Source organism: Chlorocebus sabaeus, chromosome 16, assembly GCF_047675955.1.
Source record: "Chlorocebus sabaeus isolate Y175 chromosome 16, mChlSab1.0.hap1, whole genome shotgun sequence".
Classification (NCBI taxonomy): domain Eukaryota; kingdom Metazoa; phylum Chordata; class Mammalia; order Primates; family Cercopithecidae; genus Chlorocebus; species Chlorocebus sabaeus.
Genome location: NC_132919.1, coordinates 79,936,603 through 80,058,498, shown reverse-complemented (window position 1 = coordinate 80,058,498; position 121,896 = coordinate 79,936,603). Strand labels below are relative to the sequence as shown.

The following is a 121,896-nucleotide window of genomic DNA, read 5'->3' as shown; positions in this document are numbered from 1 at the left end:
CCATCTCTACTAAAAATACAAAAACTACCTGGGCACGGCGGTGTGCGACTGTAGTCCCAGCTACTCGGAAGGCTGGGGCAGGAGAAATCACTTGAACCCGGGAAGCAGAGGTTGCAGTGAGCTGAGATCGCACCATTGCATTCCGGCCTGGGTGACAGAGTGAGACTCCGCCTCAAAAAAAAAAAAAAAAAAAAATAGTTCCAATCCCACACCTATTATGAAGATAGCACCACATGAAACTGCCTGAGGGGCCTCCAATAAACGGGATAGCAGGGAACTCTGAGAAACCAAAGTAACCCATTGAGCAGTTTTCTTAAGTGTCTTTAATACTGCACTCAGGGCAGCCCCTCCCTCTACTGAGAGTGGCTCTGGCCCCAAGAGCAGCTGGAAGGCCCTGGCCTGACTTCACCACTTGATGTCCAGGCTGTGTGCGCCGCGCTCCTGGCTCTGGTATGTGGTGTGCAGCACCTCTCGGGCTTTGGGGGAGTTGATCCCCTCCAGCCACTCCTGGTACAGCTCTTGCACGTGTGCACTGGACTCCGGACGCCGCACAGGGATGTCAGCGTAAATGCCTTCCATCTGCCGCAGCAGGGCCTTATCCGCATGTCCATCTGGAGTCTGGGCTTGGCCTCTGCCATTTAAGCATCCTGAAAGATAAACACAGGTAAGTTTATCCTGGGCTCAGGTGATCTTTCCGCGTTAGCCTCCTGAGCAGCTAGGACTACAGACACACACCACCTTGCCTGGATAATTTTTAAATTTTTTGTAGAGACTGGGGGATGCGGGGTGGGTCTCGCTATGTTGCCCAGGCTGATCTTGAACTCCTGGAGTCAAGCGGCAATCCTTCTGCTTCAAGCTGGGACTACTGGCATGAGCCACCGCACCCAGCCAGGACAGTCTTAAGGAAGCTTTTGCCTCATAGGGAAGACAATTTGCAAGCATGAGAGGAATGAAGGGGACGTGGAACGTTGCGTGGTGTAAGGCTAGGGCTCGCTGCACAGGCCAGGGTCTTCCCCAAGGCCCTCAGGGACGCTAATCCCAGACTCATAGCCCTGTGTGCCTCTCATTTTTTTTTTTTTTTTTTGAGACAGAGTCTCTCTCTGTCGGCCAGGCTGGAGTGCAGTGGCTTAATCTTGGCTTACTGCAACCTCCATCTCCTGGGCTCAAGTGATTCTCCCGCCTCAGCCTCCCAAGTACCTGGGATTACAGGTGTGTGCCACCATGCCTGGCTAATTTTGTATTTTTAGTAGAGGCAGGGTTTCAACATGTTGGCCAGGCTTGTCTTGAACTCCTGACTTCAGGTAATCCGCCTGCCTTGGCCTCCCAAAATGCTGGAATTACAGGCGTGAGCCACCGCACCTGGACCCATGTACCTCTCATTCTTACCCATTTATATCACCCATAAAATGGTTTTACCTAAAACCTAAGTTGCCTTTTAGAACTGGGTGGCTTTGTATGCAAATCCCGATTTCCAACTCCTCTTGGAATTTGGCAAAACCAAGATAGCACAGGGATTGTGAACAAGCAGTAAAACCACTCCTGCCTGCACCACACGTGTTAGTGTGCTGGGCCCTGCCTGGAGGCTGCACCAGAGGCAGCTGAGCTGTGAGCCCAGCCATGAGCCCACACACCCAACACTGGCCTGAGTAAAAATGTGTCTCCTATCTACTGATGCTACTTACTCTCCAGCATGTTAGACGATGTCACTCTTAGTAGTGTAAGAGTTCATTTAAAACAATCTGGAACCAATTTCCCCGGTTAAACTTCACTCCCCATGGGTTGTAGGGTGGCACCCCAGTTGGTCTCCAACCTCCACTTTCCCAGGGGGCTGGCTTACACCTTCTCCTTCCTCAGGCCCCAGCTCCACCCGCCTGCATGCAGAGGCCCTCCCAGAGGCCCTGCTTCATGGCTCACCTCCTGGCTGCTCCTCAGCCCAGCTGTGGGACTGACCGTTCCATGCCCCCGGAATGCTCAGTGAGGCCTCCAAGGCCACATGCTCGCCTCTCTGCCCTCACCCTCCTGTCAGTGCTGGCTGGGGCCTCCCCTCCTCTGTGTTGAAGGACACTAAGGCAGGGCCTCCAACTGCACCCTTGTCTGTGCCCTGCCCAGGGCCCCTCCCGTCCTGTGGCTTCACACCTTGTCCCACTCATCTAACATCAGTGGAGCCACTCCTCCCACTGACCTGCACCCAGCATTTCCACTCCAGTCCCTTGTGGTGCCCCCCCGACTCACAATGGCACAAAGGTCCTCATTTCCCCACCAGGGGTACAGATGGACCACCAAGGTCCCCTTCGTCCCTGACACTCACCCTCAGCACATCCTTCCCGGAGACCCCCACCCTGTCCTGGCTTCCTCTTGTCCTCTCACTCCTCCTGCTCCAGGTGGGGACCCTTCCTCACGTGCCTGGATGATCGCAGCCCACAGTGGCCCACCCTCCCTCCAAGCAGCAAAGGAGCCCCTCAGGCCCAGGCTGGGTCACACCCCTTCCTGCTTCCACCTCTCACTGCTCTCTCCCATCACTCAGGACAGAGCTGGCTCATCCTTGGTGCCTGGTAGGAGGCAGGGGTGTTTCTCCGAGGCAGGGTGGCCTCGACTCTTGTGATTTGTTCTCTAAGCCAGCTGCCACGGGCTGACTCTCACCTGGTGCCATGTGGGGCCTCCTGAGGGCACGTCCCCAAGAGAATGCCCACACGCTATGTGGGGTGAGGGAAAGAGCAAAACCAATGGAGCCTAGAATGTCCCAGCACAAGCCCCATGGGAACATCCACACCCTACAAAGCTCTCAGGGCTGAGAGAGGCTCTGGGTGGCCGAGAACACCGTCTCTGGCGGCTGCAGGACCAGTGTGGCCTGAGCACCCGTAGGGGACAGAGCCAGGTGCTGCTCGGGAGCCTCACCTCCAGCACAGGCGAGGACTTCCACAAAGTGGTACGGGAACTTGCCCTTCTTAAGCTTCAGGATCATGTTCTGGATGTTTCGAAAGCCATAGGCTGCAGCAAAGCGTAGCACCACCTCCCCATTCTTCTCAAGGGTGACCTCTTGGAAGTCTTTGTTTCTACAAAATGAACACAGAGAATTTTGATCCATCAAGTCCTTTATCTGTGACTTAAGGACACTTGTTTTTTTTTTGAGACAGGAGTCTTGCTCTGTCGCCCGTGCTGAAGTGCAGTGGCACAATCTCGGCTCACTGCAACCTCCACCTCCCGGGTTCCACCATTCTCCTGCCTCAGCCTCCCGAGTAGCTGAGACTACAGGCGCTCGCCACCACATCCGGCTAATTTTTTGGATTTTTAGTAGAGATGGGGTTTCACCGTGTTAGCCAGGATGGTCTCAATCTCCTGACCTGGTGATCCACCCGCCTCGGCCTCCCAAAGTGCTGGGATTACAGGCGTGAGCCACCGCGCCCGGCCAAGAACACTTTCTAATGTGAGTTTGGAATGTCAGCAAAATAAAAGTTCTAAATAAACACAAAAAAGCCCTTTCGATTTTGACTGGTGTAAACTCCATACACAGAACCACCACATGCACAGATCCACACGTGCACACGTGCTGACCACAGGCACAGACAGGCTGTGGACGCTGCGCCACACCTCAGGGCTCGGTAAGTGACCTCCTCTACATCCTCGTTGAACAGCTCCTTGGCCGCATGTCTGAAGATGTGTGCCAGGTGCCCGTCCGAGCTGGCTCCATCATGGCGCGTCACCTTGTCCTCCTTCAAGTCTCCAAACCTCACCAGGCAGAGAAAAAACAAGTCCTTCATGAATGCCGATGTACAGTGACAGCAAGAATCAAACCAGACTTCCAGAGGGCATCACAATCCAAGGTCACCACCAAAGAAGCAAAATCCTCTACAAATGTTTAAACTTTGGAGAAAGTCCCATTTCTAGCATCTTAGGGGTCTCGGGAGGGCCTGCCTGATGCTCGGGCCAGGCGGAGGACTCTCAGTCACGCCGAGCCCATGCACAGGCTCTTGCAGGTGCTCCAGATGCTTATGGTCTTTTTCTTTTCTTTGAGACAGGGTCTTTTTCTGTCTCCCAGGCTGGAGTGCAGTGGCACAATCATAGCTCACTACAACCCCAGCCTCTTGGACTCAAGCCATCCTCCTACCTCAGTCTCCCAAAGTACTGGGATTATAGGTGTGAGCCACCAGGCATGGCCCCACAGATGCTTAACTTCTATCTCACCTTCCCCCAAAAGGGCATGAATGCAGCACCTGGGATGCGGAGTGTTGGCGAGGACACACGCCGCTGCCTTTGTGGTGCTCTCTGCCCAGTGCCTGGGGTGCAGCAGGAGCCCCAGGCCTTGCTGGGTTTCAAGGTCACCGCCCCCAGCAGAACCCAGCCTGCCACTCTTGGTGCAAAGGGGCCTGAGGGAGCTGCCCCACTGCCCCACAGTGGAACATGGAACGTGAGGCACAGACAGCAGGAAGAAGGGGGCTGGTGCACACATGAACGGCCCTGCCCCAGTGAGCACAAAGCTGTTTGTGCTTCTCGTCCTTCCTCGAGGGCTTGGGGTGGCAATCGCACCATGGAAGCCTGCCAAGCCTCCCGAGTCCCTGGCAGCCCTGGTGAATGGTATCCCACTCAACAGCTAGAAGGGTGGCTGAGGGTTGTGGCGGGGGCCTGGGGGACTGCATCTCAGTGCTTCACATGGCCTCGTCGTAAAGCAGGGCAGCCCTGGGCCTGTCAGGTGGCTGGCAGGGCTGGTGGGAGGTCCTGCCCTCCACTCGAGGACTCTCCCCAGATAAGCCACTTACAGAGTGTCGACGGCAGCATCCTTCACTGAGATGTCACCTTGCTCCATTATTTGAGCAATTTCACCTACAGACAAATGAAGTAAGAGACACTGAAAAGACACAGAAACGAAGAGACACTGAAAAGACACAGGTGGCCACAGGAACTTTTCTTCCCCTGCAGGAAATCTGACATTAGTAACCCTGGATGACCTCCCTCCTATGAAATCTCCATCACAGACAGCAGGAGTGGAGTCCATCTAAAGGGCAAAGTGAGGCCAATAAAATCAAACACTAATAAAATGTAAGCAGAATTCAATTCGAATTCCTCTTTCCATTCCTCTTCCTGCCCTCGAACTGCGGCATTTATGTAAACAATCTCTCCATGATTTTCCCATGCGGAAAATCTGTAAACTTTTTTGGTCCACTTTGCATGAAACAGAAAACTTTTGTTATAATAAGCTCACAGAGATCGGATGATGAAATATATACTGGTTGCATTTTTTTTTTTTTTTTTTTTTTGAGATGGAGTCTCACCTCCGCCGCCCAGGCTGGAGTACAGTGGTGCGATCTTGGCTCACTGTAACCTCTGCCTGGCGGGTTCAAGTGATTCTCTTGCCTCACTCTCCCAAGTAGCTGGGATTACAGGTGTGCACCACCACGCCTGGCCAGACAGGTCTCGACCTCCTGACCTCAGGTGACCAGCCTGCCTCAGCCTCCTGAAGTGCTGGGATTACAAGTATGAGCCACTGTGCCCAGCCCATTTTTTTTTTTTTTTTTTTAGAAACAAGGTCTCCAGTCTGACCAACATGGCGAAACTCCTCTCTACTAAAAATACAAAAGTTAGCCTGGCGTGGTGGTGCGCACCTGTAATCCCAGCTACTTGGGAGACTGAGGGAGGAGAATCGCTTGATCCTGGGAGGCAGAGGTTGTAGTGAACTGCGATGGAGCAAAAAAAAAAAAAAAGAGACAACGTCTCACTGTGTTGCCCAGCGAGGTCTCAAACTCCTGGGCTCAAGTGATCCTCCGGCCATAGCCTCCTGAGTGGCTAGAACTAGAGGCCTGGGCCACTGCACCCAGCTACATTTACATGACATATGGTTATTCTGCAATGAGATCAACTGAAAGTGAGAACCTCTTTCTGTATTTCCTTTTACATGAAGATGCCTGAAAAAACCCTTAATAGAAAAACTGAGCCTCTAAAACCTGGCTGTGGCATCACATCAGATGCTGTGAGATGGCTGGAAACACAGGTAAGAAAATAGCATAATTTCCTATAAATCTGCACTCAGAAAAAAGATGGCTGGACATGGTTCTTCTGATAGCCTGCTGCGCATGTTTTTATTTTGTCAACACAAGCAGATGGCCCCTGGGCCCTTCCTCTGAGAGTGAAGGATGGCAGTGCTGAGGGCCCTTCTGTCCCTCATCCTTCAACACCCCTGCCACGTCACCCCACAGGGAGCCTGTGCCTGTGGGGTGGGACCTTTCCAGAGGCATCTGCGTGCTAGAATTTCAAGTCAGGGGACTGTGAGGGACACTGGCATCCTTAAAGACTGTCCCTGAGAGCTGACCTCTCTGCCTCACCTACCGCTAATCTAAATACCTGCCGGGACCTGTTTTCCGAGACCAATTAAAACAGTTCCACCCGAATTGTACAGTCTTAAGCTTCCCCCACCAACTGATGTCAACATTCTTCTGAATGGGTTCTACATAATTCCAGGGGATCCACAATACACACAGAACTCACTGTAGGCTCTTAACATCTGAAAGGAGTGGCCAATACAGTGGTAAAGGCACTGTCACTGAAGCAAACGTGCCTTTTTCATTTTACTCTGAATGAAAAAAACTTCACTTGTGTTTTAAGTGCAGACTTGGTTTGTGAGAAGGAGACCCACTATGGCTATAGACTACTTTCCTACCAAGAGGTAAGTACCCTGCACGGACTGTAATGTAAAGTCAGGGCCACCATATTGCCCGAGTGGTTCTCCCAGAGACCTGATTTATCTTTTTTTTTTTTTTTTGAGACGAAGTTTTACTCTCGTTGCCCAGGCTGGAGTGTAACGGCGTGATCTCAACTTACCGCAACCTCCACCTCCCAGGTTCAAGCAATTCTCCTGCCTCAGCCTCCTGAGCAGCTGGGATTACAGGCATGTGCCACCACGCCCGGCTAATTTTTTGTATTTTTAGTAGAGACAGGGTTTCTCCATGTTGGTCAGGCTGGTCTCGAACTCCTGACCTCAGGTGATCCACCTGTCTTGGCCTCCCAGCTGTCAGTAACTTCAGACAAGTGACCACAGTGGCAGGCACTGAGATGGCTCTGGGACACAGATCTGCCTGACTCTGGTGTGTACTGGCCAGTTGGTGAATCCCCCAGCGCCCAGGTGCGCCCCCGCCCACCTCTCACCTGATGTTAACACGCAGTCAGCGCCCCGGGAGCCATGCAAAGCGGGGGGAAAGCCTTCCTGAAGAGCCTCTAGCTTCTTGTCATAACAAGGGGCCACGATGACATGGAAAATCTTCTCTGGAGACAGGTTCTGTGGGAGAGGGACACCCATGTTTAGGGCTGGTGGAGAGGTGACGATGGCAGCTTACACTTGGTAAGGACAGGAGGGATGGGAGACCGACTGCCACCTGCTGTTGTCCTCCAGACACTGCATGCAGCACTTTCTCTTTTTTTTTTTTTTGAGACGGAGTCTTGCTCTGTCGCCCAGGCTGAAGTGCAGTGGCGTGATCTCAGCTCACTGCAACCTCCGCCTCCTGGGTGCACGTGATTCTCCTGCCTCAGCCTCCTGAGTAGCTGGGACTACAGGCGCATGCTGCCATGCCTGGCTAATTTTTTGTACTTTAGTAGAGATAGGGTTTCACTGTGTTGCCCAGGCTGGTCTCAAATTCCTGGTCTCAGGCAATCTGCCCGCCTCGGCCTCCAAAGTGCTAGGATTACAGGTGTGAGCCATGGAGCCTGTCTGCATGCGGCACTTTCTTGGGGCTGGGACTGTTGTGGGTCTGAGGCTGGGCCCCACAGATGAAGCTGCTGTAGTCACATCCGGCTCCCATCCCCTCTTCAACTCTACTGAGCACCAGCACCCCATCCGTGTCTGTCTGCTGCCTCCCTCGGGACTGAGCGTGGTACTCCCAAACCATCTGCAAAGCGCCCCAGTCAGCGGAGCCTCTTGGAAGAACCAGGAAGGCTGAGCCCATTTCCTCCTGAACCTGTGCACATGGGACAAAACAGGCAAGAGGTCCAGCTGGTGTGAAGCTGCTGCTGCTCCGGCATGGAGCCAATGTGGGAGGCCCGAGAGTGAGTGTGTGTGTGTGTGTGTGTGTGTGTGTGTGTGTGTGTGTGTGCGCGCGCGCTGGCTACTTCACCCATAGGCTTTCCTGAATCTTCCCAAGTGATGCCCACCCAAGCTACCCCTCTCCTGGGGCCCTGCCACACAGAGCAGGTGCCTGTGGCTGGGCCTGAACTGGTGGCAAAGCCAGGAGCCAGCAGTTGCCAAGTGATCCTGTGGTGAGGTCTGGGTGGAAAGGCCCCATTCAGGGCAGGGGCGGAGCAAAAGAGGAAACCCGGTCCTGGTCGCAGCTGTGCCAGGCGGTCAGGTGAGCGGCTGCTGGAGGCCGTGTCTCTGCAGCTGCCCCTCACGGCACCTACAGGAGGACACATAGCTCTGGGCTCCAGCCAGGGGAGAGGGCAGCACGTGGAAGACCTAGAAACACATGGCTCTCTTCAGGTGGGGGCAGGGCAAGGGACAGACATAAAGTCCGATAGCTCATTTTTTGGTCCTGCCTAAACTGAACGCGTATACTCTGACACCACGTTTACCATTTGCCAAATTATGACTTTATGGATAGAAACAAACTAGGTAGAAAGAAAGCACTGCCTATTGCTAAAATAACAAGGCTGCCAAATATGCGTGCCTTTTTAGGCTGACTTCAAATGTCTGAAAGATCCTGATGTTGTCCTTTACTCCGGTTACCACAGTGCCTGGACATGGCTGCTCCCCTGGAGGGAGGTGTAAAGTCTGATTGAGAAGAGCAGTGTGGGGTATGCCAGTGGCTGGAGAATAAACCATAGGATTAGGGTCCCTTTGAGGGTGGCCTTGGAGACATCAGGGAGTTCTGGGAGGACCTGGGGGCACAGAGGGCTGTGGGAAGGGAGAACGTGATGGTCTGAGGCAGGGGGCACGCAGGAGCCTCAGGCTAGGACTCACTCCATCACGTGGAAGACAGCATCATGGGCCTGCAGAATCACAGAAGGGGCTTAGGAAGTCATGTGATGCCCATGGTCTGAGGGAAAAGGCCAGGGCAGAGGCCTGGCTCCCGAAATGATAGTGGCCCTCAGCCTCTGGGCACAGGCCATTCTAGGCCTCCTTGGGTGAGGCATCCCAACGGCAGGCAGGCAGCATCTCTGGGCAAGGTCTTGGGTCTCATTCTCAGCAGGGTGGGCAGCATGTCTACCCCGAATGGGCCCATGAGAACGACCAGATGCCACAGAAAAGGTTAAGAAGAAAGAAAGCGGTTGTAAGAGGAAGGAAGGGAGGAACAGAGAGAGATGGGCGTTGGTGAGAAACAGCACTGCTCATGTTTCCTGAAGCCGCAGCTTCCTTTCTGCTCACCTGGGGGCCATGACCACACCGGACAGACGGGGAATCTCCCCTTCCTGGGCCCCTGTGCCATGGTCCTCCCTCACTTGCCCTCCCTGCCCTCCAGAGAGAGGTCAGCTCACCTGCTGTCTGGCGAAATAATCCTTCACCAAAGAGCCCATCACCTGCTGGGCGGACTTGGCGGTGCAGAGGTGGGCAGTGATGGGACGACCCAGCACCCGCTCGGCGTATCGGACCCAGCCTGGGGAGAGAAGGGGTCCAAGGTCAGCTCCTTACTGCTTCCTCTGGACCTTCCTGCCACGCACCAGGGAATGCTGAGCTCGAGTCCCTGCCGTCCCAGGGTGAAGCCAGGACACCTTTTCCCCAGGCCTCACCAGGAGCTTGTGCTGGACCCAAAACCCATCCTCTGTGGCCCGGCTGTGGGTCATGGGAACCTGCAGGCCTGGAGGCTACTGGGAAATGGGAGTGTCCCTGCAAGCCGACAGACAAGTAAGAGTCGGGGTAACAGGTCCCCCAAAAAGGTGAAGGGGAACAAGCACTGAAGGGCAGCAGGAACAGTGGCCCAGGCTGCACCGTGCGAAATCCCCTGGCCAGCTACAGAGTCTTTGCAGCCAGGACACGCAGTTACCGCTCAGGGGAGAGCAGCCACATGCTTGCCCAACTTCTCTTACCGACTAGAAATTAACAGCCCAACAACTGCACATTTTTTAAAATATAAGAAATCTAGCCAGGCATGATGGCTCATGCCTGTAATCCCAGAACTTTGAGAGGCCGAGATGGGTAGATCACGAGGTCAGCAGATTGAGACCAGCCTGGCTAACACGGTGAAACCCCGTCGCTACTAAAAACACAAAAAATTAAAAATTAGCCGGGAGTGGTGGCAGGCGCCTGTAGTCCCAGCCACTCGGGAGGCTGAGGCAGGAGAATGGCATGAACCCGGGAGGCAGAGGTTGGAGTGAGCTGAGATCGCGCCACTGCACTCCAGCCTGGGCGACAGAGCGAGACTCTACCTCAAAAAAAAAAAAAAAAAAAAAAAAAAGTGTCTTGGCCAGGCTCAGTGGCTCATGCCTGTAATCCCAGCGCTTTGGGAGGCTGAGATGGGCAGATCACCTGAGGTCAGGAGTTTGAGACCAGCCTGACCAAAATGGTAAAACCCTGTCTCTACTACAGATACAAAAATTAGCTGGGCGTGGTGGCATGCACCTGCAATCCCAGCTTCTTAGAAGCCTGAGGTGGGAGAATCACTTGAACCCGGGGGGTGGAGGGTGCAGTGAGCCAAAATCACACCACTGCACTCCAGCCTGGGTGACAGAGCGAGACTCTGTCCCAATAAATAAATAAAATAAAAAATAAAAAAAGTGTTTGACCAGGATGGAGCTTATGTTGAGAAATAAAGTTTATACTTTTTATCTTTTTTTGAGATGGAGTCTCGCTCTGTCGCCCGGGCTGGAGTGCAGTGGCGCGATCTCCACTCACTGCAAGCTCTGTCGTCTCCTGGGTTCACGCCATTCTCCTGCCTCAGCCTCCTGAGTAGCTGGGACCACAGGCGCCCGCCACCTCGCCCGGCTAGTTTTTTGTATTTTTAGTAGAGATGGGGTTTCACCGTGTTAGCCAGGATGGTCTCAATCTCCTGACCTCGTGATCCACTCGCCTCAGCCTCCCAAAGGTGTGAGCCACCGCGCCCGGCCAAAAAATAGAGTTTATACTTTTTATCTTTTAATTCTGTTCTTTCACAAACTTTTGCAGTCTCCTCGCATTTGTTGACTTCCTTATGAGAGATCCTACTGGGACAGAACCTAGAATGGAACTCTCGAGTCACTGAAGGAACTAACTCTGCTGATGGGAATCCTGAGTAGATTGCTGATTTGTATAGAAATGGTGATCCCTCCACCTGTGGCAGTGAACACAATGCTAGGTAGGGAACCTGAGACGTCTCTTCTCAGTGACAGCATTTCTGAGAAATGTGTCACCAAATCCTTTCTCTTCTCCAGCCACCAGCTGCAGACTAGCCCCTTGCTTCCTATTTTAGCTTGAGATTTGCTGTATGTATGTAGCATATATGTATAATTGACAGGGTTGCTCTGTTACCCAGGCTGGAGTGCAGTGGTGCAATCACGGCTCACCACAGCCTTGACCTCCCAGGTTCCAGTGATCCTCCCACCTCATCCTCCCGAGTAGCTGGGACTACAGGTGCCCGCCACCATGCCTGGCTAATTTTTTGTATTTTTAGTAGAGACAGCGTTTCACCATGTTGGCCAGGATGGTCTCGATCTCCTGACCTTGTGATCGACCCACCTCAGCCTCCCAAAGTGCTGGGATTACAGGTATGAGCCACCGCGCCCGGCCTAAATTTTTTTAAATTTAGAAACCCACGGCTCCAGGGGCATTGGCGTTAGTTCTTTGTCATTTTACATGGCCTCTTCCTTGGTTGGGGGTGGAACTAAGCAAGTGTGACTGGTGTTGTGAAGCCATGTTGTGTGTGGCATCATGTAATGGGCCCCAAAAGGAAAGTACTCCAGCAAGGGGACCACAGAGGCAGGCTCAGCACACAAACACCAGGTACTCCCAGGTCACTGGAGCCCAGGCAGCTCCCAAAACTATCAGGTGTGGAAATTATTCCTTTACGCCTGGAAAAACACCCAAAATGCCACAAGAGCTTAATGTAATACCCACAATCTAGTAAAAGGCTGTATCTGGTATCAAACAGTTTATACTTAGACCTCTGATACAAAAATCTGTGAATCACTTACACTAAGGCAAACCACACAGCTGAAAGGAGTCACTAACATCGCCGTCCCCATCTGGAGCTGAGAACACAGCAGACCATGGGTTGCTGGTGAAAGACACAGCTCAAATAACGAGCCAACCAGTGCAGCCCACAGAACAGCTGGTAAATTTCCTCTTTATATTTTACAAATGGCTAGAGAGTAAGTCCATATTCTAAGCAACCACAATGTCAACGTTCTATCTTATTAACTCATAATCCTAATGACCAAAGGTTGACATGTAAAATGCTAGAAAAATTTGAAACCATTGTGGGGGTAGCATAAATTGAGAACTGAAACATGAACCAAACCCTAAAAATTATACAGCCTACGACTAGCTTAGATAGAGCTCTCCTATGCTCCCACAGGCCTCATGTAGTTAGAATAATTTTTAACTAATGTTTGCCAGGATAGCCATTCTTTCCTTATTCCCTTATGCATCGTCAAAAATTTCTTAACCCAACACTCTACTTTTCTAGAATTGAAAAGCATGTGATAAATCTCTTCTATAACTCAGGCATCCAAAAACCAATTAAACAGCGGTTTAAATAGTGCTCTCTGAGAGTATCTGACTATCACTGTAAAGAAATTTTCTTATTCTTTTTTTTTTTAAGATGGAGTCTCGCTCTGTCTCCCAGGCTGGAGTGCAGTGGCACGATCTCCACTCACTGCAAGCTCCGTTGTCTCCCGGGTTCACACCATTCTCCTGCCTCAGTCTCCCAAGAAGCTGGGACTACAGGCGCCCGCCACCATGCCCGGCTAATTTTTTTGTATTTTTAGTTGAGACGGGGTTTCACGGTGTTCGCCAGGATGATCTCCATCTCCTGACCTCGTGATCCGCCCGCCTCGGCCTCCCAAAGTGCTGGGATTACAGGCGTGAGCCAGCGCGCCTAGTCGAAATTTTCTTATTCTGTATTTTTTTAAGCTGGCAAAGGATAGATGCACGTTTGCCGTATTATTTCATAATTATTTGTACATCTGAGATATGTCGTACTTTCAAGAGAAAATAGATTTTCTTAAGAGACAGGACCTCAGTCTTTCGCCCAGGCCTGAGTACAATGGAGGAGTCATAGCTCACTGCAGCCTCTAACTCCTTGGCTCAAACGATCTACTCACCTCAGGCTAGGATTTGTAGTAGCTAGGATTACAGGTACATGCCACCATCCCGGCTTTCTTTTGTTTTTTTGCAGAGACAAGGTCTCACTCTGTTGACAAGGCTGGTTCCACATTCCTGGGCTCAAGCAATTATCCCACATCAGCCTCCTAAATTGTTGGGATTATGGCTGTAATGCCTGGCCTATTTTTCTTTTCCTTTTAAAAAATATTTATTTAAAAAATTAGAGGATGGGTGTGGTGGCTCATGTCTATAATCCCAGCACTTTGGGAGGCCAAGGCGGGCAGATCACTTGTCAAGACCAGGTTTCGGCAACATGGCGAAACCCCATCTCTACTAAAAATACAAAAATTAGCCAGGTGTGGTGGCGCTAGCCTGTAATCCCAGCTACTCGGGAGGCTGAGGCATAAAAGAGAACCTGGCCAGGCGCAGTGGCTCAAGCCTGTAATCCCAGCACTTTGGGAGGCCGAGGTGGACGGATCACGAGGTCAGGAGATCAAGACCATCCTGGCTAACATGGTGAAACCCCGTCTCTACTAAAAATACAAAAAGAAATTAGCCAGGTGTGGTGGCAGGTGCCTGTAGTCCCACCTACTTGGGAGGCTGAGGCAGGAGGATGGTGTGAACCTGGGAGGCGGAGCTTGCAGTGAGCAGAGATCACGCCACTGCACTCTAGCCTGGGCAACAGACTGAGATTCTGTCTCCAAAAAAAAAAAAAAAAATAGAGACAAGTTGCCCAGGCTGACCTCAAACTCCTGGGCTCAAGAGATCTGCCTAGGCTGGGCACAATGGCTCATGCCTGTAATCCCAGCACTTTGGGAGGCCAAGGCAGGCAGATCACTTGAGCTCAGGAGTTCAAGACCAGCCTGGCCGACATGGCAAAACCCCATCTCTGCTAATAATACAAAAATCAGCTGGGTGCAGTGGCGTGCACCTGTAGTCCCAGCTACTTGGCAGGCTCAGGCAGGAGAATCGCTTGAACCTGGAAGGCGGAGCTTGCAGTGAGCCGAGATCGTGCCACTGCACTCCAGCCTGGGCGACAGAGCGAGACTCTGTCTCAAACTATAAACTAAACTAAACTAAATTAAACTAAACTAAACTAAACTAAAATAAACTAACATACTGGCCTTTCCAGTGTGGCACCTCTGATGAAAAACTAAACTGGCTGTCCCTAAACATCAAACGCTCTCTGTGAATCCGGCCAAGCTCTTCCCTTCCGGTCTACAAGGGTGGGTGGGATGGGTCTGTCTGCCTCCAACCTCAGCCCTAGCGCCTGCAGAACCTTGTGAAACCTCTGTTGGCACCTCCAGGGGCTCACCAGGACAGGCAGAGGTCAGCATGGGCAGCGTGCGTTCCTCCTCACTGTGCTGGCGATAGCGACGCACGAATTCTTTTTGGCTCTCCAGGATACTAAAATCCGCAGCTATCCTCGTATCAAACACATAGTGCACCCCTGCAGGAGAGAGGGGCATGTTCAGCTTAAAGCACCTACGAAAAGATCTACTTTTAGGCTTCCTCTTTTTTTTTTTTTTTTTTGAGACGGAGTCTCGTTCTGTCACCCAGGCTACAGTGCAGTAGCACAATCTTGGCTCACGGCAACCTCCGCCTCCCGGGTTCAAGTGATCCTCCCACCTCAGTCTCTCCAGTAACCAGGATTACAGGCACCCGCCATTATGCCTGGCCAATTTTTGTATTTTTTAGTAGAGATGAAGTTTCACCATGTTGGCCAGGCTGGTCTTGAATTCCTGGGCTCAGGTGATCTACCCACCTTGGCCTCCCAGAGTGCTGGAATTACAGGCATGAGCCGCTGCGTCCAGCCAATACTTCCTCATTCTTACTCATTTTTGCTTTCTCATGTTTAAGAAACAAACTTAAAGCATAGATTCTATAGGCATCTCTCCTATGATAATAAAATCAGCCTTGGTTCTTTTCTATTCCTAATGGCGTAAGTTCAAGATTATGTGCTTTACCTTTTATTTTGTAAACAATGAGCGTGTATAGTTTTTCACAATGAAATATGTATGTTCTCTCTCGTGCTTCTTCTCTCTCTACATCTACATTTTAAAACACCTTACTCCGGCCGGGCGTGGTGGCTCAAGCCTATAATCCCAGCACTTTGGGAGGCCGAGACGGGCGGATCACGAGGTCAGGAGATCGAGACCATCCTGGCGAACACAGTGAAACCCCGTCTCTACTAAAAAAATACAAAAAACTAGCCGGGCGAGGTGGCAGGCGCCTGTAGTCCCAGCTACTCGGGAGGCTGAGGCAGGAGAATGGCGTAAACCCGGGAGGCGGAGCTTGCAGTGAGCTGAAATCCGGCCACTGCACTCCAGCCTGGGTGACAGAGTGAGACTCCGTCTCCAAAAAAAAAAAAAAAAAAAAAAAAAAGAGACAGCGTTTCACCGTGTTAGCAGGATGATCTCGATCTCTGACCTCGTGATTCGCCTGCCTTGGCCTCCCAAAGTGCTGGGATTACAGGCGTGGGCCACCGTGCCCCGCCTGATTTTTTTAATTTTAAATTTTTGTTTCTCCCCCTTCCCAGGTAACAAAGCTGAGAGAAAATGCAACTAGTTATAAGAAATATTAGGCCGGGCGCAGTTGCTCATGCTTGTAATCCCAGCACTTTGGGAGGCCAAGGTGGATGGATCACGAGGTCAGGAGATCGAGACCATCCTAGCTAATATGGTGAAACCCCATCTCTACTAAAAATACAAAAAATTAGCCAGGCGTGGTGGGGGGCACCTGTAGTCCCAGCTACTTGGGAGGCTGAGGCAGAAGAATGGCGTGAACCTGGGAGGCGGAGCTTGCAGTGAGCTGAGATCGCGCCACTGCATTCCAGCCTGGGTGATGGAGTGAGACTCTGTCTCAAAAAAAAAAAAAAAGAAAAAAAAAGAAACATTATAAATTTTGGGCTGGGCGCGGTGGCTCATGCCTATATTCCCAGCACTTTGGGAGGCTGAGATGGGTGGATCACGAGGTCAGGAGATCAAGACCATCCTGGCTAACATGGTGAAACCCCGTCTGTACCAAAAACAAAAACAAAAAAAATTAGCTGGGCGTGGTGGTGGGGCAGGAGAATGGCGTGAACCTGGGAGGTGGAGCTTGCAGTGAGCCGAGATGGCACCACTGCACTCCCGCCTGGGCGACAGAGCGAGACTCCGTCTCAAAAAAAAAAAAAAAAGAAATATTATAAATTTTAAAATATTACATTAAGAAATCAATTTTACTGTGGATACATTTTATTGACATATAATATTCCATTATATAATTTTAACAATCTATCCCCAAATAAGATATTTCATCATGAGAAAACACAGCATTTGGCAACTTTGATCTTCAGTAAAACTAACCTAACCCGAGGCTTTACGATGACAAGCATGAAGGAGCGACCTAATGTGTGTGCACCTGTTGCTGTAGCTGGGTTTTGGCGGCAGCACATTATGTGTTAGATGACCAGGCCCTGTTAGAGCCCAGGCACCTAGGGAACAGGGAGCATCAGGACCTCCAGGCTGCTGCTCAGACTTCAAGCCTGTCCTGATGATCCTTATTCCAAATATCATTTTATTTCACCAGTAATTCCCAATATATCTACATCTATGTTCTTATTTAGCAGAGATGGGATCTTGCTATGTCCAGGTTGGTCTCGAGCTCCTGGCCTCAAGTAATCTTCTGGTCTTGGCCTTCCAAAGTGCTGGGATTACAGGCATGAGCCACCAAACCTGACCAATATTTACAATTTTTAAAAGCCACTGTAGAATAATAAAAACTTTTGGCTAGGCGCGGCGGCTCATGCCTATAATCCCAGCACTTTGGGAAGTCAAGGTGGGTGGATCACGAGGTCAAGAGATTAAGATCATCCTGGCCAACATGGTGAAACATCATCTCTACTAAAAATACAAAGATTAGCTGGGTGTGGTGGCATGCACCTGTAATCCCAGCTACTCAGGAGGCTGAGGCAGGAGAATCTCTTGAACCCGGGAGGCGGAGGTTGCAGTGAGCGGAGATTGCACCATTGCACTCCAGCCTGGGGCACAAGAGTGAGACTCCATCTCAAAAAACAAACAAACGAACAACAACAACAAACTCTTATTTAGCAACTCGCTCAGTCTTCCTTTTCTGAACTTGCACATCGACCATCACGCTATGAGGATGCTCAAGGCTGTAAAAGCCCCTCTATAAGCAAATGGAGGGAGGCAGTTCCAGTTTGACCAAAGCAGAAGACGCAGAAGCATCATCCATCAACATTTTAGGCAGTGTTATTCCAGTGCTGATGTCGATTTATTTGATTATATTCTTAAATTTCTACCTTTCTTTTTTTTTTTTGAGACAGAGTCTTGCTCTGTCACCCGGGCTGGAGTGCAGTGGCCGGATCTCAGCTCACTGCAAGCTCTGCCTCCCAGGTTTACACCATTCTCCTGCCTCAGCCTCCCGTGTAGCTGGGACTACAGGCGCCCGCCACCTCACCCAGCTAGTTTTTTGTATTTTTTTTAGTAGAGACGGGGTTTCACCCGTGTTAGCCAGGATGGTCTTGATCTCCTGACCTCGTGATCCGCCCATCTTGGCCTCCCAAAGTGCTGGGATTACAGGCTTGAGCCACTGCGCCCAGCCTAAATTTCTACCTTTCATTCATTCCTCAGGTAAAGGACACAAGCCCATTCCCTTTCTGGTCTGCTCTTCAGACAGCTTCTTGGGAAACCAGACACTAATCATTTCAGAAGTGACTGTTTATCAAATACACACCCTCTGGGGGTAAGGGGTGACTTGGAGGTTGCTGGGCCAGTGTGGGAGTCTCCCAGTGTCCCTGTTCGTGTTGTCAGAGGCGGTCACTGTTTGGTCCCAGAGGGGTCAGCTCCCATTGTGTAACAAAACACCCGTCTGTGCACAGCAAAGGAGAAAAGTAACACTCATCTACCATCGATCAGAGGCTGGGTTTTCATGACACACAGGACAAGGTCTTTTTACATTCCAAGAGACTCTTTTGGAAGTCGCTTATATACCCTGCGTCCTTGAAAAACGAACTTTAGAGATTAAAAAGGGCACTTATAAACTCAAGTTATACATTTCCAATTTATCAAAAGATGACTCACCAAGACTTTTGAGGAAACCACAGAGTCTTCTGGAAGCATCAGTTACACTGAGGTTGAATTTAGCAGCAAAATAAGGCAAAGATTGAGGACACACAGACACTACCAGCACTTTGTGCTTTGAGGTATCACATTTCTGGAAGAAGAAATAGAGAATGTCAGGAATCTGCTGATTACACAAGGAGTAAAAGTTATACATCTTAATGAGAAATTCAGAACAACGTAATGGATGGTCTATGCAAAGACTAATAAAATAGACAAACACTGGCAAACATAATTAAGGAAAAAGAAGAAAAAAAATCAGGATTATGGTGAGGTCTGGGCTTCTGGTAAATATTTTTTTAAAAGTCAGGATTTAAAAAATGAAACATGAGCTGGCTTCAGTGGTGTATGCCTATGGTTCCAGCTATACAGGAGGCTAACGCAGGAGGATCGCTTGAGGCTAGGAGTTCGAGACTGCAGAGCCTATACTCACACTTAGCAACAGCCACAGCCACTGCGCTCTAGCCTGGGTGACAGAGTAATACTCTGTTTCTTTTTCGTTGTTGTTTGTTTTTTGAGACAGAGTTTCACTCTTATTGCCCAGGCTAGAGTGCAGTGGTACCATCAATCTCAGCTCACTGCAACCTCCGCCTCCCAGGTTCAAGTGGTTCTCCTGCCTCAGCCTCCCAAGTAGCCAGGATTACAGGGACCCGCCACCATGCCCAGCTAACTTTTTGTATTTTTAGTAGAGATGGGGTTTTGCCATATTGGGCAGCCTGGTCTCGAACTCCTGACCTTGTGATCCGCCTGCCTCGGCCTCCCAAACTGCTGGGATTACAGGCATGAGCCACCTGGCCTGGCCGATACTCTGTCTTAAAAGAGACATGACTACAGATCTAAGAGACTTTGTCAATTTCAGGAACAATGTTATATCAGTAAATGTGCATATCTGGAAAAAATAAATAATTTTAAAGGGAAAATACGAATTACAACATTGGCCAATGAATAACTGAAATTACTACACAATAATAAAAAAACACACACACTAAAATGGTATCCAGAGATGCCTCTTAAAAGTCATCAGCCCGGCTGGGCATGGTGGCTCACAGCTGTAATCCCAGAACTGTGGGAGGCTGAGGCAGAAGAATTGCTTGAACCCAGGAGGTGGAGGTTGCAGTGAAACGGAGGTTGCAGTGAGCTGAGATCGCTCCACTGCACTCCAGCCTGGGCGACAGAGCAAGACTCCAACTCAAAAAAAAAAAAAAAAAAAGAAAACAAAAGTAACCAGGCCCAAGACACTTTGTGAGTAAGCCTCATCTACAAACTGTTTCTAAAAAAATACTGCATAAACTAGCATAAAACCACAAGGCTATCAATATCCTTAAACCAAAACTAGACATTGGCAGTGCAACAGAAGACAGGTTCAGATAAAAAGAGTCAAGGTCCGGGTGCGGTGGCTCATGCCTGTAATCCCAGCACTTTGGCAGGCTGAGGCCAGTGGATGGCCTGAGGTCAGGAACTCGAGACCAACCTGGCCAACAGGGAGAAACCCCATCTCTACTAAAAATACAAAAACTAGCCAGACATGGTGGTGTGCACCTGTAATCCCAGCTACTCAGGGGGCTGACGCAGGAGAACTGCTTGAACCCAGGAGGTAGAGGTCGCAGTCAGCCAAGATCGCACCACTGCACTCAAGCCTGGGCGACAGAGCGAGACTCCATCTCAAAAAAGAATAAAGAAATAGACATGCAGCAGGAGGGTGGGGTGGAAGTAATGGGAGAAAAAAAAAAAAGAAGGCCAGGTACAGTGGCTCATACCTGTAATACCAGCACTTTGGGAGGCCAAGGCGGGTGGATCACTTGAGGCCAGCAATTCAAGACCAGCCTGGCCAACATGGCGAAGGCCAAAAAAAAGAAAGAAATGGATGCACATCTATCAATATATGAGAGAGATGGGATATTTCAGGTCAACAGGGGAAGAAGAGAAGATGCTGGAACAATTTGACTTTTTCGAATAGAAAAGAATGTATCTGGCCGGGCGTGGTGGCTCACGCCTGTAATCCCAGAACTTTGGGAGGCCGAGGCGAGCAGATCACTTGAGGTCAGGAGTTTGAGACCAGCCTGGCCAACATGAGGAAACCCTGTCTCTATTAAAAATACAAAAATTAGCTGGGCATGGTGGCACATGCCTTTAATCCCAGCTACTTGAGAGGCTGAGGTAGGAGAATTGCTTGAACCCAGGAAGGAGAGGTTGCAGTAAGCTGAGATCACACCACTGCACACCAGCCTGGAAGACAGTGAGACTCCATCTCAAAAAAGAAAAAAACGGAGAAAGAATGTATCCACATCTCACACTCTACTAAAATATAAGTTGTAGACTGGACAAGCAGCATAAGATAAAATATAAACTGTCAATAAACATAATCTGCGGCAACCAACTTCTCTAAATAAGCAGGAAAATGCAAATGAGATACAATTTCATCAGGTTGGAAAAAACTGAATTTGATATTGAATGTGACCAGGATGGCTCTACACAGCTGTTTGCCCATATCACTTAGGGAAGTACAAAGTGACACAGACACTTTCAAGAGTGTTTTTGCAAAAACCGTTGATACCACAGAATTAAGTCTCTAGTAGTCTGCAAAGCTGCATCCACTAAGTCTGTACAACATAACAAAATGGCTGAAGCCATTCTGTTCCCTGAAAGGCCAAGGGTGAGCAGGTGGGGACGGGTATGCACAGCGAACCTGGCTGATGGGGGTGGCATCTCCTGGTTCAGACCATCCTAACCAGGCAGCCTGCTGCTTGCTAATGGAGCTCCCGTGCAACTGCATGTAAGTCAGCGTGCACCCAGACACGACGAATGCTGGCAACACAAAGGACATGTGTCTCTATCTGTATGTGTGATCTAGGTCATGCATGGTGGTCGACGTCTGTAATCCCAGCACTTTGGGAGGCTGAGGCAGGAGGATTGCTTGAGCACAGGGGTTCAGGACCAGTCTAGGCAACATGGCAAAACCCCATCTCTACAAATAATACAAAAATCAGGCAGGTGTGATAGCACGCGTCTGTGGTCCCAGCTGCTCTGGAGGCTACAGGGAGCCTCCGGAGGTGGGAGGATCACCTGAGTCTTCCCACTGAGCCAAAACTGCACCACTGCACTCCAGCCTGGGTGAGACCCTGTCTCAAAAAGAAAAATATTGTGATCTAATCGATGCTGGATGACTTGTCCAGAAGATGCCATGGGGGTAAATGGCAAACGCGAGAAGGCTCCTTGGCTGTCCCCTATGCCACCACACTTAAGCCAGTCAGTGTTTCTTGAGGCCCCTACCTTGCTCTAGCACACTACCTACTGTGAATGGGCTCCTACACCCTGGGCAGGGTAGGATGCCGATGCTTCCTTTGGAGGTGACAGCATGGAAACCAAGAAGTGCTTTTCAGCCTCATCTGCCTTTGTCTCTTTCTCTTTCACTGTGATATGGTTTGGCCCTGTGTCCCCACCCGAATCTCATGTGAAACTGAAGGCTGGGCCTGGCGGGAGGTGACTGGGTCACAGGGGCAGATCTCCCACTTGCTCTTCTCGTGACAGTGAGTCTCACAAGATCTGGTTGCTTACAAGGGTGGAGTACCTCCCCCTTCAGTTGCTCTCTCCTGCTGCCACGTGAAGACATGCTTGCTTCCCCTTCGCCCTTCTGCCATGATTGTTTCCTGAGGCCTCCCCAGCCATGTCTCCTGTAGAGCCTGTGGAACTGTGAGTCAATTAAACCTCTCTGCTTTATAAATTACCCAGTGTCAGGCAGTTCTCTGCAGCAGTGTGAGAATGGACTAATACAACCTATCTCACGGAAAGACAAGTGGCACCTCTAGTTCTGTATAGCAGGTCTGCAGGGACGAGCTGAAGGAAGGAGCTTTGGGAATTTTTACTTCCTTGGAGTGTCTCTGCCTTGCCCCAAGCTGATCGGTCTATTAGAACATAACTCTCGTGTCCGAAAACGTGCAGCAGAGGCAGAACAGCAGGAGCTCCGGCTCTGTGCTGCCCGCATGATCACCAACACCTGTGTTACCAGACCTCACCAGGCAGAGGCCCTGCTTAAGCCACAGGAGCCTGAGGGGCGGTGCCAGCCCCCCACCACTGCCTGAGCATCATTAAGGGAGCATGAAATTGTGCAGGGATTTTGCTCTTGATGGCGAGGATTGGAACAAGGTCAAAGCAGGATGTTAGCAACACCGGGAAAAGGCTGAGATGAGCATCGGCTGTCCCAGCAGAGGCTTCTGTACAGGAAGCCAGGACTCCCCTCGACCTCCAGGCCGGCTCCCCAGCATCAGCAAATGCCCTGAATGCCTTACCTTGTTAAGGTTCAGAACGCGGAAGAAGTCCTTGGCATTTTGCTGGGAAAGCTGGACTCCTTCCTCTGCAGTCACGCAGCTGTCACATGCCAGGCAGTCGCTCAAAAATATCCTGGCATCGGCCAGCTTGTGGAATTCTCCCTTCTATGAAAGGAAGGTCACGTTCCAGCACGATTGTTCAACAAATACTGTTCAATGTGCTTTCTTAGGGAGGGTGATGCCCATATACGAATTCACTAAACACTGGAGACAACACCAGGGTCCAGGCCTGGTGCTCAAGGGGCTAGAAGCAGGACAGTCTCTGCCACTGAGCAGCTCAAGGTGGCAGAGGGACACAGGACACAGGGCCCAGCCCACGATGACACTAGGGAACCACGCAGATGACAGAGGTGGAACCCAGCCCTAGCACCATCATGTGGTAGGAAGTAAATGACACCTGTGTTCTGGAAGCTGACCCCACTGGCCCTTCCCTCCTCCTAGACCCCTTCCTCTTTGGTGCCTGTGACCCAGCCCTCTGACTGCTCCTCTAGCTCTGTGCTCCCTAAGCTTACCATCCCACGGCTCCCTGAGGCCACCCACAGCCCTGGCCTCTCCCTTGAGACTCAGAACTTTACAACTCAGTGCTGGCTCTGGGTTTGCACTTGGACATGTAACAAGATGCTCATCCTGACCTGGATGTAGAGTCACTCTTTGATCCCTTCCAGCCTCTCCTTCCTGATTGGCCCTTGTGTCCCCCAACATCTGCTAAAACATAAACTACACCTCTGCTCTGCTCAGACAGCTGCCCCTTACACAGAGGACCTGAGCAAAGCCAGTGGCCCGTCTGCCCGGGTCCCATCACAGCCCCCTTGGTCTCCACACGTCCCGCCCCCCTGGCCCTTGCCGCTCTCGCCATTCCTCTGCATGAAGCGACCTCTAAGAGTCTCAGGCTCGCCCTGGGTGGCCTTCAGCAGAGAGGATGTCCAACACCTGCTAAAACAGCGCCACTCCCTCATTCGTCTCTTCCCTCCCGACCCATCTGTACTCATGTTGCTGACTGCTAGCAGGAATCTGTCCCTCCTCGCTAAAATGTAAGCTCATGAAAGCTCGAACACTGTCTTGTTCTCCTGTTCCCCAGCACCTCCAAGAGGTACTGCACACAGATAATGCTCAATAAATAACTGGTGGATGAACCCATGAATACTCTGACGCTTACAGGAGTAATGTCAATAAATTACAGAAGCTCCTCAGGTAGTCCATGCATTTGTTTTTCTTTAAAACATGATTTGACAGGAGGCAGCTGTGGATGTCCCCCTCCTTCCATAGTGTGCTGTGAACGGCAGCTCAGGTGTCACCTCTGCCTCCTGTCTGTGCATGACCCCATGTCTCTGTGCAGCCCACTCACCCTGGGATCTTGTTCTGCTGCAGATGGGCACTCAGGCAGATGGGCACTCAGGAGGTCCACATGGGGCTCAAGAGTTTGTGCTTCTAACAAGTTCCAAGTGGGTCGAAGCTACTGCTCCACTCCAATCGTTTGGTGCCCACAGCTGCATGAATTCTGCCTCCACAGCCCATCCGGATCAAGGTGCCCATGACCAAACTGCACCCCTCACCCAGCAGTGCCTCCTCCCTGCCTTGCCACCAGACACGTTGTGTATAACTCAGTCCTTCCGTAAGGTTTCATCCCTCCTCATTTGTCACATTCTTTCTTCTTATTCCTGCTGCCTTCCACACTCATGCATTCTGCAGAAGCCCTGTTCCCTTTTATCAGGCCTGCCGGCCTCACTCTGCCCAGGGCAGCCCTGCCACCTGCACTTCCAGCAGAGTGCTCTCCTCACCAAACCCCAGACTCACACACTGTAGAAGGCCTAGTGTCTGTGGAGCTAAAACTGCACTCTCTTCCCTGCACTATGTCCTCTGTTCTGTCTTTATCACTCTGGCAGACTTGCCCAGGCACACCACCTCTGCCTAGGCTCTCAAAGCTGCCACCCAAGTGGCTTCCTGCAATTCCTCCCCCTACTCTAGCCAGCTTAAGTCGGTTACCTCCATCACCTGCCCTAAAACAAACACCTGAGTCATCCCCTCACAGTCTCCACAGCTCTGCACTGTCACTGACCTGGCCAAGGGGAGCCACTGTCTCTCCCTAGAGCATGTCTGTCCACACCCTCCTCTTGCCTGGTGCCAGTGCCCTTCCCTAGACTCCCACCCTGAATTCTGACCACTCTTCAGGGTCCACTCCACTAACCCTAACCCAACTCCTCTCACCCTGTGTCTATCACTGACCTGGAAGAGCGCCCGCTTAGGCTGTGTACACACGTTATCTCATCCTCACCACAGTCCTGGGAGGGAAGTAACCCTACTCCCCAGGCCTCTGATAAGGAAATGAGACTCACAGGGCTTAGATATCTGTCCAAGATGTCACAACCAGAGGGCAGGCGACGGAGGCCCCTGGGGCCGGCCATTTAAGCGCACTGGCCCCAGCTGCCTCCAGGACTCCAATGCACCCTACCTCTCTTCTGCCTGTGGCCAGCTCTTTGAGTGCTTGTCTCAGGCCCTGTTGCTCCCTAAGCCCCACAGTCCCCACAGCACACAGGGCAACCAGAAAACCTCTCAGATTAAATATATCAGGACTACTAAACTTAAGGAAAAAATATGCTTCTGCCATATTGCCAACTCTCCATTTATAAATTGGTACCAGCACTTTCTAAGGGTAGAATGACCTTAACCTCTCCCAACATCTTTCACTTAGTAAAACAGGGCTAATGGCCAGGCTTACAGGTAATGCTGCTTCTGAGCATGAAATGAGACTGCATGTAAAATGACATTCTTTTTTTTGAGACGGAGTCTCACTCTGTCACCTAGGCTGGAGTGCAGTGGTGTGATCTCCGCTCACCGCAAACTCCACCTCCTGGGTTCAAGGGATTCTCTTGCCTCAGGCTCCTGAGTAGCTGGAATTACAGGCATGCACACTACACCCAGCTAATTTTGTACTTTTAGTAGAGATGGGGTTTATCCATGTTGGTCAGGCTGATCTTGAACTCCCGACTTCAGGTGATCCACCCATCTCGGCCTCCCAAAGTGTTGGGATTACAGACGTGAGCCAACATGCCTGGCCATAAAATCACATTCTTGAGAGCCAGGCTCAGGGTATGTATCCAATAAACAGAAACCATCGCTACTAGCTAAGGATAATTTAAAAACAAGAACTGAATTAGAAAAGAGGCCAGGTGCAGTGGCTCATGCCTCTAATCCCAGCACTTTGGGAGGCCGAGGCACGTGGATCACCTGAGGTCAGGAGTTTGAGAACAGCCTGACCAACATGGTTTCACCCCGTCTCTACTAAATACAAAAAATTAACCGGGCGTGGTGGTGCACACCTGTAATCCCAGCTACTTGGGAGGCTAAGGCAGGAAAATCTCTTTAACCTGGGAGGCGGAGGTTGCAGTGAACCAAGATCGCACCGCTGCAATCCAGCCTGGGCAACAGGAGGCAGACTCTGTCTCAAAAAAAAAAGAAAGAAAAAAAAAGGAAACCATTAAAAAAAATTAACTACAGAATCATGAAATTTGAGTTATTTTATTTTATTTATTTATTTATTTTTTTTTTTTTTTTTTTGAGACGGAGTCTTGCTCTGTCGCCCAGGCTGGAGTGCAGTGGCCGGATCTCAGCTCACTGCAAGCTCCGCCTCCCGGGTTTACGCCATTCTCCTGCCTCAGCCTCCCGAGTAGCTGGGACTACAGGCGCCCGCCATCTCGCCCGGCTAGTTTTTTTTGTATTTTTTTAGTAGAGACGGGGTTTCACCGTGTTAGCCAGGATGGTCTCGATCTCCTGACCTCGTGATCCGCCCGTCTCGGCCTCCCAAAGTGCTGGGATTACAGGCTTGAGCCACCGCGCCCGGCCTTTGAGTTATTTTATAAATTACCTATCTCAATACTCATTTTATAGAATGGAACTTACTATTAAAAAATATTCAGCTGGGACTGAGTATAGTAGCTCACGCCTATAATTCCAGCAATTTGGGAGGCTGAGGCAGGAGGATCACTTGAGCCCAGGAGTTCAAGACCAGCCTGGGCAACATAATGGAACTCCATCTCTACAAAAAAAATTAAAATAAAAAATAAATTAGCTGGGCACGGTGGTGCATACCAGCAGTCCCGGCTACTAGGGAGGCTGAGGCAGGAGAATCACTTGAGCCTCGGAGGTCGAGGCTGCAGTGAGCCATACAGTGAGCCACTGCACTCCAGCCTGGGTGACAGTGAGACCCTGTCTCAAAACGGGGAAAAAAAAAATTCAAAGAAGAAATCCAATATTACACCACGTTTTCTTTGTTCCCAATGCAGTGTGTTTTGGCATGGGTGTGTTCTGAGAAGACAGGCCTTGTGCCACCGATGGACTGCCTCACACACGTCTTTATTAGCCTCTTCAAGTTTATTTCAGTCTTGGAGACGGAGTCTCGCTCTGTCGCCCGGGCTGGAAAGCAGTGGCACGATCTCGGCTCACTGCAAGCTCCGCCGCCCAGGCTCACGCCACTCTCCTGCCTCAGCCTCCCGAGTAGCTGGGACTACAAGTGCCCACCACCACGCCTGGCTAATTTTTTGTATTTTTAGTAGAGATGAGGTTTCACTGTGTTAGCCAGGATGGTCTCAATCTCCTGACCTGATGATCCGCCTGTCTCAGCCTCCCAAAGTTCTGGGATTACAGGCGTAAGCCACCACGCTCAGCCTATTTCAGTCTTTTTTTTGGGGACAGAGTCTCACTCTGTTGCCCAGGCTCAAGTACAGTGGTGCAGTCTCAGCTCACTGCAACCTCTGTCTCCCAGGGTCAAGCGATTCTCCTGCCTCGGCCTCCTGAGTAGCCGAGTGTACACCACCATACCTGGATAATTTTTGTATTTTTAGCAGAGATAAGGTTTCACCATGTTGGCCAGGCTGGTCTCAAACTCCTAACCTCAAGTGATCCACCCACTTTGGCCTCCCAAAGTGCTGGGATTACAGGCGTGAGCCACTACGCCCGGCCATACTTCAGTCTTCTCTAAAGCAGTGATGTGCATGGTGCTGTGAGCCCCCAAAGAGAAAAACAGAAGCAGCATTTTACTCTGGGCTGATACAAAACTGAAAAATCTACTTGCCTCTCCATTTTCCTGGGCTGGACTTGGTGCATCGGCTGACACATTCTCTTGGTCATCAGTTTTTGTTTTCTTACTACATTCCTTAAAAAAGCAAAGGAACATTATTAATGAACTTTTAATTCGTCTCCATTAAGAAAATGTGCATACTCTGACCAATGAAGCTCATGTATTTCTATCGTCTTTTAAATTAATTAATTTATTTTTTAGACAGAGTCTCACTCTCACCCAGGCTGGAGTGCAGGGGCACAATCTCGGCTCACTGCAGTCTCTTCCTCCCGGGTTGAAGCGATTCTCCTGCCTCAGCCTCCCGAGTAGCTGGCATTATAGGTATGCACCACCACGCCCGGATAATTTTGTATTTTTAGTAGAGACAGGGTTTTGCCATGTTGGCCACGATGGTTTTGAACTGCTGACCTCAGGTAATCCACCTGCCTCGGCCTCCCGAAGTGCTGGGATTACAGGCGTGCACTGCCACACCTGGCTAATTTTTGTATTTTTAGTAGAGAGGGGGTTTCACCATGTTGGCCAGGCTGGTCTCGAACTCCTGACCTCAGGTGATCCACCCGCCGAGGCCTCCCCTCCCAAGATGCTGGGATAACAGGCGTGAGCCACCGCGCCTGGCCTTCTATCCTTTCCCAGCCTTCTATCCTTTCTAGTGAAACAAAAGCGCACGTACTTAAGATCACACACACATCTCTATTGTCTGCAATAATAAAAAAGCAGAAGCAACAGTAGCCTCCCCTGTATAGGTGAATTCCCCTGGACGCAGGTGTACTTAGAATACGACGCAGCCACCACCGGGGATGAACGACCCATTGAACGCTCGGAAGCCTCCTGCCACGGTGTCACGCACAGAAGAGCCAGCCACAGAGCAGCATCCACGGGAGCCCATTCCGGCAAAAACAGCCACAAAACCCCCCTGCGTGCGCTGCGCGGTGGTTGCCACGGCCTGGAGACAAGCGCGGAAGGCGCCGGTCAGCAGCCGTCACCCGCTTCCGCCCCTGCACCGGCTGCTCGGTGACCCTCAGCGGGACAGGTTCGAAAACGCCTAAAAACCCCTCGGAACGCTTCTGATCATTCCCGCCACGACCGGCGTTTACTCGGACTGTGCCGCGCGGCACGAGAGGCTCGGTCTCCGTTCGTTTCCGCGCTTTGCGGGCGTGGGAAAGATGGACAAGTTCAGGGAGAACCGCTAAGACCGAGCCCGCCCCACAGCGCAGCGGACCCTGCGCCGGCCGCCTCCACGCCGGGCGGGCCCAGGGTGCTGAGGCCGGGGGCGCCTTGAAGAGCCCTGAGGCGAGCAAGCGGCGGGCCCGGGCCGCCAACCTCCGCCGCCCAGAGAGAGCCCCACAGGACAGGCACCGGGCGCGCGCCTCCCGGGCCCGCGGCGCTCACCTTGCGCGTGCAGTGCTCACACTTCATCTGGAGCGCTGCGGGCGGGAGGCCGAGCGCCTCGGCCTGAGGGAAGCACCGGGAGACTGGGACACCGCCGCCCGCCGCCCGCGGCCCTTTGTTGTCCTGCCCCGACGCGGCCTCACCCCCAACGGCCGCACTCGGCCAATGAGAGCACCCGGAGAGGACAAGCCGCACCCCTGGGCCAATAGGATTCCCCACCCCTACGTCTTTGTCTAGGCCAATGACAGTGTCGAGAAGGGGCGGGCCAGGCCCCAGAGCCAATCGGAGCGCGCGGGGCGGAGCGCAGCTTCACTCCACGTACGGCGCCGCGGGGACCGGGTTCTAGCGCCGGTTTCCGCTTCTCGTGGGTCCTGCGTCGGCGGCGGCGGCCAAGCGGCGTTCACCAGGGTGTCGGTGAGCGCGCGGACTGTCCCGAGGCCAAGCCGTGGCCGTTCCAGGGTGCTCGGTCCGGTGGTCACGGGGCCTGCAGGCCGCGGCCGGGCTCGCTCAGCCAGCTTGGCGTCGGACATTCGCCTTACTCGTGGCTCTCGACGGGGCGAGCCGGGGACACAGCTGTCGTCCGCCGCCATTGCCGCTTCACTTCGTGTCACGTAGGCCCGGCGGAGTAGCAGCGCGCATGCGCGGCCTGCCTGGCAGTAGCCACGTGACGGACCCGGAAGCACGAGGGCAGATGCTAAATGATGGCCTTTTGACATTTGCGTGCGTTCACGGTGGATAATTTTACCAAGTACATTGGTTTGGGCCCTTACAGTTTACAAAGTCAAGAATAACACTCCTCCAAGAAATTGATTTCAGTTAAGCAAAATGGCTTAATGGTAGTGTTGGACTCCTCTGCTAATCATAAACATTTTATGAAATCAGTGTATGTGTATTACAGAAATCAGAAATGAGAAATAAGAACATGTCTGGAAGAGTGTGACATAAGAAAAATAACTTGTAGTCATATTTAACAGACACCAGCAGTTCTCAGGATTCCCCATGTTAGAGCCTTTCTTCCTGTCCTCTGAGAAGTGAAAATGAAATCCAAAGACCCCCAGCTGACTGCACGAACCCCCTACTGGCTAAGTAGATCCCAGAGTTACCTTGAAGATAGTTCTCAGCCATGACAGATGGGAGGTGAGACACCTGTTATTACGGGCGGCCCTTGGCTGACTACCATTAGGTTTTCTTTGCTAAGAGCTTGACGGAAACCAGCCCTTTCGAAAGACTCCACCGCTGATAACCCTCCCATTTGCAGTTTCAGCGCAATTGACCAGTATTCCTTACTGTAAGAGATCACTAACCATGGAGTGGTTCTGGCCAGACGACATGACCCTCATGAAGGGGCCTGAAGCTTCACTGTGGTTGTGTATGTTTCTCTCTTCAAAAATATTCATGACTCCTCCTGTAGCTTGCTAAATATGTATATTTACACACTACTCTGCAAAGATTCCTTTTCCTTTTGCCCCTCCCTGGAAGTGTCCGTTTCTGGCTTCTGGCCAGAGGCAGTGCTTCCCTGCCTGTCAAAATAGCCACCCTGCAGGCTGAAATCCTTTATGAGAAATAAAGCTCTCCTTTCCAAATGTATGAATCTCATCATTCTTCAGCTTGTCATTGACTGTCGGGTTCTTCCTGCCCGCTGCACAGACAAAAAGTCAATTCATCAAGATTGCAGCACGACAGGAAAAGAATTTAATTGACACCTGGCAGGCCACACAGGAGACAGAGTTATTACTGAAATAAGTCTCTCCAAAGGCTCAGCGGTTAGGGTTTTTTATGGACAATTTGGTGGGCAGGGGACTAGGGAATGGGTGCTGCTGACTGACTGGGGATGAAATCATAAAGGTGTGTGGAAAACGGTCCTCAAGCACTGAGTCTGCCTCAGGGTGGGGCCACAGGAACCAGTTGAGTCCTGAGTCACAGGTTGGGGTGGGTTCACTCTGAAAAACATCTCAAAAAGCCAATCTTAGGTTCTGCAATACTGATATTATCTATAGGTGCAATTCGGGAAGTTGCAAATCTTGTGACCTCTGGCTACGTGAATCCTGAGCAGTAAGGGATTGTAGAAACCAGGCCTACATTTTAGCAGAGTTCAGGCCCCTCCCACAATCCTAAACTTGTGGCCTTTCATTAGCTTTACAAAGGCAGTTTCGGCCCCAGAAGAGGGAGATGATAGTTTTAGGAAGGGACTATTATCATCCTTGCTTCAAAGTTAAACCATAAATTCCTCCCAAAGCTCCTGAAATTAGCTTGGCTTATGCCCAGGAATAACCAAGGACAGCTTGGATGTCAGAAGGAAGATGGAATTAACTATGTGAAATTTCTCTTTTTTTTTTTTGAAAAGTGTCTCACTCTGTCACTCAGGCTGGAGAGCAGTGGTGTGATCACAGCTCACTACAGCCTCAACTTCTTTGGCTCAAGTAATGCTTCCACCTCAGCCCTGCCGGGTAGCTGGAACTACAGCTCGCACCACCATGCATGGCTAAGTTTTAAGCTTTTTGTAGATACAGGGTCTCCCCATGTTGCCCAGGCTGTTCTTGAATTCCTGGGCCCAAGTGATCCACCTCAGCCTCCCAAAGTGCTGGGATTACAGGTGTGAGCCACTGCACCCAGCCTCTCTCACTGCCTTAATCTCTGCAAAGGTAGTTTCAAGTTGACACTTCAACGTTGAGGCCGGGCACAGTGGCTCATGCCTGTAATCCCAGCACTTTGGGAAACCGAGGCAGGTGCGTCAGTTGAGGTCAGGAGTTTGACACTAGTCTGGCCAACATGGTGAAGCCCCGTCTCTACTAAAAATACAAAAATTGGCCGGGCGCGGTGGCTCAAGCCTGTAATCCCAGCACTTTGGGAGGCCGAGACGGGCGGATCACGAGGTCAGGAGATTGAGACCATCCTGGCTAACCCGGTGAAACCCCGTCTCTACTAAAAAATACAAAAAACTAGCTGGGTGAGGTGGCAGGCGCCTGTACTCCCAGCTACACAGGAGGCTGAAGCAGGAGAATGGCATAAACCCGGGAGGTGGAGCTTGCAGTGAGCTGAGATCTGGCCACTGCACTCCAGCCTGGGCGACAGAGCGAGACTCCGTCTCCAAAAAAAAAAAAAAAATTCCAAAAATTGACTGGGCAAAGTGGCTCACGCCTGTGAGCCCAGCACTTTGGGAAGCCGAGGCGGGCAGATCACAAGGTCAAGAGATCGAGACCATCCTGGCTAACACGGTGAAACCTTGTCTCTACTAGACTCCATCTCAAAAAAAAAAAAAAAAAATTAGCCAGGTATGGTGGTGTGTGCCTCTAATCGCGGCTACTTGGGAGGCTGAGGCAGGAGAATCGCTTGAACCCAGGAGGTGGAGGTTGCAGTGAGCCAAGATCGTGCCACTGGACTCCAGCCTGGGTGACAGAGTGAGACTTCATCTCAAAAAAAAAAAAAAAAATTCTTATTTATAGTTTTCAGTTTGTATAGATTTTTACAAATGCATCAGTGAAATTCAGGAAGTCTCAACCCTCTAGATTACTCAAATTCATGTCAACATCTCTCAGAAAACATCTCCCCTCAACTTCAGCTTAAATAAAAGGATAATTTTAGGTTGTCATTTGTATAGCTTTTTGGTTAATGTTTTAAAAACATAACTGGCCAGGTGTGGTGGCTCACGCCCGTAATTCCAGCACTTTGGGAGGCTGAGGTGGGTGGATTGCCTGAGGTCAGGTGTTTGAGACCAGCCTGGCCAACATGGTGAAACCCCATCTCTACTAAAAATACAAAAATTAGCTGCGTGTGGTGGTGGGTGCCTGTAATCCCAGCTACTTGGGAGCCTGTAATCCCAGCTACTTGGGAGGCTGAGGAAGGAGAATCAGTTGAATCCGGGAGGTGGAGGTTGCAGTGAGCCAAGACCATGTCATTGCACTCCAGCCTGGGCAACAAGAGCAAAACTCCATTTCTAAAATATAAATAAATAAATAAATAAATAAATAAAAATAAAAACATAACTGTAATATGGTTGAAAGAACAAATTATGGCCTGGTGCAGTGGCTCATGCTTGTAAACCCAGCACTTTGGGAGGCCAAGGCGGGAGGACCGCCTGAGCTTAGGAGTTTGTGACCAGCCTGGACAACACGGTGAAAACCCATCTCTAATAAAATACAAAAAATTAGCTGGGTGTGGTGGCGGGTGCCTGTAGTCTCAGCTACTCAGGAGACTGAGGCAGAACTGCTTGAACCTGGGAGGCAGAGGTTGCAGTGTGCCGAGATCGCACCACTGCACTCCAGCCTGGACAACAGGGCAAGACTCTGTCTCAAAAAAAAAGTAAAAAAAAAAGAACAAATTAAAATCACCTAATTTTTAAAAAATCAAATAGCCAATGTCCAGTTTTCCCCATTTTCTCACAATTTTTTTTTACAGTTTGTTTAAATCAGGATCTACATAAGGTCTAGTATGTTCTATTAGTCTATATTACAATTGATTCATATGTTTCTTAAGTCTCTTTTTCTATGAACTTACGGAAGACATTGAAAAATCTCTCTTTGGCCGGGCGCGGTGGCTCAAGCCTGTAATCCCAGCACTTTGGGAGGCCGAGACGGGCGGATCACGAGGTCAGGAGATCGAAACCATCCTTGCTAACCCGGTGAAACCCCGTCTCTACTAAAAAATACAAAAAAAACTAGCCGGGTGAGGTGGCAGGCGCCTGTAGTCCCAGCTGCTCAGGAGGCTGAGGCAGGAGAATGGCGTGAACCCGGGAGGCGGAGCTTGCAGTGAGCTGAGATCGCGCCACTGCACTCCAGCCTGGGCGACAGAGCGAGACTCCGTCTCAAAAAAAAAAAAAAAAAAAAAAAAAAAAGAAAAATCTCTCTTTAAAAATAAAAACTTGATTTTGACATAACTTGAGGCCTACTTAGAAGTGGCAGAGTTCAAGCTGGGCACAATGGCTCATGCCTATAATCCCAGCACTTTGGGTGGCCATGGCAGGCGGATCATCTGAAGTCAGACGTTCGAGACCAGCATGGCCAGCATGGCAAAAGCCTGTCTCTACTAAAAATAAAAAAATTAGCTGGACGTGGTGATGCATGCCTATAGTCCCAGCTACTTGGGAGGCTGCGGCAAAAGAATTGCTTGAACCTGGGAGGCAGAGGCTGCAGTGAGCTGAGATGGTGCCACTGCACTCCAGCCTGGGCAACAGAGTGAGACTTTGTCCCAAAAAAAAAAAAAAAAAAAAGTTGCCGAGTTCCTGATTTTAAAGTTGTTGTCATTTTTTAAATTTGTAGGTTCTATCCATATCCTTCTCTCCTTCTCCTTGTATATATTATTTAAAAATCAGGTCATTTGCCTGTAGGATTTCCTATGTTGACAAAAAAAGGCAAACTGTAAAATATTTTAAGAGATTCTGAGCCAAATATGAGTGACCAATGGCCAGCGACATAGCCCTTAGGAGATCCTAAGAAAATGTACACGGTGGCCGGGTGCGGTGGCTCAAGCCTGTAATCCCAGCACTTTGGGAGGCCGAGACGGGTGGATCACGAGGTCAGGAGATCGAGACCATCCTGGCTAACACGGTGAAACCCTGTCTCTACTAAGAAATACAAAAAAAAACTAGCCGGGCGAGGTGGCGGGCGCCTGTAGTCCCAGCTACTCGGGAGGCTGAGGCCGGAGAATGGCGTGAACCCGGGAGGCGGAGCTTGCAGTGAGCTGAGATCTGGCCACTGCACTCCAGCCTGGGCTACAGAGCGAGACTCCGTCTCAAAAAAAAAAAAAAAAAAAAAAAAAAAGAAAAAAGAAAATGTACATGGTTAGGTTACAGCTTGGCTTTATACATTTTCAGAAGACGTAAGACATCAGTCAATACATGTAGACGTACATTGGTTCTGTTCAGAAAGGTGGCGCAACTTGTAGTGGGGAGGCTTCCAGGTCATAGGCAGATTCAAAGACTTTCTGACTGGCAATTGATTGAAAAGGTTAAGTTACGTCTAAAGACCTAGAATCAACAGAAGGGAGTTTCTAGGTTAAGATAGGGGCTTGTGGAGACCAAGATTTCCATTAAGCAGAGGAAGTCTCCAGGTAGCAGGCTTCAGAGAGAATAGATTGTAAGTGCTTCTTATTAGAGTTCTCTCCTGAAGCAGGAAAAAGACCTGGAAAGGAGCAGGGATTCTCTACAGAATGTAGATTTTCCTTGCAAGGGATAGCTTTGCAGGGCTATTTCAAAATACGTCGAAGAAACTGAATGTGGGGTAAAGTACTTCGATTTCTTCCAGGGCCTCCTATCTGTCATGTAATCCTATACCAGAGTCAGGCTGGAATTTGGTGTCATTGCTACAGAGTCTACTTTGTCAGCCTCAAGATCTGTTTTTTGTTGTTGTTGTTGTTTGTTTTTTTGTTTTCGTTTTGAGACAGTCTCCCTCTGTCGCCCAGGCTAGAGTGCAGTGGCACCATCTTGGCTCACTGCAAGCTCCGCCTCCTGGGTTCACACCATTCTCCTGCCTCAGCCTCCCGAGTAGCTGGGACTACAGGTGTCCGCCACCACGCCCGGCTAATTTTTTTGTGTGTTTTTTTTTAGTAGAGATGGGGTTTCACCGTGTTAGCCAGGATGGTGTCCTTCTCCTGACCTTGTGATCCGTCCGCCTTGGCCTCCCAAAGTGCTGGGATTACAGGCGTCAGCCACCGCGCCCGGCCGGCTCAAGATCTGTTTTAATGTGAGTGCCGGTCAGCTGTCTGCCTGAATTCCAAAAGGGAGAAGGGAGTAAGGTATGTCTGTCTCTTCCTTCCCATCACTGCCTTAACTAGTTTTTCAGGATAACTTTGGAATGCTCTTGGCCAAGAGGAGGGGTCCATTCAGATGGTTGACGGTTTGAATTTTATTTTTGTTTTACACCCGCAATTGCTGACTTGTATCCTTGTAGAATCCTTTAGTACAGTCTTGTCTTCCAAATTTCCACTAATTCACTCTAGAAGCTTGTTCACTTTCAGCTTAAATTTTTTCTGGCAAGACTACTTCATAGATGATGTTGTGTACTTCCAGTATCCGACCTTTTTGCGATGTTAATTAGCAGTCATTGATGACATTGCCTAGGTCCGTTAATTCATAAGGTGATGTGTTAATCCTGTTTCTTCTTCATTTATTAGCGGGAAAACTTCTATAATCAGACATTCTTCTCATGCAGTATTTGGTTACTCTGCTGTAAATTTCATAAAGGCAGGACAAATGCTTGATGCTTTCCTTTTATTAACCAGGCCGCAAACTGGAGACAGCTTGCCAGCATCCTCCAAAAGTGAACACAGTTAAAAAATACATTATTATGAATTACAGCCTGGAGCACCTGAGGATTTTCAATTCATTGGAATTACTGTTCTTATTCATGCTCAAATCTTCTTTTTTGGCAATGAGAACCGCTTCAGTTAGGCTTCTATGTTGGGAAGACGCTCACAGGCTTTGGTAAGTTCTTTGCTTTCGGATACGTTTCCCTGCATGTTTCTCTTTTTCAAGAAAACTGGTTCCTTCAGCAGGAACCACCCGACTCCTCCTGTGGCTCCGCCCGGGTCCCGGAAGTCCGTGCAGCCCGGCCCGCGATCCCGGAAATCCGCTCGGCTCCGCCCCCTCCAGGAAATGCTTGCGGCCCCGCCCCCAACCCCGGAAGTCCGCGCGGTCCCGCCCCCGAAAGTCGGCTCCGCTCCGCTCCAATCCCGGAAGTCCGCGCGGCCCCGCCCCCGCCGGTTCGCGTCTCTCTGCTGCCGCGCGGGGACCGCTGTGCTCTCGGTAGGCGGCTGGGCTGGGTGGGCTCCGCGCCTCCTTCCCGCTCCGTGCCGCGCGTCCCAGCACCCTTGGGCCCACTCCGGACGGGGTTTGCGTCCTGGACCCGCTTGTCTGCTGCTCCGTGTCCCGCCCTGCCCGTCGCGGGCGGCCTCGCGGCTGTTCCGCTGCAGGTTGGCCACGGCGGCGGGAGCGCCCTCGACCCGGACAAAGAAACGAGCGCTTGGTGCGACCAGCGGCGCGGGCGGCTCTGCCACCGCGCGTGTGCTTGTGTGTGTGCATTTGTGTGTGTGCATTTGTGTGTGGAATGCCGGGTGTTTGGGGAGCAGTACGGTAACTGAGGCCCGGGAGGGAGCCCAGTCATATACCAGCATCTAGGATTGGTTTTGTGATTTAAACCCACTATTTTTTATTTTTTTGAGACACGGTCTCACCCTGTCACCCTGGCTGGAGTGCAGTGGCACGATCTCGGCTCACTGCGGCCTCCACCTCCTGGCCTCAGGTGATCCTCCCAGCTCAGCCTCCTGAATAGCTAGGACCACAGGCGTGCACCACCACACCGGGCTAAGTTTTAAATATTTTCTGTGGAGACGGAGTTTCACCACGTTGTCCTGGCTGGTCTCGAACTCCTGGACTCAAGCAATCCGCACGCCTCGGCCTCCCAAAGTGCTGAGATTACAGGCATGAGCCACCGTGCCCAGCCTGAACCCCCTATTTAATGTCAGAAATTTGACTTCACAGGGAAAGCCCTGAGAAACTGCCAGAACGGGGTCCCTGGGGCCAGTGTTCGGAGCGAACTGTGAAGTGGCAGGGCTGTTGCAGTCCGTGCAGAACCCGGTGTGGAAGATTAGCCCCTTTGGTGACTCGTCGGTTCTGGCCATTTTAGGACGCTCCACTGTGCAGTCTGAACTTTCAGCAGGTGGAGGAAGGCAGAGAGAGAGCTGAGACTGTTGGTTTATGCCAGTACGAGAGCCAGTACGGCCTGAAGCCATGAGGGGACTTTCAGTTCCCTTTCTTGGTGGAGGCCAGCGCAGGGGAGAGGGGGTGCTGACAGGTGCTAGAAGCTCAAAGGCTGCTGGGGGCTAGCGGCCTCCTCAAGACATTAGGTTTCCAGATAGGATGGGCAGGTGGTGATGCAGCTGTAGCTCGTGAGTCTGAGCGGGAAACAGCCCCTGTGCAGTCAGTGTCACTGAACGGAAGAGGGTCTTCCTTACACAGGAAACGGGGTCTCTGGGGGATCCAGTGATGTGCCTGACCACAGAGAACACATCAGACTGGCTGATGGTGTCTGGGGCTGCAGGTGACTTAGTTGGGGGACCTGCTCTTGGCCTCCAGCCTGGGTCTGATGGCGTGGGCGCCTGCCTGTGTGCAGGGCTCAGCTGCCTCTGTCTGTCCCCAGGCCCCTCCTCCTGTAGAGACTGGTGCTGCCGTCTCGTCTCGGGATGTACCTGCAGGTGGAGACCCGCACCAGCTCCCGCCTCCATCTGAAGAGGGCTCCAGGCATCCGCTCCTGGTCCCTGCTGGTTGGTAAGGCTCTCCCCAGAGGCTGTCCCTACCCAGAACCCCAGAATTGGAAGCCTGACTTTCAAAAAGGATGAAAATGAAACAGTATTTTCTGTTTTTTCTATTACCCTGAAATCGAACAGCTATTTTGTTTCTTTGTATCCATTCAAATTTTATCCTGTGTACTTGGTTTTACAGATAATGCACGTCTATTTTGTTCCCTTTTAACCACTAACGCCCAGAGTATTTAATACTCTGTGAGCTTTTCTGAGGTCACCGTATTTTCTTTGTACTTGTTTTGAACCGTGTGGTGGGTGATCGTGGGTTCCCATTTCTTCTCTTCCCTGATCCTCAGGCCTCTTCATAGGACTCACAGTCCACTTAGCCTCCTGTCCTCCGTCCCTACTCTCCAGTAGGGTCCTGTACCCTTGGGGATAGCTGCACTTGTGTTGACGGGACACCGTGTGAGGAGTGGTGCTGGCTGTACCTCAGCAGCTGTGTCTCTGGGGCCCACCTTTTATGTGACACGCTGCAGCCTCCTGTGTGTTTTGCGTGGCACGCTGCGTTTTAATTCTTTGTGCGCAGTCTTCAGGCCTCACCGTGGGCTGCTGGGGTAACACCCGTGTCAGTTCTGGAGCCTCACATGGCGGATGTGTCCAGTAAATACTGTGAATAGTGTATACTGTGTTTTGTTTTTGTTTTCTTTAGTGATGAGGTCTCGTTATGTTGCTCAGGCTGGTCTCAAACTCCTGGGCTCAAGCGATCCTCCTTCCTCGGCCTCCCAGGTAGCTGGGATTACAAGCATGTGATACTACGCCCAACTATACTGCATTATCGAACCAACTTCCTGGCTGTTTCCCCTACTCTGAACCTGGTGGTCTGTAACCCCTGACCACAGCTGTTCCTACAGTGGGAAGGGCCTGCTCATCAGGGGCTGTGGCTCCAGGTCCGGCTGCACCGGGGAGGAGGTGGGGTCTTACCGGGATCAATAGGCAGGCAGTCACTTTCTCTTCATAGGAATCTTGTCGATTGGCCTGGCTGCTGCCTACTACAGTGGAGGTAAAGCACCCCCTGCCCCGCCCCCCCATGACTGTCTCAGCTGTTTGGAAAACAGAGAAAAGAAGGGAAAACCGTCCTTTGTGACCGTCCATGGGGCAGCCTTTAGGATCGGCATCTCTGCCCCTTGATTGCTGGTGGGCACCGCGCCCCTCCACGCACTGCTGTTCTTCCGCACGCCCATCCCGCCCAGCACCCAGCCTGCATTTCACTTCTTAAGTCTTTGGTGTTTTTGGGTCATCAGATATTCTGGGAAAGATGCTCTTGAGTATCTGTCTAAGATCCAGCTGTGGGGTGAGGCATACTTCCCCCACTGCCACCATCACTGGGCCTGCCCAGACAGGCAGAGGCCTTGTGCACCCCCCCTGCCTCTCCCACGTGGACGCTGGGGGTCAGAGCTGGGCAGGGTGTGCCGCATATGGGTCCTGAGTGGCCAGGGCAGGGTCAGCAGCACAGGAAGCTGCCCAGGCGGTCCTTGCAAGCGTGGGGGAGGCTGCACTAGGTGGGGCCTTCCGTGGGCACGTCCCTGGAGCTCACAGGCTGGCGCCCTATGTCCGTCTTCAGATAGCCTGGGCTGGAAGCTCTTCTACGTCACAGGCTGCCTGTTTGTGGCCGTGCAGAACCTGGAGGACTGGGAGGTAAGGCCGGCTCGGGGGCAGGACAGAGTCCAGGACTGTTCAGCTCCTGGGTTTTCTTGCAATGGGAATGAGAGGAGGAGGAAGGGCCATGGGTGGCCCAGCGCCTCCCCGTACTGAAGCGTTGGTCCCTGCTTGGAGGTCTCCGTTCATTAGGACGTGGTCCCTGCACTCACCTGGTACGATTCTTGGCCAAGGAATCTCCCGAAGGCATTTTTCTCTTAGAAGCTCTCCGTGACTGTCTTCACCAAAGTGCTTTCTTCCCAGAGTTGCCATGATGGGACGCGAGTCAGCTTTCCCCGTGGTCGGCCCTCCCACCTCGGAGCCCTCCTGAGTCCTTTCAGCCTGGCCCAGTGCTGCCCTCTGACCTCCATGCCCTCATTTGCTGGTTCCGCTGCCTCCCTGCGCTTGTTTTGCCTGCAGTGGAGCAAGCACCCGCTGCACCTGCCCAGCTCCTGCACCTGCCCAGCTCCCCAGTTCCCAACAGGAGTCAGGCTGGCTACAGATGTCCAGCTCTGACAGAGCAGCACCCGCAGCTTCAGGGCTTTGGGTTCTGACTGGGAGGGGCCCAGCCCCCCTTCTTGAGTGTCTACCCTGGTGAGGGTGGGGGTGATGCCCCAGCGGCCTCGGGGCCCCTGTTCCTGGAGGTTCATGGTGGTCAGTGCCTGTCGGTTTCCAGGAAGCCATCTTTGACAAGAGCACAGGGAAGGTTGTTTTGAAGACATTCAGCCTCTACAAGAAGCTGCTGACTCTTTTCAGAGCAGGCCATGACCAGGGTGAGTTGTGGGGAGCCTGGGGACGTGGGGCACTGTGGGCATCTGGGTGACCCATGGGACCTGGCGGCGGGAGGCCTGGAAACGCCTTTGGTCCAAGCTCGCCTGCTTGGTGACCAGGGTTGTGTCCTGCCCGCTGGACGCAGGATCCCACAGATACGGCCCACCTGCTCACCTGCCCACCTGCCCACCTGCTGGGTGGGGTCCTAGAGCCTCCTGGGTTCTTTAGAGGTTTGGCCCCTAGGGAGGGTGGGAGGAGCAAGGGTCTGGCAGAGCAGGGGTCTGGCCCAGCGTGCTTGGGCAGCCTCTGTTTAGCTGTGTTCTCCCGCCTGCCTGGCAGCCACTTGTCCCCAGGTACAGTCTGGCCCCAGCGGCAGGTCACAGGGTGGGGCAGGGAGAGCCACGGCAGCCCACGGGCGTTCCAGAGTGAGGCCACCTGGCTTCTTGCGGGCCTTGGCCCTGCTCCAGCTTTCCTGTGGGTCCTACTGGGCCTGCAGTAGGGGCTGGAAGGTCTGAGGAACCCCCCACCCTTGAGCCTGGGCAGTGGCCCAGCTGTGGTCAGTACCAGTTTCCTGTAGATGCTGCCGCAGAGAGAGAGGCCCCAGGGTCTGGCTGCCCATGCATAGCCCCAGAGAGGGGACAGATTCTGGTGACCAGAGTTGCTGGGCAGTCTTGGGTTTAGTGCCACAATGCTGTGCTTCTGACAGGCTGCTTCCTAGATCCCTGCAGGGACCCGGCCAGGGCATTGGCCCCAGGTCACCGTGGCTTTGGGGAGAGGAGTTGCAGGCCTGGCCTGGGCTGTGAGAGGCAGCTGTGCCGTTTTCTGACAACGGTTGGGGCCGCCCTGGTACCCAAAGAGGTGGCTTCCCTGAGTTGCCACAGGAAATTGCAGGGTGGCCCTGGCTCGGCAGCCAACCTCGGGGAAACAGTACAGTGTAAAGATGGCGGCCTCACACTGAGCGGGTCCCCGTGGTCGGCACTCCCAGGAGAACCAGCAGGCTGTGCACGTGGCCTGCCAGCCTGCACCGCGGGCACGTCCTTCCCACCCAGAGGACCCTGCACTGCTGTCAGGGCCACAGCAGTCCTCCAGGACCCAGCCTCAGGCAGGAAACAGCAAATGCTTTTGCTGCCAACCAGGCGTGGCTGTCGCTCTCGATGGCGCCAGGGGCCCTGGTGTGACTGCCGGGCAGCACGTGTGGGCGGGGACGGCTCGGCCACTGACCGTCTCCCCACAGTGGTGGTCCTGCTGCACGATGTCCGCGACGTGAGCGTGGAGGAGGAGAAGGTCCGGTACTTCGGGAAGGGTTACATGGTGGTGCTCCGGCTTGCCACGGGCTTCTCCCACCCCCTCACGCAGAGCGCAGTCATGGGCCACCGCAGGTAAGGCTGTGGGACTTTGATCTGGCTGGAGCTGCAGCTGTGTCAGGTGACTCCCGTTCCTGACCGCCCAGAGCTACAGGACAGCTGGGAGAGGAGATGAGTTTGTGGACGAGACACAGAGGGGTCCACGTTAAGCATGTGTAGGCTCGGGCAGCCTCCGTGGCTGGGAAGGTAGGAGGCGGCCAGGAAGTGCTGGGTCCAGTTTGGGAGCCCCAGGGGCTGCTGGAGGTGGGTGGTTGAGGAGGAGGCTGCTGTGGGGTCTCATGGCGCCCTGTGCTGAGGTGACCTGACCTTCCTCCCATTGCCGGCCTCACCCAGTGATGTGGAAGCCATCGCCAAGCTCATCACCAGCTTCCTGGAGCTGCACTGCCTTGAAAGCCCCACAGAGCTGTCTCAGAGCAGTGACAGTGAGGCCGGCGACCCTGGGAGCCAGAGCTGACAGCCCCGGTATGCCTGAGCCTGTGCACCACCCACAGGACCCATGGCACATTCCTGGTGTGCCTGAGCCCATGCACAGCCCACAGGACCCCGTGGCCTTGGCTTCAGTCGGTGCCTCCAGCCGAGTCGGCCTCTTGCCTGCTCACACTGCTGCTTTCACACTGCACGAAACAGCAGGCCGGACCAGGACACCCAGACTTTCTCCACCGTGAGGCCTGGGCCTGCCTTCCTGCAGCTGGAGGTCTTGCCAGCCCTGGACCCCTGCTGTGGGCCACAGCCAGACCTCGGGCGAGTGGAGAGGCCGGGCCAGGCCGGGCCCCTGTGGGTGCTGATGCTGCGTGTTGTCCCCGACAGTGTCCTCTCCCTGGGTGGACATCCCCAGCGGTCAGGTGCTTCCCCAAGGGCAGCGAGGGGCGAACAACCGGGGCCTACCTGGCTGTGCACGCTGCAGCCACACTGTGGAAGCTGCCCCTACCCAAGGACCCGCCTCCCTTGATGATGCCAGGATCTCGGCGCATAGACTGCTCTGCCCCTGTGGTCATCAGAGAAAGGTCTCTCTGTTCCTCACCCTCAGCCTCAGCAGAAGCTGCGACGCCAGAAAAAAGGTCAGCTCTTCCAGTATTGTGCAGCGCTTAAAAACCGGGAGCTCCGGCCGGCCGCAATGGTTCATGCCAGTAATCCCAGCACTTCGGGAGGCCAAGGTGGGAGAATTGCTTGAGGCCAGAAGTCCCAGACCAGCCTGGGCAACACAACAAGATCCTGTCTTTGCAAAAATACTAACCAAACAAGAAAAATTAGGAGATTTTCTGCAGAAATTGAGTTCCAGCCTCTTTTCCTCACCCCGTAGGAGCTCAATGCCAACCATCCTGACCCGCTGGGGCTCTTGGTCTCCCAAGTGCACCCAGGTCCTCCCAGGTGCAGTGCGCACTGAGCGCGCCTGGCCTGTGAACTGGGGACTCCTGGGTCCTCTGAGCCCTGCGGCGGCAGGCTCAGGAATGGCTGGGTAGGACCGGGAACGCCTTTGCCCCAGGTCTGGCTGTGGCCTCGGTGAAAGCAGACAGGAGAGAGGTGGGACCCTCCTCCTCAGTAGTGGCTGCCAGCCCCTCTTTGCAGGACATGGTCATAATAACCATAAATAACCCTTCGCGCGTCACCCGCGGCTTCCACTCTTTATTTCCGAAGAGTCAGTGTCACAAAGCGGATCTCCCTGTGCTGTTGCTTTATGTGTTTTCTAGTCTCTCCCCCAGGGGTTGCCCAGGGCCCTCAGGAACTGAGTGTGGGCCAGACACTGCTGGGCCACAGGGTGCAACACTCACGTGGGCCCCTGTTGGCAGCGCAGAGCCCCCCAGCCCACAGCATGAGCCCCCTGGCACAAGCTCTCCCCTCAGGGGTCCTGAACAGCGTCCCTGCCAGGGCTGGTGGGTGGGGGTGGGGGTGGGGGTGGGGAGGTGGCCACCTCGCTGAGGTCCTGCAGTAGAGCTTGCAGCCGCTGCAGACTGGGGTGCACGTTCTCCTCCAGCCACTCCTCCACGGCATCCGGGTAGAAAGCCAGCTGCAGGGTGGCCTCCAGCTCCTGCACGAGGGTGCTCCACTGTGCCAGGAGGCTGCGGGTGAGGGTGCCGTGAACGTGCACTCCGCACACTCGGGACTTGCCCTCAACCCCATGGTCAGTACTGCCCTGTGCCTCAGCTTACCTATCTGTAAAATGGGGCTACTAACCCTATCTCATCGGTGTGTCTGGAGGAACAAGTCAGTGACAGCTGCACATCTGAGACCTGAGGGCTCTTTACAACTAGGGGCTCACCCTCCGCTCTCTCTCTAGTTGAGGGACATGTCAACAGCAGCAGCAGTCCTCAGAGAACCCACGGCTGCACAGCCTGTAAGAGCCCAGGGTCTCACCTGAGTGCTGCGGGCTGGATGTGCTGAACCATGACCGGGTGGATGAGCTTCCGCCGGCGGTGGTAGGGGCTGAACCAGCCAGTGATGTACCTGGGGCAAATCCACATACGGGTGTGCCATGGGCTACCAAGGCAGCCGTAGGTCAGCTTTACAGTAATACAGAAAATGTTTTAAGAGTGGGGTAGACATTTCTAAGTCTTACGTCCCCCAGAAAGTCTTTGTGAAGGATGAGGCTGCCTCCTCCTGTGCCTGGGGGTGGGGTGGGGCTTGTGAACCTGCCCCATCCCTGCCTGCTCACCCACACCTGCCCCTCACCCGCCCCATGCCTGCCCACTCACACCTGCCCCTCACCCGCCCCATGCCTGCCCGCTCACCCACACCTGCCCCTCACCCGCCCCATGCCTGCCCGCTCACCCACACCTGCCCCTCACCTGCACCTGCCTCCCACCCACACCTGCCCACTCACCCGCACCTGCCTCCCACACTCACGTGTTGCCCTCCAGCAGCACGTCCACAGAGCTGCGCAGATGGAGGCTGACTTGTGTGACAAGGGCAAGGATGTTGCTGCCAGGGAAAGAGCCGGCCCCCTCCCTGCAGAGAGCCCTGCTGAGAACAGCTGTCTCCACAGGCGGGGGAAGGGGAGAGAAGGACGGGGACGGGGGAATGGGACGGGGAGGGCTGCAGGGTGCTTGCCTAACAGGGTCCATCATCTCCAGGTTGGAAATCCCAAGAAGGTTCTCCACTTTCGCTTTAGCATCTTCATCAAATCCTCCTGAAATCACAGAGCGGGGCAGTTGGAGGGGCCTGTGGAGGAGCGCAGGGGCTACATTGGGACCTGCAGGCCTAGGTGCTGGGGCAGTGGGCGGGCAGCATGGAGAGCCACTGGCCAGGCCCAGCCCTGTGTGTGCCGGCCCCAAGGGGACCTGAGGGCAGATGGGCTTGTGCTTCTCTTTAAACATGTGAAATACATTCATTATTTAAAAAATCAGAAAACAGAAATAAGACTGTGTTGCCGGCAGCAACACCCAGACAGCAAGTGGTTCTTCCTGCTGGGCACAGCCCAACCCGCACAGGTGTCCAGGGCTCACGCAGCGTTTGCCACTGTGGTTCACACAATCAACGGAATATTCTAGAGCACCCGAAACAAACCCGTGAGGCCTGTGGGCACCAGCGTGGACAGATCTCCGAGTTGTTCATGGATATACTCGCTGCAAGAGGCTGACGGCCGGAGGGCAGTGCCCCAGTCCCAGGGGTGGCGGGTGGGGCTGTGGGCAAGGGATGCTGCAAATACCGTCCATATTAACGCAGCTCTTTAGTGTGGGGCACGTGGGTGTCTGCTTTTATCGTTTCTGCCCTTTTCTTTTTTTTTTTTTTGAGACGGAGTCTCGCTCTGTCCCCCAGGCTGGAGTGCAGTGGCGTGATCTTGGCTCACTGCAAGCTCCGCCTCCCGGGTTTATGCCATTCTCCTGCCTCAGCCTCCTGAGTAGCTGGGACTACAGGCGCCCGCCACCTTGCCCGGCTAGTTTTTTTGTATTTTTTTAGTAGAGACGGGGTTTCACCGTGTTTGCCAGGATGGTCTCGATCTCCTGACCTCGTGATCCGCCCGTCTCGGCCTCCCAAAGTGCTAGGATTACAGGCTTGAGCCACCGTGCCCGGCCGTTTCTGCCCTTTTCTAAGCAGTTCAGACTCAGCAGCTAAGTCAATCTGATCTCATTCTGCGTCCTCACTGGTTGCACTCCCGTCCCTGGGCCACCGCGCCTGCGGGTCCTGCTCTCAGCGCATCTCGGCCATTTTTCTTTCTGTGTCAGCACCATGCGGTTGCTAATTTCCTGTATGGCCTGCGAGTTTCCACACACACAGGGCCCATATGGCCAAGCCCCCTGCTGACCCCGAGGGGCTCCCAGGGCCTGCCCTTGCCCATAGGTCCTGCTGCTCCCTCAGGCAACCTGGAAGTATAAGTGCTGGGTCCAGGGTGCAGGGCCTTCCAAGGCCGGCCGCCTGCGCCCCACACCTGCTCAGCCAGGTGTGCAGGATGTGTGTGCAGCAAAGGTGGAGCTGCTCCCCACATCCGACCTGCGCGCATTTCTGCGGATTCACTGTGTCTGAGGGGTGCATCCCACGTCACTCTCCAGCCTGCTTTGGGCTTAGGCTTGGAGACCTGGGTGCAGGCCCAGCCTGGGTGGACTTCAGGGCAGGCGGGTGGCTAAGCTGGGGCAGTGAGACCATCCTCCTGCTGTGAGAACCACCACGGTCCAGCAGGGTGGTTGCAGCCCTGGGTGCTTGGCCTCCTGCCCTCCGGGTCTTTCTGGGAGGAGCCGGCGGGGCTTGGGGTGGCCAGACCAGACATACCGTGTAGAAGCAACTGTAGACAGGCGGCCAGGGACGGGACTCCTGCAGGGAGCAGCTCGCACAGCACAGAGAAGTGGTCGTACCTGGGTCCAGGAGAGGGGCGCTCAGCTCCACAGCCCACTCCCACCAGCCTGACACCGGTGCCCTGACTCAGGACATCCCTGCTCTTGTTCCAGGGCCGTGGGGGCAGCCTGACCCCCTCGACCCACGGGGCCCAGGGTTTCCAAGACAGGTTCCATGCGGTAGGGCTCTCACATCAACTCCGTTCCAGAAACCGGACGAGTGAAGAGCGTGGGGATTCCTTACTGCGATGCTTTCCAGAGCCATGGGAACTCTGGGTGGGCCTTGGGTGGGTGGCCAGTCATTGTCCCTCCCCCCAGCACCTCTGGCCTCTGAGAAAAGGGTTCCTGCTCCTGGGGGCTGCCCTCGACGCCCCCTCCTAGGGCCTCTGGGCCTCTCCTGCCCACCCTCTCCCTTGGCTGCCTCCTGTCTGGCTGGTGGGGGCGGCAGCTTTTCCCCAAGAACCCACGAGGAGGGTGCGAGATCAGGCCTGGCAGGAAGCAGGTCAGCGGCAGCATCTGTCCCAAGTGAGGGCTGGGGGGCCTCAGCCTGGCTGGGGTGGGAGTCAGGGCTTCCCACTGCCAGATGGGGGCCTCCACCTGCCTGTGCCTCAGTTTCTTCAGCTGTGAGGTGGGTGACAGACGCCGCCCCAGGTGTGAGCACAGGCGAAGGCTGGGCGATGCCTGACGCCACAGCCCCAGGCTCGCCTGAAGGATGTGCCGCCCCTCTGGGGAGGAGGAGCCTCGCCCTGCTCTACGGACGGTCCTGGTTTGTGTAGACAGAGCTGTATCCCAACAGGACAGTGGGAACTATCTGGAAGCTTCTAAAGAGCCGCTGCCAGCTCTGGACATGCATGGCAGCTGTGAGCTGCCCCTGTAGCAGGCTGGCCCACCAGGCTCTGCGGTCCCCACCATGAAATTCTTGACTCCATCGAATCTGAGCCTTGTGGGTCAGGGCATGGGGCCCCCGGTGGGGTCCTGCCTCCAGCCGCTTGCCTAGCCCACGGCACCTGCGCCATCTGCCCCCCAACCCTCTAACTTGAGATGAGACCCAAAGTCAGGACTTGGCCGGCGACCAGGGGTTTATCTGTAGCTCTGCTTTTCACACGGTGTCGTCAGGGGAGCAGGGACCTGGGAGCGCCAGGGTGACGCCACGGAGGGTGACGCCACGGAGGCCCAGCTCCTCCATGAGACTAACAAGGCCCATCCTTGCCAGGCAGGACCCACAGTCACGGAATGTTTACAGCTGAGGAAGTGCTCAGACACCTGCAGGGGCCACTCCTACAACAGCGGACAGCCCTGGCGTCCCCACACCCACGACAGCATGTGCCTTCTAGGTCACCACAGTTAGGCTTCCATAGGCTACACACTGAAATGTCCAGGACAGTTTTCTCTAAATCCATAGAATAATACATTCTTTTTTTTCTTTTTTTGCTCTGTCGCCCAGGCTGGAGTGCAGCGGCGTGATGTTGGCTCACTGCAACCTCTGCCTCCTGGGTTCAAGTGATTCTCCTGCCTCAGCCTCTTGAGTAGCTGGGATCATAGGCACATGCTGCCACACCTGGGTAATTTTTGTATCTTTAGTAGAGATGGAGTTTCACCATGTTGGCCAGGCTGGTCACGAACACCGGACCTCCGGTGATCCACCTGCCTCAGCCTCCCAGAGTGCTGGGATTACAGGCATGAGCCACCGTGCTCAGCCCATGGAGTGACACATTCTGTCACACTATTGGCCCCACCCACAGGGAGCACAGCTTAGTGTTTACATAGACAAGACCCTGATACGAGAAAAACGGAAAACAGAGCCGGGCACGCCTGTGCTGGCCCTCCAAGGGCCCTACCTCTGTCACTGGGCACCTTTTGGTGACCTCCCCTCACTGCACTCGGCCTTGAATTCTTTCCTGTGCGAGACCCGAGAACCTTCTTGTGGGGTCTGAATTGAGATGGCATTTCTAGCAACTGAGTGAAATCCTGAAAGAACCGAAACCCCTCCTTGTGCCACAAGCAAGACATACACACACAGCCTCAGGTGCAGTGCACACGGGCGGCATGGGGGCTGGGGACCACGTGTTTGTGACCCTGAACACATGAGCAGCACCCTCTGTGGCCGCTCTGGCGTGTAGGGCCCAACCCCACATGGCTGTCTCCTGCAGCTCTTCTCAGAGGCCTGGGCTGCTTCCCCTTTGAGCGACCTGGGAAGGCCCTCAGCGGATGCTGGACAGGCCGATATGGTGACCACCAGAGCTGCCCTGGACCCTCTGACTGGCCAGGGCTTACCTCTGCCAGCCGGTCAGGATGATGCCCTGCAGTGAGTCCGTGGGCCTGCTGCCTGCCACCTGCAGCCACTGCACATGGTTCCTGAGGTGGTGCTTGATGGGGGGCACGGCCTGGCTGGGCCCTGTGGCACCCTTGAAGGCACTGGCTGCCCACAGCCGCAGAAAGCCGCACCGCCAGTACTTCTGCATGAGGAGGACTGAGTGAGAAAGCAAACAGGTGAGTGGCTCCCGGGGAGGCGGCCGACGTGGCCCCGGACATGTCTCCCGGGGCTATACCCAGAGCCGACATGGGAGCTGCCAGTGACAGCCACTGGGTCCCAGCGTGGGAGACTCCAGAGTGTAAGTGGCTGGCCTGGGTCCCAGTCAGGGAGACTCCAGAGCTTACGTGGCCCCGGTTCACCTGCTCACTGGAAAACACTGGTGGAAAACACTGGTAGAATGGGGAGGTGAGGCACCCGTGCAGGGCGGCCATCCCGAGGCGCCACGGGCTGGGGTCTGCTGGAGCTGTGCCCTGGCCTCTAGCTGTGCAGGCCCTAGGCTGGGCAGTTGGGCTGCAGGGTCACAGGGCCAGGGATGGCCTTCCCAGTCATGTGGCCACGACAACACACCCCCAACTTGGCACTGACCCTTGCCGTGCACATCCAGGTCGGCCGCGTAGTCCCAGAGCACCGGCTCCACCAGCTGCGGCACCCCGGACGCTGCAGACGGAGCAGACAGAGTGGACATGAGGTTGGTGAGACACCCAGACCACACCCTCAGCCCCTTGGACCTACCTGTTCTCGATCTGCCTGAAAGTGTGAGCATAGATACTTTTTTAAGACAGACTTGGCACTATGCTGGGTTTGGACAATGAATGCCACAACCACACACAGCGCCTTCCCAAGCCAGCGCCCACTGCAGCGACCCTGCTCCCACTGCTGCTCTACCAGGCCATGAGCCACAGGCACAGCTGGAGCACGTGGCTGAATGGAGGTCACTCTAAGTCATCTATGTGGCCATGCGTGGGTGGGAGCTGCCAGGCCAGCACGGCCCTAGGACACCCTGGCTCCCAGCTCTGCCATGGGGCTCACGGAGCCTCAGGGCTCCATGTGGAACAGGGCCAGGTGTCTGAGCACCACCTCTTGGCCCAGAAAGGCACTCAGCAGCTCATCCCAAAGCCTCAGGCAGAGTGAGCAGGGCCCAGGGTCTGGAGGAGCTGCCAGCGGGAACCTCGGCCCCCAGTTCCAGCAGGGCTGGCCTTGGAAGAGGCTGCCACGAGGGCGGGTCACTCCCAAGCCCTCTAGGACTGGGCAGGCCCGTGCTCTCCTGCCCAAACCTCCACGGCTTCTAGGGAAACGACTCAGACCCGGTGTCGGGGGGATGCAGGAGGTGGTTGTGGCAGGTCTGTGTAGGGCTGGGGCTCACCCTGGGGCCCACTTCCTACAGCACCTTCTTTCTCTGAAGCCGTGGGTCTTGGGCAGGTCAGTGGCCCACCCCTCCCCCAGCCCCGTTGGCCGACCTGTGAGCTGGTCCTCAGGCAGGTCTCGGAGCATGTCGTCCCACACCAGGGGTGTCACGCTGGGGCGCCGGGCCTGCACACGGCTGGCCACCGCCCGCATGTGTGACAGGCACAACTTCCCTATGCTGTTCTGCTCTTGCTGCAGCCACCGGCGCGAGGCCTCCCCCTCTCCGAGGTAATAAACCTGCAAGGGAGGAGCGGGACGGGGTTGCCTTGGCAGCCCTGCACACTGGCAGGAGGGTCCGGGGTTCACACCGTACCCTGACGAGAGGGGCCGCTGCCTGTGGGGAGGAGGCCGGGGAGGGGCTGGGAGCCTTTGCTTACCACCCCCAGCGTGTCCCTGTTTTCCTCACTGAGCCCTGAACTTCTACTCAAGGTTTCCTGTGAATGTTCACAGTAGCTCTTCTCACAACCGCCAAAGCGGAGACCACAGGGGTCCATCCCCCATGACAGACCAGCATAGGGCAGCGTCCCCCACCATGAACACGGCTCGGCCTCAACAGAGAGCCAAGCTCTAGCGTCCCAGAGGAACACAGGTCATACACTGTGTGACTTGGTGCCCATGGAATGCCCAGGCGCACAGATCCACCGAGACGGGAAGCAGACCGTGGCCGCCGGGGGCTGGGGGTGGGTGCGGGGCTTCAGCCTGGGGCGATAGTCCACACCATGAATATGTGGAAGAGGTGCTGACGTTCATACTTATTATTTTGGAGACAGGGTCTTGCTCTGTCGCCCAGGCTGGAGTGCAGTGGCACAACCTCCATCTCGGCTCACTGCAAGCTCCGCCTCCTAGGTTCAAACGATTCTCCTGCCTCAGCCTCCCGAGTAGCTGGGATTACAGGCACCCACCACCACACCTGGCTAATTTTGTATTTTTATTTAAAAAAATTTTTTTTTGGGACGGAGTCTCACTTTGTCGCCCAGGGTGGAGTGCAGTGGCTTGATCTCCGCTCACTGCAAGCTCCGCCTCCCAGGTTCCCGCCATTCTCCTGCCTCAGCCTCCTCAGTAGCTGGGACTACAGGCGTCCCCCACCATGCCCAGCTAAGTTTTTGTACTTTTAGTAGAGACGGGGTTTCACTGTGTTAGCCAGGATGGTCTTGATCTCCTGACCTCGTGATCCGCCTGCCTCGGCCTCCCAAAGTGCTGGGATTACAGGTGCACGCCACCACGCCTGGCCTAATTTTGTATTTTTAGTAGACACGGAGTTTCACCATGTTAGCGAGGCTGATCTCGAACTCCTGATCTCAGGTGATCCACCTGCCTCAGCCTCTCAAAGTGCTGAGATCACAGGTGTGAGCCACCACGCCTGGCCTGTTTGTTTATTTATTTATTTATTTATTTAGAGCTGGAGTCTCGCTCTGTCACCTAGGCTGGAGTGCAGTGGCGTGATCTCAGCTCACTGCAACCTCCACCTCCCGGGTTGAAGCGATTCTCGTGCCTCAGCCTCCTGAGTAGCTGGGATTACAGGCACCCGCCATCACACCTAGCTGATTTTTGTAGTTTTAGTAGAGATGAGGTTTCACCACATTGGCCAAACTGGTCTCAAACACCTGACCTCAGATGATCCACCCACCTTGGTCTCCCAAAGTCCTGGGATTACAGGCGTGAGCCACCACACCCAGCCTATATTTTAAAATGGTTAGAATGATAAAACTTATGTGCATTTTACACACACCGATTTCCTTCAAAAAAAAAAAGGAAACTTCTGGAGCTAAAATGTTTAGCTTGGGTTCTCCGTGAGCCACAGCCCTGCAGAACCTCCCAGCCCCGTGGGCACTAACCCTGGTCCTTTCAGCTCTGCACCCTGCCCAGGCCCTGACTGAGCTTGAGTCCAGTGAGTGGAGGGAGGGGCGAGGGTGGGGACTCACTGGGCTAGAGGGGGCACGTCTCCGGCACCGCCTAGGGACCACCTTTTCCAGTGGGTGCTTTAGGGTCCAAATGCAGAACTTCCTTCCTCTCAGCAACGAAAGGGTGTCCCTTGAGTTGCACCCTGACTCGCGCTGACTGCTGGTCCTGGGGGGTGAACCTGCCCGCCACCCGCAGGCCTCTGCCAACCCAGCTGCCCCGGGTGATCTCATCTGACACGAGGGCGCCTCCCTCGGGCTCTGCAGGCTGTCCTGTGCCAGGCCGTCCATCCACCCAGGGAAGATGCTGGACGGGGCTCCCCGAGGGGAACAAGCCTGGCTCTAGGCCTCAGTGCCTGGACGATCTTCCTATTTAAAAGGACAAGCCATGACAGGGGAGAGTGTTCTGCACAGAGCTGGGGTGATGGCACCCACCTCGTCACACCCGATGTGCAGCCATCGGGCGCCTGGGTGCAGCTCCAGGACCTGGTCAATCATGGCGCCCACCAGTGCCAGGGACTCCGCCTCGTGGGGGTTCAGGGTGCAGGGGAAGGGGCCCACCTCCCGCAGGTGGGCGAAGGCCGCATGCTTCAGCACGAACTGTGGAGAGACAGGAGCTCACGTTGCGGGCGGAGGACTGGGCTCATCTCCTTCTGCCCACCTGGGGCTTCTGTTTCAAATCTACGGATAATATAAAAACATTAGGCCAGGCACAGAGGCTCAGTCCCGTAATCCCAGCACCTTGGGAGGCTGAGGTGTTTGAACTCAGGCATTGAGACCAGCCTGGACAACATGGTGAAACCCCATGGAGTCTCACTCTGTCGCCCAGGCTGGCACAATCTTGGCTCACTGCAACCTCTGCCTCCCAGGTTCAAGTGATCCTCCCACCTCAGCCTTCCCAGTAGCTGGGATTACAGGCATGTGCCACCATGCCCAGCTAATTTTTGTATTTTTAGTAGAGATGGCATTTCGCTATGTTGGCCAGGCTGGTCTTGAATTTCTGACCACAAATGATTCACCTGCCTTGGCCTCCCAAAGTGCTGGGATTACAGGTGTGAACCACCTTGCCCAGCCTAATTTTTTTTTTTTTTTTTTTGAGATGGAGTCTGGCTCTGTCGCCCAGGCTAGAGTACAGTGGCTCAATCTTGGCTCACTGCAAGCTCCGCCTCCTGGGTTCACGCCATTCTCCTGCCTCAGCCTCCCAAGTAGCTGGGACTACAGGTGCCCGCCACCACGCCCGGCTAATTTTTGTATTTTTTTTTTTTTTTTTTTTTTTTTTGAGACGGAGTCTTGCTCTGTAGCCCGGGCTGGACTGCAGTGGCCGGATCTCAGCTCACTGCAAGCTCCGCCTCCCGGGTTCCCGCCATTCTCCTGCCTCAGCCTCCGGAGTAGCTGGGACTACAGGTGCCCGCCACCTCGCCCGGCTAGTTTTTTGTATTTTTAGTAGAGACGGGGTTTCACCGTGTTAGCCAGGATGGTCTCGATCTCCTGACCCTGTGATCCACCCACCTCGGCCTCCCAGTGTTGGGATTACAGGCGTGAGCCACTGTGCCCGGCCATAAATTTTTTAAAAACAAAATCAGTTTAAGAAAAAAAAAAAAGTGGCTGGGTGTGGTAGCACCTGCCTGTGGTTCGAGCTACTTGGGAGGCTGAGGCGGGAAGATCACTGGAGCCTAGGAAGTTGAGGCTGTAGTAAGCCATGATCACGCCGCTGCACTGTAGCCTGGGAGACAGAGTGAGACCCTGTCTCTGAAAAGAAAAAAGAGAAAAACGTTTATGTAGGAAATACACGTTTCTTTGTATAACTCTGTGTAAGAACAGAGACTCTGTGGCCTTGGCCTATGGTTTCTCACTGCCCCCTTCCCCCTCAGTGTGGAAACCACAGCTTTGCTGCCAGAGGGGCAGACTTAACTTGAAGTTGGGTAAAAACCCACCCCTTTTGGGGGCACGGTCAGTAGAAGTAGCAACTGGAGAAAAGACTGTGTCTTCCGCCTGCCAGAGGGTCAGTCCCTGCTGGGGAGAGCCAAGACTGGCTGGAGATTTAATGGGTGACCCTGGAAACACAAAGCCAGATGGTGCTGCACACTGTCCTCAGGACTGGCTGACGGGGGCCACATACACGTGCAGGGACCTGTGAGGGCCAGGTGGGAACTGCGCAAACCTGGGGGTGCACCCCCCATCCACACACAGTCCTGTGGCAAGGGGAGGAGGCCTGTGGGCTCAAGGTGTGGGAGCACAATCTCTGCCCAGACCCTCGGCTGATGACCAGCTATGAAGACAGAGGGGTGACCCTAGGAAGCCAGGATAAAACGTAAAAATAAGAACCAAAAAATCTCAGCACGGACATCAGCGAGCACACACGGCCAGGGCAGGTGCTGCAGGTTAAATGCAGACCACTTGCTAGAAAACAACAAAATGACCATCACCAGCCACTGGGGAAAGGAGTAAACATTCAGCTTTGCTATAATGTATTCACTGAAATGTTCAGTTCTCAACCAAAAATTTTTGAGGTGTGCAAATAAACTGGAAAGTAGAATCCAGTTCACAGACTCTGACTCTCAGTGGGCCCACATATAGAATTTATCAAATATTTCAAGAAAACTACTACGAATATATTCTAAGAATGAAAGGAGGCTGGGTGTGGTGGCACACGCCTGTAATCCCAGCACTTTGGGAGGCCGAGGTGGGCAGATCACTTGAGGTCAGGAGTTCGAGACCAGCCTGGCCAACATGGCAAAACCCCATCTCTATGAAGAAGACAAAGATTAGCCGGGCGTGGTGGCAGGCGCTATAATCCCAGCTACTTGGGAAGTGAGGCAGGAGAATTGCTTGAGTTCAGAATGTGGAGGTTGCAGTGAGCCGAGATCACGCTGTTGCACTCCAGCCTAGGCGACAAGCCCAGCCTGCACTGGACTCCCCACACCTGGCACTAGGTAACAGGAAACTTCCATTCCTGCCACTCACCTCCATGTGTCCAAATGTCTGCACCAAGGGAATCACCTCCAGCTCATTGAGTCCAGCCAGATGCAGGATCTCTTTGATTTCAGAGGGGCTGGAGAGACAAAATTCATGCAGAGAGGGTCACATGCTGCCCACGTGATGTCCACATGCCCCCCAGCCCTTCCTCGTCAGGCCCTAGGGGGCTCTCCGGAAACGGTGAGGCCCTCACTCCACAAAGCTTGATAGATATCCTGGTTTCGGCCGGGCGCGGTGGCTCAAGCCTGTAATCCCAGCACTTTGGGAGGCCGAGACGGGCGGATCACGAGGTCAGGAGATCGAGACTATCTTGGCTAACACGGTGAAACCCCGTCACTACTAAAAAAAAAGTACAAAAAACTAGCCGGGCGAGGTGGCGGGCGCCTGTAGTCCCAGCTACTCCGGAGGCTGAGGCAGGAGAATGGCGTAAACCCGGGAGGCGGAGCTTGCAGTGAGCTGAGATCCGGCCACTGCACTCCAGCCTGGGCGACACAGCCAGACTCCATCTCAAAAAAAAAAAAAAAAAAAAAAAAAAAGATATCCTGGTTTCTGGAAAGGCACCTGCTCTAAATTTGGGAAGATGATGTTCTAGCATGTCCTCAAGTAACAGTTCGCTTTTCAACCCGCGACAAGAGAATGAAGTCATCACATTTTACAAGAAACTACTCAAGGCCGGGTGCGGTGGCTCACGCTGGTAATCCCAGCACTTTGGGAGGCCGAGGTGGGCAGATCACTTGAGGTCAGGAGTTCAAGACCAGCCTGGCCAACATGGTGAAACCCCGTATCTACTAAAAATACAAAAATTAGCTGGGCCTGGTGGCACGCACCTGTAATCCCAGCTACTTGGGAGGCCGAGGCAGGAGAATCACTTGAACCCAGAAGGCAGAATTTGCGGTGAGCCGAGATCGCACCACTGCACTCCAGCCTGGGAGACAGAGCAAGACTGTTTAAAAAAAAAAAAAAAATGCTACAGAAGGAGCCACAGTCCACCCAGAGCCAGGTCAGCAGCTGCCTCAGGGCAGGCCCACCACAGGGCCCTCAATCTGAAATAATCCCTGGGGCACACGTCCTCTGCAGGAGGGTCACATCCTGGGAAGGGCTGACCGACCCGGGTCAACCTCTTTGTTTTTCACAAATGAGCTGTCATTTATGAATTTATCTAAAAAAATAAGCTATTTCTAGTTTTTGTATGTGTTTGAACCATTTTAGGCTAACCCATTCTATAGATTTATGAGTTATGTAAAGTCTTTTTTTTTTTTTTTTTTCCGAGACGGAGTCTCGCTCTGTCTCCCAGGCTGGAGTGCAGTGGCCGGATCTCAGCTCACTGCAAGCTCCGCCTCCCAGGTTTACGCCATTCTCCTGCCTCAGCCTCCCAAGTAGCTGGGACTACAGGCGCCCGCCACCTCGCCCGGCTAATTTTTTGTATTTTTAGTAGAGACGGGGTTTCACCGTGTTAGCCAGGGTGGTCTCGATCTCCTGACCTCGTGATCCGCCCGTCTCGGCCTCCCAAAGTGCTGGGATTACAGGCGTGAGCCACCGTGCCCGGCCAAGTTATGTAAAGTCTTTAAATATTCCTGCTTCAAGCTTCAAAGGAACCCTGGTACTTTACTTTTTCACATCAAAAGACAAAACGTCTTCACTGTAGGAAGAAAACTAGAAGAGTATGAAGAAAATGCAAACTCCTGACCATCTCATTGCAGGCCAACACCCTGGCTCACTGTTCCTCTCTTGTGGTCTAACCACATGTGGGCTGCACGGCGTGTGGGTTGTTCTGACACATGGAGCCGAAGTCCTCCCAGAACGGACGTCACATTACGTTCACCAGCAGGTAGTTTTCCTCTTTCTCATTCTCATCAACACAGAGTCTTACAATGATTTATTTATTTTATTTATTATTATTATTAGTTTTTTGAGATGGAGTCTTGCTCTGTCGCCCAAGCTGGAATGCAGTGGCGTGATCTTGGGTCAGTGCAACCTCTGCCTCCTGAGTTCCTGCGATTCTCCTTCCTCAGCCTCCTGAGTAGCTGGGATTACAGGTGTGCACCACCACACCCAGCTATTTTTTTTTTTTTTTGAGATGTAGTCTAGCTCTGTCGCCCAGGTGGAAGCACAGTGCCGTGATCTCGGCTCACTGCAAGCTCTGCCTCCCGGGTTCCGGGCATTCTCCTGCCTCAGCCTCCCGAGTAGATGGGACTACAAGCGCCTGCCACCATGCCCAGCTAATTTTTTATATTTTTAGTAGAGACGGGATTTCACCTATGTTGGCCAGGATGGTCTCGATTTCCTGACCTCGTGATCCGCCTGCCTTGGCCTCCCAAAGTGCTGGGATTACAGGCATGAGCCACCGCACCTGGCCACGCCTGGCTAATTTTTGTATTTTTTTGGTAGAGACAAGATTTCGCCATGTTGGTCAGGCTGGTCTCGATCCATCTGCCTCAGCCTCCCAAAGTGCTGGGATTATAGGCATGAGCCACCGTGCCCGGCCCGAGTCTTACAATTTTTTTTAAAAGTCTTACCAGTTTGGTAGCCAGGATGGTGCTGCATTGTTGATTTAGTTTCTTTGATTTGAGTACTATGAGGGTTTAACATTTTCTTTTCTTTTCTCTTCTTTTTTTTGAGACGGAGTCTCGCTCTGTGGCCCAGGCTGGAGTGCAGTGGATCTCAGCTCACTGCAAGCTCTGCCTCCTGGGTTTACGCCATTCTCCTGCCTCAGCCTCCCGAGTAGCTGGGACTACAGGCGCCCGCCACCTCGCCCGGCTAGTTTTTTGTATTTTTAGTAGAGACGGGGTTTCACCGTGTTAGCCAGGATGGTCTCCATCTCCTGACCTTGTGATCCGCCCGTCTCGGCCTCCCAAAGTGCTGGGATTGCAGGCTTGAGCCACCGCACCCGGCCAGGTTTAACATTTTCTTTCTTTCTTTCCGTTTTTTTTTTCTTTTTATTTGAGACAAACTCTGGCTCCATTGCCCAGGCTGGAGTGCAGTGGTGCAGTATCAGCTCACTGCAGCCTCTGGCTCCCAGGTGTTAATCCAAACTGCACCATTTTGTAAGCCCCCTGCCATTTTCCAGACCAGGCTGAAGGGAAACATTCCACAGGGCTTCGGCCTGCCCAAGATCCTGCCCAACATCCTGACTACACAGCCCGGGATCATCCCGAACACCTGACCACACGGCCGGGATCATCCCGAACACCTGACCACACGGCCGGGAACATCCCGACCCCGACCACACGGCTGGGACCGTCCCGAACACCTGACCACACGGCCGGGAACATCCCGACCCCCTGACCACACGGCCGGGACCGTCCCGAACACCTGACCACACGGCCCAGGATCATCCCGACCACCTGACCACACGGCCGGGATCATCCCAACCACCTGACCACACGGCCGGGAACATCCCGACCACACCTTGCTGGGGTGAAGGATCATCCTGACCATACCTTGTTGGGCCAAGGCCCAACTGAAGGAACATCCTGATCAGATTCTGCCGGGAACAAGGACCCAACTGCCTCACCATGGGAACGTCTGTCAACATCTTCCCGGCAGCAAGCCCTACTGCCCAGCCCCTCCCGTCCAGCCTGTAAGTGCCCAGCCTGTAAGCGGCGGTGCACTCTGGCATTAAGCTGGTCCCCCAGCTCTGTAGGTTTCTGCAACATTCCTGTGTTGCTGTAGAGCCGCCCTCTCTTTCTTTAACCCTCGCCTTCCCTTTAAAAAACCTAACACCAAGCTCAAGTCATCCTCCTATCTCAGCCTCCCGAGTAGCTTGGACTACACAGGCCCATGCCATTATCCATGGTTCATGTCAGTATTTTATGTAGAGACGGGGTTTCACTGTGTTGCCCAGGCTGGTCTCGAACTCCTGAGCTCAAGTGATCCACCCACCTCAGCCTCCCAAAGTGCTGGGATTACAGGCATGAGCCACCGCGCCTGCCTAATTTTTGTATTTTATGTAGAGATGGGGTTTCACCATGTGGGCCAGGCTGGTCTTGAACTCCTGAACTCAAGTGATATGACCACCTTGGCCTCCCAAAGTGCTGGGATTACAGGCATGAGCCACCGCGCCTGGCCGTAACATTTTCTTATACGTTTATTGGCTTTTTTTGTTTCTTCCTTTGGGATTGGCCAGTTAGTGTCCATTGCATTTATCTTTGGGGCTGTCACTGATTTTCACAGAGACCTGTGATTTTAACGCTGAGCAGGGACCTCCCATCTCCACCACACCTGATTTTATTGATTTTGATTTTCTCCCCTTTAATTCTTCACTTCTCTAACTCAAGGCTCAACTGTGGCCTGAAGAGCAGCCTCTCCCCACGCCGAGGCCTTCTCTAGCCCAGCTTCTCCAGGCCGTCCCGTCAACAGAGGAAACGCCTGCAGGACAGACAGGAAATGCAGCTTTTCCCTGTAGGGGGCGCTGCTGATGCTTACTTTCCCTTTAAACGTTTCAAAATTCTCTCCAGTGACTGTTTGAAATGAAACTTTGTTTTCATTTTATGATTATTTTTTACAATTAAAGAGATGAATTTAAAAAGACAAAAAAGGGATGTACCCACCACTGTTCATTTCCTGACTGTTCCACCTGCACCTCCAGGTTGCTGCTCCTCCCGCCCTGCGGAACCCCCCCTTCCCCGCTTTCCCGCCACGCCCCTGTCCCTGCCACGGGCGGTGCTACCTGTAGGCAGTGTTACCTGTAGGCGTACTTGGCCCTCAGTAGCCTCAGAGGGCCCTCATAGGGAAACATGTCTTCATACTCAATGAGGAGGCCGTTTGCACCTAGCGCACGGAACAGAGGAAAAATCTAGGGGGTAAACAGGGAGAGGTTAGGAAGAAGTGGCCGCTGGAGCACGACGTGGCACGTCCACAGCGGGGAGACGCTTTCCCTTTCAGCCTGTGGAGACTGTGGGAGTTGCTATTCCTATTTTTCCTGGGAACCTTAAATCCAGAATGTGAACTTTACGTTATGCCAAATGAAAGTCCCCGTTCCAGTGACTATTTTGCACAGCAGGGGAGACATACTATGAAACAGGGCTGCTACTCAACAGCTTAGCGCTGGTGGCTCAGCTTGGGAGGGATGGCTCCGACCAGCAGGGAGCCACTGAGAAGCAGCTCTTCACGTACAGGGGCCCAGCAGGGCAGCCAGGCTGAGAGGCACTGGCAAGGCACAGGGGACAGGGCAGCCAGGCTGAAGGAGAATGGCAAGGCATGGGGGACGGGGCAGGAGGAGCTGGGGCAGGGGGAGCACGGGTCTGAAGAGTTGGGGTCAGCACCTGGGGGAGGTGAGAGGAGGTGCAGAACTCATTTGTTCCTGGGCTGTACTCATGGGGTCCCTTCCCCCTCGTTCTTCTCCCCACTTCCTTCTTTTTTTTCTTTTGAGATGGAGTCTCACTCTGTCACCCAGGCTGGAGTGCAATGGCGTGATCTCGGTTCATTGCAACCTCCGCCTCCCAAGTTCAAGTGATTCTCCTGCCACAGCCTCCCGAGTAGCTGGGATTACAGGCACCTGCCCCGACGCCCAGCTAATGTTTGTATTTTTAGTAGAGACAGGGTTTCACCATGTTGGCCAGGCTGGTCTCGAACTCCTGACCTCAGGTGATCTGCCCGCCTCAGCCTTCCAAAGTGCTGGGATTACAGGTGTGAGCTACTGTGCCCAGCCTCTTTTTTTAACAGACAGGGTCTCACTCTGTCACCCAGGCTGGAGTGTGCTGGCTTGATCATGGCTCGCTGCAGCCTCCAATTCCTGGGCTCAAGTGATCCTCCAGCCTCAGCCTTCCAAGGAGCTGGGACTACAGGTGCATGCTACCTCCTGGATGACACACGTGCAGGAGAACCAAGGAGCCCCAGCTGACAGTCGCGATGAACTGCTGGACACAGAAGGCCACACAGGCCATCAGATGTTTCTAGATGTTACGGGGCTGTGACCACCTGAGAAGCCTCGGTCAGAAAAGCAGAACCATGCAGCCAACCAACAGAAACACAAGGGGTGATGAATGGAGACCTTAAGTTTGGGAGATCTGTCACGCAGCAACAGATAACGGAAACAGAGACTCTGGCTGTGTGTAAGTTGGATCTTCTTTGCCATATTCAATTGTCAGAATGCCTTTTTTTTTTTTTTTTTTTTTTTTTGAGACGGAGTCTTGCTCTGTCGCCCAGGCTGGAGTGCAGTGACCGGATCTCGGCTCACTGCAAGTTCCGCCTCCTGGGTTCACGCCATTCTCCTGCCTCAGCCTCCCGAGTAGCTGGGACTACAGGCGCCCGCCACCTCGCCCGGCTAGTTTTTTTGTATTTTTTAGTAGAGACGGGGTTTCACCGTGTTAGCCAGGATGGTCTCGATCTCCTGACCTCGTGATCCACCCGTCTCGGCCTCCCAAAGTGCTGGGATTACAGGCTTGAGCCACCGCGCCTGGCCTCTTTTTTTTTTTTGAGATGGACTTTCACTCTTGTCCCCTAGGATGGAGTGCGATGCCGCGATCTTGGCTCACTGCAACCTCCGCCTCCTGGGTTCAAGCGATTCTCCTGTCTCAGTCTCCCAAGTAGCTGGGATTACAGGCACCTGCCACCATGCCTGGCTAATTTTTGTATTTTTAGTAGAGATGGGGTTTCACCATGTTGTCCAGGCTGGTCTGGAACTCCTGACCTCAGATGATCTGCCTGCCTCAGCCTCCCAAAGTGCTGGGATTACAGGGATGAGCCACCGCACCCAGCCCAAGTCAGAACGGCTTTTCATCAGCTGTGTGTAAGTTCAGTCTTCTTTGCCATATTCAATTGTCAGAATGCCTTTTCATCTCTCTGTGTTTGCTTTTTTCTTTTCTGTCATCTGTTTTCAAATACTGCACTTTCCATGGTGTCTACTCACTTTTACACTTCTTATGGTTTAGTCTTCATTAAAAAAATGTTTTTTCTTTAGAATTCATTTCTGAGCTCCACAGGCAATTTTTTACACCCTTCTTTTGTCTAGTTACCACATTTCTGGGCTTGTCTCTCTTTTTTTTTTAGAGTCTTGCTCTTTCGCTTAGGCTGGAGGGCAGTGGTGCAATCTCGGCTCACTGCAGCCTCTACCACCCAGATTCAGGCAATTCTCATGCCTCAGCCTCCCAAGTAGGTAGGATTAAAGGCGCCTGCCACCACGCCTGGCTAATTTTTGTATTTTTAGTAGAGACGGGGCTTCACATGTTGGCCAGGCTGGTCTCGAATTCCTGACCTCAAGTGATCCACTTGCCTTGGTCTCCCAAAGTGCTGGGATGACAGGCGTGAGCCACTGAGCCTGGCCTGGGCTTTTCTATTTCTGATTTATGCTGTTCTTTCACAGCTTCTGTGATCTTCTGAGCATCTTTTATCTCATTATGAAATATTATGGAACAGTGTTTCCTGCTGGGTGGGCGTGTGTCTGGAGCACCTTCACTGCTGCAATGCTATTCAGATCATCTTTTTTCTTTTTTTGTCGAGACGGAGTCTCACTCTTGTCACCCAGGCTGGAGCACAGTGGCACAATGTCAGCTCACTGCAACCTCCACCTCCCAGGTTCAAGCGATTCTCCTGCCTCAGCCTCCCGAGTAGCTGGGACTACAGGTGCCCACCACCACATGGGGCTAATTTTTTGTATTTCTAGTAGAGACAGGGTTTCACTGTGTTAGCCAGGATGGTCTTGATCTCCTGACCTTGTGATCCACCCTCCTTGGCCTCCCAAAGTGCTGGGATTACAGGCGTGAGCCACCGCGCCCGGCCTTCCTTTTTCTTACCTATCTTTGTATGATGTTAACACTCTTTCCTGCTTTTTCTTTTTCTTTTTTCCTTCTTTTTTTGAGATGGTGTCTTGCTCTGTCACCTCGGTTGGAGTGCAGTGGTGCAATCTCAGCTCACTGCAACCTCCGCCTCCTGAGTTCAAGCGATTCTCCTGCCTCAGCCTCCCGAGTAGCTGGGACTACAGATGTGTGTCACCATTCCTCGCTAATTTCTGTGTTCTTAGTAGAGACGGGGTTTCTCCATGTTTCCCAGGCTGGTCACAAGCTCCTGACCTCAGGTGATCTGTCTGTCTTGGCTTCCCAAAGTGCCTGGATTACAGACGTGAGCCACCATGGCCAGCCTGTTGCTCACTTTTAAGAACAGGCTCTTGTGTTTGCAATGTTGACAGGCCAGCCTCAAGGCCCCCTCCTCTACTGCTGCCATGTGGCATTAGAAACTGCAGGCTCTGTGTAGCTACTCTGCAGCATTTTTTGACTTCCGCCTCTTCTGGACGCCTTTCCCCAGGACCTGAGCATTCCGTTTTCCCTTCACTGTTCCTGCCCAGTTCAATGTGGATTCTTTCCCCGTTTTGTCCTTAGTGGGGGCCGCTGTTCCTCTGGAAGGAAGTTTCATTACGTATTTCTGAGAGCTTTGCAGCCTTGGGCCTCCCCTACACCCTCCTGAAAGTTTCGTTGGGTATTTCTGAGAGTCTTGCAGCCTCGGCCTCCCCTGCACCCTCCTTTAAGTCTCTTTGCACTCAATCTCAGATGGGAGCCATTAAAACTCTGCCCCGCTTCTCCCTGTGGGAGACCTTTATTTACTTTTGAGGCTAATTTCTGGGTCCTCTGGTCTCAGCACTGTCGGAGTTTCCCTCTTTCCTCTGTTACCTCCTGCTTGGCCGCTAACCCCATACAGGTGTTATTCTGTCTGTGGTTTGGCCCCACCCACTTGTAGTTTGGGATCCGTGGGGACACCCTGATACCTAGTTTTGTTGAAGAGTGTCTTCGTTTTCTAGGGGTGCTGTAATAAATGACCATAAACTAGGTGGCTTGGCCGGGCACGGTGGCTCACGCCTGTAACCCCAGTACTTTGGGAAGCTGAGGCAGGTGGATCATGAGGTCAGCAGTTTGAGACCAGCCTGGCCAACATGGTGAAACCCCGTCTCTACTAAAAATACAAAAATTAGCCAGGCATGGTGGCGGGCGCCTGTAACCCCAGCTACTCCAGAGGCTGAGGCAGGAGAATTGCTTGAACCCGGGAGGTGGAGGTTGCAGTGAGTCGAGACTGCACCATTGTACTCCAGCCTGGGCAACAAAGCGAGACTCCATCTCAAAACAAAAACAAAAACCAACTGGGTGGTTTTTGACAACAGACATTTATTCTCTCACAGTTCTAAAGACCCTAAGTCCAAAATCGAGGTGTCAGCAGACCCAGCTCTCCCTGAAGGCTGCAGAGGAGGACCCTTTCTTGCTTCTCAATAGCTTCTGGTGATCGTCAACTATCCTTGGCATCTCGGGGTTCATGGCGCATCATGACCTTCTTGGCTGCCGGCACCGTGAGGTGTCCTCCTGGGTCTTCACACTGCCTTCCCTCGATGTGTGTCTCAGCTTCTAAATTTCCCTCTCCTCGTAAGGATGCCAATCACTGGATTAGGGTTCACCATATTCTAGTACAACTTCATCTTATTTTGATTACATCTGCAAAGATCCTATTTCCAAATAAAGTCTCACTCATAGGTCCCAGGGGTTAAGACTTGAACATATCTTTTTGGAAAGACACACTTCCACCCACAAGAAAGAAGCTGTGAGTTTCTTTTGTCCTCTCTCTTGTGTTTTTTTTTTTTTTTTTTTTTTTTTTGTCATCCTGGTTGTTCTGTTTTTGTGAGAGGCTATGGGGGAAATTCAAAATCAACGCTGCTGCCACCATCTGCCTCCACTAAGAACCTTGCGGTTGTTCCAGGCACCCATTTCCACAGAACACTGCTCCAAACTTTGAAGAATGAAGACAAGGCAAAAAGCGATGCTCTAGAGGTGAAAGGGAGTCCTTACCTCTGAGAGGTATGAGACCTTTGGTGGAGCTCCTTTAAGGTCTAAATGAACTAATCTCATCTTAAATGGCGTGGAACCTGACATTTCAATATTTTCTGTGAACTCCTATGGGGAAGTCTCCTCAGGGACTTCTTCCTAGTGGAGAAAATCGAGAGTTATCAACAGGGGCAGAAGCTTCTCCCTTTGCCTTTCCCCTTATACTTTCAGTTTCAGTTCTGATACTAGCCAGTTTTGACTGACTCGGAGGAAACTCATTTTGCTAACATGAAAATGAACCGGAAGGCTTCCTCCATGTTAAGATATAGAAACCTCTGCTATGTGTGATTTGCTGCTAAAACAAAACAGCACTCAGCCTGTGGAGTAGCTGGGGTTACAGGCGCCCGCCACCATGCCTGGCTAATTTTTGTATTTTTAGTAGAGACGGGGTTTCACCATGTTGGCCAGGCTGGTCTCAAACGGCTGACCTCATGATCCACCTGCCTCAGCCTCCCAAAGTGCTGAGATTACAGGCGTGAGCCACTGTGCCCGGCCATGCCACCCAGTTTGTTTATAAGATGGTTATGATCTATAATAACACAAGTAACTGCAAAACAACTTCGTTTTAAAGACCTTGTTAAACTAGATGTACTATGCTAGTGAAAAGTCGGGCAGAAGCCCCTAAACATTTTCTTATCAAGCCACACAATATGGTGCGTCTGTAGGAAATTTATCCTAATTTCAGGTAATATTAAAACTAATTTGTATTTCTAGAGCTCAGATCAGCTTGATTATAAAAAGGAAGAAACTGCATAACTGACTCCAGGTTGGGGAAAACTGTCTAGGATTTAAGGTAAGCTAATACATTTTTAAAAGCCCCCAAGTGCATCAGAGCTAAGCGTAGTATTATACTGAATAAAAGCGGCATCCAAAGGATAACGAAGCAGCTGGGGAAGGGTAAAACTTATTTATTTATTTATTTTTCCTATCTACTATGAAAGCACAAAGGATTGGGTGAGAAGAGGAAAGGAAAGCTTTGCATGTGAGACAGATTCAGTTCAATAATCCAACCCCTGGTTCCGTGCAAGGGTTCGGAGGCTTCTGACCCTAAGGACTCTGTAACACAGCAGGGCAGGCCGGTGGTGCACACGGACACCAAGCACTTTCAGTTTCGCCTACGACCAGTTACCCACAATATTCACCCCCAGGCTCGGTGCCGCTGCGGGACAGCCACGCTGGGAGGCGCCGCTCGGGAGCCCGGCCGTCCCTCTCCAGGTACAGGCACCGGGGAAACGCTTCCAGCCGGCAGCCGCCCGGCCGAGCGCGCGGAGCCAGAGCCGCACCCGCACCTCACCTGCGCCGCCGCGGTCCCGCGAGGTCCGGGGCGCAACCAGGCGGACCTCGCCCCCGCGGCCGCCGCCTCCGCTCTGAGCCCCGCCCAGATCGGCCGCCGATTGCTCCGGCCTGGCCGCCAGCCCAGGGGCCGATGGCCGAGCGCGTCGCTCCCGCGTCCCTGCGCCGCGCCCGCCTCGCGCTCCCTGTCACGGCGTTCGTCCCCGGGCCTGGCGCCCGCGTCCGGCTCGGCTCTGCGGCGGCCTGGCCCGATGGCGCCTCAGCGGAGGGCCGCAACCAAGGCGCCCGAGGGCAACGGAGCGGCCGAGCGCCGGAACCGGAGCAGGTAGCGGCGAGGAGGGGAAGGGCGCGCGCTGCGGCGGCTGACTGGGCCGTGGAGTGGGCGGGACGGGGCCTGACGGGGCGGGGCCTGGCCCGACGGGGGGTGGGGTGGGGCAGGCGGGGCGTGGTCTGCCGCGGAGGGGCGGGGCCTACCGCATCCCATGCTGGTAGCGGGGCAGGTGCGGGCGGAAGCCGCGGTGGCCGACAGTGGAGGCCCACCGACCCCAGAGGGGCATGAGAAAGAGAAGGGGGCTTTGCTTCCAGCCTGATGGGCTGCTGCTGCTGCTCCGGGAACCTGCCGTTTGGCTGTCGCTGTCGCGTGGAGTAACCCACCCAGCAGCCTGGAAAGTCCGCCTGAGCCGGGAGCGTGCCTCTGCCTTCACTTTTAAACCACGAAGACTGCTTTCCCCGTGGAATTCTAGAGGATCGGGTGCCATGGAGGAATGGCTTAGTTTTAGGATTTTAAAATGTTACAGGTGGTCATTGGTTTGCAGGTATTAGTGAAGGATCTTCTAGCGTGCAGAATACAGCTTCTCGCTTGCTTAATATTAATATTTTGCTATTTTCGAGAGTGCCCAATTCCCCTCTATTGACGAGTTGCACACTGAAGCCGTCAGTTAAGGAAAATCAGGAGGACACCTCAGGTTTGGATAGCTACAATGACTCTTAAACCTCATAGTTTGTTCTTGAGATTTTTGTCCCCTCTTCATCTGAGCTGCTTTTGGAGTCTACTAGATAGGATATTGTAGCAGGACGAGCCGCAGACAAAACTCCTCAGACGCCGGATTAAAGAAGGAAGAGGTTTTTTATTCGGCCGGGAGCGTCAGCAGACTTGGGTCTTAAGAGCCGAGCTCCCCAAAAAAGAAATACTTGGCCTTTTTAAAGGCTTACAACTTTAAGGGGTCCACGTGAAAGGGTCGTGATAAATCGAGCAAGCGTGGGAAACGTGACTGGGGGCTACATGCATCAGCTAACAGAACAGAAAGTTTTACAATGCTTTTTTCTTACAGTGTCTGGAATTTACAGATAACACAAGTAGTTTAGGCCAGGGGTTGATGTTATTATTATTACTTTGTTTAACTCCTAGGACCGAGTGTTGGTGCCAAGGTTGTCTGGCTATTTATCTTACTTTTGTTTCTTTCTCTCTTTCCTCCTGTCTTGTGAACTAGGCAAGGTGGGGGGAGGAGGGCAGCAGTAGTAGTAGTGGTCTCCTTCCTTAATATTAAATGCCTTATGCTAGTTCAAAGCTATAATTTTTTTTCTTTTTCTTTTTCTTTTTTTTTTTGAGACAGAGTCTGGCTCTGTTGCCCAGGCTGGAGTGCAGTGGCACAATCTCGGCTCACTGCAACCTCCACCTCCCAAATTCAAGAGATTCTCCTGCCTCAGCCTCCAAGTAGCTGGGATTTCAGGCGCCCACCACCACACCCTGCTAATTTTTGTATTTTTAGTAGAGATGGGGTTTCACCATGTTGGCCAGGCTGATCTCGAACTCCCAACATCAAGCAATCCACCTCAGCCTCCCAAAGTGCTGGGATTACAGGCGTGAGCCACCGCACCTGACCACAGCTATAATTTTTTTAAAAGCCAGTCAAATTTAGCAGTGGGAGGTTGTATACCAACGTTGGTGACACTAAGGTTATTAAGTTCTGGGAACCCACTACCATCAGACTAGCATGCAGCTATAATTTTATTAAGCATAAATGAATGACCTAGCAATGATTTATAAGTATTCTACCTTTTCCCAAAAACCAAATCTCTCCAAAAGAATATTTCAAGTATAAATATACACCTACCTATTTTCTTCAATAATAATATGAGAAGTTACTTAATACATTTAAAAAATTTCCAGTTCACTTGTACATTTTCTGAAATACTGAGTAACAGTTTTTGTCAGCACTGAATGGTTAATATAGAAATATAGACTTTTGAGGCTGGGCATGGTGGCTCTTGCCTGTAATTGCAGCACCTTGGGAGGCTGAGGCGGTCAGATTACTTGAGGTCAGGAGTTCGAGACCAGCCTGACCAACATGGTGAAACCCCGTCTCTACTACTAAAAATACAAAAAAATAGCTGTGCGTGGTGGTGCACACCTGTAATCCCAGCTACTTAGGAGGCTGAGGCAGGAGAATTGCTTGAGCCTGGAAGGCAGAGGTTGCAATGAGCCGAGATGGTGCCATTGCACTCCAGCCTGGGCAACAAGAGTGAAACTCTGTCTCAAAAAAATAAATAAATAAATAAAAGAAATATTGTCCTAATATACCTTAAATGAGCCTTTATTCAAGTTTTGGAAATACATGTGTCCAAAGCCCTTCTCTTCTCAGCGGTGGGACAGACCCAACACCTGCTCCTTGGAGCAGACGTGAAGCTTATTTTACAGGAGGGGAGTGAGTGCGGCCCTGATGGAATACCTGAGCTGTAGGGGGCTCACCTCTGTCCCACTCTGGAAACAGCCTTCCTCCAGCGGCCCCCGTCCTTAGGGTTCACCCCTGCATGGAGGCCCCCGTCACTACCAGCCTGTCCTAGAACAGCTGCACCACAGGGCACCCCATCCTGTCCCATTTTGCTAAGCAAACCCTTTTAAACATCCTTATTTTGTTGTGAAACATCTCACATTAAAGTGGCATTTATTTATTTATTTATTTAGATGGAGTTTTGCTCTCATTGCCCAGGCTGGAGTGCAATGGCACAATCTTGGGTCACTGCAACCTCCGCCTCCCGGGTTCAAATGATTCTCCTGCCTCAGCCTCCCGAGTAGCTGGGACTACAGGCATGTTCCACCACGCCTGGTTAATTTTTGTGTGTGTGTGTTTAGTAGAGACAGGGTTTCACCATGTGGGTCAGGCTGGTCTTGAACTCCTGACCTCAGGTGATCTGCCCGCCTCAGCCTCCCAAAGTGCTGGGATTACAGGCATGAGCCACTGCACCCGCCTCAAGTGGCCTTTATAAGGAGCATGTCTGGCCTTTTCTTTTTTTTTTTTTTCTTCTACTTAAAACCCATGGGTCTCTATTGCAGTGTTTCTCAAACTCCCTGGCTCAAGAGGCAGCTAGTGTGTATTGGAGACCCCCGAAGGGAAAGGGAGGGAAGAGTCCGTGTCTCCTGAGTGGACAGCGCTGGCCCCAGGCAGGAAGCCCTCGTTTCGGGGGTGAGGTGTGAGTGAAGGCCAGGTCATGGCGCATGCACTTTGATGATTCGGGAGCGTTTTCTCTGGCTCACTCCGCGTTTGGGTGACGTGACCTGTTTTCTGTTCTCAGCACCAAGAAGGACCGATCCCCGCGGGAGGTGCAGAGGCTGTGGCAGAGGCCGTGGCTAAGGACTGCGGGCCTGGGGGCCGGCCTTGTGCTCACCGCACTCCTGCTCTGGAGCAACTTAGGGGCCGAAGACGGGGTCACAGAGGTCCTGGCCCGCCGTGGCGAGGTCGTGGCGGGGAGATTCATCGAGGTGCCCTGCTCTGAGGACTACGACAGTCACCGCAGGTTTGAAGGTACAGTGCCACAGGCTCTGCGGTAGTTCAGGAAAGCAATGCGTTAAAATGAGACTCAATGTGGTTAAAGGACATTGGCTGAGACGAAGGGGTGGGAATTGGGTTGGATGTGGTATGCTTGGGGGTAGCAGACGACCTCTCCCCTCCTGCAGGCTGGCTAGTCCACACCTGGCTGGGAGTGCAGGTGTTTCGGGCCCTGCCCATCACTGCCCAGCCACAGTCAGCGTTTTAGTAAGCTGTACGGTCCAGTGGAGGAGATGGTTTGCCTTAGAAAGATAAGGATGAGAAAGTCAAAACCAGAAAGATTTTTTGACTGGAGAATGTGGTACAGTCAGAGAATGTTGGGGAAAATGTAACAAGGAACGACCGGCAGCCCTTCTGCTGTCCTGTGCCCCAGCTCCTCTCCCCCGCTCCCGTTCTGCCTGGGCCTGATATGGGGGTAGTGGTGGTTCCCGGGCAGCCCAGAGCCTGGAGCAGCGCTGCGGTTAGCAGGGCCAGGGTTCAGCACCCTGGAGAGCGCACGGCCCCGGAGCAGGGCTGACCGGGCCGGCCAGTGCAGACCCCGCTGCCTGTAGGCCTCTTGTCACTTCTGTTTTCTTGAGCATTCCATGCTATCTGGATGTTTTAAAAATCTTAGTTTTAAAAATCCAAGATGCGCGACTGGGTTTTTGAGGCAGAATTCAGGTTTTAAAAAATTCAATTCAATGCTTTGCACTTGAACCAAGAAAAGATTGCCAAGTTCTTCCACCAAGGGGCGCCGTTGTGACGCATGTGAACGTGGTCCCAGCTGCGCCGCAGGGAGGGACGGGACCGCCTCGGGGCCAGGAAAATGAAAGTGTCTCTGTTGTGGGTTGTTGTGGGTGCTCTCTCTCTCTTAGCAGTTCTCTCTCTAACATCCCAGCTTTGCAAAACTCTTTTTTGAATGCTAGCACCAAGCAGAATTTTTTCTTGCGATCATTAATAATTTATCATTAAAAATGATAAATTAAAAATGGTTGGAATGGCCTGGAGCAGTGGCTCATCCTCAATCCCAGCACTTTGGGAAGCCCAGGCAGGAGGATCGCTTGAGGCCAGGAGTTCAAGACCAGACTGGGAAACACAGTGAGACCCCATCTCTACAAAATAAAAAATGAGCCAGGTGCGGTGGTGCACGCCTGTACCCCCAGCTCAAGAGACAGAGGTGGGAGAATCACTTGAACCCAGGAGGTTGGGAGGTCCAGAGGTCGGGGCTGCAGTGCACCTAGAGTGCACCACTGCACTCCATCCTGGGTGACAGAGGGAGATCCTGACCCCTGCCAAAAAAGAAAAAAGTTGGAATGAGGGAGGGGGGATGGGAAGTCCATGTTTAATGGGTTTGGGATTTCACCTGGGGGAGGTGGAAAAGTTCTGGAGGTGGTGCTAGTGATGGCTGCCCGATGCAATTGTGCCTGATGCCACCACACTGCACATTTTTTAAAAAGTTTGGTTAAAATGGTAAATTCTATGTTGTATGTATTTTACAATAAAACAAATGGTTTGATGTATTTTCTCTTTCTTTCTTTCTTTCTTTCTTTCTTTCTTTCTTTTTTGGGGGGGGGGACAGAGTGTTACTCACTCTGTTGCCCAGGCTGGAGTGCAGTGGCGTGATCTTGGCTCACTGCAACCTCCGCCAAGCCTCTTGGGTTCAAGTGATTCTTCTGCCTCAGCCCCCTGAGTAGCTGGGGCTACAGGCACCTGCCACCATGTCTGGCTAATTTTTGTAACTTTAGTAGAGACGGGGTTTCACCCATGTTTCCCAGGCAGATCTCGAACTCCTGACCTCAGGTGATCCACCCGCCTTGGCCTCCCAAGGCGCTGGGGTTACAGGCATGAGCCACTGCCCCGGCCTCTAATTTTCATTATTATTGTTTTTTAACTCAGAGTTACTTGGAAATTTAAAAAATTTCTAAATGCATGAAATTTTTGGTCATTTTTTACAACTTTATGGGTATTTCTCCTGACCCACGCTCATGTGCACAAATTCTTGTCACCAGTTTCTGTCCCCTTCACCCACCAGTTATGGAAAGGGGCATCAGAATCTTCGCTGAGCGTGGACCCAGCCGCGTCTCTGCTTTCGCTGCCATATGTGTCGTGGGACAATGTTGTCTGCTGTTTGCTGTCCCTTCCCCTTCCTGTCGAGTCGCTCCTGTGCCACAGGGACCTCTCTTCCCTCTAGTGATTCTCGTTGCTAGTACAGAGGCTGTGCCACAGGCCTGTGTGGCTCTCATTGCATTTGCCGTTTGCTTTCCGCTTTCCTGTGTCCTCATGTTTAGTGGGGGAAACCTTATAAAAAAGCATAAAATGACTTTCTGTTTTTGAAATAAAACGCCTATGTCCATTAGATCATTTAACCACATGTAACTACAGCCCCCCTTCCCTGATATTCAGCCAAGTAGAGCTTTGTTTATCTCCTGGAACAAGGTCATCGCGGTGCCATGTGATGTCTGGGTCCAAGCCCCCGATGCTGGCGCTCAGCACTGAGTGCGAGGCTTTTATTCCCATGGTCCCGAGAGGGAGGCTTCACGTCCAGGCTCAGGGCTGGCTTTCTAGGCAGGACGTAGGGAGAGGGAGGAAAAGCAAATTGTGGAGTCCCGGTTGGCCCATGTCCTGGTGCTCGTGGGCTGCCGTCTCATAGTCAGGCATGGCCTGCGGCCTGCCCAGCGCACAAAGCCAGCTGCACTTCGTAGGAAACCACAGGGGCGGGTCGCTGGACCCTTCTCTGACAGTCTGCTGTACCTTGTGCATCTGGGCGATGCTGCCTCAACCACCCTGTCCCTGACCCAACGACCCTGCCCCTGCCCCGACCACCCTGCCCCAAACACCCTGCCCCTGCCTGACCACCCTGCACCATCCACCCTGCCCCAGACGACCCTGTCTCTGCCCCTGCCCCGACAACCCTGCTCCTGCCCCGACCATCTTGTCAACGACCCTGCCCCTGTCCCTGCCCCCGACCACCCTGACCCCCATTTGAGCTGCTGCTTCCTCCTCTCGCAGCCTCCGCAGGTCACCGAGGTACGGGGAGAGACGGGGATGTGGGGAACAGTTCGCTGTGCCCTGGGGAAGGACTGGGGCCAGACCCACAAGCTCCGCTCTGGTGGTCTCAGGAGGGTTTTCCGCTCTGGTGGTCTCAGGAGGGTTTTCCGCTCTGGTGATCTTAGGAGGGTTTTCTGCTCTGGTGGTCTCAGGAGGGTTTTCTGACGGTGCCTGTGGGTGTCTGGATCTGCAGTCAGTGATGGTTCAGGAATGCTGTCGACGCCGTGTCTAGGGCTTCTGTGGCTTTCCCAAGGTTTGGGGCAGCAACAGGTGCTTCTGGATTAAATCTCCAGTTGGAGCCACTGGAAGCCAAGGACGCCCAATGAGACATGAACTCCAGACACACTGCACAAAGCGCATGCACTCTGGAGAGCTGCGGTTGTGTGTCTGAAATTCACATTTGACCGGGCGTATTAGCCAGCTGTGGCCCCGATCCCCTGGAAGGGCATGCGCCGGTGGCCTTGGAAACTGCATCTCACCCTGGCTGTCCCATCGCAGGCTGCACCCCCAGGAAATGCGGCAGAGGTGTCACCGATGTCGTCATCACCAGGGAGGAAGCGGAGCAGATTCGCAGGTAACCGCCCGTCCCTGAGCACGGTGGGATTTAAACAAACACACGCGGAGTGGGGCCAGGGCGGGAAGCAGACCATTATTAGTAATAAAGCGGTTTTAAAGATTTTATTGCTGGGCTCGGTGGCTCATGCCTGTAATCCTAGCACTTTGGGAGACCGAGGCAGGCAGATTGCCTAAGTTCAGGAGTTCGGGACCAGCCTGGGCAACACGGTGAAATCCTGTCTCCACTAAAATACAAAAAATTAGCTGGGCGTGGTGGCAGGCACCTGTAGTCCCAGCTACCTGGGAGGCTGAGGCAGGAGAATTACTGGAACCTAGGACGCAGAGGTTTCAGTGAGCCGAGATTGCACCACTGCACTCCACCCTGGGCGACAGAGCAAGACTCCATCTCAAAAAAAAAAAAAAAAAGAAGATTATATTATAATTTTATAAGAATTTCCGGGCTGGGTGCAGTGGCTCATGCCTGTAATCCTAGCACTTGGGGAGGCCAAGGTGGGTGGATTGCCTGAGCTCAGGAGTTTGAGACCAGCTTGGGCTCATGGCGAAACCCCGTCTCTACTAAAATATAAAAAATTAGCTAGGCGTGATGGCACGCATCTGTAATCCCAGCTACTCAGGAGGCTGAGACAGGAGAATCACTTGAACCTGGGAGTCGGAGGTTGCAGTGAGCCAAGATCGTGCCATTGCACTCCAGCCTGGGTAACAGAGTGAGACTCTGTCTCAAAAAAAAAAAAGAATTATGTGCTTTCAAGGCCCAAGCTCAGATTTTTCAATTTCAGAAGAGGAGACCATGGCCCTCAGTGAAACAGTAGCTGAGAGAGTACCTGGAGGCCTGGGCTCCTCTGCAGAGGTCGTGGCCGCCTCTGGGGACTGCTGCTGAGTGCCCGTTGCTCCCCACAGAGCCTCCAGGACACTGCTCAATGACCACTCAGTGTCTGCCCTGAAACTGCCTCCAAGGAGCCCTTCAGCCCACCTGGCTGTGACTTGTGGCAGCACAGGACGCCACTCAGAGGCCGCTGGTGCTGGACTTTTCTTACTGAGATCTTAAAAGAAAGTTTTGATTTTCCAACCACTTGTTGAGATGCTAAGCGTGTGCAGCCCTGGGCCATGTGCCCTGCCCTGAGATTCTCCCCAGGGAGCCTGCCCCCAAGGATGCTGCCTAGCTCCACGTGGGGTTACTGCGTCTCACTGAGGCACCGGCGTGTCCCCGCTTGGTGTCCATAGGCGGCTCCCAGCACCTGTGGCAGCTGGGGGTGGTCCTCTCTGGTCCAGCACAGCTGGTGCGTACGTGTCTTTCTCCCACCGTGGGCAGGGCCCCTATCTCCTGAGCTGGTGAATCTCAAAGCTTCCCCCGCCGGCCTGAGGTCCCAGGAGAGATGGGGAGCAGCGGGCCCCCCCCAGATGTTCCCAAGGCTCCTTAGCTTGGCCCAGGTGGCTTTCAATGTTGAAGATGAGAGATTAAGCCCAGCCATTCATGTCTTCCCTCCCTCCCTCCCTCCATCCCTCCCTCCGTCTCTCTCTCTCTGTCTCTTTCTCTCTCTTTCTTTCTTGACTGAGTCTTGCTTTGTTGTCCAGGCTGGAGTGCGGTGGCATGATCTTGGCTCACTGCAACCTCTGCCTCCCGGGTTCAGGTGATTCTCCTGGCTCAGCCTCCAGAGTAGCTGGGATTATAGGCACCTGCCATCACAACTGGCTAATTTTTGTATTTTTAGTTGAGACGCGGTTTCACTATGTTGGCCAGGCTGGTCTTGAACTCCTGACCTCGTGATCTACCCGCCTTGGCCTCCCAAAGTGCTGAAGCCCACTCGTTTCTAAGCTGAGTCAAATATTGACAAGACAGCAATGGCAGTACTGTCACTTATGCACTGAACTTTGAAAGTTGAGTCCTTTGGTCTAAACATTTGTTTACATCATAAACATTAAACACGCAGGACCCACTAACATTGCATTAATTGTGCTGATTGACGTTTTGCCTAGATGATACATTATAGACAGTTCCAGTAACTAAATTCTGAATTATTTTCTCCCTACAGCATAGCTGAGAAGGGGCTCTCCCTGGGAGGATCTGACGGAGGGGTGAGTTGAATGTAGTTCCTGCCCCCTTTATTTCACCCTTTAACTTTGCTCTCACTTGGATGGGAAGGGGAAGGCACAGACGTGCAGGGTTCCCTGCATGCCCCCAAATGTGGGTGGGGCCCGCCGTGGTGTTTCTCAGCACCAGCTGCAGCAGCTGCGCCTGACTGAAACCTGTGCAGCGGACCCTCGTTGGGAAGAGTATGTCCTTAGATGTGCGTGGCCATCTCTTCATGGCATGTCACAGCCTGCCTGGCTCCAGTTCACGCTGGGGGAATAGAGGGGGTTGGAAGCAGAGAGCCAGCAAGGGAGAGGGGTGGGAGCCCAGCGAGGAGATGGCTGTGTGCGCTGGACGCGGGGAGCTGCCGGGAAACAGCAGAGCCTCCGTGGGACAGACACGCTGCAACGCATCCTGCAACCTCCAAACTGGATGCCTCCATGGACGCCCTGTGGGGCTGTCGTCCCCTGTGTGACGCTGCAGGGTGTCGGCTGATGGCCTCGGAGAATGTGTTCACCTGGAGCCTGTGGACATGATCTGATTTGTAAAAGGGACCTTTGCAGATGTAATTAACTGTAATTAACTTAAGGATCTCAAGATGAAATCATCCCGGATTTTGGGTCCTAAATCCAATGGCAAGTGCCCATAGGAGACAGAGGCGGCGGAGATTTGAGAGGGAGGAGGAAAAGGTCCTGTGAAGACGGAGGCAGAGATGGGAGTGGTGGGGCTATGGGAAGAGGTGGGCAGGACCTCCCCTGGAGCCCTGGGAGGGAGCAGGGCCCCGCCTACACCTCAATTTTGGACTTCTGGGCTCCAGAACTGTGAGAGAATAAACTTGTGTTGTTTTAAAGCCCTGTTTTGTGTTACTGCAGCCACAGGGATCACGGAGTCACCACCCGCCCAGTGCAGCTGGTGTTAGCGCAAATTCCCATGTGGTTTCTTCAGGGTTATTTTCTTGCTTGGTGTGTGGAATTGTCTGAAGATCTGTTTCTCTCTGTGTATTTGGTGATCGCTTTGAATTATAATCACTGAATAGACCTGAGTCTTTCTGCATCTTTGAAACTTCTTTTTTTTTTTTTTTTTTTTTGAGACGGAGTCTCGCTCTGTCGCCCAGGCTGGAGTGCAGTGGCCGGATCTCAGCTCACTGCAAGCTCCGCCTCCCGGGTTCATGCCATTCTCCTGCCTCAGCCTCCCGAGTAGCTGGGACTACAGGTGCCCGCCACCTCGCCCGGCTAGTTTTTTGTATTTTTTTTAGTAGAGACAGGGTTTCACCGTGTTAGCCAGGATGGTCTCGATCTCCTGACCTCATGATCCGCCCATCTCGGCCTCCCAAAGTGCTGGGATTACAGGCTTGAGCCACCGCGCCCGGCCATCTTTGAAACTTCTAAGAAATTAATTTATAGACTCTTCAAGAATTTCAAAATATTTCTATGATGGTCTCTTTGACTTTTTTCTGCAAACTCTTTTCTCTTGGGTTCTGAAAATTAAGTTTTTTTGTTTTTTGTTTTTTGTTTTGAGACAGAGTCTCACTCTTTCGCCCTGGCCGGAGTGCAGTGGGGCAATCTCCACTCACTGCAACCTCCAACTCCTGGGTTCAAGTGATTCTCCTGCCTCAACCTCCTGAGTAGCTGGGATTATAGGCATGTACCACGATACCCAGCTAATTTTTGCATTTTAAGTAGAGACGAGGTTTCACCATGTTAGGCTGGTCTCGAACTCCAGACCTCAGGTGACCCACCTGCCTTGATCCCCCAGAGCGCTGGGATTACAGGCGTGAGCCACCATACCCTGCCTGAGTTCCTTGCTTTATTTCAGTTTGGGTTGGTTCAGTTTGGGGGCTATCTGTTACAGATCTGCGAGTGGGTGGGTTTGTGTTTCACCACTTCCTCCACGTTCACATGGGAAGTTGTCCTGCACAGAGCTGGCTGGGCCACTGCGCTGGGTTCAGTTACCGTTCAGCAGGCCCACGCTAGGTTGGTGCTGCAGGACTAGTGGCCGTGACGATGAGGAAGGGGCAGCAGTGGGGCTCCTCTGGGGTCATAGGTGGGGTGACTGACGTGGGCTGGAAGCCTCTTCCTCCGAGGATGTGGGGAAGGACTGAGAGGTGGATGAAGCCTGGACTATTGAGGCTGCAATGAGCTGAGATTGTGCCACTGCACCCTAGCCTGGGCAACAGAGTAAGATCCTTTTTACAAAACAAACAAACAAACAAAAAAAAACCTGAGGTGTGTGCAGGACAGACCTTGGTAACTCGCATTTACCATCTGTGACTTTTAACAGCCGTTGCCATTGCTGCGGCCGCACACTTTACTCCACAACGTCTTTTCCAGGCATCCATTCTGGACTTGCACTCAGGGGCCCTGTCTGTCGGGAAGCACTTTGTGAACCTGTACAGGTGAGTGCTGCAGTGTGACCTCAGTGCTGGCTCTGAAAGCTGAGCGAGCGACTCCATGCCTCCTAGCCGTGGACACGTGGATATGTGGATACGTGGACATGTGGACACGGGGACACATGAGGCGTGTCCACGTGAGGGAGGATCTGGCTTGGTGCAGCCTCAGGGCCTCAGTGGCCAGGTCCCTTGTGGCTCGTTGGGACGCAGGAGCTGGGAGGTGTGGGCTCTCTACAGCCTGTGGGCAGGGGGCTTGTTCATGAAGCTTTAGGGAAATCTGGTGTTTTTTTGTGGGCTGAGGGACAGAAGGGATGGGAGCAAGAGGCAGCAGAGGTGGGAGGCTCCTAGGAGCAGCTCCAAGAATCCAATGGGGCCTCTGATGCTCCATGAGGACCTGGGAGAGCAAAGAGACCCTCCCCGCCTGGATCCGTGTCAGCCTCACGCATTAGCCCCGGGTCCCGCTCCTGGCTGGCTCCTTCTTTGTTTTTATTATTGTTGTTATAATTTTGAGATGGAGTCTCGCTCCGTCGCCTAGGCCAGAGTGCAGTGGCACAATCTCAACTCACTGCATCCTTGGCCTCCTGGGTTCAAGCGATTTTCCCATCTCAGCCTCCTGAGTAGCTGGGATTACAGGTGCGCACCACCACGCCCAGCTACTTTTTGTATTTTTAGTAGAGATAGGGTTGCGCCATGTTGGCCAGGATGGTCTCGAATTCCTGACCTCAGGTGATCTGCCTACCTTGGCCTCCCAAAGTGCTAGGATTACAGGCGGGAGCCATCGCACCTGGCCCCAGCTCCTTCTTTATAGCAGTTATCATTGTGGAAATGGAGTCGCTCTGAGTTGATTTTCAGGGACTTGAGGAATAGCTGAACTGAAAGGAGATGAACAACAGATTAATGAAGTGTGACCTTTGTGAATACTCCTTTTTTCACAGATACTTTGGGGATAAAATACAGAACATCTTCTCAGAGGAGGACTTCCAGTTATACCGGTAAGGAGGAGTGAGGTGGGTGGGGGTTTGCAGGCAGGGAGGCCTGGGGCTGAGGGGTGTGATGGACCTGGCCAGTCTGGGGAGGCCCCACAGAGAGGCCCAGAGGCCAGGGCCAGGCCCGCAGAGGCGAGATCTCATGGAGCAAAGGCCGGGGCAGGCCCAGCGTGGCCAGGATGCGCCCAGGTCAGTGAAATAGATCTGGAATCCTGCAGCTGCATCCTGGTCAGGACCTCTTATTTTCTGCTGTGTAAAATCAGACCAGTTTTTAAAATTCTGCCAGATGAGGCTGGGTGCGGTGGCTCGTGCCTGTAATCCCAGCACTTTGGGAGGTGAGGCAGGTGAATCACCTGAGGTCAGGAGTTCGAGACTAGCCTAGCCAACATGGTGAAACCCCATCTCTACTAAAAGTACAAAAATTGGTTTGGTGTGGTGGTGGGTGCCTGTACTCTCAGCTTCCCGGGAGGCTGAGGCAGGACAACTGCTTCAACCCCAGAGGTGGAGGTTGCAGTGGGCCAAGATTGCACCACTTCACTCCAGCCTGGGTAACAGAACAAGCCTCATTTCAAAAAAAAAAAAAAAAAAAAAAAAAGAGGGAAAAATTCTGCTGGAGGAGCCCAGGTTGAGATGAGGACAGAGGAGCCAAGTGTCACGCAACCATCCCAGGACACACAAGTGCCCCCTCGTGCCCCGCATGGGCCCATGCCCACCCAGATATCCATTTCAAAGCCACTTTGGCCTGGCACGTGGGGTCTTCTGAGCGAGAGTCCCCTTGTCCCCAGTACAGACACCCCATCCACATTTAGCAGGCTCCACGCCCACTCCCCAGGCCATGTCCACGCACTCCACACGCCCACGTCGGGAGACAGCAGCCTCTGCCTTGCTGAATAGAAGGCTGGGCTCCAGGCCCTGCAAATGCAGCCCGGGGGCTCTGGCATCTGGGGCCTGACTCCACACCAGCCTCCCCAGCGTGGGTCCCACGGGCGCCCTTCTCCTTCCCCACAGGCGCTGTGGTCTTGCGCCGGCCTCTGGCTGTTCTGCGCCTGGGCTGTGGGCTGCGTCCTTCTCAGGCAGAGCCGGTGTCTGTTCCCGGTGTGCTTGGGAGCCCCCGCCCCGTGGGTCCGGAGCGCGCCTGGGCTGGTTCCTCTTCCTGCCGCCCACGGGTTGGGACCCACGAGCGTCCCCTCCTGCCTGGGGCTGCGCTGACAGCTGTCGTGTCCTCTGCAGGGAGGTGCGGCAGAAGGTCCAGCTCACCATCGCCGAGGCTTTCGGCATCAGCGCGTCCTCGCTGCATCTGACCAAGCCCACCTTCTTCTCCCGCATAAACAGCACGGAGGCGCGGACGGCGCATGACGAGTACTGGCACGCGCACGTGGACAAGGTGAGCGTGCCCACGGACAGGGTGGTGTGCGTGGACAGAGTGAGCGCGCACGTGCACGAGGTGAGGCCCGTTCTCCTGCGTCCTGGGTCTACCACAGGTGTTAGGATTGATTGGTTGAGACAGAGTCTTGCTCTGTCTTCCAGGCTGGAGTGCAGTGGCGCAGTTTCGACTCACTGCAACCTCGGCCTCCTGGGTTCAGGGGATTCTCCTGCCTCAGCCTCGCGAGTAACTGGGATTACAAGCACACCCCGCCAGACCCGGCTAATTTTTGTATTTTTAGTAGAGACGGGGTTACACCATGTTAGCGAGGCTGGTCTTGAAATCCTGAGCCAGGCAATCCTCCCTCCTTGGCCCCAAAAAGTGCTGGGATTACAGGTGTGAGTCACCATGCCCGGTGGGTGTAAGCATTTAGATGTCTTCCTCTCTGAGGGTTCAGGGCACACCCTCAATCTCACTGATGGAGTTGGAGAAATAAAATTTCTCATTTGGTGGTGACAAGAAGTGGAGAACCCGGCCCACACGGCCTGTGGTTACCCCATTGTTATTTATTCACAGACTTATGCTCAACCTCTTCCAGCAGATGGCCTCCGCTCAGCCACTCATGCTCTCCATGGCCCAGGTCTCTGTGTTGTCTCTGGGAGCTTCCTTCTACCACTTTCTACCTTTATTTATTTCTTTTGAGTTAGGGCTGTCACCCAGGCTGGAGTGCAGGTTCACTCTGTCACCCGGGCTGGAGTGCAGGTGTGCAGTCGTGGCTCGCTGCAACTTTGACCTCCCAGGCTCAAGCCCTCCTGTTGCCTCAGCCTGGGACTAAGACTGTAGCTGGGACCGCAGGTGCGTGCCCTGATGCCTGGCTCGTTTTTCTAATTTTTTGTAGACACAGGGTCTCACTATGCTGTCCAGGCTGGCTTTGACCTCATGGGCTGAAGCAATCCTCCCGCCTCGGCCTCCCAAGGTGCTGGGATGATAGACGAGAGCCATTGCCCATCCCATTTCTCTTTTTTTTTTTTTTTTTGAGACGGAGTCTTGCTCTGTTACCCGGGCTGGAGTGCAGTGGCCAGATCTCAGCTCACTGCAAGCTCCGCCTCCCGGGTTCACGCCATTCTCCTGCCTCAGCCTCCCGAGTAGCTGGGACTACAGGCGCCCACCACCTCGCCCGGCTAGTTTTTGTATTTTTTTAGTAGAGACGGGGTTTCACCGTGTTAGCCAGGATGGTCTCGATCTCCTGACCTCATGATCCGCCCGTCTCGGCCTCCCAAAGTGCTGGGATTACAGGCTTGAGCCACCGTGCCCGGCCCCCATTTCTCTTTTCTTTTCTTTTTAAGATGGAGTTTTGCTCTTGTTGCCCAGGCTGGAATGCAATGGTGCAATTTTGGCTCGCTGCAACCTCTGCCTCCTGGGTTCAAGTGATTCTCCTGTCTTAGCCTCCCAAGTAGCTGGGATTATTACAGGTGTGCACCAGCACGCTCGGCTAATTTTTGTATTTTTAGTAGAGGCGGGGTTTCATTATGTTGGTCAGGCTGGTCTTAAACTGCTGACCTCAGGTGATCTTCCCGCCTTGGCCTCCCAAAGTGCTGGGATTACAAGTGTGAGCCACCGTGCCCAGACTTTTCTTTTCTTTCTTTCTTTCTTTTTTTTTTTTTTTTTTGAGACAGTCTCGTACTGTCATCCAGGCTGGAGTGCAGTGGCTCAATCTTGGCTCACTACAACCTCTGCCTCCTGGGTTCAAGCAGTTCTCCTGCCTCGGCCTCCCAAGTAGCTGGGACTACAGGGCGTGTACCACCACGCCCAGCTAATTTTTGTATTTTTATTAGAGACGGGGTTTCACCATGTTGGCCAGGCTGGCCTCAAACTCCTGACCTCAAGCAATCCACCTGCCTCAGCCTCTCAAAGTGCTGGGATTACAGGTGTGAGCCACCGCACCTGGCCCTTAATAAAAGATTTTAGAAGATAAAAGTAAAGCACAGCTAATAAAAAGAATGGTATTATAGCCATTCTTTAAGGTTGATTTTTATGGTGTAGAAGCTGGGAGTTCCCTTTATACAGTAAGCCTGGATGGAAGTGGTTGAGTGGCACCATGTCAGCCCCGGAGCTGAAGCTCAAATGCAAGGTTAAAGCCAGAAAGCACGTGGCTGGGAAGATCAAACTCTCGCTCCCCCGCCGCACCCGCTGTGACAGTAAGATAGATGACCAGCTTTCTGTGCCATGTGACATTTGTTACTAAATTATTCTTCAGGTGCAGCCTTTTTCTTCTTTTTTCTTTTTTCTTTTTTTTTCTTTTTTCTTGAGACAGAGTCTCCCTCTGCCACCCAGGTTGAAGTGCCGTGGCATGATATCGGCTCACTGCAACCTCTGCCTCCCGGGTTCAAGCCATTCTCCTGCCTCAGCCTCCCAAGTAACTGGGATTACAGGCTCACCACCATACCTGGCTAATTTTTGAATTTTTAATAGAGATGGTTTTTTACCATGTTGGCCAGGCTGGTCTCGAACTCCTGACCTCAGATGATCCGCCTACCTCGGCCTCCCAAAATGCACTCTGTGCAGTTTCAGTTGTAATCAGGAGAGAGAGATCGCAGTTATAATCTGCAGTCAGCATCTGCCATCTTGGCACTCTGCTACTTGGCATTAAAATGGTAAACCCAGGGCTGGGCATGGTGGCTCACGCCTGTAATCCCAACACTTTGGGAGGCCGAAGCGGGCAGATCACGAGTTCAGGAGATCGAGACCATCCTGGCTAACATGGTGAAACCCCGTCTCCACTAAGTAAAATACAAAAAATTAGTCAGACGTGTTGGTGGGTGCCTGTAGTCCCAGCTACCCAGGAGGCTGAGGCAGAATTGCTTGAACCCAGGAGGCGGAGGTTGCAGTGAGCTGAGAGCGCGCCACGGCACTCCTGTCTGGGTGGCAGAGGGAGACTCTGTCTCAAAAAAAAAAGGTAAACCCAAGGGAAGAAGAACAGTGAAGGAACCCAAAGGCCTGGGATTGCCTTCAATCCTCCTCTCTCCCTCTCGGGCTGCAGTGTTGGGAGCAGCCGGCACCACTGCTTTGCTGTGATCACTTTAACCACTTCCTTTTTCATGACTGCACGGCACTCACTGGCCTTCCGCCAGCACAGACAGCGGATTCGCCCTGGTCCTGTCGCTCCCGGCTCCTTCCATGGCTCGCGACCGAATTCTGTCTCAGGAAACCAAAGTAGCATCTGAAGATTAGTGTTTTTCTAATTAGCAGAGATTTTACTTCAGTGAAACAGAACTGTTTAGAAACCAGGGTGATTTTTGTTGCTCTGTGGAGAGCTGTTTTGCTATGACTTCTGGCCAGTGTACTTTATTTTAAATTTAGTTTTGAATAAATCATGTGTCAAAATTTGAATATTTGAATAAAGGATGCATCCTACAAGATTTAAAAGTAAAATATATATAAAGGGGAACCAGTAACCCCCTCACCTACAGGTAACCACAGTCCTGAGATCTTAGAGCTCCTTTTTGAATTTCTGTATGTGTATAAAAACGAATGCATAAGAATACCACATTCCATCAATTGTAAAGAATCACATTTCAAACAGTTTTGGCAATTGTGTTTTTTTTTTTTTTTTTTTTTTTTTTTTTGAGACGGAGTCTTGCTCTGTCGCCCAGGCTGGAGTGCAGTGGCTGGATCTTGGCTTACTGCAAGCTCCGCCTCCCGGGTTTACGCCATTCTCCTGCCTCAGCCTCCCGGGTAGCTGGGACTACAGGCGCCCGCCACCCCACCCGGCTAGTTTTTAGTATTTTTTAGTAGAGACGGGGTTTCTTTTTTTTTTTTTTTCTTTTTTTTTCTTTTTTTTTTTTGAGACGGAGTCTCGCTCTGTCACCCAGGCTGGAGTGCAGTGGCCGGATCTCAGCTCACTGCAAGCTCCGCCTCCCGGGTTCACGCCATTCTCCTGCCTCAGCCTCCCGAGTAGCTGGGACTACAGGCGCCCGCCACCTCGCCCGGCTAGTTTTTTGTATTTTTTAGTAGAGACGGGGTTTCACCATGTTAACCAGGATGGTCTCGATCTCCTGACCTCGTGATCCGCCCGTCTCGGCCTCCCAAAGTGCTGGGATTACAGGCTTGAGCCACTGCGCCCGGCCTAGAGACGGGGTTTCACCGTGTTAGCCAGGATGGTCTCAATCTCCTGACCTCATGATCTGCCTGTCTCGGCTTCCCAAAGTGCTGGGATTACAGGCTTGAGCCACCGCGCCCGGCCGCAATTGTTCTTTCTTCCGATTGCATACCATAAGGCAGCTGTGTCTGTCAGAGCATGGATCCTGGTGTGGTTTCCTTCTTATAGATGGCAGGTGCAGTCTGCCCGTGGCTTTGCTCACTTGATATCTGTCTTACTCTGGTCTCCCTAGAATCAGAGCCTGGCACGGACTTGTGTTTGGGAGGCTTTTAAGGGGGGACTCCAGGGGGCAGCCATGAGGCCTGGAGGGGGCAAAGCCCACGGGAGCTGAGCCCAAGGGGCCTCCTGGCAGCTGGGTGGGGCGGGGAGAGGGAGCTTGACCCACCTCCCCAGGGCACCACCTGAGACTGGGCTTCCCTGCAGCGGATTATGTGAGGTGGATACTGGCAGGTCGGACTGGGGACCGGGCCTCAGTGCCATCCTGCTCTCCTTCCCAGGAGGACTCAGAGGAGGCCACCTTGCCCAGGGGGAGGGTCCAGAGTCTGCCTTCCAGCCTGGGCTGTCTCCACTGCACACGAGGCTCTGTTGTGTGTGGTGTGCCCAGCTCAGTGCCCGCACAGTGGGAGCCCAGTTCTGCGCTGGTGCAGCCCCATCCCCCTTGCCTCCCCAGAGTGTCTCTTACCCTCCACGCTCTGGATGTGCTCACGACGGCTGAGCTGGGTGAGACGCACCCTCCCCTTTGCAGCCGGTCTCCCAGCGGCTGCACCTTTCACCCTCAGGGTGTGGTCCTCAGCGCCCTTCATCCCCAGGGGGTGGCCCCAGCTGGGTTCTGGAACCAAAGCTGAGTGCTGCGACCCCTGAGTGAAGTGAGCCAGTCACGGAGGGACAGATCCTGCCTGAGTTGCCAGGTTCACAGAGACAGAAAGCAGAATGGAGAGGGCAGGGCTGGGGGGCGTGGGGAGTCAGTGCTTCCTGGGGACGGAGCTTCGGCCTGGGAGGATGAGACGTTCTGGAGAGGATGGTGCGGTGGCTGCGTAGCGCTGAGAATGTGCTTAACGTCACTGAACTGTGCTTCAAAACAGTGAAGAAACAGTTAAGCTGGTAAATCTTAGGTTCTGCATTTTATTACAAGTTTTAAAAAGTTTGGGATTGCTCCACTTCTGAAGAAAGGAGAAAAGCCTGTCCACCCCTGCCCCCGGTTCCCGCATGTGGACAGCGAGGCCGGCACCGGGGGACCAGCCCAGCGTGTGCACCCTGCTGGCTGGCCTGCTGCCCGCAGCCTTTGCTGGAACACGGCTGCTCCAACATTTGAGCTTACGGGAAGTCCTGGGCAAGAATGCATGGGGCTGGAGACTACACAGAGGGGTTTTAAAGTTGCAAAGGAATGAATGGCCTCATTAATGGGGCCGACACGTGTTGTGAATTTACCTTCTGGAAAATAAGAAGCACAGATGTTGGTGACTCACGCCTGTAATCCCAGCACCCGGGAGGCTGGGGCGGGAGGACCACCCGCGGCCCAGAGTTTGAGACCAGCCTGGGCATTATAGTGAGACCCCCAGCCTCTACAAAAAATACAAAAATTGGCCAGGCATAGTGGCTCATGCCTCTAATCCCAGCACCCGGGAGGCCAAGGTAGGTGGGTTGAAAAACTTAGCTGGGTGTGGTGGCGTGCACCTGTGGTCCCGGCTACCCAGGACGCTGGGGCAGGAGGATTGTTTAAAGCCAGGAGTTCAGGGTTATGGTAAGCAATGACAGTGCTGTGACTGCACTATAGCCTGAGTCATGCTGTCTGTAAAAGAAGTGAGACCCTATTTGAAAAAAAAAAAAGAGGCCTTGTGCAGTGGCTCATGCCTGTAATCCCAGCACTTTGGGAGGCCAAGGCAGGTGGATCACCTGAGATCAAGAGTTCGAGACCAGCCTGACCAACAAGGTGAAACCCTGTCTCTACTAAAAATACAAAATTAGCTGGGGGTGGTGGCGGGCACCTGTAGTCCCAGCTACTCGGGAAGCTGAGGCAGGAGAATTGCTTGAACCCGGGAGGTGGAGGTTGCAGTGAGCCAAGATCACGCCACTGCACTCCAACCTGGGCAATGGAACGAGACTGTGTCTCAAAAAATAAATAAATAAAAAATAAGAGAGAGAAGCAGCACCTGCCCTGGCCGCATGCTGAGAGCCCGTTCTGCCCCCTCCTCCCGGCTCTGCCTTCAGGTGACCTACGGCTCCTTCGACTACACCTCGCTGCTGTACCTCTCCGACTACCTGGAGGACTTCGGTGGAGGGCGGTTCGTGTTCATGGAGGAGGGCGCCAACAAGACGGTGGAGCCGAGAGCCGGTAGGAGGCACGGGCGGGGCCTGGGCATGGGGCCCCTGGCTCAGGCAAGCACCACAGGTGTGAGGGGCGTGTCCCTGGGAGCGAGGCTGCGTTCACAGAGCACCTGCTGTGTGTCAGGCTGGTGCTGAGTGATTCCCAGGTCCAGCGCCAGTCCCAGCACCCAGGAGGCCGGTGTCTACAGGGCCACGTGTCTGAAGTCACCGTCAGTCAGGGGCAGAGCTCCCCTCCATGCCCTGGTGCCCATCACCTTGACAGGTGCCGTCCCCTCCCTCCCTGGTGTGTGTCACCTTGATGGGTGCTGTCCCCCTCCCTCTCTGGTGCCCATCACTTTGGCAGGCGCCGTCCCCTCCCTCCCTGGTGTGTGTCACCTTGATGGGTGCTGTCCCTCTCTCTCTCTGGTGCCCATCACTTTGACGGGTGCCATCCCCCTCCTTCCCGGTGTGTCCCCTTGACGGGCGCCGCCCCCTCCCTCCCTGGTTTGTGTCCTCTTAGTGGTCAGGGTCCCCCTCCCTCCCTTCTGGAGTGTGTTCACCTCTGTACCCTTCTCAAAAGGATTCGGGATCTAAGATTAGACGAGGCCCCAGCCCAGTGTCGGTGACCAAGTGCCCTCCTCGCTGGTGGCTGGGAACCTCACCGGGTGTCTCTGCGGTGCTGGCTTCAGAGCCCATCACGCTGGACCTTGCAGTCCCAGAGCCCCAGAGCCCCAGCCATGCCCAGCCCAGTGCGGACACAGCAGTGCCAGGGAGCATTTGCCGAGCGGACAGTCGTCTGCTCCTTGAACTTGTGGGTGACACAAGCCCAGGTCCTGGGGTGGGAGGGTGTGGGGAGGGGGAACCCCTGTTAGGGGCCTCCTCAGGTGGAGCCCACAGCCCTGACCTCAGATGCAGCTGAAACTCGCACAGGCCTGGGAGCCCTCTGGACTGTGCCAGCGCCACCCACCCACCGCTGCCTCACCCATCCCCAGGGCACTGCCCTCACCTATGGCGTGGCCTCTCGGCACGGGTGTTCCTCCTGCCTGGCTGCTCAGTCAGACCAGGGACCATGTGACAGTCAGGACTTCTTTCTTTTATCTCTTTTAAGATCTCCAGCTTGTTTATTTTGACATTCCTGTTATTTGTACTTGCCTTTCTCAGGTTAGCTCAGGACTTTAGTTTGCAGCCTCAGTTTGAGGGACTCTCTCTTTCCATGACTACCTGTGGCAGGTGGCCTGAGCTGCCCGGCCACTTCCTGCCATCCTGCCTCCCTCAGCTGCTCCCTGGCCACAGGCTGGACAGTTCCTGCTGCAGCCAGCGGCCGGCCAAGCCCATTCCCTGCAGCCGGCTTCGGGCCGTGTGTGCCACAGCCCTGGGCGTAGTCTCCCCTGGCGTGGACTGGGGGCGTTTGGCCTGACTGCATCCTGGCCTCGCTCTGCCTTCATGTCAGTTGTTCTGAGTCATCTCTGCATTAGGGGAAAGGTTTGGACGTCCAGCCTCTGTAAGCAGGAGCCCAGCCTGTCTGCCCTCACCCCAGAAGTCCTAGTCACAGCAGTTTTGTTGGAAAATGAAAAACTCACAGAGCACAAGACAGACATTTTCTCGGGAAGTCAAGCAGCTGAAACCTCCTAGGACTCGAAATTACACAACTTTTTAGCATATTTTGATCTTAGTCATTTTAAGCATGATAAATACTTGAGTCGAACATTTTGTATCACCATCTTCCAGATAATTAAAACAACGTGTCTCCTGCATGTGCCTCTAATTGTGTGTATCTATGTGTTTACCTGTCATTTGATATCCTACATCTGTCTAATTGTGTGTATCTATGTGTTTACCTGTGATTTGATATCGTACATCTGTCTAATTGTGTATATCTATGTGTTTACCTGTGATTTGATGTTGTACACATATAGTCCTATGTATATGGAGGGATATTTAGGTAATAGTTATATAATTGTCAGCCGGGCGTGGTGGCTCACGCCTGTAATCCCAGCACTTTGGGAGGCCGAGGCAAGTGGATCACGAGGTCGGGAGATCAAGACCATCCTGGCTAACACGGTGAAACCCAGTCTCTACTAAAAATACAAAAAATTAGCCGGGCGTGGTGGTAGGTGCCTGTAGTCCCAGCTACTCGGGAGGCTGAGGCAGGAGAATGGTGTGAACCCGGGAGGCGGAGCTTGCAGTGAGCTGAGATTGTGCCACTGCACTCCAGCCTGGGCGACAGAGCGAGACTCCGTCTCAAAAAAAAAAAAATTATGTAATTATCTCTTCTGTAGCCTCGAGTGAGGTCACACAGATCAGTGTGTCCGCGGTTCTTTTTTTTTTTTTTTTGAAACGCTTACCGCAAAATCTCTACAGTGGGGTAGGCAGTGCCACTCCAATATTAAGGCAGATGAACTGGCATCTCTTGAGACAGGCACCTGCCTCCAGCACCTCTCGGGGCCCTGGGCCCTGGTCGCTGCTGTGGAAGCTGCCGGTTCAGGCGTCATCTCTATCACCCCTTGAAGGGAGCCAGAGAGGTGTTTGCAAGTTGGATGTTTTATCTTGACTTGTCTTTCCTGATTCTTTGTTAGAACACCCCAGGGCTTGGTTTGTGTTCTCAACCTGTGAGTAGAAATAAGATCCTGAAGTGTCAGACCTGGAAGGCCCATGAGAGCTGAGGAGACCAAATGGCCTCGGGTGCCCGGAGCTTGGGAGATCAAATGGCCTGGGTTGCCTGGAGCCAGTGGTGGCCTCATCTTCTGCTCCTTCCTCTGTCCTGCCCACCACAGAGAGTCCCTGCTGTCCCCGTGGGGGCCCCTCCTCCGCCACAGGTGCCCTGAGCATTGCTGGGTTTGTTTCTCCAGCTCTTCCTGCTTCCTGCAGAAGCAGTTCCCAGAGGGGCGATTTCTCCAGCCTGCCCGGTGGGTTGTGTTGATTGGTTGCTCTTTAGGGTTGACCGCAGACCCTCTGAAGGCCGTGGTGTGGGTGTGGCCCTGTGGTCACCTCTCTCTCTTCTTTCCCAGGCCGCGTCTCCTTCTTCACCTCGGGGTCCGAGAACCTGCACCGGGTGGAGAAGGTCCACTGGGGCACCCGCTATGCCATCACCATCGCCTTCAGCTGCAACCCCGACCACGGCATCGAGGACCCAGCATTCCCGTAGCCGGCAGCCAGACCAAGATAACTTCAGGAGGGCCCGTGTGGAGGCAGCCACGCCGCGGGCGGCACTCCTGGGCCACGCCAGTCGTGCGCCCACCCCCACGTCCACCCGTTCCCATTGCACAGAGTGCCTTAGGAATTCTCTGATTTTGATTTGCTGATGTGTTAATCTTTTCATCCGTGAGTAAATGGAGGGAACCAGCTTTTCGCTTCTCCAGCATCGCGTGTGCTTGGGCTGTAGGCCTGGGAGCCTGAGCTGGAGGCCAGCCCCTCCCTCAGAGAGGGAGCCAGCAGGACGGGGACGGGGCACGAGTCCCCATCTGTGAACGGACAGGACTCATCCACCTGAGTGGCCTCGTCCAAGTTGAACAACCCCCGGCCTATCAAAGACTGGCTAAAGCATCAGCCGTAAATGGGGACAAATGTGAGGCCAGCAGCTTCCGTTCGAGGTCTCAGCATCAGTGAACCTCGGCAGCTTTGGAGAAGGGTTGTGAGTGGCGGCTCTGGAGGCAGCAATGGTGTGCTTTGGGGTGGGTGGGGATTCTGCTGGATTCAGGTGGAGGTGAATATCAGCCGTTCCCACAGCCCTGCGTGTACCCCCAGTGCTCCTGGCCCATAAATCACCATGGGCACCACGGCCCCACCACACCAGGCTTGGCCCTGTCAGCAGCCAGCATCCCGAGGGCCTGGGTCCGAGTGTCCTCACCAAGGAGGCTCTTGGCTTCTCTGTGCCAGCTCCCGTGGGCCTTCTCCTGGGCCGAGGCTAGGTCTCCTCCTCCCCCTTTGCCCTGGCATTAAACTGATGGCCAGGCTGGGCGCAGTGGCTCACACCTGTAATCTCAGCACTGTGGGAGGCTGAGGCGGGAAGATCACTTGAGGTCAGGAGTTCAAGACCAGCCTGGCCAACATGGCGAAACCCCGTCTTTACTAAAAATACAAAAACAAATCAGCCAGGTGTGGTGGCGCACACCTATAATCCCAGCTACTGGGGAGACTGAGGCAGGAGAATCGCTTGACCCTGAGGGGCAGAGGTTGCAGTGAGCCGCGATCGTGCCACTGCACTCCAGTCTGGGCGACAGAGTGAGACTCCATCTTAAAAATATAAAAATAAAGTGGTGGTCAGAGGAGCCCGGAATAGACCAGCTGTGGAGAGGCCTGGGTGGGGCGGCAGGCGGGGAGGGCAGGCCAAGCCCAGTTTCTGCCCACAGCCATCCCGAGGTGACTGTCCAGGGATTTGGGCACCTTCCCGGGAGGGGCTGGCCGCCCACCCTGAGTGGTGTTGAAGCCAGACCCTCCTGGATGCCCTGGAAGTGTCCTGGGGAGAGCCCTGGGCCCCTCCTCCCTGGGCCCTCCTCCCTGGGCCCCTCCTCCCTGGGCCCTCCTCCCTGGGCCCTCCTCCCTGGGCCCCTCCTCCCTGGGCCCCTCCTCCCTGGGACCCTCCTCCCTGGGCCCCTCCTCCCTGGGCCCCTCCTCCCTGGGCCCTCCTCCCTGGGTCCCTCCTCCCTGGGCCCCTCCTCCCTGGGCCCCTCCTCTCTCAGCCTGTCTGGCATAGATCCGTGTTCCCCAGCCCCTGGCACAGGTGCCTCTGACTGGAGGAGGCCCCACCTATGGCCCGGGAGCTGCTCTGGGTGTTGATAAAGAAAGGGGCGGCGTTCCTGGGCCCTGGGAATGAGCGGGCATGAGGCCAGCCGAGGCGTGGTGACCCCTGGGTGCTGGGGACTTGGGGGCTGCGCCTCGGTTTGCCCAGGGCCCCTCCTGCACCACGGGCTGTCTCAGGGCTACTGGGGCCACGGGCCACATGCGGAGGATGGCATGGGATAGGCTCCCTGGGTCCACAGCTTCTGCCCATGTATGGGGAGCCCTCCTTGGTCAGGGCTGCAGGCTCTGGGCAGATGGGACGGGCACCCCCAGGCCCCCGCGTCCTCCCATGGCCTCCTACGTGGGACACTGGAGCGAGGCACGATTCTGAAGGACTCCATGGATCTGGGAGGATGAGGCCCACCTCCGGTTGGTGGACAAAGCTGCCCTCGCTGGGCCAGCTGCTTCACGGACGCTCTCCAGGTCAGGCCGGTGGGCCCCATCCTGGGTGGGAAGTTGCCTGAGCCTGGGCCACCCTTGAGCTTCTCCCAGTCTTGATTTTCCGGAGGGTCCGTGGCCGTGGTCACGGTCGGGGCAGGTGGAAAACGCTGCATGGAAGCCTGATCCTGTCACCTTGGAGTAAATGACGATGTCGCCGGCTTCTCGCCACATCTAAAGGATAAACGCGTTTGAAGAAAGCGGGTGTTGGGTTCGTTATGGGTTAAACTGCTTTTGAAGTAAGTAATTATTAGTTTGATTTTCATTCTTGGCTACGTTTATTATTCATGATAATCACAGAGGTACTTGGACAAAGAAATATATTTGGGCCAAAGCAAGAATTTCCCTTTTTTTTTTTTTTTTGAGACGGAGTCTCGCTCCGTTGCCCAGGCTGGAGTGCAGTGGCGCGATCTTGGCTCACTGCAAGCTCCGCCTCCCAGGTTCACGCCATTCTCCTGCCTCAGCCTCCTGAGTAGCTGGGACTACAGGCGCCCGCCACCTCGCCCGGCTAATTTTTTTGTATTTTTAGTAGAGATGAGGTTTCACTGTGTTCGCCAGGATGAAGAATTTCCTTCTTCTAAAGTGGGAACATATGGCTCACGCTGGTAATCCCAGCACTTTGGGAGGCCGAGGCAGGAGGATCACTTGAGCCCAGCAGCTGGAGACCCATCTGGGCAACATCGTGAGACGCTGTCTGTATAAGACATTTTTTAAGGCCGGGTGCGGTGGCTCAAGCCTGTAATCCCAGCACTTTGGGAGGCCGAGACGGGCGGATCATGAGGTCAGGAGATCGAGACCATCCTGGCTAACACGGTGAAACCCTGTCTCTACTAAAAAAATACAAAAAACTAGCCGGGAGAGGTGGCGGGTGCCTGTAGTCCCAGCTACTCGGGAGGCTGAGGCAGAAGAATGGCGTAAACCCGGGAGGCGGAGCTTGCAGTGAGCTGAGATCCAGCCACTGCACTCCAGCCTGGGAGACAGAGCGAGGCTGCGTCTCAAAAAAAAAAGAAAAAAAAGAAATTTTTAAAAAATGTAGCTGGGCGTGGCAGCCTGATCCTGTGGTCCCGGCTACTCAGAGCTGAGGCAGGAGGACTGATTGAGCCCAGGAGGTCGAGGCTGCAGTAAGCCGTGATGGCTCCACTGTACTCCAGCCTGGGACAGAGCAAGACCCTGTCTCAAAAAAAAATTTTATCATTGAAGTCTGGGTATGTTTTAAAAATAAAAACGTGGGAAAATACTGAGCACAGCAGTGAATCCGCACACCCTGGGCTTTGCTTGTGAACCTGATGAAAGCCTCGGGTGTGGCCGATGTGAGGCTCTTCCCGGAGCCATGCGGGGTGATTGGTTCCGCTAGAAGGTTCCAGGGAGGAACTGGAGTCTCCGGGGTGTCCTCTGATGAGTGATCTGTTTTTAAGTGTTTCATTACAATCAAAGATGATTATTCCTTTTAAAATAAAGAATCTGAGGAGGGCGAGTCCTGCTGTCAGGAAGGGAGCATCAGGAGACATTTCCTGCTTCCATCCGTGCTCCCAGCCTGGCGGTGGCCCTGTCCCTGCTACCTGCGTGGACAGGGGGACGGGGTCTCCAAGACGTGGCAGCCACCAGAGCCAGGCCCAAGTGCACAGTCGTGCACTGCGAAGGCAAAGCCGAAACACGAGGTCCCCGCGTGTCCGAGTCTGGGGAGTATGGAGGGCCCTCAGGCTGGGTTTCTTGAGTTGTGTGAAAAGCTCCATGTACCTGCGCCGAGTTCTCACGGAGGGAAGGAAGCCACGAAAGCAGAGGCCACGACGGTGAAGTGAGTGGGGAGGGCTCCGGGGAGGGCCTTGGTGCCGTGTGGGTGTGTGACCCGGCCAGTGAGGCCGCAGGGTGAGCAAGCAAAGCCATTTCTATGTATAGGAGACTCGCTTTCAAAGGAAAGGAAACGGGCGTGGCCCTCGCATCACTGGCCCCATCCCGGAAGACTTGTCACCATGGCCAGCCTGGAGCTGACTCTGCATGGTGTGTGGGTCGCTGCCAGGATCCCACATGGCAGCCACCACTCACCCCTCCATGGTCACAGCCCTGGTGTGGAGGGTGGTGGCCTCCGCTCCCTCCAACTTCTTTCCTGATGGGGACACCGGCCCAGCGGAGCTCATCACCGAGATGGGAGCCAAGGGCCTGAGACACCAGCGGTGTGTGCCACGCCCACTCACTACTCATCTCCCAGGGCAGCGCTCGCTGCTGGACAGCCCTGGGCTGGGGAGCTGAGGGACCAGCGGCCAGAGGGTGGCCCCGTGAGCTCAGGGGTGGCCCAGGCATCAGGAAGGCTCCGTCCACACTGGACGCTGCCCCTGACCTGCTGCACGTCACTCTCTTTGTCACACTGTGGCACTGCTCAGTACCGCTGCTTGCCCTGTGACCTGGGGGTGCCCAAGCATCGCCCCTCACCTGGCCGGCCCATGCATCTTCTGTCCCTCTCTGTCTGTTTCTGCCCAGTCTCTGTCCACCTCTGTCCCCTCTGTCCAGTCTCTGTCCCCTCTGTCCATCTCTGTCCAGTCTCTGTCCCCTCTGTCTTGTCTCTGTCCATCTCTGTCCAGTCTCTTTCCTGCCTCTGTCCCCCTCTGGCTGCTGTTTCTGTCCAGCGTCCTCACATCATAGAGCCTCCTGGCCCCCAAGGCAGGTGGGTGAGGGACGGGGCTAGGCCAGCTGGGAGCAATGAGAATTATTTTCCATTTATTCCATTTACACATCACTTCCAAATTATTTGCAGAGCATCAACAAAGCACGAGGCAGGAAGAGGACGAAACAGCAACAGCAGATGAGGATGGGCTGAGGAGGAGGCCCCTGTGCCCGCAGCAATGAAAATGGATCCCGAGGCTCCCCATGTGGGGGAAGAGGGCATGGGGTCCCCTGCAAGCCAGTGTCTTTCCTGGGGACACCCAACACATACTGGAAATACCTGAGTTTCAGGAGAAGAGCGGGTCAGGCCCCTCGCCGTCCCCTGGGTTCACTTTGCATGGCCACACTTTTCTTCCCAGGAAGGGACCCCTTGGCTCCTGTCTAGCAGCCACACCCCGCCAAGACGCACTGGGCCTCTTCTCCATGTGTCTCTGTCCTTCCTGTCTGCTCCCAGCCCCAGTGCAGGGTGGGGATCAGGTCCTGGCCGGCTTAGGGCAATGCCAGGCAGCAGCCGCACCCTCATGGACCCCAGGCTCCCAGCAGCCCCTCCGGCAGCCCACCCTCGGGGGCTTGCCCCACCCCGCCTGCCAGCACGCTGTGCCTAGAGGGCAGGGGAGGGTCTGTGGCCGGAGACCAGAGCAGGTGCTCGGCCCGACTGAGGCCTTGCCTGGGCTTTCCTTCCCCCATAGCCCCTTGTGAGGCCAGGCCGGGCTCACTCTCCCCACGTGCCCCTCGGCCGTGGGACCCCACACCCAGGCCCTCCTGCTAGCCAGTCCTGTCCTGTGTCTTCATTTCGGCTGGCGTGTGCGGCCACCTCCCTGCACTGGGCCCTCCCTGGGTGGCCATGCTGTGTTCAGGGCTCTGAAGCATGCAGCCCTCAGAGGGGAGCCCAGACCCCTCAGCCCCGGTCAGAACTTGCTCCCCACCTCGCTGTCCGTCCAGCCCGTTCCTGTGCTCACGCCACTGGCCCTGGAGTCCTGCCCGTGGTGAGGTGGGTACACTAGCTCCCGCCTCTCGTTGGGCCTCTCCCTCCACCCCTGAATCCACACCCCCCAGGACTGCCTCTTAGCGGCATCCCAGGGAGAAAGCTCCTGGTCCCCAGCTGCCCGGCCTGGCATGCAGATGGCTGCACACTAGAAGCTAGGGCAAGGCGGAGGGAGGACCGGGGAGAAGAGCCTGGGGACAGAGACAGCTCCTCCCCATCAGGCCCTAGCCCCAGCCCCAGCCTGGCTCCCAGCCCCTGGGAGGAATTTTGGCTCCCATGGCCAGGTCTGGCCGAAGTGCAGGGGGGCGGCACCTCCGGTTCCCCGGCGGCTCCTATTTCTGGGGTGAGGCACAGCTCTGTGTTTTTAATCACGCTGTGGGGCGTTGGAGGCCACCTGGACGGACGGAGCCCAGCCTGACGTCCTCTGAGGACCCGTCAGTCCCAGGCACCTGCATGTGTGCACTCGGGATTCTCAGCACTGGGTCCCAGGCACCTGCATGTGTGCACTCGGGATTCTCAGCACTGGGTCCCAGGCACGGCCTGGGTGGTCCCTCGAGCCGAGGTCCCTTAGCTGTGAAATAGGAGAGGTCTCCGTTGGAGAGCAGCCCAGTGGTGGGCTCTGCCAAGGGGGCTACCGTCAGGGCCATGAAATACACAACAGCCCAGCCCAGGCCGCATGGCCTGTGGGTTACTGTGGGCTTCAGGAAAGCGGGGGTGGGGGGCTTGCCAGGAGGTCCCCTTGGGCTGGCTGGAGGTGACAGGAAGATCCCACGCCTAGCTGGCAGTGGGATCTGCAGGGGCCCCATGTGGGGAGGGCACAGAGGAGCTGGGGCTTGGACCTTAGTCTCCAGGCTGCAGACCGCCGAGGCTGTGTCCTGCTCTGACCTCACTCACCCCCCCGGCCCTCCCAGCCTGGATCTCGTTGGCTGCAGGTGGGCAACAGTGACAGGACAGAGGTACCCAGCCTTGGGCCAGTGCCAGCCTGTGCACCTGTCCCGGTGGCTTGGGGCACACGATACCTCTGGGGCCTGGGTCAGTCCCAGGAGAACTGGCCTCCCCTGACCCCTGCATGGGGCTGGGCACTCGGCCTGGGAAAAGCCGGAGTCTGGAACAGCCTGGCTGTTGGCCTTGGCAGCCTCGGTTCCGGCCGGGACTGTCATCTGTCTGGAATTCAAATGGAAAAACCTGCCCTTGTGAGTGATAAGGGAAGGTGCCAGACAGCATGGGTTGCCCCGATGCTTTCCTAGGGTCAAAAAGGGGCCCGTGCGCCCCGGCACCTCCCGGGGCTGACCCTCCAGGTGGTCAGGAGTGCACCTGTGACGCTGCGCAGGTTCGGGCAGGCAGAGCGCAAGTCTTTGCCAAGCAGCTCCAGCCGTCCTCCCTGGCCAGGGCCGCCTCACCCCACCAGCGCAGTCACTGCTGCCACCCACAGCGGCAGGCCTCCTTGAGGTCCATTCCACGGGGACGGACTCCCAAAGCAGAGAGCACCCGGGCAGGTGAACAGCGGAGCCTGCTGGTTGTAGGTGCGACCCACTCCCGAAGCACACGGTTCCTGGAATGCCTGGGAGTTCGGCTGCCCTAAATGGCAGGTGCTTCTTTGTTGAGGAATAATTCATGTGAAGTGCGACTTGGGGCCTTGAGACCCCTGTGTCCACGCACCGGTGCACCCCACCCTCCCCGCCGTGGACCCCAGAAGACCACGTCCTCCATGCTGACTAGTGGGAAGGTGGGAGGGTGGGACCTGAGGGTGTCTGAAAAAGCCCCTTTGGACTTGAGGCCAGTTTGGGGGACGCGGCATCCACCCCCACTGCCCTGCACCAGCTCTGGTCAGGGAGCGGTGATTGGAAACCAAACCCCAGCCACGCCAGAGCCGCCTGGAGACAGAACAGACGTGCGGCAGACTGTGAGGGCGCCTGGCAAACCAATCAGCCACCGCCAGGCATCCACCCCCAGCGGGGGACACAGTTCATTCATGCATTCCTTCACCCCCCCAGGCATGGGCCGTCCGCTGGCTTGTTCTCGGGGTCGAGGCCTGCCCAGGACACCTTCTCCTTCGCCAGTTTTGCTCTGGGCTGAAGCAGCTGGGGGTGTGGGTTGGGGGATATGCCAGTGCTGGAACCCAGCCCCTCTCCTGATACAGGCGGGGGCCCCATCCCGGCTGCTCTGCTGCCCAGGGCCTTCCAGGGGAGCTGCACACCCCACACAGCAAAGGCCTCTCCAGCATAGGCCTTACCACTTACCACGTAGCCCAAACCCAAATTTACAAAACCTTCGATCCCAGCACAGTTGGTGTCTCACAAAGGGATTTTCGGCAGACTTTTCATGAAAAGAAATTCCTTCCCCAAGTGCACCTAACAGCCAGTAAATTCCAGGTGCTTGCGGCAGACAACAGGAGGGCCCGTCCTTTGCTGGTGAGCGTCCACGGCACAGCTGAAGCTGTTTTGCGGAACAGGGAGACGGCGAGACAGCGAGACAGTTTCCACCTGCTCAGCGATTCCGCCCCTGGGTTCTACCCAGGACAAACGAAAGCAGAGGCTGAGGCAGCAGCGTTCACAGCAACTTCCTTAGCAACTGCCCACCCAGGGCTGGGCCCAAACAGCCGCCCCTCGGCAGTGGCAGCAAAATCCCTCAGCCAGGCCCCAGCAGCAGAACGGAGGGATCTGTGCTGCAAAGGGAGGGAGTCCGGACATGCAAAGACTGCAGGCTGCAGGCTCCCATTTGTAAGGAGTTCTGGAACCAGCAACACCTGCCAAGGGCCTGCAGCAGGGACACAGCCTCGCGGGGAGGGGCCAGGGGGCCTTGCAGGGAAGTGGGGGGCATTGTGGGGATTGTGGGGAGGGTCCAGGGGGCATTACGGGGGTTAGGGGGCATTGTGGGGATTGTGGGGAGGGTCTGGGGGGCATTGCGGGGGCTGGAGGGACATTGCAAGGAGGGTCCAGGGGAGCCTGGCAATGGTCAGGCTGTGGGCACAGCAGAGCTGTGGTGCTGGGGGCAGCCAGCCATGGACAACGTCAGCTGGGACCTGTCAGAGCCGGGGTCTTACTTTTGCTTTCAGGGCAGAAAGGACTTTTGCTGAAGTCCCAGTGGAGCACTTGATTCCTTTCGTGGGTCGTGCCATGCACTCCATTGTCGCTGCCCCCGAACGGCCCCTGGTGCTATGTCCCTCCTACCTGAGCAGACTCTGGCTCCAGCCCCGGACACAGCTGGGGTGGCCACAGGGACTCCTGAGGAGAGGGGCTGTCCACACAGCCTGGTGGCTTGGAGCCCCAGGACCCCCACGCTTGGGCTCGGCGGGGGGCTGGATGAGGTCTGAGTAAGGGAGTTGGGTGCCAGGAAAGGGCAGGGCCTGGGGAGGGAGGGGAGGAGGGGAGAGGAGGAGAAGAGCCTCCAGGGGTGGTGCAGAGGGCAGGGGCATGCGTAGATGGACACGCGGGCCTGGACCCAGCTCTGACCTCCCCAGCTGCCAGACTCTTGCATACCACATCCTCCTCCTCCTCCAAGGCAGGCGCCCGACAGCCCCGTGTGCAGGAGACGCACAGCACTCACCGCCCCAGGCCTGGCTACGTTTGAGGCAACCATGAAGGCCTCACACATTCAAACTTTTTAATAGACCGGGAGTAGTGGCTCACGCCTGGAATCTCAGCACTTCGGGAGGCTGAGGTGGGGGGATCACTTGAGCCCAGGAGTTTGAGACCAGCCTGAGCAACATAGGGAGACCCTTGTCTCTACAAAAAAATACAAAAATTAGCTGGGTGTGGTGGCACGTGCCTGTAATCCCAGCTACTTAGGAGGCTGAGGTGGGAAGATCACCTGAACCCAGGAGGTGGAGGCTGCAGTGAGCCAAGATCACACCACTGCACTCCAGCCTGGGCAACAGAGCAAGACCCCATCTTTAAAGAATTTGGTAACCATCCTGATTTTAAAGCTGTGTATACCTTTTGGGAGAAATCTGGAAACAACTCAAAAGTATAAAAAGTAAAAAAACAAAAAACAAAAAAACTACCTAAAATTTCCTACCAAGGGCTAACACTGTTGCTTTTTTCTTTCTTTTCTTTTTTTTCTTTTTTTTTTTTTTTTGAGATGGAGTCTCGCTCTGTCTCGCAGGCTGGAGTGCAGTGATGTGATCTCGGCTCACTGCAACCTCTGCCTCCTGGGTTCAAGTGATTCTCCTGCCTCAGCCTCCCAAGCAGCTGGGATTACAGGCATGTGCCACCACACCTGGCCAATTTTTGTATTTTTAGTAGAGATGGGGTTTCACCATGTTGTCTAGGCTGGTCTTGAACTCCTGACCTCGTGATCCACCCGCCTTGGCCTCCCAACGTGCTGAGATTACAGGCGTGAGCCACCGTGACCGGCCCACTGTTACTATTTTAAAGTGTCCCTGTCAAGCTTTGATGCATACATGCACACGCATGCGCCCACACATGCCTACACAGCCATGTGTGCATACAACACAGGGTCACAGTCACACACGCCACACTTGAAACGCCACACTTTCACCACATATCCACACACACATTCTTGTTTGTTTCAAATGAAACGTGGATTAAGTCACTCGGTTTCACTTTCCAGCTTCCCTCATTGGCCGTCATGCCTTGGATCCGTCCTGTTAAGGACACTTCGGAACGGAGCTTTGCTATTCTCTGAAGATACACAAAATCCTCCACTGCTCACGTCATAATCTGTTTACCAGCTGTGGAAAATTCCATGGTGCCTGTGGTTTTCAAAATGATGCTGAAGCGAGCACCTTTGTGCACACATCTTGATCCACGTCTGATTTTTAAATTTCAGATAAAATCCTAGAAGTGAAATGGCTGGAGAGAGAGTTACGGCAGAGCCAGGGCGTTCCGTCCAGCGCGGTCTCCGCTTTGGTGTTGAGTTGTCCTTTCTGCATCGGAATTCTGACTCCTGAAGTCACATTTCTCTCTATGTCTCTGACGGTTCTAGGTGCCAGGTCATACTTTCAATAATCATTCAATAACCTTTCTGCTTCTCTTTTTTTTTCAGGACGGAGTCTCTCTCTGTCGCCCAGGCTGCAGTGCAGTGGTGTGATCTCAGCTCACTGCAACCTCTGCCTCCCGGGTTCAAGCGATTCTCTTCCCTCAGCCTCCCGAGTAGCTGGGATTTCAGGCGCCCACCACCACACCTGGCTAATTTTTGTATTTTGGTAGAGACGGGGTTTCACCATGCTGGCCAGGCTGGTCTCAAACTCCTGACCTCAGGTGATCTGCCTGCCTCAGCCTCCCAAAGTGCTGGGATTACAGGCGTGAGCCACCATGTCCAGCCCCTGCTTCTCAGTTTAGAATATATTCACTGCTACTTCCTCTTCACTCGTTGTGACTTTATACCCGGCATTTACATATAAAATTCCATCTGAGTTTGAGGGTGCTGTCCTCAGTACCCTTTCCCCGGGACAGAACTCCACCTGGGCTGCACTCCCTGCCGGAGGGTTCCTGGCAGAGACTTTTGGTGCCTAGGAAATGTGCCAAAGACAGAACACAGAGCGAGAGCGCAAAGCAGCTGACAGGCCTGACGGGCTCCGGGGACCCTGAAACAATGGAGGCTTGGTGGGGCAGGGCTGTGGGTGTGGGTGCGGGTGGGAGTCTGCGGTGGTGTGAGTGTGAGTGGGTGTGAGTCTGCGGTGGTGTGAGTGTGAGTGGGTGTGAGTCTGCGGTGGTGAGTGGGTGTGAGCCTGCGGTGGTGTGAGTGTGAGTGGGTGTGAGTTTGCGGTGGTGAGTGGGTGTGAGCCTGCAGTGGTGTGAGTGTGAGTGGGTGTGAGTCTGCAGTGGTGTGAGTGTGAGTGGGTGTGAGCCTGCAGTGGTGTGAGTGTGACTGGGTGTGAGTCTGTGGTGGTGTGAGTGTGAGTGGGTGTGAGCCTGCGGTGGTGTGAGTGTGAGTGGGTGTGTGTCTGCGGTGGTGTAAGTGTGAGTGGGTGTGAATCTGCGGTGGTGTGAGTGTGAGTGGGTGTGAATCTGCAGTGGTGTGAGTGGGTGTGAGTCTGCGGTGGTGTGAGTGTGAGTGGGTGTGAGTCTGCGGTGGTGTGTGAGTGGGTGTGAGCCTGAGGTGGTGTGAGTGTGACTGGGTGTGAGTCTGCGGTGGTGTGAGTGTGAGTGGGTGTGAGTCTGCGGTGGTGTGTGAGTGGGTGTGAGCCTGAGGTGGTGTGAGTGTGACTGGGTGTGAGTCTGCGGTGGTGTGAGTGTGAGTGGGTGTGAGTCTGCGGTGGTGTGTGAGTGGGTGTGAGCCTGAGGTGGTGTGAGTGTGACTGGGTGTGAGTCTGCGGTGGTGTGAGTGTGAGTGGGTGTGAGTCTGCGGTGGTGTGAGTGTGAGTGGGTGTGAGTCTGCAGTGGTGTGTGGGACCATGTGTGTCCTGGGAGGCAGGGGGCCGGTGCTGCTGCTTACAGAGCTACTTGTCACTGACATCATTGCTATGGAGGCCCCCAGGGCAGAAGGCAGGTGCACTGCGGGGTCGCCAGCAGGCGGGGTGATGCACAGGCGTGGCGCATGGCGACTGGATGACGTGTTGATGAGGATGGGGCTGGGGCTGGGGGCTGCACAGGGGCGCCCACTGCTGCCCCGTCCACACCCAGACAGGGGAAGCAGGCACCGAAGAGAACGCTCCCCTTGTGATCTGGGGTCCACTGTGCTGTGTGTGCCCACCTCTGCATCTTCGAGGTTCTTCAACAAGAGGCATTGAAAACCAGAGTAGGGCTCAGGGCGGGGGGACTCCCTCCCAGAACCAGGCGCTCCTCCGGGAGGAACTGCGGTTCCACCTGCCAGCCTTCCAGCCAGTGCTTTGTTTTAGCGCCCAGGTCTTCAGGTCTCCCTTCCCGGCCTCTGCCTGCTCCTTGTTTTATGGTGGCTTTTCGTGGTTTTCTGAGAGCCTCGCTGCTCTGGTTTCTCAGAATCCATTACTTAGATTTCGCTGTGTTAGCAGGATGATCTCGATCTCTGACCTTGTGATCCGCCTGCCTCGGCCTCCCAAAGTGCTGGGATTACAGGCGTGGGCCACCGTGCCCCGCCTGATTTTTTTAATTTTAAATGTTTTGTTTCTCCCCCTTCCCAGGTAACAAAGCTGAGAGAAAATGCAACTAGTTATAAGAAATATTAGGCCGGGGGCAGTTGCTCATGCCTGTAATCCTAGCACTTTGGGAGGCCAAGGTGGATGGATCATCATCAAGGTGATGGTCCCCTCCTGGGACCCGAGTCTTCAGCTGTGTTCTAACTTGGAGTCCAGGGGGTCATGGAGGGGACCATGTTTCTCCAGAAATTCCTTCCTCTGGAGCTTCTTGGCTCTGAAGACGTGGGGGGCCTTCCACAGAAGTGGGGGGTCTCCTGGAAAAGTGGGGGGCCAGGAGCAGTGAGCAGCTGCCATGATACAGCCGCTGCCGGTCACCACCCTGGGCCCCACGCCGCAGGCAGGTGCTCAGCGCAGAAGCTGTGTTGGTGCCGGCAGACCGGAAGGCGGTAGGCAAGAAGTTAAGCGTGGAGTCTCCCCACGTCCTGTGCCCCGCTGTCTGGGCTGCTGCCGAGAGTCTGCGTGTCAGGTGAGGACAGTGCCAGCTGGAACCGCCAGGGACCAGCTCTGGCTGTCAGATGTTTAATTTTAATTTTGCTTCTCTACAAAGACAGCAGCTTTAGGAATCAGGCTTGGGTTGAGAAAGACAAAGCACCTCCAACCCCCAAAGCTCTCTTTCTGCATCAGAGATGCTGTGGGGATGTGAGGCTGGGGTGGCTCCTCGGAGCCTCTGGAAGGGGTGTCTTCAGCCTTGTTCCACCTCCGCAGAGCTGCCTGCTCCCCGGGTGATTTTAGCAGCAAATCGCTTTCTTTTTTTCTTTTCTTTTTCTTTTTTTTAAAAACAGGGTCTCACTCTGTCGCCCAGGCTGGAGTGCAACGGCGCAATCTCAGCTCACTGCAACCTCTGCTGCCCAGGTTCAAGCGATTCTCCTGCTTCAGCCTCCTGAGTAGCTGGGATTACAGGCGCCTGCCACTGCGCCCAGCTAGTTTTGTTGTATTTTTAGTAGAGATGGGGTTTCACCATCTTGGACGGGCTGGTCTTGTACTCCCGACCTCATGATACACCTGCCTCAGCCTCCCAAAGTGCTGGAATTACAGGCATGAGCCACCGCACCCAGCCTTCTTTTATTTTTCTTTTTTCTTTTTTTCTTTTGAATTTTAAAGATCAGATTTATTTGGAGAAAGCAAAAAACGCACAACCCAAAGATGGGATTTTACATCTAAGACATCTCCCAGATTACAATCTACAGATTACAAATCCCAGATTACAATCTACAGATTATGAACCACTTTCATAGAAGGTATTTTTGTACACATTTTACATGTATTCAGGAGTGGGACGTACATCCATCTCTATTTCAATTTTAACAGAGGGACAAGGTTGGGGAGTGGGATCTTTTTGTTTTTAAGGTAAAACACTCACAACAGAACTCGCACATTCAGGGGCACAGTTCTGTGGCACTGGCTTGTTCACAGTGTCGCCCAGCCACCGGCGTCTAGTTCCAGAGCACTTTCATCACTCCAGGGGAGACCGACAAGCATTGCCCCTCTTCCGGGAGGCCCTGGGGACAGGGCTGCATATGCTCATTCCCGACGCCTGCAACAGTCCTGCCAGCAGAGCTGTGCTCACTCCACGGAGGGGCGGGCGCTGGAGGGACCAAGTGGGCATGACCCCCGCCCCAGTGTTCAGATGGAGCCCCAAGGGGCTGGTAGTCTGGGCATGGCGTGGGGAGGGGAGGCCAGGCTGGGGGAGGCTGTGCAGGGTCCGGGGCCTGGGCTAGGGGCTGGAGGGGGCCAGTTGCCAGAGAGAGGATGGTTGGCCAAGCTGAGGGCAGGGGCAGGAAGTCTGTCCAGGAGGCAGTGAGGGGTGAGTGGGGCAGAGACTGCCAAGGGTACTGTGAGGCGGGACCTGGATTCCGTTCCTGATCAGACCGGAGCCAGACGTGGATGAGAGGCCAGGGGGCCGTAGGTGCAGCCAGTGACCCTGGCCTCTTGGGTTCTGCACCTGAAGCCTCAGGCCTCTGCTGGGCAGTGCCTTCCCCCTGCTCCACCCCTCAGCCCACGCTGCCAGAGCCTCCCCTCCTGGCCACCTTCCCTGCCCCATATCAAGTGCCACACCAGCCGCCTGCACAGACCTCAAAGGCAGGTGCACCCCCCACCCCAGCCAGACCCACAGGCTCCTCCTTGAGCTGCCCGTGTCATCCTGGGGGTCCTGCCTGTGGATGCTCCCACCCCTCAGACCTGGCATCCCCCACACTGAGGGAGGACACGGAAGCCAGCTCAGGGTTGATTGTTCCAGTGGCAAAGCCATAAGGGATGGAGCCACACAGGCTGGGACGGGAGCCTCGGGGACGCTGGCTGAGAGGAGGAGGGTCCCGGGGGCGGCAGCCGCGCCATGGTCTCCACACGGGCCGGGCACTGGTGCCTGCTGCCCTCCGTCTCCAGAAGCCGGGACTGGGCTGGAGCCTCCTGGAGACCCTCAGGGAGGCGGGTGGGTGCTTCTGGGCATCACGGGGAGGGCACTGAGGGGAAGCAAGCAGGATCTTTCTGGAAGGGGACTGAGGAGGAGGGGCAGGACCTGTGATTTCGGAGCAGGGGGGCTCTGTGGAGGGGCTCCCGGTAGTGGCTGAGGCTTTGGGGCCCGTCCCCACCTGGACTCCAGCCGCCCCTCCGCGTGCTCACGCCGGGTCCCTGGGACTCTCAAGCGCAGGTCCGGCCGGGGCCGCCGGGGCCAGCACGAGGCTCTCAGTGGGCTGCGGGCTGCAGGAAGACAGGGAGCGGCCGGAACCGCGCTGGAAGCGGGCGCGGGGCTGCAGGGAGGGAACGGGCCCCCGGACTCCGCCGCTGCCCGGGTTCCTCACGCGGCCGCGTAGGTGGTCGCGGTAGTTCCTGGTGAGCAGCGTGTAGAGGAAGGGGTTGGCGCAGCTGTTGCCGTAGGTGAGGCAGGTGGTCAGGTAGTTGACGATGCGCGCCGTCCGCGGCGCCAGCGGGGCCTCGCGGTACTGGGCGAGCAGCTGCCACAGCCAGAAGGGCAGGAAGCAGGCCCAGAAGAGCAGCACGATGCCCAGCACCAGGCGCAGCGCGCGCGCCCCCGGCCGCCGGGCCCGCTTGAAGGAGGCGCGCTGCGAGCGGCGGTAGGCGCGGGCCAGACGCGCGTAGAGTAGCCCGATGAGCAGCCCGGGCCCCGCGACGCTGGTGGCGAAGAGCAGCGTCAGGTAGGCGCGGTGGGCGCGCGGGCCCCAGGCGGGCAGGCACAGGCTCTTGGGGCCCCGGCGCACCAACCGCATGGCCAGCATCACGGGCAGCGTCAGCAGCAGCGCCAGCAGCCAGGTGCCCAGCGCCAGCAGCTTGCGGTAGCCCTTGGGGCGCTGCACGGTGTCCAGCGGCCGCAGCACCGCGGCGTAGCGCTCGCTGCTCATGACGGTCAGCGTGAAGATGCTGGCGTGCATGGTCAGGAAGTCCAGGCTGAAGAGCACGCGGCAGCCCACATCCCCGAAGTGCCACTCCTTGGTGATGTAGGTGGCCACGATGAAGGGGATGCTGAGCAGGTACAGCAGGTCAGCCAGCGCCAGGTTGACCACGTAGATGTACATGGAGGCCACCGCGCGCAGGGAGCGGCAGGTGACCACCAGCGTGTAGGCGTTGCCCACCACACCCACCACGCCCATGGCTGACAGCAGAGTCCCAATGGCACCCGTGGCCACCAGGTCCTCCAGGGAGCTGGAATCCGTCGGGTTGGCCCAGGAGCTGTTGAGGGTTGCGTTGGGGCTGCCAGGCTGCTCCGGCACAGAGCTGCTGGTGGCAGCCAGTCCAGGGAAGCTGCTCGGGGACTCGGGGGTCAGCGCCATCTCTGACCCCTCAGGATCAGCTCAGGGCTGGGTGGCCACTCCCTGAGATGGGGCGGGGGCACCTGTGGGCAACCAGCTCAGCCTGTGGGGAAAGAAGCCTGTTAAAGATGCAAGTCAGGCAACCCCTTCTGCTCCCACGAGGCCATTGTGATGGCCGTTCCCACAGAGTCACGTGGGCCCCCCACTGCCCTCTGACTCCTGAGGACTCTCTGGAAGTCACCAGCTCTGCAGGAGGACTCGAGTGCCACCAGACGAGCCGCCCCAACCTCCCTTCCCCACCCCCACATGCCCCAGCAGGACCCCTGCCCCCGCCTCACTGTAGGTCCTGTGGCCTCTGGGATGGACTGGGCTTTTCTGAAAGCTGGAACACAGGAGGGCAGCCCCTGGGGCAGAGGTCGGCAGTGGACAGAGCTGGGAGTCCTGGGCTCTGCCTGCCTGCCCAGTGCACCCCCCAGGCCTCACTTTCTTATCTGTGCACAGGTGGGGCCCACTTACCCCTGAGTCCTTTCTCGTTTTTTTTTTCACTTGTACATTTTTAAAAAGTTTTCTTCAGATTGCAAAACTAGTAGCTACGGACTTTAAATGTCCAAATAGAAAAACATGTAAAGTTAGGAGAGGGAGGGCTCTGCAATCTCCATTTCTCATACAGGGAAATGAATGCGAGATGGATTGCAGGCCTAAGTGTGAAAGGTTAAATCAATCAGTCAAGGTTCTGGAAGAAAACGGGAATACTGGCATGACCTTGGATGGGAAAAGATTTCTTAAAAATGAACAAAAAATACTTGCAATAAAAGATTGAGCAAATGGGTTTCATTAAAATTAAGAACTTTACCAAGAAAGCGAAATCATAAGTCACAGGCTAGGAGATCATCAGAAAACATATCAGGCAGGTTGCAGTGGCTCACACCTGTAATTCCAGCACTTTGGGAGGCCAAAGCAAGTGGATCACCTGAGGTCAGGAGTTCAAAGCCAGCTTGGCCAACATCTCGAAACTCCGTCTCTACTGAAAATACAAAAATTAGTTGGGCGTGGTGGCACATGCCTGTAATCCCAGCTGCTCGGGAGGCTGAGGCAGGAGAATTGTTTGAACTCGAGAGGTGAAGGTTGCAGTGAGCCAAGATTGAGATTGCACCACTGCACTCCAGCCTGGGCAACAAAGCGAGACTTTGTCTCAGAAAAAAAAAAAAAGAAAGAAAGAAAGAAAGAAAGAACATAGACAAAAAGCTGGTAAGAAAAATATAGAGAAGAACTACAAATTAGTAAGGAAAAGACAACACATTTGAAAAAAAGAGACCAAAACCGTGACTGGGGACTCCCCGAAAACGATACCCACGCGGCCAACAAGCAGGGAAATGCCAGTCATGGCCACAGAAGCCCCTGCATACTGACAAAGATGAAGGCGTGAAAAGGCAGACATCGTCAACAGGCATGGGGGCTGCGGAGGAGCTGGTGCCACCGTCTGCTGTTGCTGGGAACCTGGACTACACTGCCGCTTTGGAAAACCATTGGCAAGACTTGCAGAGTTGACCGCCTAGACCTTCTCACCCCGCAATTCCACTCTTAGGTTTGTACCTTAGATAAAGGACTGCCAATGTCCAGAAAATGACAAGTGTGCAAAAGTTCACGGCAGCTTGACTCCTAAGAAGCTGGAAACAGCTGGAATGTCCCCTGTGGAGGGGGCGGCAAACTGTGACATGAAGCCAGTGAAGAAGGAGTCACCGCTGAGGTCAGCAGCCTGGACGAAGCTCACGGAACTGTGGTGGGCAGAAGAAACACAGGAGGCTGCCTGATTCCACGAGCCACGCTGAATTTAGGCCGAACACTCATGGCCGCACAGGGAGCAGTCTTGGCTGGGATGGGGTGGCATCAACAGGTGGGAGCGCTGGGGACCTTCCAGGGCCTGGAAATGTGCCCTGCCCCCGCTTTCCCACTAGGCTGGGTAGCTCCCCTCCCAGCTCCATCTGTCCAGAGGACCCTCAACCCGTTGCTGCCCCAACCCGGGGCGTTTCCAGAGCCCTCACCCAGGGCATGGCCCAGAAGCTGGGGCGGGCGGGGGGCACCGGGCTCCCCAGTTGTGCGCGAGCCCGAGTCACGGGTAGGGGGACAGTGGACGCCAGGCCGTGCTCCAGGGTCGCCAGGAGGGAAGAGGAGGGGCCCAAAGTTCCCTGGCTCGGGAGAAGCCGCCTCGCTGGACCCGGCTCCCAGCGCCCAGGGTGGGGTCCCACCGCGAAGCCCCGGCCCAGCCCCGCGGAGGGCCCCGAAGGGCATGGGCCCCGCAGTCCCCGCGCGCTCCCAGGCACCCACGGAGGACCCACCTGCCTCCGGTCACGGAGCCGCCAGACCTGCCCGCCGAGCCTGGGGTCGCGCGTCGGGGCGGCAGCTCCCGCAGCGGGGCCACGGGGAACTTTCAGAGGCGCGCTCCCCTGTCCCGGAGCAGAGGGGGCGCGAGGGGCTCCGCGGTGGCCTCGGCTCCCAGAGCGCACGGCAGGGGCGCCCGCCAGTCCCGCCACAAAAGCCGCGCCCCAAGCCCCGCGCCGGGTCCCTGCGCCGCCGCCACCTGCCCTCCGCCAGCTGGGAATGCGCCGCGGCCCCGCGCCAGCGCCCGGTATTAAAATAACCCCAGCGGGCAGCAGGCGCGGGGAGGACGGCGCTGGGGCCTGGGGGGCGGCGCTGCCGGCGCGGGGCCGGGAAGACGCGGGGGGCTCGGGGCCGCAGCCGGGTCGGCGAAGGGTCCCAGGAGGGTCTCACGTCCGCGGAGCGAAGCTGCCTCCAGCCCCGCTGCCCCAGGCCGACCCCGCAGCCCCTCTTGGGTTCTCCGCCTCCAGCCTTCGCCCCTGCGCCCCTCACGCCCGTGTTTTCAGGGCACGGAGCCTGGAATTCTCCGTGTCCGCCAAGCCCTGCACCCGCCCGCGCGCAGGTGGGGGCGGGAACACCCCTACACCCCGAGAGGGTCATAGAAAGGAGGTGGGGGGGGATGGAGTCACCCACGCAGGGGAGGACGGGCTCTTTGGGGGCCTCGACGATCCCCGCCCCCATTGCGGGTCTCCCACAGTTGCTCTTAGAAGCCCACGCAGCCTCTCCAGGCCCCGGCAGGGACTCGTGGCGGCCACATCCACGGAAGTGACACTGGGGGCTGCAGGGCCCCGCAGGGTAGGAGGAAGGACCCCACGGCCTCACCCTTGAGCCCCTGAGCTGGGTGCTGGCCCCGCTCGGTTTCACTCGCTGCCAGGAGGTAGGATGCGGCCGTCACTCAAGCTGGACCACTGAAAGAAAGACACAGAACATCCATAACATTAGAGGAGACGCTGGAGGGCTGTGAACACGGGGTCTGAGGGACCCCCAGCGAGGAGCTGGCCTCGCCCCCTCCACTCCGCCCGGGCTCACCTGCTGCCTGAGGCCGTGGACCGGCCCCTACAGCTGAAGGGGTTCTGCGGGGGGAGAGGAGGTGGCCAAGTGAGTGGCAGAGAGGCCCCTGCAATAAGCTGGATCCGGGGGAGCCCCAGATGCCCACCAGTCCCCTCCGTGGGCCGTTTGCCACGTGCTGGGGAGGCCAGGCTGGGCTGGAGGGGGCGGGAAAAGTCCGTCTGGTCTCCGAGCGTCCGCTGGGCAGAGTGAGGGTCGAGCAGTAGGACAGTTCGTTCTCTGTGGGCTGAAAACAGCCGAACCGAAACCAACGACAGCTGCAGCTTCTGACCCGACAGGGGAGCAGCTCATCCTGCCTGTGCGCGGGAGGAACGGAGATGGAAGGTTGCCTCCGACGTGACGGTTCTGTGAGGGCTGATTACTAAGCTGGGGTCTAAGGGCTGGGGCTGGGGAAAAGCACTCAGGACCCAGAATGCCTGCTCCAAGAATTAAATTTCCCACAAGCCAGCTGCCGAAATGATCTGCTGTCACCTCAGGCAGTTCACCGAGTAGCTGCTGAAGTGACCTGCCCCGACTCTAAAGCCGGGTTTTTGTTTTATGGGTTTTTTTTTTTTTTTTTTTTTTTTTTTCTTAGATGGAGTCTCGCTCTTTCACCCAGGCTGGAGTCGCAGTGGTGGGATCTCGGCTCACTGCAACCTCCACCTCCCAGGTTCAAGCGATTCTCCTGCCTCAGCCTCCCGAGCAGCTGGGATTACAGGCACCTGCCACCACACCCAGCTACTTTTTGTATTTTTAGTAGAGATGGAGTTTCATCTTGTTGGCCAGGCTGGTCTCAAACTCCTGAGCTCAGGTGATCCACCCGCCTCAGCCTCCCAAAGTGCTAGGATTACAGGCGTGAGCCACCGCGCCTGGCCTCCAATGCTGGTTTTACCACCAAGGCCACTCGCCAGAGTTTGCCAGTTCCCCAGAACTACCAGGGCCAATGGGCTTTCTTTCTTTTTTTTTTTTTTTTTTTTTTTGAGACGGAGTCTTGCTCTGTCACCCAGGCTGGAGTGCAGTGGCCGGATCTCAGCTCACTGCAAGCTCCGCCTCCCGGGTTTACGCCATTCTCCTGCCTCAGCCTCCCGAGTAGCTGGGACTACAGGCGCCGCCACTGCGCCCGGCTAATTTTTTATGTATTTTTAGTAGAGACGGGGTTTCACCGTGTTCGCCAGGATGGTCTCGATCTCCTGACCTTGTGATCCGCCCGTCTCGGCCTCCCAAAGTGCTGGGATTACAGGCTTGAGCCACCGCGCCCGGCCCGCTTTCTTTCAAAGCAATAGAAAACATTTCTCTTTCCAATAGAATTCCAATTTTCTTTTGTTCTTGAACGTACCGAATTGAAATTCTTCCTAAAATTGAACATTAAACTTAAAGATTTGTCTGTATATTTTATTTTGACTTTGACAGTTGCTATGTACAAAATGCTTCAGCAAGGAAATAATAATCTGATTATTATTTATATCACATCTCATGTCATCCATAATTGATAGGGAAAAATAGCCAATAGAAGCAGGTCCATATGTGACACAAGTATTGGAATTAGCAGACCAGGAGTTTCTATTTTACAAAAACTATTATAAATATAGTAAAGCAAGCAGAAGAACCTGGGCAACATGGATGAAAAGATGGAAATTTTCACCAGAAAATGGGAGTGTATTTATTTATTTGAGACAGGGTCTCACCCTAAAGTCTAGCCTAGGCTTGCCCAGGCTGGAGTGCGGTGGCATCACCACAGCTTTCTTTGACTTCCTATGCTCAAGCAATTCTCCTACCTCAGCCTCCCGAGTAGCTGGGACTACAGAGGTGCACTGCTACACTACACTCAGCTAATTTTTGTATTTTTTGCAGAGACGAGTTTCACCATGTTGCACAGCCACTATGGCCAACCCCATTTGACAATTTTTTTAGAAATTCCCAGGCTGGGCACTGTGGCTCACCCTGTAATCTCAGCAGTTTTTTTTTTTTTTTTTTTTTTTTTTTTGAGATGGAGTCTCGCTCTGTCACCCAGGCTGGAGTGCAGTGGCGTGATCTTGGCTCACTGCAACCTCTGCCTCCCAGGTTCAAGCAATTCTCTGCCTCAGCCTCCCGAGTAGCTGGGATTACAGGTATGCACCACCACACCTGACTAATTTTTGTATTTTTAGTAGAGATAGGCTTTCACTATCTTGGCCAGGCTGGTCTTGAACTCCTGACCTTGTGATCTGCCCACCTCGGCCTCCCAAAGTGCTGGGATTACAGGCATGAGCCACCAGGCCCGGCCAATCCTAGTACTTTTGAAAACTGAGGCAGGAGGATCGCTCGAGTCTAGAAGTTTGAGACCAGCCTGGGCAACATAGTGAGACCACCCATTTCTATTTATAAAGAAAAATTTTAAATGGTGAAGGAACTAATGTATACAGTGGTCCATTTCCAAGACAAAGTGCCTTGAATTGGCTTAGGTCAGCAAACTACAGAAGAACAGGATATACTAGGCCCCAGCTTGGATAGTGGATGCCTGCTTGTCGGCCTCACCCACTCCCCTCTTAAACCCCTCTTAGTTGCCCTCACCCAAATCAAAGAAGTTTAAGATGAAAGTTTACTAGCCTGCAAAATAGCTTGTTTGGTATGTTCTTATCAGCCTGCCCAGCTACTTGGGTCATAAGTCAGATACTTAAAGAGCCCCTGAGCTGACTAGGATTGCAATGCATTGTGGGCTGCAACAAAATGCAGCAGGACAACCCTAAAGAAAACACCTACGGCACCTGCCCAACAGCCAATAGGCGACATCTGGGAAGACTGTGACCCCCAGAGTACCCAGCCTATGAGGAACCTGGGGAGGGACCTGCGCCCTCCAGCCCCTGCCCAACAACCAATCAGTGATGTCTGGGAAGACTGTGACCTCATAGTACTCAGCCTATGAGGAACCAGGGGAGGGACCTGTGCACTAGGGGATAAATTGCTTGTTGAAACTTCTGGGTGCGCCTGCCCACCAGACACCCAATCTTGCAAGACCGTCATTAAAAGTCCGGCTTTCGTGGTTCTCCAGGTCCCTGAGTCCATTCTTTGGATTTGAATGGATGAGTTCGTTTCTCACAAGGGTCAAATGGACATTTTATAACTTTAAAAGTACAGTATCTAAAATTCAGAAATCACAGCAGAAGAATCAGGTAACTTAAAGGTAGGTCAATAGAAATTATCCAGACACAGAAAGAGAAGAGAATGAAAAACAGAAAAGCATGTGGAACCACACCGTCAAATGATCTGACCTACACGTCCCTGGAGTCCCCAGAACAATGACAAAGGAAAATGGGGCAGGAGCAATATCTGCAAAGGCAGTGGCTGAAATTTTCAAAATTGATAAGCAGTGTCAACTGACAGACATTAGAATTTTAGTAAATCACAAGCAGGAAAAAACTGAAAGCAAACCACTCCAGCACATTACAGTAAAAAAATTCTGAAAACCAAAGGTAAACAGAAACTGCAAAAATTATTGAGATTAAAAAAAAAAAGACAGTACATTCAGGGAATAACAATAGGAGAGATGGCTAGATCTCCTCAGAAAACCATGGAAACCAGAAGAGAATGACCTCTTTAAAGTACCAAAATAAAGGATTTTAACCAATAATTTATGTACGATAAAATAAAGATATTTTCAGACAAAGCTAAGAACATTTGTGGCAGCACAAAAAATATTAAAGGAGTCCTCCAGGCTTTCCGTCTGCTGACAGAAGACGACCCCAGATAGAAACTAGGAAGTGCGTGGAAAAATGAAGTGCACCAGGAAAGTAAATATGTTTGTAAATTAAAAATATGAGGACTGTCACTTTGGGAGGCCGAGGCGGGCGGATCATGAGGTCAGGAGATCGAGACCATCCTGGCTAACACGGTGAAACCCCGTCTCTACTACAAATACAAAAAAATTAGCCGGGCGTGGTGGCGGGTGCCTGTAGTCCCAGCTACTCGGGAGGCTGAGGCAGGAGAATGGCGTGAACCTGGGAAGCGGAGCTTGCAGTGAGCTGAGATTGCGCCACCGCACTCCAGCCTGGGCGACAGAGCGTGACTCCGTCTCAAAAAAAAAAAAAAAAATGAGGATTGTGCAGCAACAGCTCTGGTGGCACACGATGATGATGACACGTGCAGGTGAATATCCACGGCAACGATAGCACCAGGTCTCTGAAGAAGGGTGAGTGAAATTACACAGTTGGAAAGTTCTTTGTTATTGTGTAAGGTCGGGTGCGGTGGCTCACACCTGTAATGCCAGCGCTTTAGTGTAAGCCTATGATTCACTTTATGGGCCATTAAATCATAAATCATAATCATAAAGCTCCCATTTTCCACAAATGTGACTTCTGAAGCTTTGCTCTGCACTTAATGGGTTCATTATGTTTTGCAATGATAATTTTTCTGAAAGAACTACTTTCCAACTGGATTACTAAATTCTGTACAAAATAAGGTTCCGCAGATGGAGGTGGTTTCATGGGTCTCTTTTCAGGTGCCTATCCAGCCTGATGTTTGTGTTTTTCAGACTTGAAGAGGGTGCTTTGTTCAGAACCCACTCCACCTCCCAGGTGCTCAGACACCAGAGGCCCATTCTGCCACAGACACTGGGGTGGAGATGCTTGATGAAAATAAGGGAACGTGGCGGGGCGCAGTGGCTCATACCTGTAATCCTAACACTTTGGGAGGCTGAGGTGGGAGGATCACTTGAGCCCAGGAGTTTAAGGCCAGCCCGAGCAACATAGTGAGACCCTGTCTCTATAAAAATAAAATAAAAATAAAAATAAATAAGGGAATAAAAGTGAGGGGTGGGGGCAACTAGGCTGAGTGCACCCCAGATGGAGTTAGGGAACCTCATGAGGAGCAAAGACTGGGCCTTGCAGAAATGGCCAGGCCCTTAAAGCCCCAACCAGAGCTCAGCCATCAGCCATCAGCAGCCTGGGATCCTGCCCAGGGGGCGTGGGCCCACTTCATTACCCAGAGCTGAGGGCTCTGTCTTTTGGAAGGAGGTCCCGGGGGACACCCCTGCAGGGCCTCCCACCTCTCCCAGAGCACCTCTACAGTTGGTGGTTTCACTTTATTCTTCCAGGAGACACTTCCCTTGATGCTGCTGTTGGTATTTTCCCTTAATTTCAACCTCAGGCACCACGATTTCCCCAATCTTGGTCTCAGACACCTCCAGGTATGAGACACAGCTGGCGAGATGCTAACATAAATCAAACCAATTAGAACGTGCACGGGTCTCCAGCTGGCGGCGGCCCTATTAATTAGTGGAGAGCCTCAGACATCTGAGCAATCACAGGTGATGGAAGGGCTGAAGCTGGCAGGAGACAATGTGGAACTCAGAGCCCTTCCCCTGACTTAAAATGTCCAAGCTCGGGAAAGCTCAAATGTAGGAGAGTGAGAACTGTCTAGTGCACATAATAGTCTTTTCTCAGAATCAACTTTTGGGGGCCCCCCGGGGTCCCCACACTACAGCCTCCCTGCCCCCATGAGGCCACTTGAAAGCCGGCTGACCTTCGGGAAAAGGTTCCAGTTTAGGATTCAAGAAACCTCACGTCCCGAGTGAAGAGGCTGGATGCAGAGCTCTAGAAAGCTCTTCCAGGGATTCCAAAGGTTGGAGTCAGGGCTGGGGTGAGGGCAGAAACCCCAGGGGCCCCAGATTTTTCTTGCAAGCGTACAACCAAAGGCACATGTGTGTACCACGCCATGGGGCCAAACTAACCCCGTGTCATGTAACAGTGTGGGGTTCCTCCCCCCTCAGCATGGTCATTCCCCTTCCTGCTTTCCTGGCAGACAAGGAGGTCAGGGGTCCCACCTCCTTCTTGAAGGACTATCATCCCCATCCATGTCTGACAGCAGCAGAGGCCCCCGATGCTGAAACTATGGAGGGGCCTCAGCAGCAGCCAAATCCAAGAAGGCAGAGCCGTTTATCCATCAGGTCTCTTCCTGTGGGCCTTTACCATCTTCACTATCTCCATCACCATCGTCACCACCGCCACTAGAACCATCACCACCATCATAGCCATCATCATCATTGGCATCATCTGTCTCCTGACCATTAGCAAACTTTTTTATTTTTTTCTTTTTGAGATGGAGTCTCACTCTCTCACCCAGGCTGGAGTTCAATGGCACGATCTTGGCTCACTGCAACCTCCGCCTCCCGGGTTCAAACGACTCTCCTGCCTCAGCCTCCCGAGTGGCTGGGATTACGGGTACGCATCACCACGCCTGGCTAATTTTTGTATTTTTAGTAGAGACAGGATTTCACCATGTTGGCCAGGATGGTCTCGATTTCCAGACCTCATGATCCGCCCACCTCGGCCTCCCAAAGTGCTGGGATTACAGGCGTGAGCCACCGCGCCCGGCCAACATTAGCAACCTTTACATGTGATTTGGTCTATAGACTTAAAAAAAATTTTGGGGCACATATCTATATTAAATTATATGTTTGACAACACACTCTTATTGTTCAAAACATGGCCCTTCTTTAAGTATATATTTTTGTTTATTTTTATTTTATTTTTTATTTTATGATTATTATTATTATTTTTTTTTGAGACGGAGCCTCGCTCTGTCGCCCAGTCTGGAGCGCAGTGGTGCAATCTCAGCTCACTGCAAGCTCCGCCTCCCGGGTTCACGCCATTCTCCTGCCTCAGCCTCCTGAGTAGCTAGGACTACAGGCACCCGCCACTGCGCCTGGCTAATTTTTTGTATTTTTAGTAGAGATAGGGTTTCACTGTGTTAGCCAGGATGGTCTCGATCTCCTGACCTTGTGATCCGCCTGCCTTGGCCTCGCAAAGTGCTGGGATTACAGGCGTGAGCCACCATGCCTGGCCTGTTTTTATTTTTTGAGATAGGGTCTCACTCTGTTGCCAGGCTGGAGTGTAGTGGCACGATCTTGGCTCACTGAAGCCTGAACTCCCAGGCTCAAGCAATCCTCCCACCTCAGCCTTCCAAGTAGCTGAGACTCCAGGCACACACCACCACGCCTGGCTAATTTTTGTATTTTTTGTAGAGATAGTGTTTCGCCATGTTGCCCAGGTTGGTCTCAAACTCCTGAACTCAAGTGATCCACCTGCCTTGGCCTCCCAAAGTGCTGGGATTACAGGTATGTGCCACCTTGCCTGGCCTATTTTATTTTTTGATACAGGGTCTTGCTCTGTCACCCAGGCTGAAGTGCAGTGGCACAATCATAGCTCACTGCGGTCCTTGACCTCCTGGACTCAACCAATCCTCCTGCCTCAGCCTCCTGAGTAGATGGGACTACAGGTATGTGCCACCACGCCCAGCTAACTTTTTTTATTGTTAGTAAAGATGAAATCTCTACTAACAATAAAATGCCGAGGCTGGTTTCGAATTCCTGGGCTGAAGCAATCCCAAAGTGCTGGGGTTACAGGCATGAGCCACTGTGCCTGGCCCTGTATTTATAAATAATGTGAGGCCGGGCACGGTGGCTCATGCCTGTAATCCCAACAGTTTGGGAGGCCGAGGCGGATGGATCAGGAGGTCAAGAGATCGAAACCATTCTGGCTAACACGGTGAAACTCCGTCTCTACTAAAAATACAAAAAATTAGCCAGGCGCGGTGGCAGGTGCCTGTAGTCCCAGCTACTCGGGAGGCTGAGGCAGGAGAATGGCATGAACCTGGGAGGTGGAGCTTGCAGTGAGCCGAGTGCACACCACTGCACTCCAGCCTGGGCAGCAGAGCGAGACTCCATCTCAAAACAATAAATAAATAAATAAATAAATAAACAAAGTGAAACAAACTCCCATGATGAGCCTGAAAACCGACCAGAACCCTCATCTCTCCCATGCTCCTCTTCCCTTCTGTCCTCTGTTCCCACCACCTAGTGGGATTTCAAGCCAGCAAAGGTGGCTTAGCCCAGATTCTGAGAGGACAAGGATAAGGCCAATCAACAAAACGTGCTGAGGAATGACTTACACAGGAGCTTGATTGAAAGCTTTTATGACTTTTTAAAATTAAAAACAACATATAGAGCAACAGGAATTAAATGGTTAAATTGCATCAACGGCCAATGTTTGAAACCAGCTCTCCCTCCACCGTAGACCAGAGACCCTAGTGCTGCCGATGGGGTCTTGTGGCACCCCTGAGATTGTCCTGGCAAAGTCGAGAACATGTCCAGGTCACAACAGATTCTGGTGTGTTCTGCAGAGCGTGTGTTTTACAAGCAATGTCCCTCCCCATGACCAAGGTGAAATAGGCACAAGTTCTGTGCCCTGCGCCCCATGTCACAAGCAGCACAATAGCCATTCAGGCCAACACGTCCAGAACTATATGACAATCAACTAATAAGAACTTGTTTCCAGGTTACAAATATTTGTAATGCTTCCCTCTGAGGCCACAGCAGGCCCTATGTCCCAGCCCCTAAAGTTGCTCCCCTTGTTTCCACGGGCAAAGGGCCTATCCTTTGCCAACTGCTCCCCTGGCTGTAATGGAAGAGCAATTGCTGGCCCTTCCCAGTCTCTGATGTCCTGGTATACCCAGGACAATGGCAGCTACATGAGTCTTAGTCTCTCAGTTCTGGAGCGCTGGACTGAGGCTGGAAACAGGGCAGCTCCCCCATGGCTGAGGCTCCTGTAACAGCCAGGCTTTCTTCAGGACCCCTGCTGTGTGTCTCAGGGGTGCTGGGATCCTGTTCTTGACTGGAGGACTGTGGCTTACAGGCCGAGTCCCCCTTCTTTCTCTCCCTGTTGGTCCAGGGTGAGTAAGAGACTATGGTGAATCCTCTTCTGCAGGGCTGAGGCTGCAGGGGCCAGCTCTGCTCTGTGTCCTGTTGAGGATGTTTCTAGAAAGCTCAGTGTCCACCAGTGCAGGTCCTGCTCTTGGGGAACATCTTGGAGTCTCACCACCCACACTTCACCAGGCTCCAGCAGCAATTTCCAGTGCTGCCCTGGGGTCCTCAGGGCCCTGTCTGGGGTCATCTTCTGCAGGTAGGTGGCATCATAGCAGCCCACCATGGAGACAAGCTACAGGGCCAGTAACCAGGCCTCATCCTCAGCAGGGTCCACTGCCCAGGTAATGCCCAGCCCCAACACCATGGGCTCCCCTGGGGGCAGGTCCACTTTGAGAAACCCCTGCTATGAAGGAAAGGAGCTTGGCCAATGTGAGCAGGTAAGAAGCCCCTCAAATCTCCAGGGCAGACCCTGGGTCCAGTCAGCATCCTCAAGGCCCAGGCCCAGGGGTACAGCCTCCTGAGGCCCTAGTTCAGTGGGCACAAAGTGGGGGTCCAGACCTGCATCTTCCAACCCTTCTGGGGCTGGTGCCAGGGTCCCTAGCCCCCATGCCTCAGAGCCCTCCTGCGCAGGCTGTCCTAGGCTCTGCCCCCAGCTCAGCTCCATCCCTGAGGACCCCTCCTGCTCCGACTCTGCCTCAGTGTGCTCCATCAGCTCAGGGTCCCAGTTGTCTTCTTCCCAGTCCTCTGACTCCAGCAAGTCTTTAAGGTCTAGAAAGGCAGCCTTGAAGCAAGTGAAGCAAATGCTTAGCTGATCTCCATGTTGAAGCTGATACATCCAGGAGGCGTAGAGGTAGGACAGGCCCTCTTCCTCATACCGCACGCTGACCGGAGGGCACATGGCCAGGCTGCCTGCCTCCTACCGGGGTGGACAGCAAGTCTGGCCTTCAGAGGATCTCAGACAGTCTGGCCTCAGGTGCTGGGGCCAGTAGGATGCTGGGGGGCAGGGATGAAGGGGACAAGGAGCAGGAGGAGAAAGGGGTTTCCTATCCAGGGATTTGGGGTGGAGTGGATGACCTGGGTCCCAGCTCAGTGGGGACCTGCAGAGGGTGGAAGCTTGAACTTCTGGAAATGTCTTCAGCTTCTGCAGTTGCTATGGTCTTGGGGAGCTGGAAAGGCAAAGGAAGGGAGGTTAGGCACCCCCAGCAGGCAGGGTGGAGCGAACTGTGGGGACCAGCAGGGGCAGGGATGTCAGGGTTCAGATTGGCCCTTTAGTGGGGACCCTACTCAGTTTGAACAGCACCGGGGCTGGGAAGCCTTCAGTTCCTCCATCCGACCTCCCCGGGCTCATCATCCACCCCCTACACCTCAGGGACCCCAACACCCTGTCAGCCTCGCCTGACAGAACCTGGGGGAACCTGAGGAAAACTGGCAGAGCCTGAGGGGACCTCATGAAAATTGAGGGAACCTGAAGGAAACTGAGGGAACCTGAGAGAACCTGAGGGAAACTGGGGGAACCTGAGGGAAACTGAGGGAAACCTGAGGGAAACTGAAGGGACCTGAGGGAAACTGGGAGAACCTGAGGGAAACTGAGGGAACTTGAGGAAACCTGAGGGAAACTGAGGGAAACTGGGGGAACCTGAGGGAAACTGGCAGAGCTTGAGGGGACTTGAGGGAACCTGGGGGAACCTGAGAGAACCTGAGGGAAACTGGGGGAACCTGAAGAAATGTGACACAAACTGGGGGAACCCGGGGGAACCTGAGAGAAACTGGGGGAAACTGAAGGAAACTGGGGGAACCTGAGAGAAACTGGGGGAAACTGAGGGAAACTGAGGGAAACTGGGGGAAACTGAAGGAACCTGAGGGAAACTGGGGGAACATGAGGGAAACTGAGGGAACTTGAGGAAACCTGAGGGAAACTGAGGGAAACTGGGGGAACCTGAGGGAAACTGGCAGAGCTTGAGGGGACTTGAGGGAACCTGGGGGAACCTGAGAGAACTTGAGGGGACTTGAGGGAACCTGGGGGAACCTGAGAGAACCTGAGGGAAACTGGGGGAACCTGAAGAAACCTGACACAAACTGGGGGAACCTGAGAGAAACTGGGGGAAACTGAGGGAACCTGAGAGAAACTGGGGGAAACTGAAGGGACCTGAGGGAAACTGGGGGAACCTGAGGGAAACTGAGGGAACTTGAGGAAACCTGAGGGAAACTGAGGGAAACTGGGGGAACCTGAGGGAAACTGGCAGAGCTTGAGGGGACTTGAGGGAACCTGGGGGAACCTGAGAAAACCTGAGGGAAACTGGGGGAACCTGAAGAAACCTGACACAAACTGGGGGAACCTGAGAGAAACTGGGGGAACCTGAGGGAAACTGAGGGAAACTGGAGGAACCTGAGGGAAACTGAGGGAAACTGGGGGAACCTGAGGGAAACTGAGGGAACCTGAGGGGAACTTGAGGGAAACTGGGGGAACCTGAGGGAAATTGAGGGAATCTGAGGGGAACTTGAAGGAAACTGAGGGAAACTGAGGGAACCTGAGGGGAACTTGAGGGAAACTGGGGGAACCTGAGGGAAATTGAGGGAATCTGAGGGGAACTTGAAGGAAACTGAGGGAAACTGAGGGAACCTGAGGGGAACTTGAGGGAAACTGGGGGAACCTGAGGGAAATTGAGGGAATCTGAGGGGAACTTGAAGGAAACTGAGGGAAACTGGGGGAACCTGAGGGAAATTGAGGGAATCTGAGGGGAACTTGAAGGAAACTGAGG

General features: G+C 54.1%; 6 protein-coding genes across 10 annotated transcripts; 2 read left to right on the top strand and 4 right to left on the bottom strand.

Moving 5' to 3' along the window:
- Positions 1-305: 305 nt before the first annotated feature.
- On the bottom strand, positions 306-29,283 carry NARF (nuclear prelamin A recognition factor). The gene is made up of 11 exons (XM_037993251.2): positions 29,125-29,283; positions 27,730-27,810; positions 22,623-22,766; positions 18,298-18,430; positions 14,529-14,663; positions 9,454-9,572; positions 7,135-7,264; positions 4,755-4,818; positions 3,589-3,726; positions 2,896-3,053; positions 306-647 (listed from the first exon to the last, which is right to left on the bottom strand). The coding sequence occupies exons 1-11, from the start codon at positions 29,149-29,151 to the stop codon at positions 406-408; spliced, it is 1,371 nt and encodes a 456-aa protein (XP_037849179.2). The 5' UTR covers positions 29,152-29,283; the 3' UTR covers positions 306-405.
- Positions 29,284-36,736: 7,453 nt separating this feature from the next.
- CYBC1 (cytochrome b-245 chaperone 1) lies at positions 36,737-43,794 on the top strand. 2 transcript variants are annotated; one of them, XM_008013361.3, is made up of 7 exons: positions 36,737-36,862; positions 38,256-38,383; positions 39,377-39,418; positions 39,980-40,053; positions 40,730-40,826; positions 42,059-42,203; positions 42,522-43,794. In XM_008013361.3, exons 2-7 carry the CDS (start codon positions 38,299-38,301, stop codon positions 42,640-42,642), a joined length of 564 nt encoding a protein of 187 aa, XP_008011552.1. In that variant the 5' UTR covers positions 36,737-36,862; positions 38,256-38,298; the 3' UTR covers positions 42,643-43,794. The 2 variants fall into 2 exon arrangements, with proteins under 2 accessions (XP_008011552.1, XP_072861619.1); XM_073005518.1 differs by having other exon boundaries at positions 36,771-37,029.
- Positions 43,784-66,748, bottom strand: HEXD (hexosaminidase D). Of its 2 annotated transcripts, XM_008013369.3 has the most exons (13): positions 66,638-66,748; positions 65,308-65,442; positions 60,229-60,338; positions 55,532-55,619; positions 53,003-53,167; positions 50,723-50,906; positions 49,851-49,922; positions 49,226-49,421; positions 46,890-46,972; positions 45,234-45,312; positions 45,030-45,131; positions 44,541-44,630; positions 43,784-44,245 (listed from the first exon to the last, which is right to left on the bottom strand). In XM_008013369.3, exons 2-13 carry the CDS (start codon positions 65,389-65,391, stop codon positions 44,026-44,028), a joined length of 1,473 nt encoding a protein of 490 aa, XP_008011560.3. In that variant the 5' UTR covers positions 65,392-65,442; positions 66,638-66,748; the 3' UTR covers positions 43,784-44,025. The 2 variants fall into 2 exon arrangements, with proteins under 2 accessions (XP_008011560.3, XP_037849178.2); XM_037993250.2 differs by lacking the exon at positions 60,229-60,338.
- Positions 66,749-66,857: 109 nt separating this feature from the next.
- On the top strand, positions 66,858-90,679 carry OGFOD3 (2-oxoglutarate and iron dependent oxygenase domain containing 3). Its single transcript, XM_008013373.3, has 9 exons — positions 66,858-66,961; positions 70,210-70,439; positions 73,989-74,064; positions 76,097-76,139; positions 78,465-78,529; positions 79,459-79,515; positions 80,740-80,893; positions 87,240-87,363; positions 90,344-90,679. The coding sequence occupies exons 1-9, from the start codon at positions 66,888-66,890 to the stop codon at positions 90,478-90,480; spliced, it is 960 nt and encodes a 319-aa protein (XP_008011564.3). The 5' UTR covers positions 66,858-66,887; the 3' UTR covers positions 90,481-90,679.
- Positions 90,680-103,190: 12,511 nt separating this feature from the next.
- UTS2R (urotensin 2 receptor) lies at positions 103,191-110,981 on the bottom strand. 3 transcript variants are annotated; one of them, XM_073005517.1, is made up of 5 exons: positions 110,443-110,981; positions 109,374-110,321; positions 108,631-108,812; positions 105,862-107,140; positions 103,191-105,732 (listed from the first exon to the last, which is right to left on the bottom strand). In XM_073005517.1, exon 4 carries the CDS (start codon positions 107,056-107,058, stop codon positions 105,889-105,891), a length of 1,170 nt encoding a protein of 389 aa, XP_072861618.1. In that variant the 5' UTR covers positions 107,059-107,140; positions 108,631-108,812; positions 109,374-110,321; positions 110,443-110,981; the 3' UTR covers positions 103,191-105,732; positions 105,862-105,888. The 3 variants fall into 3 exon arrangements, with proteins under 3 accessions (XP_072861618.1, XP_008011549.1, XP_072861617.1); XM_008013358.3 differs by having other exon boundaries at positions 103,195-107,140; XM_073005516.1 differs by having other exon boundaries at positions 103,195-107,140; positions 110,236-110,321.
- A 7,365-nt stretch (positions 110,982-118,346) lies between these two features.
- TEX19 (testis expressed 19) lies at positions 118,347-120,472 on the bottom strand. The gene has a single exon (XM_008013357.3). The coding sequence runs from the start codon at positions 120,033-120,035 to the stop codon at positions 119,541-119,543; it is 495 nt and encodes a 164-aa protein (XP_008011548.1). The 5' UTR covers positions 120,036-120,472; the 3' UTR covers positions 118,347-119,540.
- Positions 120,473-121,896: the final 1,424 nt, after the last annotated feature.

Coding starts and splice junctions, on each gene's coding strand:
- NARF (XM_037993251.2), bottom strand. CDS start 29,151: ATGAAGTGTGAGCACTGCACGCGCAAG. Junction 22,767..27,729: donor CAGCCCAGGAAAATGGAGAG/GCAAGTAGATTT, acceptor TTCCTTTCATAG/AAGGGAGAATTCCACAAGCT. Junction 9,573..14,528: donor GCTGACCTCTGCCTGTCCTG/GTGAGCCCCTGG, acceptor TTCTCTCCCCAG/GCTGGGTCCGATACGCCGAG.
- CYBC1 (XM_008013361.3), top strand. CDS start 38,299: ATGTACCTGCAGGTGGAGACCCGCACCAGCTCCCGCCTCCATCTGAAG. Junction 39,419..39,979: donor TGCTGCCTACTACAGTGGAG/GTAAAGCACCCC, acceptor GTCCGTCTTCAG/ATAGCCTGGGCTGGAAGCTC. Junction 40,054..40,729: donor AGAACCTGGAGGACTGGGAG/GTAAGGCCGGCT, acceptor GTCGGTTTCCAG/GAAGCCATCTTTGACAAGAG.
- HEXD (XM_008013369.3), bottom strand. CDS start 65,391: ATGTCAGGTTCCACGCCATTTAAGATGAGATTAGTTCATTTAGACCTT. Junction 53,168..55,531: donor AGACATTTGGACACATGGAG/GTGAGTGGCAGG, acceptor GTCTCTCCACAG/TTCGTGCTGAAGCATGCGGC. Junction 46,973..49,225: donor ATCCTGACCGGCTGGCAGAG/GTAAGCCCTGGC, acceptor TCCTGGACCCAG/GTACGACCACTTCTCTGTGC.
- OGFOD3 (XM_008013373.3), top strand. CDS start 66,888: ATGGCGCCTCAGCGGAGGGCCGCAACCAAGGCGCCCGAGGGCAACGGA. Junction 66,962..70,209: donor GAGCGCCGGAACCGGAGCAG/GTAGCGGCGAGG, acceptor TTCTGTTCTCAG/CACCAAGAAGGACCGATCCC. Junction 78,530..79,458: donor CACTTTGTGAACCTGTACAG/GTGAGTGCTGCA, acceptor CTTTTTTCACAG/ATACTTTGGGGATAAAATAC.
- UTS2R (XM_073005517.1), bottom strand. CDS start 107,058: ATGGCGCTGACCCCCGAGTCCCCGAGCAGCTTCCCTGGACTGGCTGCC.
- TEX19 (XM_008013357.3), bottom strand. CDS start 120,035: ATGTGCCCTCCGGTCAGCGTGCGGTATGAGGAAGAGGGCCTGTCCTAC.